The 118,226-nt window shown below is 46.1% G+C and overlaps 1 protein-coding gene across 5 annotated transcripts; it reads left to right on the top strand.

The window, feature by feature from the left end:
- Nucleotides 1-41,255: 41,255 nt before the first annotated feature.
- Nucleotides 41,256-116,920, top strand: LOC134336872 (multidrug and toxin extrusion protein 1-like). Of its 5 annotated transcripts, XM_063031464.1 has the most exons (17): nt 41,256-41,714; nt 58,497-58,598; nt 64,314-64,382; nt 66,687-66,835; nt 71,615-71,657; nt 80,138-80,182; nt 87,189-87,286; nt 91,624-91,721; nt 93,381-93,494; nt 102,596-102,663; nt 104,726-104,834; nt 105,613-105,688; nt 105,782-105,851; nt 107,017-107,149; nt 108,602-108,696; nt 112,751-112,832; nt 116,186-116,919. In XM_063031464.1, exons 1-17 carry the CDS (start codon nt 41,586-41,588, stop codon nt 116,422-116,424), a joined length of 1,719 nt encoding a protein of 572 aa, XP_062887534.1. In that variant the 5' UTR covers nt 41,256-41,585; the 3' UTR covers nt 116,425-116,919. The 5 variants fall into 5 exon arrangements, with proteins under 5 accessions (XP_062887534.1, XP_062887535.1, XP_062887536.1 ...); XM_063031465.1 differs by lacking the exon at nt 58,497-58,598; XM_063031466.1 differs by lacking the exon at nt 93,381-93,494.
- The last annotated feature ends 1,306 nt before the right edge of the window (nt 116,921-118,226 follow it).

The following is a 118,226-nucleotide window of genomic DNA, read 5'->3' as shown; positions in this document are numbered from 1 at the left end:
TTACCATGCCAGCGATCACCAATGGCAAGTTCAATTCCCGCTGCTGTCTGTAAGGAATTTGTAAGTTCCCCCCGTCACCTTTTGGGTTTTCGCACGCATTCCAAAGACGAATGGGTTAGGGTTAGTAAGTGGTGGGCACGCTATGTTGGCGCCAGAGGAGTGGTGATATTTGCCTGCTGCCCTCAGCACATCTACGGACTGTGACGCGAATGATACTTTTCACAGTACGGTCTGATGTCCACGCGACGAACAAAGCCAATCTTTGACTCTTAACACCAGAGATTCTGCCGATGCTAGGAACCCAAAGTAACTCGTGCACTCGGAACGCTGGACGAACTCGGCCAGCCAGTTTGGTGAAGGGTCTTGTGCTGAAACCTCGGCTCTTTGTTCCTCGCCAGGCTCGTCTCCATCTTTGCACAAGTGCATGGAGGCGCAGTGCGGGTAGATCGGGAGATGAAGAGGTCATCTTTAGCGCATGAGAGGTCTGTTCAAGAGGATGCTGGTAGGGGCAGAAGCTGGCCACAGCTCAGTATCCAGTCCATTCCTGTATTTATTTATTGAGATAGCGCGTGGAGCAGGCCCCTTGGGCCGCGCCACCCGTCAATCCCCTGATTTAACCCTGGCCTAATCACCGGACAATTTACAACCTACCAAACGGCACCACCTTGAACTGTGGGATGAAACGCGGTCACAGGTAATACGAACAATACAAACTCCTCTAGGGAGGAGACGGAGGGCTTGGGGAGGTTACGGGGATGGTTCTGGTGAAGAAGAGTTTCGATCGTTGCGGGTATGGGAGATATCTGATGTCGGGAGGGGAGTCGCTCGCTCAAAACTTCACAGGGAAAGTGAGCCGGTAAAATGGTCTTTAATATTGCACTCTATAAGTTTTAGACAGAACTCCAGCCAAACCCGCTCTCTGCTTACATAAGAAACACAGGAACAGGCCACACAAAGTTGTGCCCAACCAATTAAATTAGTGATCAAGTGGCCAACCAAACTAATCCCTACTGTCTATGTGTCCATATCCATCCATCTACCTCACATTTAGGTAGGCACATGAATGTCTTCTAAAAGTCCCGACTGTATCCACCTCCACCACCACCCAGACAGCGCATTCCAGGCACCAATCACTCTCTGTGAGAAAACCTTGCCCCTCACATCTCCTTTGAAATTACCTCCTCTTACTTTAAATGCATGTCCTCTAGTACTAGACATTTCAACCCTGGGGAAAAAGTACTGCGTACTGCCCATCCACTCTCTCTACCGTTATAAACCTTATCTCCTTGAACCACCTCTCTCGCATATCCGCTGCAAGCTAACACTGTACAATATCTATTTTATTGTCCTCCCTTCAGATAAAGGAGGCCATCGATAAGAGTAAGTAAAGCAAAACACTCCATGGTTGTCGGGCTGATTGCCCAGTAGTCCTCACTGAATCACTCTGCCAAGATCCCAGTGCAGATACAATGTGTTACTGCCACGTTTCATTATTCTGTGTTTCAATGCTTCCATTTAATATCAGAGAGCGTATACAGCCTGAAACTCTTACACATCACAGCCATCCACAAAACAGAAGAAACCCCTTAAAGAATGAAGAGAGAAGAGAGAAATTGTCTTTCAACTCACAAGAGAGGCCATCAACTTTTTGCTGTTGATGTTTCTGTAGCAGGCAATCTCTTTTTTACGAGGCCGGGTTGCTAGCTCGATGCTCAACCCAGCACAGATGGAAAGGGTGCACGGGAGCCGGCTGGATTCGAACTCGGGACCTTCTGCCCCAAAGTCCAGCGCTGATGCCACTACGCCACCAGCCAGCAATGAATGAATGATAGAAAAACATTAGAATCCCCAAGACATGCACAAGCAGCAGCAAAGCAATAAATTCCCCCTCCCCTCCTGCCTTGGCAAAGCATCAACCCCCACCACCCACCATGCAAGCAACAGTAAATCCCCCAAAGAGACCATGATCTAGAGTCCATGAATAACAACACTGTCTGTCCCATCACTTTGACATCACACAGCCTCTCTCTCTCACTAATGAGGGAGAGAGAGGTATCACTCCTGCCATAGCGAGCACGGAGGCCAGCAGCTTGCCGTCTCGATGTTACAGCCTGCAACGTTGCTTATTTTGACAACAGCGTACACTGCTCGATCATCTCGATGTTCTGATCTCCCACAATGTTGCAGTTGGTGACATCAATGAGGAATCTGGTCTTCTGCGGGGCCGCAGGGCCACATCTTCCTGGAGATATCGAAAATGGGAGACCGCTTGGTGATTGAATGATTGAGCTTGGAGTCACCTTCGGTCTTTCAAGGACTCAGTGAGTGCAGGTTTGGTTGCTAAGCACTCAACTAGCAACCACCAGCTACCAAATGTTGACTTTATTTCCCTCCATAGATGCTGAGGTCCTCCAGCATTTTTTGTGTTTGCTACAGTACTTGTTGTATCCATAAACGCTAGAGATTCTGCAGGCACGGGAAATCCAGAGCAACACATACAAAATGCTGGAGGAATTCAGCAGGTCAGGCAGCGTCCATGGAAGGGAATAAACAATTGGCATTTCAGGCCGAGATCTTTCACCAGAACTAGAAAGGAAAGGGGAAAAGCCAGAATAAGAAAACGGGAGGGAGGGGATGAAGTGAAGCTGACAGGTGAAAGGTGATACCTGGTGAGAGGTGTGGGTGGGTGTGTTGAGGATGAAGTGAAGCTGACAGGTGAGAGGTGTGGGTGGGTGTGTTGGGGATGAAGGGAAGCTGACAGGTGAGAGGTGTGGGTGGGTGCGTTGGGGATGAAGTGATGCTGACAGGTGGGAGGTGTGGGTGGGTGCATTGGGGATGAAGTGATGCTGACAGGTGAGAGGTGTGGGTGGGTGCGTTGGGGATGAAGGGAAGCTGACAGGTGAGATGTGTGGATGGGTGTGTTGGGGATGAAGTGACGCTGACAGGTGAGATGTGTGGGTGGGTGTGTTGGGGATGAAGTGACGCTGACAGGTGAGATGTGTGGGTGGGTGCATTGGGGATGAAGGGAAGCTGACAGGTGAGATGTGTGGGTGGGTGCATTGGGGATGAAGGGAAGCTGACAGGTGAGAGGTGTGGGTGGGTGCGTTGGGGATGAAGGGAAGCTGACAGGTGAGATGTGTGGGTGGGTGCATTGGGGATGAAGGGAAGCTGACAGGTGAGAGGTGTGGGTGGGTGCGTTGGGGATGAAGGGAAGCTGACAGGTGAGATGTGTGGGTGGGTGCATTGGGGATGAAGGGAAGCTGACAGGTGAGAGGTGTGGGTGGGTGCATTGGGGATGAAGGGAAGCTGACAGGTGAGAGGTGTGGGTGGGTGCATTGGGGATGAAGTGAAGCTGACAGGTGAGATGTGTGGGTGGGTGCATTGGGGATGAAGTGAAGCTGACAGGTGAGATGTGTGGGTGGGTGCATTGGGGATGAAGTGAAGCTGACAGGTGAGATGTGTGGGTGGGTGTGTTGGGGATGAAGGGAAGCTGACAGGTGATAATTTCTTGTACTCTTCCCCCTACCCCCACGTTCTGATTCTGGCTTCAGCCCCATTCCTTCCCAGTCCTGACGAAGGGTCTCAGCCTGAAGCATTGACTATTGGTCTGCATAGATGCTGCCTGACTTGCTGAGTTCCTCCAGCAGTTTGTGCTTAGACATTTGATATTTTGGTTGAAGACCCTCCACCTTGCATTTACATAGAGCAGGTGAAGAACGGTGGTATGGTCTAAGAATAGCGCATGGTTGAGGAATGAGGACGATTCCTGGGAATGTGGACGTGATCTTGCGGAACCGGGATCAGACGACTGGCAGAGTCACCGTTTGAGATGCTGGGTTACTTGAATTAACGGACACGAAATACTGTAGATGCTGGAATCTGGAGGAACAATCTGCTGGAGGATCTCAGCAGGTCGAGCAGCATCCGTGGGAGTGTTGGAGAAAGGAATCGTGACATTTCAGGTCGAAGCCTTGCATCGGGACAGCACCACGCGCGAAATGCTGGAAGAATTCAGCAGGTGACACAGCATCTATGGAAGGGAATAAACAGTCAACGTTTCAGGCCGAGACCCTTCATCAGGACTGGAAAGGAATGCGGAAGAAGCCAGGATAAAAAGGTGCAGGAGGGGAAGGAGGACAAGCTGGCAGGTGATGGGTGAGCCCAGGTGAGGGGGAAGGTAGGTGGGGGAGGGGGGGCGGGGTGAAGTGAGAAGCTAGAAGGTGATTGGTGGAAGAAAGTAAGGGGCTGAAGAGAGGAATCTGATAGGAGAGGAGAGTGGAGGATGGAAAGGGGGAGGATCTGGTGGTCAGGTGAGGAGATGAGAAAAGGTAAGAGGGTAGCCAGAATAGCAAATGAAAGAAAAGAAAAAATATATAACCACATGTACATGAATTTGTTTAAGATGGCCCCTTTAAATCAGTACAAAGCACATTCCAGCTCATTACTTTAACATGTTAATTGCGCTATTTGATTTTTTTAAAAAGGTTTTAAGCTGAAGGCCAATGGCGTTTAGCATCTTTGATAGTTCCTGTGAAATCTAAGCTCAGTCAGTACCACGTTCTGTGGGCAACTGGGGAAGATTGAGTCGGTTACCATTTCACTTGTCACACCAGTGAGTTCATGTGCAGACTGATTTATTGCAGATTGATACCTCTTTGGTAAGCAGAGGCTGTGCTGTAATTGGATTTACACTTGCTGTCAGATGAAATGCTTGCAGTGGATGTGTCGTGGCCGTGTCACCTTAACTGGTTATCAGAGGCTAGACAACCAGTCCTGAGACTCTGCTCTAATTGAACAAGGGCATCTGTGAAATCGAGAACACAACAACAAGAACTAAAAAATGATGACTGCAGGGACAGCAATTTTAAAGAGATAAAAGAGATACATTTAAAGATTAGCTTTATTTGTCACATGTACCTATACATTGAAACCTACAGAGAAATTGTCATTTGGACCAAATCAAATCAGCTAGGATTGCGCTGGGGGCAATCTGCAAGTGTCACCATGCTGTCTGTGCCAACGTAGGATGCCCACAACTTGCCAACCTGAGCTGTAGGTCTTCGGAATGTGGGAAGACATCGGAGCAACTGGGGGAAATGCGGGTGGTCACAGGGAGAACGTACGAGCTGCTTACAGACCGTGTCGGGAATGGAACCCCAATCAGTCAACGCAGGCACTGTAAAGTGATGTGCCAACCACTACACTGCTGTAATGCCCCAATCTGCCATCTTGCCTCATAGAGTCATAGAAAAGTACAGCACAGAAACAGGCCATTCAGCCTATCTAGTCTGTGCTGATCCATTTAAACCGTCTACTCCCATCAACCTGTACTGGGACCATAGACCCCTCCCCCCCATACCCCTACCATCCATGTACCTGTCCAAACTTCCCTTAAGTGTTCAAATTGAACTTACATACACCACTTGCACTGTCAGCTCATTCCGCACTCCCACGACCCTCTGAGTGAAGAAGCTTCCCCTCATGTCCCCTTAAACATTTCACCTTTCACCCTTAACCCATGACCTTTCTTGTAGTGCCACCCAACCTCAGTGGAAAAAGCCTGCTTTCATTTACCCTATCTATACCCCTCATAATATTGCACACCTCTATCAAATCTCCTACGTTCCAAGGAATAAAGTCTTGACCTATTCAACCTTTCCTTATAACTCAGGACCCCAGACCAGGTAACATCCTTGTAAATTTTCTCTGTACATTTTTCAACTTTATTTACATTTTTCCTGGCGGTAGGTAACCGAAACTGCACACGTTACTCCAACTTAGGCCTCACCAATGTCTTGTACAACTTCAACATAACATCCATCTCCTGTACTCAATTCTTTGATTCATGAAGGACAAAGTGCCAAAAGCTTTCTTTACACCCCTGTTAACCTGTGCTGATAGCTTCAATTCATTATGGACCTTTATTCCCAGAAGCCTATATTCTACCACACTCCTCAGTGCCCTACCATTCACTGTGTAAGACTTGCCTTGGTTGGTCCTACCGATATGCAACGCCTTGCACTTGTCTGCACTAAATTCCGTCTGCCATTTTTAGCCCATTTATCCAGCTGATCCAGATCTCAATGCAAGTCTTCTCCGCTATCCACTACATCCCCAGTCTTGGTGTCATCCACAAATTTGCTGATCCAGTTAACCAAATTATCATTCAGATCGTTGATATAGATGACAAACAACAATGGACTCAGCACCGATTGCTGAAGCACACCACTAATCACAGGCTTCCAGTCAGAGAGGCAACAATCTACTATCCACTCTCTGGCCTCTCCCACAAAGCCAATGTCTAGTCCAATTTACTACCTCATCTTGAATGCCTAACGAATGAACCTTCTTGACCAACTTTCCAAGTGGGTCCTTGTCTAATGCCTTGCTAAAGTCCATGTAGACAACATTCACTGCCTTGCCTTCATCAACTTCCCTGGTAACTTCCTCGAAGAAAAAGGTTCTAGTGCTTTCCCGGTGTATATGACGCATAAACTATTCTCGGGCTTCCAGCCAGGTACAGGTATGAATTATAGCTGACATTTTGATGACAAACTTGTCATCAAAACATCAGTTATAATCGATACCTGTACCTGGCTGGAAGCCTGTTAAGAGTTTATTTCTTGAAAAATTCTATAAAATTGGTTAGACACGACCTACCACACATGAAGCCATGGTGACTATCCTTAATCAGTCTCTGTCTATCCAAATACTCATACATCTGGTCTCTTAGAATACCTTCCAACAACTTTCCCACTACTCATGTCAGGCTTACTGGCTTATAACTTCCTGGTTTAATTTTAGAGCCTTTCTTAAACAATGGAACAACATTGGCTATCCTCCAATCCTCCAGTATCTCACCTGTCTCTAAGAAAGATTTAAATATCTCTGCGAGAGCCCTGGAAATTTCTGCACTTGCTTCCCACAGGATCCAAGGGCCTGGGAATTTATCCACCCTAATTTGCCTCAAGACAGCAAACACCTTCTCCTCTGTAATCGGTGTCGAGTCCATGAAGTCTCACCTGCTCTGAATGTTGCGCAGATCCCATGTAGGAGGTACGGCAACATAGTGGTTAGCTGAACACTTTGCAGCGGCCAGCTGTAAGATCCGGGTTCAATTCCTGCGGCAGTCTGTAAGGAGCATGTGCGCTCTCCCTACGATCACGTGGGCTCGGTCCCACACTCAAAAGACACACTGTACGGTGAGTTGTGGGTGTGCTATGTTGGTACCAGAAGCATGACCACACTTGACAATCCTCATTGACTTGATTTGATGGAAATTGTGCATTTCACTGTATGTTTCAATGGGCAAATAAAGCCAATCCTTCTTTGGTTGGCTTTGAAAATAACATCTGAAATACCCTTGCAAGCCCTCAGTTCTCACTGACATTGTCTCATGGGATGTGTAGGAATCGGCGGGAGGAGAAGATGGGAGCGCGTTGCGCGTGCGCAGCTCTCTGGTGATAATTGATATAGTTTCTGCTAAATAGGGGCCGTGGACAATTCTGATTTGATGGAGACAGACGTGAAAGCACAGAGGAACATCTGGAGAAATTTCTGAAACGCTGGTTCGATGCTGTTGTTACTGTGCGATCGAGAATCTTCTGGAGGGAAGGCCTCAAAATCCCTGGCTTTGCCTGCTGCTGGCGACCGAGACTGAGGTCGAATCGTTCGGATAGAGATGGTGCTCGGTACTCAGTGTCGGAGGGCTGATCGGAGGCTCGAAGTTTTCGGACGACTCAGAGTCGGACTGTGGTCGGGCATGGCAGGGAGAGTTTTCTTGCTTCTCCCGTCTGCGTGAGATGTGGGACTTTCGAGAGACTTTGAACTTTTTTACTGTGCCATGGACTGTTCTTCATCAAGTTATGGTATTGTTGCACTGTTGTAACTATATGTTATAATTATGTGGTTTTGTTAGTTTTTTCAGGCTTGGTCTGTCCTGTGTTTTTGTGATATCACACTGGAGGAATATTGTATCATTTCTTAACGCATGCATTACTAAATGACAATAAAAGAGGACTGCGTGTCCTCATAATCATAATCATAATAATCATAATAAATGCTGTCCTCCCCATCAATCCCAGGGTGATTGTCACAGGTGTCAGACCAAGCAGTCCGACCCAGTCCCAGGGCTGGTGATCACACTGAACTCAGGAGGTAACAGGGCTCTTGTAATCCTTGAAGGAGGGATGAAGTTACCCAGATACAAGTGGCTTAGGACATTACCTCAAGTTCAAAAGTGTGTGGGCTCGTAAGATGGGTCAAAAATTCAGGCTGGTACCCAGCAGTGCCATGCTGTGGCGTTGGACTCTTTCTAGCTTAATGATGCGTTTCCTATAACAAGGTAACCAAAGCTGTACACAATACTCCACCAGCGTCTTGTACAACTAAAACATGATCTCCCCAACTCCTGTACTCAGTGCTCTGTTTGATTAAAGATTTGTCACTGGTACATCGAAACATTCAGTGGAATGCATTGTTAGCAGCAAATCACATCCGCGAGGATCGTATCACCACCCTTCCCGCACTAACATAGGATGTCCAAACTTTACTAACCCTAACCCATATATCTTTGGACTGTGGGTGGAAACCAGAGCACCCAAAGGAAACCCACACAGTCATGGGGAGAACGTACAAACTCCTTACGGATAGTGGCAGGAATTAACCCCTGATCATACGGCTGGCACTGTCGTCGTGGTTATCCCTCGAGGTCGAGGATGATGGTCTTTGTTCCGTACGGAGCGAAGATGTCTGTGCGTGTATTTGTTTAACGTGTACTTGATGTTGCACTCCAAGAAGCACACGATACTTCACAAATCAACCAACTGATTCCAATGGCATAGAAACCACGACGACTGGAGCTGATGGATTTGTTGCAGCCTTCATCCGCCTTCACAGCCGTTGAGTTCGAAGTAGCTTCGTCCGCCTGCTCCACCATTGAGGTCTTATTTGGATTGTTCTTTGTCAGGGACCTCACCCTCGACCTTACCGCCATGGGTGACCCTACCAGGAGCATAGCTCCAGACGGCATTGCTCTCGGGATCTCAGGACTACACAAACATCTCCACCACGACAAGGTGACGATCCACGGAGAAGGCTGGCACTGTAAAGCAATGAGGGTTAAATGCCACCTTTGCCACCCAGCCAATGACATCAGGTACTTCTTTCCAAGGTCTTCTGGTCGATAACACTCCCCAGAGTCCTGCCGTTCACTGTAAAAGTCCCAAAATAAAACACCTTGAATTTTTAAATTTCATTTTATTGTGATAATAGCGCGGAATTTGCCCTTTGAGCCGCTCTGACCAGCAATCCCCGATTTAATCCCCTGATTTAACCCTAGTCTAATAACCAATTCACCTACTAGCCGGTATGTCTTTGGATTGTGGGAGGAAACTGGAGCACCCGGAGGAAAACTACACGGCCATGCGGAAAATGTAGAAACTCCTTACAGGCAGAGGTGGGGCTTGAACCCAGGTCGCCTGCACTGTAAGGCGTTGTGCTAACCACTACACTGCTATGCCACCCACATATATCTGAATTGAAAGCCATTTGCTATTCCTCCGCCCACTTGCCTATCTGATCAAGATTCCCTTGTAATTTTTAATAACCTTGAGTTAATTCACCTTGCTTATTAAAAGCCTCTGCATTGATTTAAGTTATTAAAAAAGACCTTACCTCTGGTCTGCCCCCTCAATACATTGAGTTCCAGTAATGAGCACTGCAAATGTAATCCTACTTCACAAAGCGAAGACTGGGACTAACTAATAAAATGATAGATCATCTGTTGTAATTAACGTTATTAACTAGTGGAAAGTTCATTATAATGAGTTGATTGATTAGGTATTAAAATCATTATTGCTCTAGATGAACACCTGTGAAATTAGTTCCATTACTGCCTCCATTACTCAAAATAATCGCAGGCCAAATAATTGTCCGACTGACTTTATACGATTTATTTCAATGTCTCCTCATTCCAGCATCAAGATACCTTTTAAGTTATTTCCGGGTTCCTGGGCTGTGGTGAATATGAGCCCCCTCCCACCCCGATCATCCTCTCCTCCCCCCGCCCTCTCCTCTCTCCTGTCAGGCAGAAGGTAACAGATTGAAAACCAGGCATAGGGACAGCTTTTGTCCCGCTGTTAGCGAGAAGCTTTGAAGAGGGTGCAGAGGAGATTTACCAGATTAGAGAGCGTGTCCTATGAGGATAGGCTGAGTGAGCTTGGGCTTTTCTCTTTGGAGTGAAGGTGGATGAGAGGTGACTTGACAGAGGTGTTCAGGATGATGAGAGGCATAGATCATGAGGACAACCAGAGACATGTTCCCATGGTGGGAATGGCTAATTTGCAACACTGAACATCATAGGAAGTCATTCCTGCCTGTGGCCATCAAACTTTACAACTCCCCACTTGGAGGGTCAGACACCCTGAGCCAATAGGCTGGTCCTGGACTTATTTCCTGGCGTAATTTACATATTACTATTTAATTATTTATGGTTTTATTACTATTTAATTATTTATGGTGCAGCTGTAATGAAAACCAATTTCCCTCTGGATCAATAAAGTATGACTATGACTATGACTAATACAAGTGGGCATAATTTTAAGGTGATTGGAGGAAAGTATGGGGGCGTGTGGAATGGATGTCAGAGGTACATTCTTTGCACAGAGAGTACTGAGAATGCCTTGCCAAGGTAGTGGGAGAGGCAGATACATGAGGTGCTTTTAAGAAACTCTTAGATAGGCACGTGGATGATAGAGAAATGGAGGGATATGTAGGAGGGAAGGGTTAGATTGATCTTAGAGTAGGTTAAAAGGTTGGCACAACATTGTGGGCTGACGGGCCTGAACTGTGCTGTAACATTCTAAGTTATTAGGTTTTTGAATGGACCTCATACACCAAAAGCTGATCTAATCTCTTTGTGGCTCTGCAGTTTATTTACCTACCTACACTGCACGTTTTCTGTAGCTACAACGCCATAATCCGTGTTCCGTTTTCCTTTTCTCCTAACCTGATGTATGGCATGATCTGTCTAGGTTAGGTCATCAGAGCAGAATCAGGCCATTTGGCCCATCGATTCTGCTCCGCCATTCCATCATGGCTGATTTACTTTCCCATTCTCCTGCATTCTCCCTGTAACCATTGGTGCCCATTCTAATCAAGAACCTATCATAGTCCCAATTTAAGTTTAAATTTGCTGACGACACTACATTGATTGGCCTAATCTCAAATAATAATGAGGCAGCCTACAGAGAAGAAGTCATCACCCTGACACAGTGGTGTCAAGAAAACAACCTCTCCCTCAATGTCGCAAAAACAAAGAAGCTGGTTGTGGATTACAGAAGGAATGGAGACGGGCTAACCCCTATTGACATCAATGGATCTGGGGTTGAGAGGGTGAACAGCTTTAAGTTCCTCGACATAAACATCACCGAGGATCTCATGTGGTCTATACATACTGACTGTGGTGAAAAAGGCACAACAGCGCCTCTTTCACCTCAGACGGTTGAAGAAGTTTGGTATGGGCCCCAAATCCTAAGAACTTTCCATAGGGGCACAATTGAGAGCATCCTGACTGGCTGCACCACTGCCTGGTATGGGAACTGTACTTCCCTCAATCGCAGGACTCTGCAGAGAGTGGTGCGGACAGCCCAGCACATCTGTAGATGTGAATTTCCCACTATTCAGGACATTTACAAAGACAGGTGTGTAAAAAGGACCCGAAGGATCATTGGGGACCCAAGTCACCCCAACCACAAACTATTCCAGCTGCTACCATCCGGGAAACAGTACCACAGCATAAAAGCCAGGACCAACAAGCTCCGGGACAGCTTCTTCCACCAGGCCATCAGACTGATTAATTCATGCTGATACAACTGTATTTCCATGTTATATTGACTGTCCTGTTGTACATACTATTTATTATAAATTAATATAAATTGCACATTGAACATTTAGAAAGAGATGTAACGTAAAGATTTTTACTCCTCATGTATATGAAGGATGTAAGTAATAAAGTCAATTCAATTCAATTCATTCAACCATATCTGCATAATCATGGATACTGCCATGGGTATTTCACGTACCAACCTCTGCTTTAAGAACACTCAACGACTTGGCCAGATTCACCACTCTCTGGCTAAAGAACTTTGTCCTCACCTCCATTCTAAATGAATATCTCTCTATTCTGAGGCTGTGTCCCCGGTCCGAGATTCCCCCACAACTGCAAACAAATAGACAGATGGATACTTTATTGATCACAAAGGAAATCTCAGTGTCATAGTAGTATTACAAGAGAACAGATATACAAATATACATTATAAAAATACAATAGTGAGAGAGTCGAGGATTAGTGACTCCAGGGTGGAATGCAGACAAAAGCATTTCATGTTCTTCAGATACACATATGGAATGTGCAGAAAAGGTTCTGCCTGTCTACCCTATCTATGCTTCATGGCAGATGGAGTTTAATCTGAATAAGCGTGAGGTTTTGTAATTTGAGAGTCAAATGAAAGGTGAAAATATACAAATTAATGATCGGCCTCTTAATCGTTGTGGCTATCCCTCGAGGTCGAGAATGACGGTCTTCGTTCTGAAGAAGTGGCCCACAGAGTGAAGACGCCTGTGCGTGTATTTGTTTAACGTGTACTTGATGTTGCACTCCAAGAAGCACACGATACTTCACAAATCAACCACCTGATTCCAATGGCATGGAAACCACGACGATTGGAGCCGATGGATTTGTTGCAGCCTTCATCCACCTTCACTGCTGTTGAGTTCGAAGTAACTTCATCGGCCTCTTAACACGATGAAGTATACTGGGATGTTGGAGTTCAGGTCCATAGTTCACTGAGAGCATCTATGCTACTGGATAAGGTGGTAAAAGAGGCAGGTGACAGTCCTGAAGAATGGTCTGGGCCCAAAACGTTGACTGTTTACTCTTTTCCATAGATGCTGCCTGGCCTGCTGAGTTCCTCCAGCATTTTGTGTGTGTTGCTTGTGACATGCTTGCTCTCATGATCTTAAGAGCAAGGAAGGCACGCTGCAGCCATATACAACTTAGGTCAGGCCACACTTGGAGTGTCATGTGCAGTTCTGGTCATCTGATTGTAGAGAGGATACAGAAGTTTAGCAGGATTCTGCCTGGGTTAGAGGGCATGAGCTACAAGGGAAGATTGGACAAATTTTGGGTTGTTCTCCCTAGAGCATTGGGGCTGAGGAAAGGCATGAGAGGCATCGATAGGGTAGACCGTCAAAATCTTTACCCTAGGGTAGAAATGTCAAATACCAGAGGGCACACTAGGGGAAGTTTAAAGGCGGGGTATCGGGACCAGAGGAGAAGGTCAGGTCATTTCTGCTTGCTGCTCCGTGACATTTACTCAGCTCTGCACTGAACTGAGGCCAAGGCTACGGTCTGCTCTGTCTGCTCCGGGCTTCATGTCTATGGGCCCACTTTTGTTCTGAATGCTATTTGCTTACTTTTTTCATGAGTTCTTTTGAGATCCTTTGTTTCGTGACTGTCTGTAAGGAGACGAATCCCAAGGTTGTATAAAGTATACATACATTGATAATAAATGCACTTTGGTCTTTGATAAATGCCTGAATGGGTTACCAGGGGAAGCATGACTTCCTTACTCTTCCAATCAAATCCCTGCCAATGAAAGCAAACGCACCAGATGCCTTCTACAACTCCGTATCGAACTGCACAGGCACTTTTCAGGAAGCAGGCAGCATGGAGGAGGCTAAGTAGCCTTTAGATAGACATATTTGATATGAAAGGAATGGAGGCATATAGATGATAGCCAGGAAGCAGATGATTTAGCGTATATTAGCATCAAGGTTGGAACAACGTTGTGGGCAGATATTTACTGAAATCTGAATTGATTAACAATGGGGAGGTGACTCAGGTAAACTCCAGTGACTAGGTTGCTGAGTTGGTTGGGTTTGGAGCTGGTTTCTAGGGATCCCATTCATTTTTGGTTTGATTTATTTCAGAAGCATTAGGATGTTTCAAAATGTTGTAGTGCATTTCTCGGTGCAGTTTTTATAATGAAATAAGGCAGCAATTCTCTCCCGAGTCTTCTGTGGAGTAACTAGGGTTTCTCTCTCTGGAGCAAAAGATGAGAGATTATGATATTTTATTTTATATTTGCCATTCCAGCCCAATGAACTGCTCCACCCAGCAATGCACCTATCTAACACTAGCCTAATCACAGGACAATTTACAATGACCAGTTAAGCTACCAACCCTGAGCACCCAGAGGAAACGCACACGGGGAGAATGTACAAACTCCTTACAGGCAGTGGTAGGAATTGAACGCAGGTCTCCTGTACTATAAAGTGTTGTGCTAACCACGACAATACCATGCCACCCCAATGATCAAAGACCCACTACTTAGGCCATGCCCCCTTCTCAATACTATTGGGGAAGAGGTACAGGTGCTTTAGGTCCCACATCAAGATGGATGATGCCAACAGGCTCAATAAACTGACTTGAAAGGCTGGCTCTGTTATAGGAGTCAAACGGAACACACTGGAGGCTGTGGTAGAACAAGGGACCCTACAGAAAGTCTGGGTAATTCTGGACAATGTTTCTCACCCTCTGCATGCTACCTTGGCTGAACAGAGGAGCACTTTCAGTCACAGACCAAGACAACTGCACTGCTCCAAATACCACTATTTGGTCATTTTCACCCTCGGCCATTAGGCTCCATAATGAGTCAACCTCATTATAGCCGGGGAAGTGATGCCCCCCTCTTGTTAGACTGTTTGAGGTAATTTATTTTTATTCTTTCTTACCTCTCTTCTAATATTTGTAAATTTGTATATCTGCGCACTTGTAATGCTACCGTGACACTGCGATTTCCTTTGGGATCAATAAAGTGTCTATCAACAGGTTCAGGTACAGTTATTACCCTTTAACCATCAGGCTCTTGAACCGGTGTGGATAAGGTTAACTCTGAGTTGATTCTATGATCTACAGAGTCTCCTGGAGTTTTCTCGGGGACAGCAGAGAGCTAGCTCACTCGATCGAACTACAGACTGTAGGTCACAGGCTCCACCAGTTTCAAAAGCAAAATTAAGATTAAAGGAACAAGTATAAAACATATAAAAACTGAAATGACTGACTAGCTGGAAGATGTCACCCAAGGAATCGTTGTTCGCTGGTGCCATGTTGACAGGAAGCTGGTGGTTTGGGTGATCTGTTTGTTTTTGAGCGAGGGAGGGCTGGGGTGTGTTTGGGGATTGTTGGGTTTTTGTTTATTTTTCTATTTGTGCGGGGAAGGTGGGATTGATGTCTTTCTTTCAACTACTCCTATGGTTTTCTGTATTCTATGGCTATCTGGAGAAGACAAGTATCAGCATTGTATTCTGCATACATACTTTGAAAATGAAATGTACCTTTGAACCTTTAGATTCACGTTCAAGGATTCTACATCTCATGTTCTCAATTTTTTTTGCACAATTTGTCTTCTTTTACACATTGGTTGTTTGTCAGATTTTGTCTGCTTGTATAGTTTTTCATACACGTACTTCGGTAATAAATTCACTTTGAACTTTGATACTTAAACCCCTAGTTTCTCAGCGGTTCACTCTCACCATAAGTTATCTACCCTTCCCTCCTACATAACTTTCCATTTTTCTATCATCCGTGTGCCTATCTAAGAGTCTCGTAAACGTCCCTAATATTCTGTATTATATATTTAACATTTCAATGAATACTGTACGTATTGAAATTAAAAATCTAGTGACATCAATATCCCTCAAACACGCAATAAAATAAAATAGTCATAGTCATAATCATACTTTATTGATCCCGTGGGAAATTGGTTTTCGTTACAGTTGCACCATAAACATAGAAACATAGAAACATAGAAAATAGGTGCAGGAGTAGGCCATTCGGCCCTTCGAGCCTGCACCGCCATTTATTATGATCATGGCTGATCATCCAACTCAGAACCCAGCCTTCCCTCCATACCCCCTGACCCCTGTAGCCACAAGGGCCATATCTAACTTCCTTTTAAACATAGCTAATGAACTGGCCTCAACAGTTTGCTGTGGCAGAGAATTCCACAGATTCACCACTCTCTGTGTGAAGAAGTTTTTCCTAACCTCGGTCCTAAAAGGCTTCCCCTCTATCCTCAAACTGTGACCCCTCGTTCTAGACCTCCCCAACATCGGGAACAATCTTCCCGCATCTAGCCTGTCCAATCCCTTTAGGATCTTATACGTTTCAATCAGATCCCCCCTCAATCTTCTAAATTCCAACGAGTACAAACCCAGTTCATCCAGTCTTTCTTCATATGAAAGACCTGCCATCCCAGGAATCAATCTGGTGAACCTTCTTTGTACTCCCTCTATGGCAAAGATGTCTTTCCTCAGATTAGGGGACCAAAACTGCACACAATACTCCAGGTGTGGTCTCACCAAGGCCTTGTACAACTGCAGTAGTACCTCCCTGCTCCTGTACTCGAATCCTCTCGCTATAAATGCCAGCATACCGTTCGCCTTTTTCACCGCCTGCTGTACCTGCATGCCCACTTTCAATGACTGGTGTATAATGACACCCAGGTCTCGTTGCACCTCCCCTTTTCCTAATCGGCCACCATTCAGATAATAATCTGTTTTCCTATTTTTGCCACCAAAGTGGATAACTTCACATTTATCCACATTAAATTGCATCTGCCATGAGTTTGCCCACTCACCCAACCTATCCAAGTCACCCTGCATCCTCTTAGCATCCTCCTCACTGCTAACACTGCCACCCAGCTTCGTGTCATCCGCAAACTTGGAGATGCTGCATTTAATTCCCTCATCCAAGTCATTAATATATATTGTAAACAATTAAATAGTAATAAAATCATAAATAGTTAAATAGTAATATGTAAATTATGCCAGGAAATAAGTCCAGGACCAGCCTATTGACTCAGGGTGTCTGACCCTCCAGGGTCAAGTTGTAAAGTTTGATGGCCACAGGCAGGAATGACTTCCTATGATGCTCTGTGTTGCATCTCGGTGGAATGAGTTTCTGGCTGAATGTACTCCTGTGCCCAACCAGTACATTATGTAGTGGATGGGAGACATTGTCCAAGATGGCATGCAACTTGGACAGCATCCTCTTTTCAGACACTACCGTCAGAGAGTCCAGTTCCATCCTCACAACATCACTGGCCTTACGAATGAGTTTGTTGATTCTGTTGGTGTCTGCTACCCTCAGCCTGCTTCCCCAGCACACAACAGCAAACATGATAGCACTGGCCACCACAGATTCGTAGAACATCCTCAGCATCGTCCGGCAGATGTTAAAGGACCTCACAATTCCTACGAGTTGGGAGGGATGAGTGATTCAGTGAGGAGGCAACATATCCAAACCTTCGGTCTGATAGCGTAGTGTTTAGCGCAGCACCGTACAGCACCAGTGATCAGCGACTGGGGTTCAATTCCTGCCTCCGTACGTTGACCCATGACCCCATGTGTTTCCTCCGGGTGCTCTAGTTTTCTCCCACCTTTCCAAAGGTGTATGGATTAGAGTTAGTGACTTGTGGGCTCGCTAAGTTGGTGCCGGCAGCGTGGTGACACTTGCGGGCTGGCACCAGCACGTACTCGGACTGTGTTGGTCATTGACGCAAAGGACTCATTTCACTGTACAGTATGTAGATCGAACACAGAACACTACAACACAGTGCAGGCCTTCGGCCCACCGCGTGGTGCTGACCTTTTAACCTGCTCTAAGATCAATCTAACTCTTCCCTCCTTCATAGCCTCCATTTTTCCATCATCCATGTGGCTATCTAAGATTCTTTTAAATGCCCCTAAAGTATCTGCCTCCCCCACATCCCCTGGCAGTGCATTCCTTGCACCCACCGCTCTCTGCATAAAGAAACCTGTTCTGACATTTTCCTCCAATCAACTTTAAATTATGCCCCACATATCAAAGTTGCTGGTGAACGCAGCAGGCCAGGCAGCATCTGTAGGAAGAGGTGCAGTCGACGTTTCAGGCCGAGACCCTTCGTCAGGACTAACTGAAGGAAGGGACGTTTCAGGCCGAGACCCTTCGTCAGGATGCCCCCTGGATTTATCCATTTCTGCCCTGGGAAAAGAACCACTCAGCTATCCACTCGACCTAGGCCTCTTACCATCTTGTTCACCTCAATGGGCGCCGCGGTTACCATGACGCTATTACAGCTCAGGGCATTGGAGCTCTGAGTTCAGTCCCAACGGCGTCCTTAAAGATTTTGTACATTCTCTCCGTGACAGTGTGAGCTTCCTCCGGGTGCTCCGGTTTCCTCCCACAGTTCAAAGACGTACAGGTTGGTAGGTGAATTGGTCTTAGGTCCCATGGTTAGGCTAAGGTTAAATCAGGAATTGCTGGGTGGGTGGCTTGAAGGACCAGAAGGGCCTGTTCCGTGTCGGATCTCAATAAATAAAGAAAGAATGCTGCTTTCTTGTGGCAGCACTCCTTGTAGATGTGCCCAGTGGTGGGGAGGGCTTTGCCTGTGATGGACCAGGCCGTATCCATCACTTTCTGTAGACTTCATCATTCTCGGGCATTGGTGCTTCCCTACCAGGCTGTGATGCAACCAGATTTATTTGTTTGGATTTTTCAGATTTATTGATCACCTATTTGAAACATACAGTGAAATGTGTCATTTGTCTTAACAATCAACACTCAAGGGATTCTGGGAGCTGCCACAAGTGTTGCCACACATGCCGGTGCCAACATCGCGTGCCCAACCACGTTCAACACAAACCGCAACAACAGAGCAAAACAAGACAACAGCAGTAAAACAAGCCCCTTCCCCGGTCTTTTACATCCTCACACACACAGAGCTCCAACCCCAGGACTGGCCACCAGAGGGCTCCCAGTCCTTGGCCCCAGACTCTCAAACTCACAGACATCCGGCCTCTAAACTCCAGCCTCTGGCCTGGACATCCAGACTTGTAGACAAGGCCTCTAACCTCCAGTCTCTGAGACTGCAACATGTCCAGAAAAAGATGAGGTGCAACTCCACGAGCTTACATTGAACAGTGAATGGGGCCGTACACATATAGCTCAGAATGGGAGTGGATTACAATTAGTTTATTTTGTGGTCACAAGCTTGTAGGATACAATCCTATTAGGGTAATATCTCTTGCTATTGTATAGATCAATAGGAACCACTTTCCACTTCCCAACTTGGAAAATCAAGCACGTTGGGATATTTATCTGTAGTGCAGCAATCAAACTTGAGTAATTTCAGACCACAAGTCGCATACAGAAAGTGATGAAAATACTCAGCAGGTCGGGCAGCATCTGTGGAAAGAGAAACAGAGTTAACGTGTCAGGGTGCGGAGACTTCCTCAGAAATGGGAAAGCAAAAAAAACCACACAAGCTAGCTTTAAGTTGCAGAGAGGACGGTGAAGGGATGGATAGAACAAAGGGAATATCGGCGTTGGGATAAGACCAGAGTTTCCATGATGATTCAAGATTGTTTAATGTAATTTCTAGTACACAAGTGTAAAGGAGAACAAAATAATTGTTACTCCGGATTTGATGCAGCACAAAAATTACACAATAAGATAAAGACACAATAATTAAAAAAAAAACAATAAACAACCCCACTCCATCTGCCAAATTACTGGCCTTCTCCCAGCATCTTTCAGTATATACGTCCTTGATGGCAGGTAGTGCAGTGCTGGTGATGTAGCGATGGTCACAGTAAGCTATTAACGAGGGCAAAGTTTAATGGGTCAGTTAGAGAAAGATATAGGTTCCTAAAGGCTGCAACCTGTCCATTTGGAAGGTGAAGTGCTGTCCAAGTGTTGAAATGCTTTGGTTGGTTTTTATGTTCTCATCAACTGCTTCTCTGTTTCTTGCAGGCTAGCACAGCTCTACATGCAGATATTTATTCCACTCTTCCTGTGAGTAAGTTGTTAAAGGGTATCACAAAACTCGGGTCGGTGTTTGCATATTGATATGGATTGGGAGAGGTTAATGGTTTTGATCCACATCCGAAATAGCTTTGCACAATTAGAGTGACATTAACTGGTGTGGTATTAGTGTGAAACACCATTGGATCTGCTCACTGGCAAATATGTTGGGATCAAATGTTAGGGGAAGAGTATATATCGAGTATTTGGCACAAGCGATAAAGGACAAATTTTTACCTCATGGCTTCCTAGAACTTGGACCATTGCAGGTTGGTATATCAGAATATAAATTGACTGCACAGTCCCTTGGGCCTCCATCTTTTACTGAGAGTGAAACCAGTCTGACCTCGGGCCTGAACTCTCCTCCACATTCCGATTATTCCTCAGTCCCCTAGCATTCCAATGATCAGAAAAGCTTTTGTGAGGTGTAAGTATAATTCTTGTCCATCTTGCCAGTGGTTTGTAATTCTGTTTTCCTTTCATTTTTCTTTCTAAGGCAGCATTTCTTTCAGTTGGAGACCAGATACCTCTAAAATCAGGCACACTGTTTTCTTAATGCACATCTTTAATTTATTCCTGGCTGCAAAATTCATCAGATTTGAAGAATTTGAAGTTTGATTATTCAGCGTCTTTGGAATGTGGACTGCGCCGGTTGGCGCTGTGACGGAGGATAGAATGGCTGAGTAGACTCAATAGGCCGAATGGCCTAATTCTTCCCCTACGTCTTATCTTGAGTTGCCCCGATGCACCGTGCTGGCTCAGTGGCATCCGTGGCAGACTCTGAGGCGGGTGGTCCCGGGTTCGAATCTGGCTGGCTCCATGCACGTTTTCCATCCGTGCTGGGTTGAATGGCAAACTAGCAACTCGGCCTCGTAAAAAAAACAGACAAACGCTGAAGAAACGGTGAGGGTGGCCACCTGATACACCACGAAGCGCGGAGAGGAACACCAATAACAGCATTGTTGCCGTAACTATCTGGATCCGGGAACTGTTCCCCATATCAGTCAATGTACCTGTCATCCTTATCAAAGAACTGCTCTGATAAATTCCTTGCTGTTTCTCTACATGCACTTTTAAATGTTCAGTTATTTACCCAATATTGGACGTTGCTGTTCCATTTTCTTCACTTGCACCATGCACCAGATCACAACTTTCTTTAGGTTTTGGCAATTATCCTGTAATTTTACCAGACGGACACAGGACTACGGGCAGACAGGAACGTTGCAGCCTGCAATCCCTTCCCGATTTGTACCCCATCCTGTCTTTTTGGTCAAGAATTCTGTTCTCCATTGCCACCTTAAGGGCAGTTAGAGATGTGCAGTAAATACTGGCATTGCCAGAGATGTTCACTAAAGAATTAAACAATTAAATTTTGTCAGCTATGTGCCTCCCTGTCATATAAGAGAAGGGGTGTAGATGGGGTAAATGCCTCCACATTGTATAAGATAAGGAAATTTTACCCCTCTGTCATCAGATTTCTGAATGGACAATGAACCCATGAACACTACCTCACTATTTTTTAAAACCTTTTTTTGCTCTCTTTTCGCACTATTTATTTATTTATTTATTTATTTATTTTTATTTCCTTATTGTAATTTATAGTCCTTTTTTGTTATTATGTAATGCTGAAACCAAACAATTCAGATTCTGACTCTGGGTGTAGATAAGGCGTGTATGCAAGCAGGCTTTTTGCACTGAGGTTGGGTGAGACTAGAACTAGAGGTCATGGGTTAAGGGTGAAAGGTGAAATGTTTAAAGGGAACATGGGAGGGAATTTCTTCACTCAGAGGCTGTTGAAAGTGTGGAACAAGCTACTGACAGAAGTGGCGGACGCAGGTTCGATTGCAATATTGAAGAGAAGTTTGAATAGATACGTGGATGGCAGCAGTAGAGAGGGCTTTGGTCCAGGTGCAGGTTGATGGAACTAGCCAGAATAATGATTTGGCATGGACTAGGAGGGCTGGGACCTGCTTCTGTGCTGCAGTGTTCTATGATTCTATAAATGGAATGTTGTTTCTTTTGGACCTACATCAAGGGATTATTCCACCTCAGATTTTCTCAAGTTTTGTCACTAATATTTTCAGTGCTGTGATTGATTACCTCTTGCTCTATGTTCTGGTAATGGGAGCCGTACAAATGGCAGTCCTTTCCCCATAGAAAGTAATGCACACATTTAATGTCATTTTGTTTATCTCTCAAGATAGAACTTGGAAACTTTTAGGACCATTCAATAGTTGGGAATAGTAACTGAGGGTGTAAAGAGATGTGAAGTTATTTGATTATAATTTAAAATAAGCAATCAATGAAAAATAACAATTTAATAAGTGGATAGTATTTTTTTTTTCAACAGCAAAATATTGCAGATACTGCAATTTTGGAAAAAAGAGCAAATATAAGACCACAAAGTCAGATTGGTGCTGGATTCCAGGAGGAGGAATTTCTCGAGTGCCTACGAGATGGCTTTTTGGTTGACCTGCTAGAGGATCAGCTATTCAGGACTGGGTGTTGTGCAAGGAACCAGAAGTGATTAGAGAACTTAAGGTAAAAGAACCCTCAGGGGAAAGTGATCATAATATGATCAAATTCAACCTGAAATTTGAGAAGGAGAAGCTAAAGTCAGATGTACCAGTATTACAGTGGAGAAAGGGAATTACAGAGGCATGAGGGAGGAGATGGTGGAATTGATTGGAAAAGGACACTGGCAGGAATGACAGCAGAGCAGCAATGGCTGGAATTTCTGGAAGCAATTTGGAAGGCACAGGGTATATACATCTCAAAGAGGAAGAAGTATTCTAAAGGAAAGATGACACAATCGTGGCCAACATAAAAGCCACAGAGAGGGTATATAATAGAGCAAAAATTAGTGGAAGTTAAAGGCGCAAGCATGAGGAAATCTGCAGATGCTGGAAATTCAAGCAACACACATCAAAGTTGCTGGTGAACGCAGTAGGCCAGGCAGCATCTCTAGAAAGAGGTACAGTCGACGTTTCAGGCCGAGACCCTTCGTCAGGGATCCATTTCGGATCTCCCCCTCCCCCTCCCACTTTCAAATCTCTTACTAGCTCTTCTTTCAGTTAGTCCTGACGAAGGGTCTCGGCCCGAAACGTCGACTGTACCTCTTCCTAGAGATGCTGCCTGGCCTGCTGAGTTCACCAGCAAGTTTGATGTGTGTTTCTGGAAGTTAAAGGATTGGGAAGCTTTTAAAAACCAACAGAAGGCAACTAAAAAAAAGTAATTAGAAGATAAAGATGGAATACAAAGTAAGCTAGCCAATAATATTAAAGAGGACACCAAAAGTTTCTTCAGATACATAAAGTGTAACAGGGAGATAACTGTGGATATCAGACTGCTGGAGAGGTAGTAATGGGGGACAAGGAAATGAGGGATGAGCTAAATAAGTATTTTGCATCAGTCTTCACTGTGGAAAACACGAGCAGTATGGTGGAAGTTCCAGGTGTCAGCGGTCATGAAGTGTAGGAAGTTACCTTAAGTATGGAGGAAGTGATTGGGAAACTGAAAAGTCTGAAGGTAGGTAAGTCACCTGGACCAGATGGTGTACACCCCAGGGTTCTGAAGGAGGTGGCTGAAGAGATTGTCGAGGCATTCATAACAATCTTCCAAGAATCACTAGACTCTAGAATGGTTCTGGAAGACTGGAAAATTGAAATGTCTCTCTACTCTTCAAGAAGGGAGAGAGGCAGAAGAAAGGAGACTAGTCTGGCCTCAATGGTTGGGAAGATGTTGGAGTCGATTATTAAGGATGAGGTCTCAGGGACACTCGGAGGCATAATGATAAAATAGGCTGTAGTCAGCATGGATTCCTCAAGGGAAAATTTTGTCTGACAAACCTGTTGGAATTCTTTGAGGAAATAACAAGCAGAATAGACAAAGGAGAATCAGTTGATGTTGTGTACTGCGATTTTCAGAAGGCCTTTGACAAGGTCCCACACATGCGGCTGCTTAACAAGCTATGAGCCCATGATATTACAGGAGAGGTTCCAGCATGGATAAAGCCGTGGCTGATTGGCAGGAGGCAAAGAGTGGGAATAAACAGAGCCTTTTCTAGTTGACTGCCAGTGACGAGTGGTGTTCCACAGGGGTCTGTGTTGGGACCAAATCTTTTTACGTCATATGTCAATGATTTGGATGATGGAATTGATGGCTTTGTTGTGAAATTTGCAGGTGATATGAAGATAGGTGGAGGGGCAAGAAGTTTTGAGGAATCAGAGAGGCTACAGAAGGACAGACAGATTAAGAGAATGAGCAAAGAAATGGCGGATGGAATGTGGTGTCGGGAAGTGGATGTTCATGCACTTTGGTAGAAGTGATGAAAGTGTTGACAATTTTCTAAATGGAGAGAAAATACAAAAAAAAACCTGAGGTGGAAGGGGACTTGAGAGACCCTGTGCAGAATTCCCTAAAGGTTAAGTCTGTGGTGAGGAAGGCAAATATCCTGTGATTAGGCTAAGATTAAATCGGTGGGTTCCTGAGTGGTGTGACTCATTGGGTTGGGAAGGCCTATTCTGTACTGCATCTCTAAATAAATAAATACAAATAAATAAGGCCAATACTCTGGACAAATATTGAACACCTCTTTTATCCTTCAACACTTCCACATACACAGATAATAGACAGAATGTCTGTGTCCCTTGGGATTGTGTTAACTGTGGATTCCAACTGTTGGAGCAGCTGGAAATTGCATTTAACGTCCCGAGTTCCATTGCATTAGAGCTCTGTGATTGCGAACCTCAAGGGCAGGGTATGTCTCACGGCAACTACTCAACATTTAACCAAGGCTAAACCCAACCATTCCTTTCCCAGATACCTTTCCAGATGTGTCCACTGGTAGAATTACTTTGGGCCTTTGGGACTTGTCAAATTCCAAGCCAAGTGGGTGGGACCAGCATCAACTTGTTCCAGCTCCCTGTACGTTCTCATCTTGACCTTGCTGCGCTCATACCTGCTGGAGAGACACATCTGCACCTGCAGGGTGGATTTGTTGACCCCTGGGCCCTGGTGCAGATCAATTAAATCAGAATTACAAATGCTGCCAGGTCAGGTACCTCAGTCATGGGATTGCTTATGAATTAATTGTTAGGAAAGGGTTGTGTGGGTCTGGGTGTAGTACCTAGGCGTCCCATTCAGCTCTTCTTCCAGGTAAATAGAGACCAGTTTAATATCTCATCAGGTTCTTCATTAGTGAGGGCATCAAAGGGTAGGGGGAGAATGGGGTTGAGAAGAAAAATAAGTCAGCCATGATCAACTGGTGGGGCAGACCCAAGGGGCCGAATGGCCTCATTCTGCTCCTATGTCTTATGGTACCCTTGGTTAGTGGGCAAGCAGCCAGGGAGATGAGCCATGAATTTCATTCCCAGCGTGAGGATTTGAGTCTCCTTTGTGAAGAAAACTAGCAATGGGAACCATGAATGTGAATTCACCAATTCATTATCTAATTACATAAAAGTAATTGAATATATAAAAATTCACTAACACAACCAAAAGAGGTAGTCTGTCATCCTGCTGAATGGTCCCAGTCTGAAACATTGACTGTGGATCCCTCTCCACGGTTGATGCCTGACCTGCTGAGTTCCTCCTGCATTTTGTGTGTGTTACTCTGTCACCCTTGCTGGGGCTAGTATATATGTAACTCCAGACCTGCCTACGTAATTAACTCTTAACTGCCTCTGCCTTGGTCTGAGGGCAATCAAGGATGGACAATAAATGCTGCCATTGCCAGTGACATCCCGTAACGAATTGGTCAAAGTGAACCTCACACCATGGTGCAGGCCAGCAGTCAAACCTGGAGGCGCAGAGGTGTTGTAACATCGAATGGCTGCAACCACTGATCGGGCCGCAAAGACTGCTACGGCCTTCCATAGTGAAGACTGATGCAAAATACTTACTAAGTTTGTCCGCCATTTCCTTGTCCCCTGTTACTACCTTTCCGCATCTTTTTCCAGCAGTCTGATATCCTCTCTTTTACTCTTTATATATCTGAAAAACATTTCAGTATCCTCTTTTATATTATTGGCTAGTTTAGTTTCATATTTCATAGCCCCACCTCCCCCTCGTACCCCATCTGTTACTTATTTTTATGCACACATTCTTTCTCTCATTCTCCTTTTTCTCCCTCTGTCCCTCTGAATATACCCCTTGCCCGTCCTCTGGGTCGTCCCCCCCTTGTCTTTCTTCCCGGACCTCCGGTCCCATGATCCACTCATATCCCTTTTGCCAATCACCTGTCCAGCTCTCGGCTCTATCCCTCCCCCTCCTGTCTTCTCCTATCATTTTGCATCTCCCCCTCCCCCTCCAGCTTTCAAATCCCTTACTCACTCTTCCTTCAGTTAGTCCTGACGAAGGGTCTCGGCCTGAAACGTCGACTGCACCTCTTCCTACAGATGCTGCTTGGCCTGCTGCGTTCACCAGCAACTTTGATGTGTGTTGCTGTAGTTTCATATTTCATGTTTTCTCTCCTTATAGCTTTTTAGTTGCCATCCATTGGTTTTTAAAAGCTTCCCTATCCTCCATCTTCCCACTAATATTTGGTAAATAATATGCTCTTTCTTTTGCTTTTATGCTGTCTCTGACTAATCTTGTCAGCCACAGTTGCCTCATTCTCCCTTAAGAATACTTCTTTATCTTTGGGAAGTATCTATCCTGCGCCTTTCAAATTGCTCCCAGAAACTCCAGCCTTTGCTGTTCTGCCGTCATCCCTGCTAGTGTTCCCTTCCAGTCAACTCCCCTCTCATTCCTCTAATTCCCTTAACTGCACTGCAATACTGGTGCATCTGATTTTAGCTTCTCCCTGTCAAATTGCAGGGTGAATTTTATATTATGACAACTGCCTTCTAAAGGTTCCTTTACGTTAAGCTTGGTTTACTTTAAACCGAGACAGGGTGAGGCAGCGGGCCCATCGCTGAGAGTGTGGAGGAGCGTGAAAGGTTGGGAACAGGCTGGATCAACACCAGGGGGTGTGGAGCCCAGGCCCCAGATGTGTCTGAACACAATGTTCAGATGGAGATTTACAGGCTGAATCAAGATAGCAAAGTCTGCCGTATTCAAGCTGCAGAACCCATTGCTCATTCAGCGATTTAAGCACTAGGCCAGATTGAAAAGGTCAAGATGTCAGGGCCCGAGGTGAAGTATGGGCCGATTAAGATTGCTGCTCCACGATATTTACCGGGATCTGCACTGAACTATGGGTTTCAGACTCTCTTTACAGACTTCAGTTCAGAAACACTATTTGCTTGCAGTTACTGTTTGCATGATGTTTTTTCCATTGCACATTGGGTGTTCAATGGTCTTTTTTTGGGTTAATTTGTTTTTTTATTTGCTTATGGGCATGACATGTTTTTTTTTATTCTCTGTATTCTGGGTGTTGGTCTTTTTTCATATATATGCGGTCTGTGTTTGGGTTTCTTTGTTCTGTGGCGGCCTGTAAGATGAATCTCAAGTTTGTATAATGTATACACGCTTTGATAATAAGTGTCCTTTGAACTTCAAGCTCCCCAATCAAAGCTGGCTCATCACACACAACACCCAAACCAGAATTGCCATTTCCCTAGTGGGCTCAAGCACAAGCTGCTCTAAAAAGTCATCTCACAGGCATTCTACAAATTCCCTCTCTTAGGATCCAGCACCAACCTGATTTTTCCAATCTACCTGCATATTGAAATCCCCCATCATTATCATAACATTGCTCTTTTTTTTACCTGTTTTTCTACCTCCCGTTGTAATTTGTAGCCCACATCCTGGTTATTGTTAGGAGACTGGTATATAATACCATCCGGGTCTTTTTCACCTTCCTGACATACATCATAACGTTTCTGAAGTCCTGAAGAAGCGTCTTGGCCCGAAACGTCGACTGTGCACAGAATCAATGAAAGATCACTCAACTTGGGTGTTCAACCACACTACAGAAGACAACAACCTGTGTAAATAAGAAATAATAATAATAATAAATAAATAAATATTGAAAAGATGAGATGACGAGTCCTTGAAAGTGAGTCCATAGGTTGTGGAAATGTCTCAATGATGGGCAAGTGAAGTTGAGTGAATTTACCCCCTTTGATTCACGAGCCTGATGGTTGGGGGGGGGGGGTAACAACTGTTCCTGAACCTGGTGTTGAGAGTCCTGAGGCTCCTGTACCACCTTCCTGATGGCAGCAGGGAGAGGAGAGCATGTCCTGGGTGGTGGGGGTTCCTGATGATGGATGCTGCTTTCCTGCGACAACACTCCGTGTAGATGTGTTTACCACATAACTAAATCGATAGAAACTCCTGAGTTGAAGTTCAGCTTCAGAGTTGCCAATATACCTTAATATTGTGTATTCATATTTTAACGTGCAAATCTCTGTGAATTTGTTCCAACAGGAATTTATGATTTGGTGATTTCCTCAATAATTGCAGCTATGAAGATAACAGTGGACTACATCTTTGCCACAGGTAAGTAGTAGAATAATCCTTCTTCTGGTTGTAAGGGTTAATCTCATCTGCCTGGACTTTACGGAGTGAATTCATTGACATCTAAAATACCAGACGCTCGTTTCTTTTCATTAGAGATAGGTCTAGCCCCTCACCATCAGATTTCTAAACAGTCCCTGGACAACACCTCACTACTTTTTCACTACTTCATTATTTATATCTTTCTTACTGTAAATTACAGAAAATTTCTACATATTGCCACAGCACTGCTGCTGTAAAACAACATATGCCAGTGACAATAAACCTGATTTTGATTCTGTTCGTTTATCTAGTTAGTTGCTAAAATTGGTCCATTAATTGCTGCTAACCATTTTTTCAAGGCCATGTCTGATATTTTAAATGAAAGTTTATAAAGTGTTATAAGTGGATCTTAAGTATTCTTAATGTACTAATGTATCTCCTGTCTAGCAATGATTAGAAATTGAGATATTTTTGTTTGAAATGAGGAGTTATAATGTGTTCTAAGTAGATCTTAAATATTCTTAATGTGCTAATATCTGTCTAAAAATGATTAGATTTTGAGATATTTTTGTTCTAAACGAGAGCTTATAAAGTGTTATAAGTGGATCTTAAGTGTTCTTAATGTGCAGAAGTATCTCCTGTTTAAAAATGATTAGATTTTGAGATACCTTGAATGCAGTTATTCATGTGTCAGTGACTTCTTTTTGGAGATACAAGAGACTCCAGATGCTGGAATCTGGAGCAACAAACAATCTGCTGGAAGAACTCAGTGGGTCAAGCAGCATCTGTGGGAAGAACGGTACTATCGAATCTCTGTATCAGGACAGGTTAACAGGGTTTTGGCCCAAAAATTCCTTTCCCTCTCCATGTGCTGTGCAACTGCTCAGGTTCTCCAGCAGATTGTGATATAGTTCTGTTTCAGATCTCTGGAGAAGTCCGTAAGCCTTTTCTGTGAAATTCTAGTCTTCCACTGGTCTGCCATACAGTGTGTAGGAGACAGACTCTTTATTGGGTCTGGGAGACAAAAGCTGGGAGCCACTGCCAATCTAATCACCTGCTACGTGATTGGATTTCCCATAGGGATTTCACTGGTGTTTGCAGCAAAGATCAGTGTCTTAGGTAAGATTTTGTATTTTTTAAATTCACCAATGTTTAAACATAGAACTTAGAACATTACAGCACAGTACAGATCCTTCAGCAAGAGATGGTGTGCCGACCTCTTAACCTACTCAAGATCAATCTAACCCTTCTTTCTCACGTAGCCTTCCATCTTTCTGTCTTCTATGGGCCTATCTAAGAGTCTCTTAAATGTCCCTAATGCATCTGTCTCAACCAAGTTCCTTGTGATTTTGAACTCTCCTTTCCAGGGATATCTAGTTGGGAGGCTTGATGCAAATGGCAGGGATTGCAGACAGGTTGGAAATGGGAAGAGGTTGTACCCGTGAGCCACCAATAAATTAGGTCATACATAGTAAAGTGGCCACAGAGTATATGTTCATGGTCTGCGCTGTAGCCCATCCAGTTCACAGTTCAATGTGTTGAGCGTTCAGAGATGTCTGATTGCTTCAGGTCCTATCGCCTTCCTATCAGTTTAAACCGGTCTGGCCATTCTCTTCCGACCTCTCTCATTAACAAGGCATTTGTGCCCACAGAACTGCTGCTCACTGGATTTTCTTTTTTGTTTTTCGCACCATTCTCTGTAAACTCCAGAGACAGTTGTGAAAATCACTGGAGATCAGCAGTTTCTGAGATACACAAACCACCCCATATAGCACCAACAATCATTCCACTTAAAGTCAGTTAAATCACACTTCGTCCCCATTCTGATGTTTGGTCTGAACAACAGCTGAACCTTTTGACCATGTCTGCATGCTTTTATGCATTGAGTTGCTGTCTTGGGATTGGCTGAATAGATATTTGTATTAATGAGCAGGTGTACAGATGTACTTAATAAAGTTGCCAATGAGTGTGAGTGAGTATGTATCTCTCCTTCTCTCCCTCATACATACATATATACTTCATATAATACACCCCACACATCTCCCTTAAATTTTCCCCTGCTACTTTAAATGCACATCCTCTTGTACTTTTTAAGGCAGGGGAGAACGCAATGACTATGGCAACACTCACAACACACTGAAGGAACTCAGCAGGTCGGGCAGCATCAGTGGAAACAATGAGTCGATATTTCAGACCAGAACCCTTCGTCAGGACTGAAGAGGGAAGGGGCAGAGGCCCTATAAAGAAGGTGGGGGGAGGGTGGGAAGGAGAAGGTTGGTAGGTTCAGGTGAAAAACCAGTAAGGGGAAAGATAAAGGGGGGGGGGAAGCAGGGAGGTGATAGGCAGGAGAACAACGGGTAGTAGAAGGAGGTGGAACCATGAGGGAGGTGATAGGCAGCTGGGGGAGGGGGCAGAGTGAAATAGGGATAGAGGAAGGGAAGGGGAGGGAATTACCATAAGTTGGAGAATTCTATGTTCATAAACAGGACTGAGCAAGGAGGCAACATGGTCAGTAGAGATGAACATAGAATTCTCCAACTTCCGGTAGGTTAATGACCAATTAACCTACCCGGATGTCTTTAGTTTTCTGTGATATCACTCTGGAGAAACATTGTATCATTTCTCAATGCATGTATGCATTTCTAAATGACAATAAAAGAGGACTGAGTGTTCTCATAATCTAAATGTAAACAGCTTTATAAAAGTATACAGTGGAGTGATGGGGATTACAGATAGAGGGATGGGGAGGGTCAACTAGAATGGTTGATCAGGCTAACTGCCTTGGGGAAGAAACTTTTAAGATGGTGTGAAGTTTTACTGTACAAGAGGTAGCATGAGTAGTCTTATAATGGAGGTGGGGCTGGGGGGTGGGGTAGTAGAAGCAGGTGGCATGTGTTTTCAGGGTTATTTAAATCTTCTCCCTGATGGGAGAGGGGCGAAGAGAGAATGATTGGGGTGGGGCAGGTCTTTGATTATATCGGCTGCTTTACGGAAGCAGAGAGAAGGGAAGAGAGAGTGCTCCTGCAAAATGCATTGGGACTTGACAGAACTAAAGGCACTCTGTTAATCCAGGATGCAGTTGCTTTATTTTACAGAAGGATTTAAGGAAATGGAGTACCATGCAGAAAAAGAACAATTGATTGAAGACTCCTGTGAGTGGCAGGTCTTGTTACCGTTGGAGACCACTAGCCCATGAAATGCCTCTTTCTCTGCTGCGGCCTGGAATTGCCTTCAGCACGAATCAATCTTACAATTCTGACTTGTGATCCTCTTTACTAAAGGGACAGGAACACAAAACCCCTGTGACCTTAACAGAGATGAACAGAGTTTGGTGGCCACAGGAGGCAAATGGTTGAGTGTGGCACTTTTGAACAAAAATGGAACTAAAGTCAGCAAGGAAACTGACTGTTGGAACAGAAGCTGAAAAGAAGCACAGGTATCCCGTAATTCCTACACAACCTAGGGTGCTGAGCCTGCACGTTCTATTGCTTGGGTGGGGGATGACTTTATATGAACAATATCTGCAAAAGGCAATGGCTACTATCATATCTAAAATCTCTTGAACACCACCATTGTATCTATTTAGCTAAATTGTTTGGGTAATATTTCTTCTCCTATAATGATAAAGAATGTCAGCTGTGAAGATAATCTGGAATGTTGAATGATAATTGATGTGTCACAGCAGCCAAATGAAATTGGGTATTGACTTCATACTGTACATGAACCACTTCAATTAGGAGTGGTACTTATCCCTTCCATTTCGTAAAACCAGAGTTATTCATGTTTAAATGTTATTCAGCCATACACATGAATATAACCAAACAAAACAGCATCCTCCAAGGCCAAGATGCAAAATACAGAATCACCGTCTCACACAGCTCAAGGCGCGTATAATTACAATAGCAGAAAAATGCCCCTGAGTGTCACTGTCATGGCCTGTAGATTGATGATGACCCGGAGCCATGTTTCTGCAAGAACAAGCACGCAGCAGTTTCTCATCTCACGCTAGAGCAGCTGTAGACAAACGCAATCCAACGTGTCTTCACTGAGTGAACACTGGAGGGCAGCACCAATGGGAGGGGTCAGCCCCCAACCCTGTATGGACTCCAGTGCACCCTTCATGCCTCTACTCTCTCCCACACCACCTCCGGCATCTCCTCCCCTGGGCGGCTGCAGCAGGCAATCCTGCGACACGACCGCCAGGGCATTTGTGAAAGTAACTTGGTTGTCTCCAAAATTCAGTAAAGTCTACACTGTGTCTGAGGAAAATAAATCTATTTTCACCCACTGATAGGTTGTTGTATTGTGCCAGTTTGTCTCCTAACCTTTAGAAGATAGGAGCAAACCCTTTAGTCCACAACTTAAACATGAGATTCTGTAGATGCCGGAAATGTCAATCCCTCCCTCTTTTCTCTTTTTCTATTCCCCATTCTGTCTTTCCTACACCCCCCCCCCATTCCTCTTCTCTTCACCTGTCTATAACCTTACTCTGGTGTTCCTTCTCCTTCCCTTTCTCCAGTGGTCCACTCTCCTCCCCTATCAGATTCCTTCTTCTTCAGCCTCTTACCTTTTCCAGCTATCACCTCTCAGCTTCTCACTTCATTTCCCCCCCCCTTCCCCCTCACCTGGCTTCACCTATCTCCTTCTAGTTGGAAATCCTTCCCATCCCCCACCTTCCTAGTCTGGCCTCTTCCTCCTTCCTTTCCAGTCTTGGCCTGAAATGCCAACTCTCTATTCCTTTCCATGGATGCTGCGTGCCCTGCTGAGTTCCTCCAGCATTCTGTGCGTGCTACTTTGGTCTATAATGTCTGCACGAAGCACAATGCCAACTTAAACCAGTCCCCTCTGCCTGCACATGAACCATAACCCTCCTTTCCATGTTTCAAAAACCTCTGGCATGCCACCTTCGGATCTAATCCTGGGCCAACATTGATGCCGTCATAAAGTAGGCATGCCAGCAACTCTACATCAATAGTTGGCTGGGGAGACGTAACAAGGGTCAAGCCTCTTTGGGGCTAACCCTTGGAAAACTGGAGGTCCGTGCCCAGTGGTGTTCCGCAGGGATCTGTTCTGGGACCCCTCCCCCCACCCCCCCACTGAGATTTTTATAAATGACATGGATGAGGAGGTAGAAGGGTGGGTTAGTAAGTTTGCTGATGACACAAAAATTGGGGGTGTTGTGAATAGTCTGGAGGGTTGTCAAAGGTTACAGCCGGACATCGATAGGATGCAGAACTGGCTGAGAAGTGGCAGATGGAGTTCCACCCAGATAAGGGTGAAGTGGTTCAGTTCGGTAGGTCAAATTTGAAGACAGAGTATAATATTAATGGTAAGACTCTTGGCAGTGTGGAGGATCAGTGAGATTTTGGGGTCCGTGTCCATAGGACACTCAAAGCTGCTGTGCAGGTTGACAGTGTTGTTGAGAAGGCCTTTATCAACCATGGGATTGAGTTCAAGAGCCGTGAGGTAATGTTACAGCTATATAAGACCTTAGTTATACCCCACTTGGAGTACTGTGTTCAGTTCTGGTCACCTCACTACAGGAAGGATGTGGATATTATGGAGAAAGTGCAGAGGAGATTTACAAGGATGTTACCCAGATTGGAGAGCATGCCTTATGAAAATAGGTTGAGTGAACTCGGCCTTTTCTCCTTGGAGTGACGGAGGATGAGAGGTGACCTGATAGAGGCGTATAAGATGATGAGAGGCATTGATCGTGTGAATAGCCAGAGGTTTTCCCCCCCCAGGGCTGAAAGGGCTAACACGAGGGGGCATAGCTTTAAAGTGATTGGAAGTCGGTACAAGGGGGATGTCTGGGGTAAGTTTTTCACACAGAGAGTGGTGGGTGCGTGGAATGCACTGCCAGTGACAGTGGTAGAGGCAGATACAATGGGGTCTTTCAAGAGACTCTTGCGTAGGTACATGGAGCTTAGAAAAACAGAGGGCTACGCGGTAGGGAAATTCTAGGCAGTTTCTAGAGTAGGTTACATGGTCGGCACAACATTGTGGGCCACAGAGCCTGTAATGTGCCCTTCTATGTTTTATGATTCTATGCAGTGTTGTGATCTTTTCTGGTCACCTCATTATAGGAAGGATGTGGAGACTTTCGAGAGGGTACTGAGGACAGTTATCAGAATGCTGCCAACCCACCCAGTCCAGAACCGCCTTTTCCCCACTGGCTCAACCACAAGCCGCCCCGAGAAGTCGTTTCGCGGCCGCGTCTTCTGAAGACAGGTTAAGCGAGCTAGGGCTTTTCCCCTCGGAATGAACGAAGGAGAATCACCTTGTGTTTCTCTCTCAAACCCACCCCCACCCCACCTTTCAAATCCACTCTTCACTTTTTTTCTCCAGTCTGGCCGGAGGGTTCCGGCTCGAGACGTCGACTGTACCCTTTTCCACAGATGCTGCCTGGCCTGCTGAGTTCCTCCAGCATTGTGTGTGTGTAAGCCTGTGCCATGATTTTGATGAAGACCGCAGGTCAGTGCAACCTTGACAAGAAAAATAATTGTCTTCACGTTCACATCAACTCCCTCCAAATCCTACCAATAATTTGGGGGCAATTTACAGCGGCTCTCAACCCATCAACCCACAGGCCGTCTGGGATGTGCGAGGAAAGCAGTGGGGTTACGGGGAGAAGGTGCCATCTCCACACGCAAGCAGCACCAGAGATGAGGGCACTGGAGCCACCAGCCAGCCGCTTGACCAGGTGCCCCATCATGCCACCAGTTCACGGGTACAAGCTTGAGGCTTAGCAGGGAAGCGTGTTTTCAGTACATACGGTACATTGGCAAGGAGCCTGCCTGCCGAGAGCTATGGCTGACACACGATACAGCAGGTTTCACCAGCTGTTGTACAATATCAGACGCTGTGTCAAAGGATTCCATTTGGGGTTATTCTCCATCCACGTTGACCCCGGCAGGAACTATGAGCTCAGGAGGTTGGGTAGAATTGGCAGCAGTGACCAGGTTGGCTTTCTCTGCATCCTTCACGCCACAGTTCACCAGTTCAACAAATAATCCCGGTGGTGGCATTTAGGAAGCAGGGTATGATACTTCAGTTTGCAAAAGAGGCAACAGAATGTGGAAGCCAACACAATGTGGTGAGACTGACCTTAGGCCATTCCCAGTTCAGTGTCTGTTCACCATTTAAGGAGGGAAGGATGAGTGATGGAGCCCACGCTATGTGAAAACATCAATACAAAGGACAGGAGAGCCACTCTGAGCCAGGAATCTACACTCAGCAGCCATTGAGCACGTGTTCATGGTGTTCTGCTGCTGTAGCCCATCTATTTTAAGGTTCAACGCGTTATGCGTTCAGAGATGCTCTTTTGCGCTCCACTGTTGTAACATGTGGTTATTTGAGTTACTGTCCCTTTCCTGTCAGCTTGAACCAGTCTGGCCATTCTCCTCTGACCTATTTCATTAACAAGGCGTTTTCACCCACAGAACTGCCGCTCACTGGATGTTTTATTTTTGTACCATTCTTTATAAACTCTAGAGACTGTTGTACGTGAAAATCCCAGGAGATCAGCAGTTTCTGAGATACTCAAACCACCCCATCTGGCGCCAACGATCATTCCACAGTTAAAGTCACTGAGATCGCATTTCATCCCTATTCTGATGTTTGGACGGCTTGACCATGTCTGCATGCTTTTATGCATTGAGTTGCTGCCTCATGATTGGCTGATTAGTTATTTGCATCAAACAACAGACGTACCTAATAAAGTGGCTATTGAGTGTATGATCCAATGGTTGCAGGCGAGGGAAAACGGGAAGGGTCTTTCTGCCTTAGGTATAGGACGAAATGAAGGAAAACTGAGCCCTGGGTCTGCAAATCTGCGAGGGGAGTCAAAGTCTCAACGTCTCTGTGTCGCATCCAAATCCGCTAGAGGCCAAAGAAGATGACCTGTCCTGGGTAGAAGGATTGTGTATGTGTGTGGGTGGGAGGAACAGGGCTTGTTTGGATGTTGTTGTTTTCTTGCTTGTTGTTTATTTGCTTATTGAGATAGAATGCAGAGTGGGCCTTTCCAGCCCTTCAAGCCACACGGCCCAGCAACCGCTGATTAATTCAAGCCTAATCATGGGGCAATTTACCTATCAATTGGACCCAGGTCTCCTGTACCGTAAAGCGTTGTGCTAACCACTACACTACCATGCTGCCCTTGTTGTTCTGGGGAGCATGGTGGTCACGCTATGTTGACACCGCGACCTGTGGTGACACCTTTGCAGTCCGCTCCCAGCACATCCTGAGGTTATGGTGGTTGTTAACACAAATGACACATTCCACTGGATAGTTCCATGTACACATGATAAGTAAATATGAGTCTTGAAGATCTTCAGTCTTGAATCACCTCAATATAACAGTGGTTGTGGTAACTTATCAGCAAACCAGCCAATGTGAGCTCAACTCCCTCTAGATCCTACTAACTAGTAACTCAAGATTGGGAAGGAGATACAAAAGCTTCCAGTCTCACATCACCAGGTTCAGGAATAACTACTTCTCTTCACCTGTTCTGTTCTTGAACCAACCTACACAACCCCTATTACTCGTGTTTAGCAACACTATGACCCCTGGTCACTTTGCACCAAAATCTACTTGCTTTTCTTGTTGTAATTAAATACTTTATTTTGTGACATTTTTACAAGGACATACGCATTACTCTCATTAAAGCCAGTTTACTGGCTTCAGCACAATAATCTCTCTGAATGCCCTGTCCTTCTGCAATATGCTGTGCTCTTCCAGCATTTCCAGTTACCAAATAATCTGGCTGATATTTTAGTCTTGTCTGAAGAGTCTTTATCATGCACATCCAACACTGAGGTGGAACATCTTCCTCGCATTCGCCTGATAAGCCACAGAGGAAACAGAAATCAGATTAGCATGCAGTGAGACTCACTGATAAAGCCGGTAATTTTTGCCCCTCCACAAGTACTCTAGTGTCGAGTTTCCTCTGTGAAACTTTGACCTTTCCCCCAGATAAATGGGTCATCTACCACTCTGCTGCCATTATGGAGTACCAGTTCCCATATTCCAAAGGCTTGCTGACCTACAATGGTCTTTCCATTGAGCATAACCTGTATATCAAAATCTCTTCATAATCTTCCCCATTCCTTATCATTGACGTAGAGCACAGAAACAGGCCCTTCAGCTCAGCATGTCCATTGCAAACATTAACCCCATTTGTAAGGCCTCCATTGGTTGGGGTTGACTATGGATGTTGGGTCCCAGCTGTCTAGATATGGAAGTCTGGGCAGTATGATATGGAGAGCAAGCTGTTGCTCATGTAGCAAGCCCCCCTCTCCATGCATCTGATGAACCCAAAGCGACGGCAAAGACCGATACAGTTTGGCACCAGCAGCATCACAGGAGTTGCTAGTCAGCATTGAACTCAACGTAGGACTGCCTCCCAGCTCCAGATTTTTCCCTCAGGGTTTACTCCCGAAGCCTTCCCCTTGAGTGGGTATAGCCACAAGGCAGCGGAGGTTTGAGATCAGAGTTTTCCTTCTTCTAGATAAGGAGTCAGCCACGGCTGACGAGCTCCATCTACCCAAAGCAACTGGTTTTAAGACACCAGTAAATCGCCTTTGCCCTTTCTCCTCTCAGTAGAAATTGTTTTGCTGAGCTTAGTAGCTAAGCCATATGTGAAGGTGGGAGCTGGACTTGGTTATCAGAGGCTATTTGAGGCGCGAGCCATTAATAGATGGTGAGAGCTTATCCCCATTACAACTTTAAGGAACCACGTATTAAAATCCCAGTTATACTATCTCATTTACCAGCGCTAGGACCACAGCCTACTATAGCACTGGGTCCACAGTCTACTGTAGCACTGGGTCCACGGTCTACTGTAGCACTGGGTCCACAGCCTACTGTAGCACTGGGTCCACGGTCTACTGTAGCACTGGGTCCACAGCCTACTGTAGCACTGGGTCCACGGTCTACTGTAGCACTGGGTCCACGGTCTACTATAGCACTGGGTCCACAGTCTACTGTAGCACTGGGTCCACAGTCTACTGTAGCACTGGGTCCACGGTCTACTGTAGCACTGGGTCCACGGTCTACTGTAGCACTGGGTCCACAGTCTACTGTAGCACTGGGTCCACAGTCTACTGTAGCACTGGGTCCACGGTCTACTGTAGCACTGGGTCCACGGTCTACTGTAGCACTGGGTCCACGGTCTACTGTAGCACTGGGTCCACAGTCTACTGTAGCACTGGGTCCACGGTCTACTGTAGCACTGGGTCCACGGTCTACTGTAGCACTGGGTCCACAGTCTACTGTACCACTGGGTCCACGGTCTACTGTAGCACTGGGTCCACGGTCTTCTGTAGCACTGGGTCCACAGACTACTATAGCACTGGGTCCATAACCTACAATACCTTGGTAATAGACAATAGACAATAGGTGCAGGAGTAGGCCATTCGGCCCTTCGAGCCAGCACCTCCATTCACTGTGATCATGGCTAATCATCCACAATCAGTATCCAGTTCTTGCCTTATCCCCATAACCTTTGATTCTGCTATCTTTAAGAGCTTTATCCATCTCTTTCTTGAAAGCATCCAGAGACTTGGCCTCCACTGCCTTCTGGGGCAGAGCATTCCATATATCCACCACTCTCTGGGTGAAAAAGTTTTTCCTCAACTCCGTTCTAAATGGCCTACCCCTTATTCTTAAACTGTGGCCTCTGGTTCTGGACTCACCCATCAGTGGGAACATGCTTCCTGCCTCCAGCGTGTCCAATCCCTTAATAATCTTATATGTTTCAATAAGATCCCCTCTCAGCCTTCTAAATTCCAGCGTATACAAGCCCAGTCGCTCCAATCTTTCGACATATGACAGTCCCGCCATCCTGGGAATTAACATTGTGAACGTATGCTGCACTCCCTCAATAGCAAGAATGTCCTTCCTCAAATTTGGAGACAAAAACTGCACACAGTACTCCAGGTGTGGACTCACCAGGGTCCTGTACAGCTGCAGAAGGACCTCTTTGCTCTTATACTCAATTCCCCTTGTTATGAAGGCCAGCATGCCATTAGCTTTCTTCACTGCCTGCTGTACTTGCATGCTTGCTTTCAGTGATTGATATACAAGAACACCTGGATCTCATTGTGCTTCCCCTTTTCCTAACTTGACTCCATTTAGATAATAATCTGCCTTCCCGTTCTTACCACCAAAGTGGATAACCTCACATTTATCCACATTAAACTGCATCTGCTATCTTCTCCAATTCTGTAAATGTTCAAGATCTCTGGTCTTGTCTAATCATAGCTTGTTAATTAACCTCACTTTAAGGACTCTGCCAATGGCAGATGTAACTCCAGCTTCAGGATGCTCTGTCCTCTAACTGCCCAGGAACCTTAACAGATTCTGATTCCGATTCATGTACATCGAATCATACAGTGAACTTCTGAGTTAACAACCCATGCAACCCAAGGATGTGCTGGGGGCAGCCTGCAAATGTTGCCATACACTCCGATGCCAATACAGGATGCCCAAATGCTTGGCAGACCGACAGCAAAGAAATAAGAGCAAACCAGCCCTCGTTCCTCCCTCCCAGCCATCCACCTATCCATTCAAACAGTCAGTCATCCAATCCCAGGATAGGCTTCCTCTGGGCTTGCAGTCTCTACTGGACTGACAGACACTGGACCTGCAACTTCCCCATCAGGCTCGCAGCCCGGGCTTCTGATCGAGCTTTGGGCCTTGGCCCCAGACAGTGCCCAGAACTCCCCGCTTCAAACAAGCATCTTACTGCCCATCCCCCCCTTACCAAGCCTTTGGCCAACTGGGTTGCCGAGCCTTTGGTCAACTGGGTTGCCGAGCCTTTGGCCACTGGGTTACCGAGCCTTTGGTCAACTGGGTCACCGAGCCTTTGGTCAACTGGGTCACCGAGCCTTTGGCCAAGTGGGTTACTGAGCCTTTGGTCAACTGGGTTACCGAGCCTTTGGTTAACTGGGTTACCGAGCCTTTGGTTAACTGGGTTACCAAGCCCTTGGCCATACAAGGTTCCACAACCATTTTGCTTTGAGGGCACACCTGTGAAATCTCCCGTGAGCTGTTCGGCTACATTAAGGAATATTCTGAGCAATTTTGGGCCCTGGATCAAAAGAAAAACTTGCTGGCCCTGGGGAGGGTCCAGAGGGATTGAAAGGGTTGATAAGGAGAGTTTAATGGCTCTTGGCCTGTACTTGATGGAGCTCAGAAGGATGAGGGGAGACCTAATTGAATCCTATCAAATACACTAGAGCCCAGCTTCAAAATACAAGAATGTCCCTTTAGAACAGAGATAAGGAGCAATTTCTCCAGCCAGAAGATGGTGAATCCGTGGAATTCATCGCTACAGACTGTTATGGAAACCAAGTAATTGGGTATGTTTAAGGTAGAGGTTGATAGGTTCAGTGGTAATGGGGTTAAGGGTTACAGACAGAAGGCAGGAGAATGGGATTAAGAGGAGAAGATCAGACATGATTGAATGGTAGAACAGGTTCAATGGGCCAAATGGCCTAACAGCTCCTATATCTTGTGTTGTTACAGTTGGAAGTTGTTGGATGTGTGAGGACATTGAAGGCATGGGGGAAGTAGGGGGTAATGGCCTGAGAAAGAAAAAATCTGACGGGCCGAATGGAGATGTGACTTTGAGGAAAGAGTGGTGGACCGTGTTGTCTTTTGAGAACGAGATAGTCTACTTTCAAAAAATTATCTTGAAAGTAGAACCATGGATTAATATTAAACGATTGGGAAATTCAATATGGCAAAGGATTTCTGAAGCAAACTTGGATAAACAAGGCACAGTTATCTGCGGGTAAAATAGGCACTTAATCAGAAGCAACACACATTTCACTCATACTGATAAAAAGAACTCCTCTCCTCCCCCACCCGGTAACCACAACAGCCCAACGTCAACACAGGAGGATTTGCAGATAGTGAAGATCTTGACAAACGCAATTCTGGAGAGGCTCCGCAAGTCGAACAGCATCTCCAAGGGGGAATAAACAGCCGACGTTCCGGACCCAGACCCGAACAATGATCCCATTGCGATGGCGGCTGCTGCGATTCTCGGCCGATTCGCACGACGCGCGGCGAGCCCCGCTCGAAAGGGCAGCTCGGAAGCACTAGCGGAGCCCTTCAGTATGAGGTGATGTCGGAGAGCATCGCGTCTGCGCTCCTATTTAAAGGCGGTAACTGAAGCAGTCGGCGAGCCCGTTATTTCTCCGGTTACTGGAGAACTAGGAAGATGAGCGAACCGCGGCGAGCAGCGTTCCCCGGTGTCACCCAGACCCCACTACTGAGGAAAATCAGAAGTTTGATCCCCCTTAACTGCTGGAAAGAAATAAAGGGTCTTTTCCGATTGGCCGCTCCAGTGGTAAGTTCATCTTCCCAAACGTGCGGCGCTTAAAGTTCACGTGATCGGATTCCCCGGAGAAAATATTACAATTTATCGGGGCGACGGCTCTCTAGGGAGTGGGAAAGAATGTCAGGATGTTCCTGGTGCTTCCCGGGTAATGAAATATTCTTTTGGAGTGTAGTGAATACAACTCGTGTGGTATGAACAGTAACTTAAAGAGCAGGTAATCCCTATTTAATAACAGCAGAGCATATTGAACTCAAGAGACGCTGCAGGTGCTGGAAATCTGGAGTTAACACACAGGATGTCGGGATCTTCTGCTACTGGAGAGGAAGGGGTCGGACTGGGTGAGGAAACCCCTCAGTTATTGTTGTCGGTTGTCACCCCAGAGGATGCTGTTAATGCGTAGGAATGTAAAAGAACGCTACTGAATGTAATACCTTTGCTCATTGCAGCCAAAAAGTTCTGTTCAAAAGTTCAAAGGAACAGCTAAACAAGCCTGATGCATTTTGGAAACAATTCCAATGGACTGATGAAGTTAAAATAGAACTTTTTGGCTGCATTGAGCAAAGGTATGATTGGAGAAAAAAGGGTGCAGAATTTCATGAAAGGAACACCTCTCCAACTGTTAAGCACCGGGGGTGGATCGATCATGCTTTGGGCTTGTGTTGCAGCCAGTGGCATGGGGAACATTTCACTGGTAGAGGGAAGAATGAATTCAATTAAATTCCAGCAAGTTCTGGAAGGAAACATCACACCATCTGTAAAAAAGCTGAAGATGAAAAGAGGATGGCTTCTACAACAGGATAATGATCCTAAACACACCTCAAAATCCACAATGGACTACCTCAAGAGGCGCAAGCTGAAGGTTTTGCCATGGCCCTCACAGTCCCCCGACCTAAGCATCATCGAAAATCTGTGGATTGACCTCAAAAGAGCAGTGCATGCAAGACGGCCCAAGAATCTCACAGAACTAGAAGCCTTTTGCAAGGAAGAATGGGCGAAAAATCCCCCAAACAAGAATTGAAAGACCCTTAGCTGGCTACAAAAAGTGTTTACAAGCTATGATACTTGCCAGAGGGGGTGTTACTGAGTACTGGCCATGCAGGGTGCCCAAACTTTTGATGAATAACCAAAGTGGGGTCTGGAGGAACATAGGACATAGAACAGTACATCACAATACAAGCCCTGCAGCCCACAATGTTAGAAACGTAGGTATCTCCAGCACATTACATGTCCTTCGGCCTATAATGTTGTGCCAATCATGTAAGGTAGTCTAGAAACTGCCTAGAATTTCCCTGCCGCATCACCCTCAATTTTTCTAAGCTCCGTGTACCTATTTCTCTTAAAAGACCCTATTTTATGCACCTACCACTCTCTGTGTGAAAAACTTACCTCTGACATCCCCTTTGTACCAGCTTCCAAGCACCTTAAAACTATGCCCCCTTGTTGTGCTGACCTTTTAACCTATTCCAAGATCCATCTAATGATTCCTTTCCACTTAGTATGGAAAACTAAGGTAACAATTTGCCATTGTAGACTGAATGGAATATTCTGCAAAAGGGTCGGAGAAGACACCAGTACAGTCATTAACATATGGGGAAAAGCACTACTGCTGGTAGAGGTGCTCACAGAATGTGTAGGAGAAATCAAAAGCATACAAGTGGACTGATTGACAGAACACCTCTGCTCAGTCCACAAGGGTGACCTGCTTCAATCTGCCATCTTAACAGCACTCTGATCATTGCAGGGAGCTCCATGTCATCTCAAGAACCAGCGCACCATCTTCTTGAATGGCATAGTACAGCTTTCCAGACTCAACATCCAGTTCAATAATTTCAGATAGCGTGCCATTCCAGCTTTGTCAGATAGCGCGCCATTCCAGTTTTGTCAGATAGCGCGTCATTCCAGCTTTGTCAGGTAGCACGCCAATCCAGCATTGTAAGTTAGCATTCCTTTCTTTTTCTTAAGAATATGGAACACAGAACATTACAGCACAGAACAGGCCCTTCAAACCACAATGTTATGCCAACCTCTTAACCTACTCCCAGATCAATCTATCCCTTCCCTCCCACTTAGCTCTTCATTTTTCCATTTTCTACTGGTGATTTCAGTCTTCATCCTTTGCCACCCTCTTCCAACTGACACCACCACACTATCACTCCTAGGTTCCACTTCATCCCCAAGACAAGAAGAATTTTAAGTTCTGGAGGAAGAAAGATGTAGAGAATAAACGAGGAGATCTGTTCCAAGGAACGAGAGGGGTACGACCATGCAGGGATAGGAAGTGAATGATGTGACCTTCAATGTGAAGTATCATTTAACCAGGAAGGAAGGAAGAATAAACACTGCTCTTACCAGCAGCAAACACGTATCAAGATTTTTAAAAATTATTGTCCTACTGAAAATGTATTTGTAATTTAGTCAACACACATCAAAGTTGCTGGTGAACGCAGCAGGCCATGCAGCATCTATAGGAAGAGGCGCAGTCGACGTTTCAGGCCGAGACCCTTCGTCAGGACTAACTGAAGGAAGAGTGAGTAAGGGATTTGAAAGCTGGAGGGGGAGGGGGAGATGCAAAATGATAGGAGAAGACAGGAGGGGGAGGGATAGAGCCGAGAGCTGGACAGGTGATAGGCAAAAGGGGATACGAGAGGATCATGGGACAGGAGGTCCAGGAAGAAAGACGGGGGGGGTGACCCAGAGGATGGGCAAGAGGTATATTCAGAGGGACAGAGGGAGAAAAAGGAGAGTGAGAGAAAGAATGTGTGCATAAAAAAGAGTAACAGATGGGGTACGAGGGGGAGGTGGGGCATTAGCGGAAGTTAGAGAAGTCAATGTTCATGCCATCAGGTTGGAGGCTACCCATAGGGAATATAAGGTGTTGTTCCTCCAACCTGAGTGTGGCTTCATCTTTACAGTAGAGGAGGCCGTGGATAGACATGTCAGAATGGGAATGGGATGTGGAATTGAAATGTGTGGCCACTGGGAGATCCTGCTTTCTCTGGCGGACAGAGCGTAGATGTTCAGCAAAGCGGTCTCCCAGTCTACGTCGGGTCTCACCAATATATAAAAGGCCACATCGGGAGCACCGGACGCAGTATATCACCCCAGTCGACTCACAGGTGAAGTGATGCCTCACCTGGAAGGACTGTTTGGGGCCCTGAATGGTGGTAAGGGAGGAAGTGTAAGGGCATGTGTAGCACTTGTTCCGCTTACACGGATAAGTGCCAGGAGGGAGATCAGTGGGGAGGGATGGGGGGGACGAATGGACAAGGGAGTTGTGTAGGGAGCGATCCCTGCGGAATGCAGAGAGAGGGGGGGAGGGAAAGATGTGCTTAGTGGTGGGATCCCGTTGGAGGTGGCGGAAGTTACGGAGAATAATATGTTGGACCCGGAGGCTGGTGGGGTGGTAGGTGAGGACCAGGGGAACCCTATTCCTAGTGGGGTGGTGGGAGGATGGAGTGAGAGCAGATGTACGTGAAATGGGGGAGATGCGTTTAAGAGCAGAGTTGATAGTGGAGGAAGGGAAGCCCCTTTCTTTAAAAAATGAAGACATCTCCCTCGTCCTAGAACGAAAAGCCTCATCCTGAGAGCAGATGCGGCGGAGACGGAGGAATTGCGAGAAGGGGATGGCGTTTTTGCAAGAGACAGGGTGAGAAGAGGAATAGTCCAGATAGCTGTGAGAGTCAGTAGGCTTATAGTAGACATCAGTGGATAAGCTGTCTCCAGAGACAGAGACAGAAAGATCTAGAAAGGGGAGGGAGGTGTCGGAAATGGACCAGGTAAACTTGAGGGCAGGGTGAAAGTTGGAGGCAAAGTTAATAAAGTCAACGAGTTCTGCATGCGTGCAGGAAGCAGCGCCAATGCAGTCGTCGATGTAGCGAAGGAAAAGTGGGGGGCAGATACCAGAATAGGTACGGAACATAGATTGTTCCACAAACCCAACAAAAAGGCAGGCATAGCTAGGACCCATACGGGTGCCCATAGCTACACCTTTAGTTTGGAGGAAATGGGAGGAGCAAAAGGAGAAATTATTAAGAGTAAGGACTAATTCTGCTAGACGGAGCAGAGTGGTGGTAGAGGGGAACTGATTAGGTCTGGAATCCAAAAAGAAGCGTAGAGCTTTGAGACCTTCCTGATGGGGGATGGAAGTATATAGGGACTGGACATCCATGGTGAAAATAGTTGATAGTGTGGGAGACAATGTCCTGGTGCTCCTTAGTGGGGTCACGATCGAGGGGTAAATAAGAGGAGGTATCCGCGAGTTGTCGCTGTGCCTCGGCAAGGTAGAGGTCAGTACGCCAGACTACAACAGCACCCCCCTTATCGGCGGGTTTAATAATAAGGTAGGATTAGTGCGGAGGGAATGGAGAGCAGAGCGTTCCGAAGGAGTGAGGTTGGAATGGGGACAATGTGCGGTGAAGTCGAGACGGTTGATGTCCCGTCGGCAGTTAGCGATAAAGAGATCCAGAGCAGGCAGAAGACCAGAGCGGGGTGTCCATGAAGAAGAGGAGGGTTGAAGACGGGAGAAGGGGTCATCGGTGGGGGTGGAAGAGTCCTTGCCGAAGAAGTAGGCTCGGAGACGGAGACGGCGGAAGAAAAGTTCCGCATCGTGGCGAACACGGAACTCGCTGAGGTGTGGGCGAAGGGGGACAAACGTGAGGACCTTACTGAGGACAGAGCGTTCTGCCTCCAACAGTTGAAGGTCGGAGGGGATGGTAAAGACCCGGCACGGATGAGAGCTGGGATCGGGGAGGGGGGAGGCTGGTGGTGTCAGTGGAGGGGGGAAAGTTGGGGTGAGAGGAAGATGGAGCCTCTGAGGGCCCAGGAGCTGACGGTGGGATCTGAGGAAGACGGGGCTGCGGAGTGGTGGTGGGGGAAGGGGAGACGGGAGTCACAACAGCAGCACATAAAGACCCGGCCTGGAGTTCAAGGCTGGAGTCGCAGTTGGTGGTTGAGCAATCACTTCAAATGTGTCCATGGTCGTTGCTGGAGTCCGGGTTTTGAATATGTCCTGAGGTGTTGGAGCCGCCGAGATCAATGGCAGGAGCCGCAATTGAAAGTTCATGCCTGCTAGCGTCGGGGCCGGCAGGCTCTGGAGTCCGTAGATGTAAGATCTTAAGATCGCAAGATCCAGATCTCGGCGGCTCCAACACCTCAGGACATATTCAAAACCCGGACTCCAGCAACGACCATGGACACATTTGAAGTGATTGCTCAACCACCAACTGCGACTCCAGCCTTGAACTCCAGGCCGGGTCTTTATGTGCTGCTGTTGTGACTCCCGTCTCCCCTTCCCCCACCACCACTCCGCAGCCCCGACTTCCTCAGATCCCACCGTCAGCTCCTGGGCCCTCAGAGGCTCCATCTTCCTCTCACCCCAACCCTCCCCTCTCCACTGACACCCCCAGCCTCCCCCATCCCCCCTCTGATCCCAGCTCTCATCCGTGCCGGGTCTTTACCATCCCCTCCGACCTTCAACTGTTGGAGGCAGAGCGCTCTGTCCTCAGTAAGGTCCTCACGTTTGTCCCCCTTCGCCCACACCTCAGCGAGTTCCGTGTTCGCCACGATGCGGAACTTTTCTTCCGCCGTCTCCGTCTCCGAGCCTACTTCTTCGGCAAGGACTCTTCCACCCCCACCGATGACCCCTTCTCCCGTCTTCAACCCTCCTCTTCTTCATGGACACCCCGCTCTGGTCTTCTGCCTGCTCTGGATCTCTTTATTGCCAACTGCCGACGGGACATCAACCGTCTCGACTTCACCGCACCTTGTCCCCATTCCAACCTCACTCCTTCGGAACGCTCTGCTCTCCACTCCCTCCGCACTAATCCTAACCTTATTATTAAACCCGCTGATAAGGGGGGTGCTGTTGTAGTCTGGCGTACTGACCTCTACCTTGCCGAGGCACAGCGACAACTCGCGGATACCTCCTCTTATTTACCCCTCGATCGTGACCCCACTAAGGAGCACCAGGCCATTGTCTCCCACACCATCACCGACTTTATCCGCTCAGGGGTTCTCCCATCCACTGCTACCAACCTTATAGTTCCCACACCCCGCACTTCCCGTTTCTACCTCCTACCCAAGATCCACAAACCTGCCTGTCCTGGCCGACCTATTGTCTCAGCTTGCTCCTGCCCCACCGAACTCGTTTCTGCATACCTCGACACTGTTTTATCCCCCCTTGTTCAATCCCTTCCCACCTATGTTCGTGACACTTCTCACGCTCTTAAACTTTTCGATGATTTTAAGTTCCCTGGCCCCCACCGCTTTGATGTCCAGTCCCTATATACTTCCATCCCCCATCAGGAAGGTCTCAAAGCTCTACGCTTCTTTTTGGATTCCAGACCTAATCAGTTCCCCTCTACCACCACTCTGCTCCGTCTAGCGGAATTAGTCCTTACTCTTAATAATTTCTCCTTTTGCTCCTCCCATTTCCTCCAAACTAAAGGTGTAGCTATGGGCACCCGTATGGGTCCTAGCTATGCCTGCCTTTTTGTTGGGTTTGTGGAACAATCTATGTTCCGTACCTATTCTGGTATCTGTCCCCCACTTTTCCTTCGCTACATCGACGACTGCATTGGCGCTGCTTCCTGCACGCATGCAGAACTCGTTGACTTTATTAACTTTGCCTCCAACTTTCACCCTGCCCTCAAGTTTACCTGGTCCATTTCCGACACCTCCCTCCCCTTTCTAGATCTTTCTGTCTCTGTCTCTGGAGACAGCTTATCCACTGATGTCTACTATAAGCCTACTGACTCTCACAGCTATCTGGACTATTCCTCTTCTCACCCTGTCTCTTGCAAAAACGCCATCCCCTTCTCGCAATTCCTCCGTCTCCGCCGCATCTGCTCTCAGGATGAGGCTTTTCGTTCTAGGACGAGGGAGATGTCTTCATTTTTTAAAGAAAGGGGCTTCCCTTCCTCCACTATCAACTCTGCTCTTAAACGCATCTCCCCCATTTCACGTACATCTGCTCTCACTCCATCCTCCCACCACCCCACTAGGAATAGGGTTCCCCTGGTCCTCACCTACCACCCCACCAGCCTCCGGGTCCAACATATTATTCTCCGTAACTTCCGCCACCTCCAACGGGATCCCACCACTAAGCACATCTTTCCCTCCCCCCTCTCTCTGCATTCCGCAGGGATCGCTCCCTACACAACTCCCTTGTCCATTCGTCCCCCCCATCCCTCCCCACTGATCTCCCTCCTGGCACTTATCCGTGTAAGCGGAACAAGTGCTACACATGCCCTTACACTTCCTCCCTTACCACCATTCAGGGCCCCAAACAGTCCTTCCAGGTGAGACATCACTTCACCTGTGAGTCGACTGGGGTGATATACTGCGTCCGGTGCTCCCGATGTGGCCTTTTATATATTGGTGAGACCCGACGCAGACTGGGAGACCGCTTTGCTGAACATCTACGCTCTGTCCGCCAGAGAAAGCAGGATCTCCCAGTGGCCACACATTTCAATTCCACATCCCATTCCCATTCTGACATGTCTATCCACGGCCTCCTCTACTGTAAAGATGAAGCCACACTCAGGTTGGAGGAACAACACCTTATATTCCCTATGGGTAGCCTCCAACCTGATGGCATGAACATTGACTTCTCTAACTTCCGCTAGGCCCCACCTCCCCCTCGTACCCCATCTGTTACTCTTTTTTATGCACACATTCTTTCTCTCACTCTCCTTTTTCTCCCTCTGTCCCTCTGAATATACCTCTTGCCCATCCTCTGGGTCACCCCCCCGTCTTTCTTCCTGGACCTCCTGTCCCATGATCCTCTCGTATCCCCTTTTGCCTATCACCTGTCCAGCTCTCGGCTCTATCCCTCCCCCTCCTGTCTTCTCCTATCATTTTGCATCTCCCCCTCCCCCTCCAGCTTTCAAATCCCTTACTCACTCTTCCTTCAGTTAGTCCTGACGAAGGGTCTCGGCCTGAAACGTCGACTGCGCCTCTTCCTACAGATGCTGCTTGGCCTGCTGCGTTCACCAGCAACTTTGATGTATGTTGCTTGAATTTCCAGCATCTGCAGAATTCCTGTTGTTTTTGTAATTTAGTGATGGGTTACCAGGAGTTATGATCTTGTACTCCAGTTTATCTGTAGTTTTTAAACTTTATTCTGCATTCTGTTATTGTTTTGGCTTGTACCATCTCTCTATGCACTGTATAATGATCTGATCTGTATGAACAGTTTGCAAGACAAGCTTTTCACTGTATCTCAGTACATGTGACAATAATTATCCAATTTCAATTCTAGTATAACTTACTAACTTGCTGCCCATTATGCTGCTAGCGTTTATGGCAGCAATGAAGGTCCGTCACCTCTGGCAGCATTCAGGGCTTCCTTCATCATGTCAGTAGCTTCCTCTCAGTTGTCACTACTGTCAGTCACATAAGTCCCGGGTGGAGACTCAGGAATACCATCGCACTCAGATGTATAACGATTCTTCATTGCTGTTTCCGATACAGCCCTGACGTGAACCTCCAAACCTGGAGGACCGGTGGACCACTCTGAATCTGGTTTCTACTCTTTGACCTGTTTGGCATGGGTGACCCTACCAAGAGCCAAAGCACAAGGCCCTGATTGTAGCCAACATCGCTCTCTGGGTCATTGAGACATGCACGGCAAGGTTGTGGTCCTGTTGGAGGAATTCAAGTTTTGGATAATGGTTACTGAGACTGGAGTAAAGTGAACTAACTGGGAATTTAGAGTGATAGAGCACTACAGCCCATCTAGACCACACCGGCCATTTCTCTTTCCTAGTCCCTACCTGAACCTGGACCACAGCTGTCCACATCCATGTACCTATCCAAACTTCTCTTAAATGTTGCATTCGAACCCACATCCACCACTTCTGCCAGCAGCTCATTCCACACTCTCACCACCCTCTGAGTGAAGAGTTTCCCCCTTGGGTCCCCCTTAACTATTTCACCTTTCACCCAAAACCATGACCTCTATTCTAGTCTGACCCAACCTGAAGGAGAAAAGACAATTTGTTGAAATCGTCTAGCCTAGAAATTATAAAGGTATAGAGAGAAGTCTTCGTCAGTGACACTGGGAGAAAAAATGATAATCTAAATGTCCTTAAAATCCAGCTTTTTGACCTAAGTTTTATCAAATCCCTTCACACCTCTTTATGTAGTTATGGGTCAACTTTGCAAAATTGTTAAATGTAAACTTTAAGGAAAAGCTGATACTGTGGCAAAGGAAGGTTGCACCTACCAAATATTGGAAGGCTTAGTAGATGTAGAGAGAATGTTTCCCATAGTGGGGGAGTCTTGGACCAGAGGGCACAGCCTCAGAGTATAAGGAGGTCCTTTAGAACAGAGATGAGGGGGAATTTCTTTAAACAGAGGGTGGTGATATAGAAGAAATATATCTTCTATATTTAATACAAGAACCTCTGTATTAAATATACCCATGGAGGCCAAGTCATTGGGTATATTTAATACAGAGGTTCTTGATTAGTAAGGGCATCAAAGGTTACGGGGGTAAAGCAGGAGAATGGATTGAGGGAGATAATGAATCAGACATGACGGAATAGCCATGATACAGACTGGATGAGCTGCGTGGCCTAACTCTCTTCATGTATTTTGGTCTTATGGAAGAAGAGGGTTGTCACAGTCTAACATCAGTGCATTTGCAAAGCCTGAGCTGTTTAGATGGATTGATAATGTCTCACCCGTAATCTATATTCCAGTGAATTGGGACACGTCCAGACGAGAACATTGATGGTTTGTTGATGTTTTACCTGTGCTCAATATCAAGACATCAATACTCCGGGTAATTGGGGTACATCAGGACTAGTCCATTTTGGCCCAATTAAGCAGCTACCCCAATTAGCCGGTTTCATAGAAATAGTTTGAAAGGGTATAAAAAAGTATAAACTACGTTTAACTGAATAACACATTATGTATTTAACTGAAATACAGAACAAATTAGAACATTGCTACTACTACTACTAGAGTACTATAAAACTGGATTAGTTTCTGATACTTAATTGAGTTCTCGCTGGAGGAATTCATAGAGTGTATGTTACCGTGTTCTTTTGATTGACTATAAATGAACAAAATCAGTGCAGACACCTAGTTCAGATAACGGACTGCTTTCGTTGCCTTCCTGAATGAAGTAATGTCGTAATCCAGCAATAAATTTCTGGGCATCCTGCGTAGTCACTAGCACAAGTTCAGATGTGTCAACTTCATCACTTCCCTCATCTTCATATTTCCTGCTTTTTGAATCAGCGTCTGTCTGCCCAAGTGGATAACATAACACAGGCAGGCACAACTGATTCTATTTTAAAAATTGCGCACTCTAAGCACAAACAGTGTCAAATGGCCACACAAGTGCACGTGACTGACGTACCTGCTGATTACGTTGTTCAGCTCCTCCAGTGCCCACTTGACACCAGCCAGTGGAAAGTAAACCGCTACCGGGACGATGGTGGAAAGTATACCAGAAAACTCCCTTGGCAGATAAAATGGACAACGTTTGACCGCCAATCCCTGCAGTATCTAGTGACCCCGTGATCTCTGTCTCAGAGGCCTACGTCAGGACGTCTTTTCAAGAGGGTGAACCCCCGCAAGGCAGCAGACCCTGATGGTGTACCTCGGAAAACCTGTGCCAACCAACTGCCAGGAGTGTTCAAGGGCATCTTCAATATCTCACTGCTGCAGTCGGAGGCTGCCACCTGCTTCAAAAGGGCGATGATCATACCAGTGCCCAGGAAGAGCAGGGTGAGCAGCCTCACTGAGTATCACCCAGTGACCCTCACATCTACTGGGATGAAGTGCTTTGAGAGGCTGGTCATGGCTAGAATCAACTCCTGCCTTAGCAAAGACCTGGACCCGCTAGCAATTTACCTATCTCCACAATATGAACACTACCTCAGTACTTTCCTTGTATATACTTAATGTAATATATAGTTTTTATTATGTTTTCTTTCCTTGTATATATTTAATGTAATATATAGTTTTTATTATTATGTTTGCAATGTACTGCTGCCACAAAACAAGAAATTTTACAATATACGCCAGTGATACTAAACTTGATTCTGAGTCTGAAACTGTTTGACAACAGTCTCCTGTCCCAAATTAAGTGGAATAATGTCCCAGATAAACAAAGGGATTTCCTGGTTATTTTATTGATTAGATTTTGTTCTCTAGGCATTGTCCAAATAAGCGGCTGTCCTGATTAACCAATGGCCCAATTACCCAAAATCAACTTGTATCAATATATAACAATCCTGTGGCCGTAGGGCAATTTAGAACTCACCTATTCTCACTAAAGCAGAATCGGTCCATCTGCCTTCACTGAGTGAGCATAGATTTTCCAAAATTTAGGAGACTGCAAGGTGATATGGATTTGTAGGATGCTATGTTTTAGTAAGATCGTGGGGTGGCAGGGTGGAGATACGTCTCTCCCAAAGGAGGTGTAAGGCGCTCCTTCCCTCAGCTAGCCTGTAGGTCACCCTTGGGCAAGGTGTAGCCCCCCCCACCCCTGATCAGGGTCACGTGAAGCCATGCATGGGTAGGTAACTCCTTCACGGTCAGGAAATGGAACGAGGTGCCAGAGGAAGTAGGTAGAATAACAACATTTGAAAGACGCTTGGGCAGGTATGTGGACGAGAAAGCTTTAGATCAGGGTTCCCAACCTTTTTTATGCTGCAGACCCCTACATTCTGAGGGGTCCATGAACCCCAGGTTGGGTACCCCTGGTTTGGAGTGATATGGGCCAAATGTGGAAAAATGGGGCTAGCTTAAACAGGCATTTTAGTCAGCATGGAAAAGATGGGCCAAATGGCCTGTTTCCACATTGCATTACTATATTTCTCTCTGATGCTCTAAATGGCGATATTAAAACATGTATAAAACTTTTGGCACAGTAACTTCAAAATCAAATTTACTATCAAAGTATGTATATGTTATCATGTACTACCTTGAGATTCATTGCCTTGTGGGCATTTACAGGAAAATAAATAAATATGATAGAATTTTTTAAAACTATACATAAAGACTGACAAAGAACCAATGTGCAAAAGAAGACAAACTATGCAAATACAAACATAAAACTGAAGAACACGAGTTGTCAAGAGTTTTTGAAAGTGAGCCTGTAGGTTGTGGAATCGGTCCAGTGCTCAGGCGAGTGAAGTTATCCATGCTTGCTCAGGAGCCTGATGGTTGTGGGGTAACGTGAGGTGTGAGGCCAACCACGGCTGACGACCTCATCTGCCCGAAGCGACTGGTTTTAAGGTGCCAGTAACCCGCCTTTGCCCCTTCTCCGGTCAGTAGAAATGGTTCCACCAGGCTTAGTAGCTAAGCCACATGGGAAGGCCAGGAGCTGTGTGGTAATAGCTGTTCTTGAGCCTAAGGCTCATGGACCACCTGCCCAATGATGGTAGTGAGCAGTGGCCATGGTCCATAATGAGGGATACTGCGTCCTCGTGCCAGTACTCCATGTAAATCTGCTCAATGGAGGCAAGAGCTTTGCCTGTGATGGACTGGGCTGTATCCACCACCTTCTGTAGACTTTACCATTCCTGGGCGCTGGTGTTTCCATATCAGTTCATATACTTTGAACAACTTCAAATAACTTGGAATAACTTGATTTGAAAATTTACCTTTAGAAAGATGAGAGGAAACTTGACACAGTTGTGTAAGTTGATAAGAGGTGTAGTTCGAGCGGATACCCAGAGATTTTTTTTTCCCCCAGCATGGAAATGGCTAATACGAGGGAGCCTAATTTTGAGGTGATTGGAGGAAAGTCTGGGGGGATGTTAAAGGTACGTTTTTTTACACAGAGAGTGGTGAGCACAAGAAATGTGGTGGTGACAGAGCCAGATCCAGTAGGGACATTTAACAAACACTTATGCAGGCACATTGATGTGAGAAAAGTGGAGGGCTGTGTAAGAGGGAAGGGTTACATTGACCTTAGGGTAGGTTAAAAGGTCAGCACAATATTGTGGGCCAATGGGCCTGTTCTGTGCTGTATTGTCCTATGTTCAATGCTCTAGTTACAGCAGGCTCTCGTTTAGTGAGAGAGTTGTCTCCAGCTGAGGTCAGTACCCTCTTCCTCTGAGTTTGAGGGGCATTGTGACCTGCAGTTCTCCACATGGCCACTAGGGGTCAGGCGAGGGAGGGATTTGGTGGCCTGCACTGACAGCTATCTATCTATCTAATATACTACTAAAATTTTCATGCTCTGTTTGTCTGTTTGTGGCCTCCAATTAGCCCAAACGGTGCATTACAGCGCCCACTTCTTTTTGACTAAATCAACTTAAAATGCGCTAACTTACAGAATGCATGCAAAGTTCAAGGTTATATATTCGTATAAAATTGCTCACTCGTCAATCAACAGGCCCCGCTTTCGACAACCTGAGCCGATTCCAGCTTTAATGGCAATTGCGACACCACGCACGGCACATGTGCACGGCCAGCCTCAGCAGCATCTCACGATGCTCACAGCAGCCACCACATCAACTAGAATTGAAGAGGGGACCTCCCATCATCTCAAAGAGGAACTTGGATCCACCGAGGCTTTGCAATGGAACGCGAATGATGGTGGACGAACTGCACGACAATCTCATCGTAGCAAAGATAAACATTGGTGCGTTCAAAAATGACATTGTCATGATCCCAAGAATTACTGTCAGTTTATCAGAAGGAGAAGATGTCCCTCTTCAGCGGAGCCAGTTCCCGATACAGTCATGCTTTGCTATGACTATACATAAGGCGCAAGGCCAAACCATGCAGAATGTGTTGACTTATTTGGAGAAACTGGTCTTCCAGCTTGGTCAGCTGTATGTGGCTTTAAGCCAGGGAAAAAGAAATGAAAATGTTATAGTATTCTTGAAGGGTGGCAGATCAACCAGAAATGTTGTCATCAAAAATGTCCTTCGTTAAACGAGGAGGAGCTATATTTGTCTGCTACGCGTCTTTCTTTTTTAATAAACTGAGTTTTTCTTCTTTAATTTTTTTTAGATTATGAAGAAGACACGTAGTCCCCTTTTATTGTCATTTAGTAATGCATGCATTAAGAAATGATACATTATTTCCTCCAGTGTGATATCACAAAACACAGGACAAACCAAGACTGAAAAAACTGACAAAACCACATAATTATAACATATAGTTACAAACAGTTCAACAATACCATAACTTGATGAAGAAGTCCATGAGCACAGTAAAAGTTCAAAGTCTCTCAAATGTCCCACATCTCACGCAGACGGGAGAAGGAAGAAAAACTCTCCCTGCCATACCCGACCACGGTCCGACTCTGAGTCATCCGAAAACTTCGAGCTCTGATCAGCTCTCCGACACCGAGTACTGAGCGGCATCTCTGCCAAACAATTCGACCTCCTTCTCAGTCGCCAAAAGCAGGCAAGGCCGGGGATTTTGAGGCCTACCCTCCGAAAGATTCCCGGCCACACAGTAACGACAGCAGTGGAAGGGCATTTCAGAAATTTCTCCAGATGTTCCTCTGTACTTTCACGTCCGTCTCCATCAAATCAGAATTGTCCACAGCCCCTATTTAACAGATATGACATCATTTTTCACCAGAGAGCTGCGCACACGTGGTGCGCTGCCATCTTCTCCTCCTGCTCACATTTCCAAAGCACATCACATCAGGCCACACTACCTTTCTCCCAAAGGGTGCCCCATCGGGTCACCCAGTTGTCTCGTCATAGCTAAAGTGGCCTGCAGGATTTTAACTGAATGAAACCAAAGATCGCGACGAAAGGAGGAAAGACTGAGTTGAAGAGAAAAGAATGCTTTTTGTTAGCATTGATCTGGCCATCACAAATCAACCAAGAGATAGTCAAGTGTAGTCACAATTGTAATGTGTGTAAGCAGCAGTCAAATTTACAGGGAGTGGTCTTAGGAGGCGATGCTGACTGTAAAACCTCCCAAGTTAAATCATTAACTTTCCAGCGCCAATAGATTCTGATCCAGATGTCTGACTGGTGTATCACCCTACCGCCATTAGTGGTTAGCGTAACACACTACAGCACCAGCCCGCCGACCCAATTCCCACCACTGTCTGTAAGGAGTTTGCATGCTCTCTCCGCGACTGTGTGGGTTTCCTCCGGGTGCTCTGGTTTCCACCCACACTCCAAAAACGTGCTGGTTAGGGTTAGTGAGTTGTAGTCATGTTATATTGGCACCGGAAGTGTGCCCACACTTGTGAGCTGTCCCCAGCACATCCATCCTCGGGCAGTGTTGGTCATTGACATAAATGGTGCATTTCATTGTTCCTATGACACACAAAGCTAATCTTTATGGAACTTGTGAACAGCACGATGGAAAACGTTGTGTTAGGGTGTGGATCAGCTGAAAGCAATTGGTAAAATAGTTTGTTATTGTCACATGTACCAAAGTACAGTGAAAAACTTTTACTGTACCTTGGTACATGTGACAATAATGAACAATTTAATACAGATAATGTTCATGTGCGGGCCGTGCAGATCACTTCATTACAACAGTCCGCTGAGGAGGGACAAAGGAAAATGATAACAATGCAGGATAAAGTATTACTGGCTGTTGATAAGATGTAAGATCATCACCAGATAGATTGTGAGGTCAAGAGTCCATCTTGTCATACTAGAGAATCATCCAATGGTCTTATGACAGCAGGGTGGAGCCGGTCTTTGAGCCTGATAGTACGTGCTTTCAGGCGTTTGTATCTTCTGCCTGATGGAAGGGGAGAGAGACAATGGGTGGGTCTTTAATTTATGCTGGCTGCCTTACTGAGGTAGTGAGAAGTGTAGGCAGAGTCCATGGTGGAGAGGCTGGTTTCTGTCATGTACTGAGCCACGTCCACAATTCTTGTGGTCACAGACAGAGCAGTTTCCGTACCAAGCGGTGATGTCCCCAGATAAGATCCTCTCCGCGTTGCATTGATAAATGTTGCTGATGGCTGTCAGGAACGTTTCTGAGGAAGTAGAGGTGGACTTCCTTGGCCGTGACATCAACGTGGCTGGACTGGGACAGGCTATCAGTGGTGCTCACTCTCAGGAGCTTGAAGCTCTCACTCTCTCGGCCTCAATACCATTGATGTAAACAGGAGAATGTGCATCGGCTACCCCTTCCTGAAGTAAGCGACCAGCTCTTTTCTCAAACAAGAGAAATTCAGCAGATGCTGGAAGTCCAAGCAAATGTGTGTGTTGACCAGCTCTTTTGCTTTGTTGACATTCAGAGCAAGGTCATTGTCATGACACTGTGTCACTAGCTTCTCTATCACCTGTCTATATTTCGACTCATTGTTATTTAAAATGTGGCCCACAACGGTGGTATCATCTGCAAACTTGTAGATGGGATTAGAGCAGAATCTGGCCATGCAGTCGTGAGTATGGAGAGTATGAGAGCAGTCCTGAATATATTCGTGTGTCCCAAACGTAAGTAGGTCAACAGCAACAATTCATTGTCCAAGTATAGGGCCCGGGAGATGGGTTTTAAAAGGACAAGCCTTCAGCAAGCTTCACAAGCCAGAAACTTCAAAAATTGACACAAGGTCGAGAAACAATTAAAGAAAGTCTAAACAGCAGCACACGTTGGAAGTCTGAAGCAAAAAAATGGAAAATTCTAGAAATTCTCTGGAAGTCAGACAGCATCTGTGGAGTGAGAACCCAGTCACATTTCAGGTGCCACGAGAAGGAAAAGGGTCCTGAGACTATTCCTCCCCTCCTGATCTGCCAATTGTTTTCAGCATATTCTGTGACCGTATCGCAAAAAGAGTGACGAGTGATTGACTCTGTAAAATGTTAATTATTCTTCCTCTCTCTGCTGCAGGTCCTGTCCCAGCTAATGGTGTTTCTCATAGGCATAGTCAGCTCCATATTCTGTGGACACCTGGGGAAAGTTCAGCTGGATGCTGTTTGTCTTGCCATAGCAGTACGTATGTTCAAATGCTGATTTATAGATGCTAAAACACAGGAGGTCTATTCTTGTGATTCGCTACATCGTTCTGCCCCATCACCACCTTCCCACAGACAATATATCACCAGAAAAGAATTTTAAAATATGCTAACTACTTCTTATTGAGAAATCTACAAGTATTGCACTTGAAGTCTCATGAGCATTTGTGGGCCCCTTATCTAAGAAGGGATGAGCTGGAATTGAAGAGCATCTAGAGGAGGTTCACAAGAATAATCTCAGGAATTAAATGCTTCCCTCTCCCTGCCCCTTTCCCAACCATGATTCTCCTCTCCCTGCCCCCTTCCCACTCTCAGTCCACAATAGAGACCCATATCAGAATCAGGTTTATCATCACTCACATATGTCGTGAAATTAGTTTTTTTGCAGCAGCAGTACAGTGCAATACATAAAATTACTACAAAAGTCTTAGGCACCCTAGCTACTCTGTGAGTGTGTGTGTGTGTGTGTGTGTGTGTGTGTGTGTGTGTGTATGCGTGTGTGTATGTATAAGCCTATATATGTGTAATATAAATATAAATGTATTATATCCCAAAGACTTCTGAAAATGACAACACTTTGCGAGCTGCCCCCAGCACATCCTTGGGTTGTGTTGGTTGTCGACACAAACAACATATTTTACTGTATGTTTCGATGTACGAGTGATAAATAAATTTGAACTTCAAATCTTGAATCTTGTCTGAGCTCACCCCCATGTGGCCCATATCCCTCTGGATATGTAATATTTCATATCCCAGATGTCTGTTACTGAGACTAGTGTATATAATCCGACAGGTTCCCAGCTGCTGAAATGGGATTTGAACTTGTATCTCCAGAAAATTGACCTAGGTCAGGGCTTTCCAACCTAGGGTCCACAGGCTCCTTGCTTAATGGTATTGGTCCATTAAGTAAAAAGGATTGAGCACCTCTTATTTAGATTCAGAATCGGAATCAGGTTTAATGTCACCGACAAACAGTGTGTCATGAAATTTGTTGTCTTACAACAGCAGTACAGTCAATAAAAAAAATTACAATTTTGTATATATTTCCTGATACATTGATATCGGGAATATCAATATGCAAAAGATAGGCAGCCTAGATTTTTATATGGTTTGAGATGGTGGGGCCTCCACTGAGCCCTGATCTCACACCATCGAGGCTGTCTGGGATTACCTGGAGAGACAGAAGCAAGTGAGACAGCTAAAGTCTGCAGAAGAACTGTGACAAGTTTTCCAAGATGCTTGGAACAACCTACAAGCCAATTTTCTTATAAAACCGCACAACTCCCACTCCCCTGCTTTCACCCCATACCCTTTGATGCCCTGGCTAATCAAGAACCTGTCTATCTCTGCTTTAAATACACCCAATGACTTGGCCTCCACAGCTGCTCGTGGCAACAAATTCCACAGATTTACCACCCTCTGACTGAAGTAATTTCTCCACATCTCTGTTCTAAAAGGACGTCCTTCAATCCTGAGGTTGTGCCCTCTCGTCCTAGACTCCCCTACCATGGGGAAAAAACTTTGCCATATCTAATCTGTTCAGGCCTTTTAACATTTGGAATGTTTCTATGAGATCCCCCCTCATTCTCCTGAACTTCAGGGAATACAGACCAAGAGCTGCCAGACGTACCTCATACGGTAACCCTTTCATTCCTGGAATCATTCTTGTGAATCTTCTCTGAACCTTCTCCAATGTCAGCATATCCCTTCTAAAATAAGGAGCCCAAAACTGCACACAATACTCCAAGTATGGTCTCACGAGTGCCTTATAGAGCCTCAACATCACATCCCTGCTCTTATATTCTATACCTCTAGAAATGAATGCCAACATTACATTCGCCTTCTTCACAACCGACTCAACCTGGAGGTTAACCTTTAGGGTATCCTGTACGAGGACTCCCAAGTCCCTTTGCATCTCTGCATTTTGAATTCTCTCCCAATCTAAATAATAATCTGCCTGTTTATTTTTTCCACCAACGTGCATGACCATACACTTTCCAACATTGTATTTCATTTGCCACTTCTTTGTCCATTCCCCTAAACTAACTAAGTCCCTCTGCAGGCTCTCTGTTTCCTCAACACTATCCGCTCCTCCACCTATCTTTGTATCATCGGCAAATTTAGCCACAAGTCCATTGATACTGTAGTCCAAATCACTGACGTCCAGCGTAAAAAGCAGAGGTCCCAACACTGACCCCTGTGGAACTCCACTGGTAACTGGCAGCCAGCCAGAATAGGATCCCTTTATTCCCACGCTCTGTTTTCTGCTGATCAGCCAATGTTCCACCCCGGGTAGTAACTTCCCTGTAATTTCATGGGCTCTTATCTTGCTAAACAGCCTCATGTGTGGCACCTTGTCAAAGGCCTTCTGAAAATTCAAGTACACCACATCTACTGCATCTCCTTTGTCTACCCTGCTTGTAATTTCCTCAAAGAATTGCAGTAAATTTGTCAAGGCAGGATTTTCCTTTCAGGAAACCATGCTGGCTTTGGCCTATCTTGTCATGTGCCTCCAGCTGATCCGTAATCGCATCCCTAACAATCGATTCCAGCAACTTCCCAACCACTGATGTCAGGGTAACAGGTTTATAGTTTCCTTTATGCTGCCTCCCACCCTTCTTAAATAGCGGCGTAACAGTTGCAATTTTCCGGTCATTCGGTATATTGCCAGAATCTATCAATTCTTGAAAGATCATTGTTAATGCCTCCACAATTTCTCCAGCTACTTCGTTCAGTACCCAAGGGTGCATTCTGTCAGGTCCAGGAGATTTATCCACCTTCAGACCATTAAGTTTCCTGAGCACCTTCTCAGTTATAATTTTCACTGCACATACTTCACTTCCCTGACACTCTTGAATGTCTGGTATACAGCAGATGTCTTCCACTGTGAAGACTGATGCAAAATATGCATTCAGTTCCTCTGCCATCTCTGCATCTCTCATCACAATACCTCCAGCATCATTTTGTATTGGTCCTATATCTACCCTCAACTCTCTTTTACTCTTTATATACTTAAAAAAGCTTTTAGTATCTTCCCTAATATTGGTCACCAGCTTCTTCTCATAATTCATCTTTTCCTTCCAAATGACCTCCTTAGTTTCCTTCTGCAAGTTTTTAAAAGCTCCCCAATCCTCTATCTTCCCACAGGCTCTGACTTCCTTGTATGCCCTCTCTTTTGCTTTTACTTTGGCTCTGACCACTTATCAGCCACGTTAGTGTCCTTCTTCCCTTTGAAAATTTCTTATTTGGAATATATCTGTCTTGCACTTCCCTAATTTTTTACAGAAACTCCAGCCATTGCTGCTCTGCTGTCTTTCCTGCGAATGTGCCTTTCCAGTCAACTTCGGCTAGTTCCCTTCTCATGCCATTGTAATTTTCTTTATTCCACTGAATGGCCTACTCCTGCACCTATTTTCTATGTTTCTATGTTTCTATGAAATACCGACACATTGGATTTTATTTTCTCCCTCTCAAATTTCAATGTGAACTCGATCACGTTGTGATCACTTTTCCCTAAGGGTCCCTTAACCTTAAGCTCTCTTATCACCTCTGGATCATTGCACAACACCCAATCCAGCACAGCCGATCCCCTAGTGGGCTCAACAACAAGCTGTTCTAAAAAGCCATCCCTTAGACATTCTACAAATTCTCTCTCTTGAGGTCCAGTACTGAGCTGGTTTTCTCAAGCCACTTTCATGTTAAAATCCCCAACGATTATTATGACATTGCCTTTCTGACATGCCTTTTCTATCTCCTGCTGTAATTTGTAACCCACATCCCGGCTGCTGTTTGGAGGCCTGTATACAACTGCCATTAGGGTCCTTTTACCCTTGCCATTTCTTAACTCAACCCATAGAAACTCTACACCTTCCGATCCTATGTCATTCCTTTCTAATCTGCTAATCTTTCTAATAATCTTTCTAATCTTTCTAATAATCTGCCTACTAACCTATCTTTCCGATACACCATATATCCTTGGATGTTCAGCTCCATCCTTTAGCCAAGTTTCAGAGCTGGCCACAACATCATATTTGTCAATCTGTAGCTGAATTTCAAGATCATCCATCTTATTCCTTATGCTGCGTGTATTCAAATACAACACCTTCAGTCCAGTATTTGTTGCTTTCTGTTTTAACTGCACCACGCCTCTATTGCCCTGTAAATCATCCCACTGGCTGTGATTAAGCCTCATCTCCTGCCTGTTCTTTCTATAATCCCTTTTGCATACTATCTTTGATTTATTTGTTTTCCCCTTCCTCAGTCCTATCACTCCGGTTCCCATTCCCCTGCCAAATTAGTTTAAACCCTCCCTAACAGCTCTATTAAATCTGCCTGCTAGGATATTGGACCCCTTTGGGTTCAGGTGTAACCCGTCCTTTTTGTACAGGTTGTACCTCCCCCAGAAGGGCCCACAATGATCCAGGAATCTGAATCCCTGCCCCCTAACACTAGTCTCTCAGCCACACATTAATATGTCTGATCATGCTATTCTTGCACTCGCTAGCACGTGGCACAGGCAGCAATCCTGAGATTACTACCCTGGAGGTCCAGCTTTTCAGCTTCCTGTCCAACTCCCTGAATTATCTCTTCAGGACCTCCTCCCTTTTTCTACCAATGTCATTGGTACCAACGTGTACCAAGACCTCTGGCTGTTCACCCTCTCCCTTCAGCATACTCTGCACCCGATCCGAGACATCCCATATCCTGGCACCTGGGAGGTAACGCACCATGCAGATATCTCTATCAGGCTGTCTGTTCCCCTCACTATGGAATTCCCTATGACTACCACATTTCTCATCTTTCTCTTTCCCTTCTGCACCAAAGAACCAGACTCAGTGCCAGAGACCCGATTGTGTGGTCATCTTCTGTCAGGTCGTCCCCCTCAACCGCATCCAAAACAAGATAACGATTACTGAGGGGTGCTCTCTACTATCTGAGCTCTTGCCTTCCCTTCCCTGACCGTCACCCACTCGTCTAACTCCTGCAGCCTTGGGCTGACTAATTCCCTGTAGCTCCTCTCTATTCCTGGTCACTTTCCCTAATAAGCTGTAGGTCATCGAGCCACAGCTCCAGATCCCTAACGCGGCCTTGCAGGAGCTGCATCTCAGTACACCTGGCACAGATGTGGCCATCTGGGAGACGGGAAGATTCCCAGGATTCCCACATCCGCCACCTAGGGCAAAATATTAACCCTACTAGCATGCTCGCTATTCCTCAAAAAAAAAGCAAAGGGAAACCAAAAACGAAGTCCACTTACCCACTTACCTCGCCAAAGCCTGTTGCTTCTACTCTCGCCACTGGCCTACTCCCGACAATGGCCGCTCCGCTTATCCCTTCTGCTTACCTAGAGCTCAGTTGCCGCCGCCGATAGGCCCCGGACAATGGACTAACGCCCGCGAAGCTCTCGCTTTAAATCACCGACTCTGATTTTATATACAGTATATAAAATTAAATTTTAAAAAGTAGTGCAAGAAGAGAGCAAAAATAGTGAGGTGGTTTATTGTCCGTTCAGAAATCTGATGATTTGGTCCAGTAATGAACATAATAGTGTTTCCCACTCCAGCCAATGATGCCCACGCCTCGAATGGAAACACAATGTTTACCCCATCCAGAGTCAGCCCTCCCTTTGTCTTGTGGAGACATTTATGACTGAATTGCTAAAGTTCTGTATTTTTTTGCTACCTTTGCACAGGTGATCAATGTATCAGGAATCTCTGTGGGTGCCGGATTGGCTTCAGCCTGTGACACCCTCATATCCCAGGTAGGTGTGGAAAGATCCCCACCCTCCATCTCTTCATCGTTAACTGGGAACCAGATTTAACCTTCAGGGAAGGAGGTAGAAGTGAGCCTCTGAGCTGTTATGGAGTGGATACACAGAGCCACGTTGACCATTCAGAAACCGGTACAATCTAAGTTGGAACAGAACCCCGTGGTAAAAAACTCAACCAGCACATAGACAGACAACCTGACACCAAGACAGCAGAAAGGGTATTAAGGGTCAATGAGTTGGACAGCTCGAAAGCAGGCCTGTTATTTACGTATTATTAATTTTGAGATACGGTGTGAAACAGGCCCATCTGGCCTAACGAGCCACATGTGCCAACACACGCACTATTTTATATAGGAATCCATTAATCTCGTGAGACCATGCATTTATGCCTAGGAAGGTTTCCAGGGCGCAGGCCTGGGCAAGGTTGTATGGAAGACTGGCAGTTGCCCATGCTGCAAGTCTCCCCTCTCCACGCCACCGATGTTGTCCAAGGGAAGGTCATTAGGACCCATACAGCTTGACACCGGTGTCATCGCAGAGCAATGTGTGGTTAAGTGCCTTGCTCAAGGACACACACACTGCCTCAGCCAAGGCTCGAACTAGCGACCTTCAGATCACTAGACGAACGCCTTAACCACTTGGCCACGTGCCAACACACGCACCTATTTAAGACCAGCCTAATCACAGGACGATTTACGTTGACCAATACACGTACCAACCAGTACATCTTTGGACTGTGGGAGGAAACCAGAGCATCTGGAGGAAACCCACATGTACACAGAGGATATACAAACTCCTCACAGACAGTGTCTGAATTGAACTCCGAACCCTGACACCCTGAGTTGTAATAGAATTGTGCTAACCACTACGCTACTGTAGCACCCAGCTCATCCATGCCAACCCAGATGCCCATCTATGTGAGTCCTATTTGGCCCATATTCCTTCTTATCCAGAAAGTGACTTTTAAACGTTATCATACCTGCCTCAACTAATTCTACTAATAGCTTGTTTCATATATGCAAGATCTTCTGTGTGAAGAAGTTGCCTCTTGGGTCCCTTTTAAATCTTTCCCTTCTCACCTTGGTCCTAGAGCCTCTAATTCTGCTACCCCGGAAAAAAAGGCCAACTGCGTTTATCCTATCTATGTCCCCTCATGGCACCTCCGTAACATTGTAAATACATGTTGGTATTTATGCATATTTTATTCCATCTCCATACCTTAACCTCTAATTTTATTTTTTATGTAATTCTTTATAATTATTGAATATCATTGCTTTTTTTGTTGCATGTTGGGCCCTGACCAACACACAAATTCACCAAAAGCACCAAAACAGCAAATTCCTGGTAGATGTAAGTAAGTGTCTTACTGACTGTTACACTGCCGGTGTTTAGGGAAACAGTGAAGGTCCTCTCTCTCTGGCGATGTTCAGGGCTTCTTTCATTGTGTCAGTAGCTCCCTCTCTGTTTTCACTACTGTCACTCATGCAAGTCCTGGGTGCAAACTCAGGAATACCGTCGCACTCAGATGTTGAAGGAATCTTCATTTCTGTTTCCGCAACAATTTTGTTTTCCCAGTTAGGGTTTTAGCCCTGAGCTGAACTCCCGAGCCTGGGGGATTGGTGGACCGACCACTAATATAAGTGTAGGTGGTGAATAAAGTTGATCCTCGATCATTGATGAGGTCATCATCAGACTCGTACTTTAGAAGAAATTAAACCCTAGCCTGCTCTGCCTCTTCCCACAGCTCATGTCCTTGAGTCCTGGCAAAAGTCATGACTGAACTTTGGCTCACAGAACATGCTGGAGGACCTCAGGACCTCGGGGATTATTACCTAGAGTGTTAGCTCTGATCCTCTCTCCATAGCTGCTACCTGACTGGCTGAGTTTCTCCAGCATTGTCTCTGTTTAGATATGATGATCAGTGAGGCCTCAAAGAGCAGAGCTGCGTTTTAATGTGAAAGAGTTCGGCACGGACTAGAAGGGCCGAGATGGCCTGTTTCCGTGCTGTAATTGTTCTATGGTTATATTGTTATACGTTATATAGGGTGGATATTTGAGGCAGAGAGTGGGGTAAGGTGTCTGGCCCTTGATGCCAGGGGTAGTGGTGGATGTAGAGACAGCAGCAAGGTGTCTCTAGGTGTCAGAGACATTGTGGGTCAGCTCAGATATTGTGGGCCGAATGGTCTGTTCTGTATTCAATAAATGCAATTCAGAGAACCAAGTTATTTACCACTTGTGGGCTGAGTGGACACGTGTGTGATGTTTTTAAAGAAATGTCCTCTGATTTTTTTTCAGACATTTGGCAGCAGAAACCTGAGGAGGATCGGTGTGATTCTCCAGCGAGGGATCATCATCCTCATGATCTTCTGTTTCCCCTGCTGGGCTCTCTTCATTAACACCGAACACATCCTGCTCGCTGTCAAGCAGTCTCCCGAGGTGGCCAAGTAAGGCTCCTTCCACATTACTACCTCTTTGTTCCCTAGGAAAGAAGTGCTCTTTAACCTTGTGTCCTGTAGCAGGTCAGTGTTAACATCGAGACTGCAGGAGGCAGGATTTATAGGAAGAATGTGGAAGCTTTAGAGAGGGCGCAGAGGAGATTTACCAGGATTCTGCCTGGATTAGAGAGCATGTTCTGCAAACTTGGGCTTTTCTCCCTAGTGAGAAGGAAGATGAGAGGTGATTTAATAGAAGTGTATTGGATGATAGATCAAGACCTTTTTCGCAGATGGAAATGGCTAATACCAGAGGGCATAATTTTAAGGTGATTGGAGGAAAGTGTAGGGGGATATCCTTACACAGAGAGTGGTGAGTGTGTGGAACTCCCTGCCAGGTTGATGTAAAATAGGGAATGAAAAAAAGAGAGAGAAAGAGGAGAGGGGTAAAATTACTGTAAGTATGAGGAGGAACTTTTTAGCCAGATGGTGGTGAATCTGTGGAATTCATTGCCACAGATGGTTGTACAGACCAAGTGACTGGGTAAATTTAAAACAGAGGTAATTTCAGATATAGGGTGGATAGGAACAATATTACAGAACCAGATGGGTTTTTACAACAACCTAATTGTTTTGTGCTTAACTGAAATTAATCTGAAATTTAAATTCAAATGTTATAGCCAGCAATGGTACGATTGGAAGCCATGTCTCTGTGTGATTTACCCAATGACCAAACCGTCTACTTTTCCATTTATCTTAATACATTTGATTGGCCGTTAAGCTATGAACAAGTAGAGCTTTGGACGGGTTTCAATAGTAAATAAGATCTTGCAAAGGTGAACGAGCTTCAGTGTGGTGATCTGTCACTGGAGTGGCATCTGCCTCCCGCCTCTGGCACTCTTTCTCTGCCATGTGGCCGTTGGCAAAGCTTCACAGTACAGGCTACCCGGGTTCAATTCCAACTGCGGTCTGTAAAGAGTTTGTACGTTCGCCCCCCGTGACCGCAGGGTATTCCTCAGGGGCTCCAGTTTCCTCCCACAGTCCAAAGACATACCGGTTGGCAGGTTAATTGGTCGTCTGTAAATTGACCCGTGATTAGGCTCAGATTAAAGTAGGGGGAGGGGCCTTTTCCCCACTCCATACCTCAATAAAGAAAAATTTAAAGTCTGCAGATGCCGGAAATCCAAAGCAACACACACAGAATGCTGGAGGAACTCGAGGTTAGGCAGTATCTATGGAAGTGAATAAGCAATTGATGTTTTGGGCTGACACCCTTTATAAGATAGAGGCAATAAAGTTGTTTCCACTGGTAGGTGAGACTAGAATTAGAGAACAGAGCATTAAGATTCGAGGGAGCGGATTTAGGACGGAGATGAGGAGGAACTGTTTTTCCCAGAGAGTGGTGAATCTGTGGAATTTTTTGCCCAATGAAGCAGAGCAGGCTGCCTCAGTAAATAAACCTAAGACAGGGTTGGATAGATTTTTTCATAGTAGGGGGATGAAGGGTTATGTGGAAAAGGCAGGTAGGTGGAGATGAGTCTATGGTCAGATCAGCCATGATCTTATAGAATGGCGGCGCAGGCTTGACGGGCCAGATGGCTGATTCCTGCTCCTATTTCTTATGTTCTTCTGCCAGTCCAGACAGATCACACCATCCTTAATTACATCGAGGGAGTAAAAAGCAAACATAATGCAGAATATAGTGTTACAGTCACACAGAGAGTGCAGTGTCACTAGACAAATAAAGTGCAAGGGTATGGGGAGGGAATGGGAAGATGAGCTTGAGCTATGATAGCGTTGAATAGTGGAGCAATGCCCTTTCCTCTCCCCTATTTTCTATGAGCTTCTCTATTCAGAGTGCCGTGAGTTATCTGCCCCAGAGAACTGTGGACATCAAGTCTTTCGGTATATTCCAGGCTGAGCTAGACTTTGGACTAGGGAGGGGTCAACGGTTTTGGGATCAGACAGACAAATAAGTTAAGGCTGTAGGTCAGATGGACTATGATTTTATTCCATGGAAAAGTGGTGGAAGGCTGACTCCTCAGTTCTACGAAGAGACACAGATCTCTCCAACAATCTCACGAGGAAACGTAGATCTCTCCAAAAATCTCACGGAGTAACACCTATCTCTCCAACAACCCTGTGAAGGGACACAGATCTCTCCAACAATCCCACAAAGAGACCCAGAGCTCCCCAACAATTCAACAATGAGACACGAACATCCCCAACAATCCAATGAGGCAAGGGGGATCTCCCCAACAATCCCGCGAGGAAACGCGGGTCTCCCCAACAATCCAATGAAGAAACACCGATCTCCCCAACAATCCGGCGGATCTCCCCAACAATCCCGTGAGGAAACTCAGGTCTCCCCAACAATCCAATGAAGAGACACCGATCTCCCCAACAATACGGCGGATCTCCCCGGCAATCCCGTGAGGAAACTCAGGTCTCCCCAACAATTCCGCGAGGAAACGCGGGTATCCTCAACAATCCCGCGAGGAAACGCAGGTCTCCCCAACAATCCCGCGAGGAAATGCGGGTCTCCCCAACAATCCAATGAAGAGACACTGATCTCCCCAACAATCCGGCGGATCTCCCCAACAATCCCACGAGGAAGCATGGATCTCCCCAACAATCCCATGTAGAGACACGATCTCCCCAACAATCCTGCGAGGAAACAGGGATCTCCCCAACAATGTCACGAAGGGACACGGATCTCCCCAACAATCTCACAAAGAGACATGGATCTCCCCCAACAATCCCGCAAGGAAACGCGGATCTCCCCAACAATCCCAAAGTCATAAATATGAGCTAGTCACCATTAAACCCAATAGAAGATTTAAGTGAAGCCAAAGAATGGAGGAACTATAGAGGAGAAGTATAAGGGGAAGAATTGAGGGAGAAAGGGGTAGAAGAGCATTGTGGTGGGCGGAGGAGAGAGACACACAAATTCCGATTCAGATTTATTCATCACATATACAGAACTTTGAAGATTAAGTGATATAGATTTGAATCAGTAAAGTGGGGCTGAGGTCAATGTGATCTTACTGAACGGCAGGGCAGGTGTGAAGGAAAAATGGCTTACTACAGTCACGAGCTCTTGATCAAACTGCCCTGTGCTTGTACTGTCGGTCTGGTGTAGACCAGTAACTCGTTCCATGGTGTTCTCAGGAATAATAAAAAGAAATAAATCAAAGATTTAAAAGTGAAAAATAGAAAGAGTTGAAAATAAATTAGATGAGACCCTCCTTGGGAGTAAAGGCCTGCCTCCCTCTGGGACAGTCACTCCAGGCAAAGGAATCCACCGCAACTGTGCATGGTTATCGTCAGTTGTTGCGCCCTCACTGGTCGTTTAAGGTCAAGCGTCAGTCAGTAATTCTCCTGACCTGACCTGGAAACTTCTGCAACCAGCCTGGGATCTGAATGTACCGAATGTAAAGCAAAGTGAGGTGGATTGACAACACCACCTGCAACATGAACCCGCTGATCTTGTCTGGAACTTCGTGTCCGTAAGGAGCTGGGCACCAGCTGTTGCCTTTGGCTTCCATTTACTTTTTTGCTGGAAGTATATTTTCACTGATTTTTAATCAGGAAATGGGAATAATATTGGAGGAGCAACACCTCATATACCGCCTGGGTAGTCTCCAGCCCCTTGGTATGAACATTGAATTCTCCAACTTCCGGTAATTCCCTCCCCCTCCCTTCCTCTATCCCTATTTCACTCTGCCCCCTCCCCCAGCTGCCTACTACCTCCCTTATGGTTCCGCCTCCTTCTACTACCCATTGTGTTTTCCCCAATTCCTTCTTCACCTTTCCTGCCTATCCCCTCCTGCTTCCCCCCCCCACCCCTTTATCTTTCCCCTTACTGGTTTTTCACCTGGAACCTACCAGCCTTCTCCTTCCCACCCTCCCCCCAACTTCTTTCTAGGGCCTCTGCCCCTTCCCTCTTCAGTCCTGACGAAGGGTTCCGGCCCGAAACGTTGACTGATCGTTTCCACGGATGCTGCCCGACTTGCTGAGTTCCTCCAGCGTGTTGTGAATAATACTTACTTGCTGGTTATGTGCAGTAGGTCCTGTCTAACCAATCTTGTAAAGTTTTGTGAACTGCACCCTCTCTAAAGCTTCCACATCCTTCCTATAATGAGGTGACCAGAACTGAACACAATATTCCCATTGTGGCCTAACCAGAGCTTTGCAGAACTTTACCTCATGGGTCTTGAACTCAATCTCCCAACTATAGATAGATAGATATACTTTATTGATCCCAAGGGAAATTGGGTTTCGTTACAGCCGCACCAACCAAGAATAGAGCATAAATATAGCAATACAAAAACCCCAACAATCAAACAACAAAATGCAAACTATGCCAGATGGAAAATAAGTCCAGGACCAACCTATTGGCTCAGGGTGTCTGACCCTCCACGGGAGGAACTGCAAGTTCGATGGCCACAGGCAGTAACGACCTCCCGTGCTGCCAAGTGTTGTATCACGGTGGAATATGGCCAAAGTCCAACAGCAAAAAGTTCAATATCTGGTCTACAACCATGTACCTCGATCATAATATGACCCAGATTGCACCATCTGTTGTTAACCAGGACAGTAAGCACCCAACTCCTTTACGCTTACCGCTCTCAGTGCACTTCCGGTCAGCCTGAAGCCCCAGTGAAGGCCAAGACTCCATACAGCTTGTTAACCACCCAAGCAGCTGTCAACTGTGTCTGATCTGTGAGCTGGGACTGTCACTGTTAAGACCATCCACTTATCTGCTTCCTCTTGTTAATTTTCTTCCAGGTTGGCACAGCTCTATGTGTGGATATTTATCCCTGGTCTTCCGGTAAGAAGTTCGTTGCTGTAGTGTCAATGTCTTAGCAAAATGGTCAGTGTAAATGTGTTCATGTTAGAAGAGTTACACAGAAGTTTCTTTAGGAGCTCCTGAAAGTCACCCACATAGTGGGCATTGATGCCCCTAGACTGAGTCTAGTGCCCAATGTGGGCTGGCTGCCACAGTGTGTTGGAATGTTCTTCATCAGTCCATTATGCCCTCACTAGCCATCAAGCACCCGCTCATAAAGCAATATCACAGATAGAGGCCCTTCAGCCCAACAAATACATGCCAACCATCATGCCCACCCAAGTAATTTCCCTTTCACGCTCATCTCTTCATTTTTATTTTGACCCACATTCCCATGCCCGCTTCCCACTACTACCATCCAAACCCCCAGGTTCAGGAACAGTTATTACCCTACAACCATCAGGCTCTCGAACTAGAGGGGATAACTTCACTCAGCTCAACTCTGAACTGATTCCACAACCTACCAACTCACTTTCAAGGACTCTATAAAAATCCACGTTCTCAGTGTTATTATTATTTTTTTATTTTCACATTTTGTCTTCTTTTGCACAATGGTTGTTTGTCAGTCTTTGTGTGTTTATGTGTAGATATTTTGTCGTATTTCTTTTTTCCCGGTAAATGCCCACAAGAAAATGAATCTCAAGTTAGTATGTGGTAACAAAAGCATACTTTGATAATAAATTTACACCATATGACATAGGAGTAGAATTTGGGCAATCGGCCCATCGAGTTCACACCGCCATTCCATCGTGGCTGATTTATTATCCCTCTCAACCCCTTGCCTTCTCCCTGTAACCTTTGACTCTCTTACTAATCAAGAACTATCAGCCTCTACTTTAAATATACCCAATTATTCTTATTATGAACATGTTTTCTCAGCTCGCGCTGGTAAAACCTGAAGTGCGGACATAGCCAAACACAATCATTTCTCATTTGCAAGGAACTTTCGGACTATCCTAGTGGTATTGTGGTTTTCTAAAAAATTGCTTAGATATTGTTGTGTAGCCATAATTGTTTAGTGCTATTGTGTAGTGCCTTTGGGATGATACCAGTTGTAGATATTACTATTGGGACAATGTATACTCTATTCATGTTCCAAAGTGTTTCAATTTCATCTTTTAGTTCAGCGTATTTCTGATGTTTTTCACTTAATGATTTCTGAGAGTTATGTGTGTTTGGAATAGCTATATCTATTAAATAAATTGTTCTTGCTTGTTTATTCTGTATTATTATATCGAACAGTTATTATGGATTGTCCTATCTGTAATAACCGATCAGTCATAATATAATTTTTTGGTATTCTGACTCTGGATCAGGCTTGTATTTATAGTAATGTATGATTTCTTTTATGAGTTTGTAGTTTAAAGCAAGATTTTGGTGAATGATGTTTGCCACTTGAATGTGTCTGTGTATTATTTTTTTTTATTATTGCTGTGATCATGGACGAAGTCACAGAGAGACACAGCTGGTAGATATAAAAGTCTTTATTCAGGACACACACAAGCTGACAGCCTTTGGGGTCACTCGAGAGAGAGAGGGAGAGACTTCCCGATCCAACATTACAGCACATTTTTGTATGTTAAAGAACAAAGGTAATAGGACAATTTCTATAGTTACAATACTTCTTTTGAGCTGCATAGAACTTTTCAAATGCCTGGGTCTTCCCACCAATGCATCCAAAATGAGTGTTAATTACTGTGGCCTCTGAGTCATATTCATGCAATGAGATGTTGAATGCATTCATGCATGTGCAGGTATCTCAAACCAATTGAATACTTCCTGTTCTGAGCTGTATTTTAAATTCAATCTACAATCCATATTCAGATCCGAAGGTTGGTTGCTGTTGAGATTAATATTTGCTATATACCTAACTCCACAATATGCCCTAACAATTATTATTATAAGTATTCACTTTGAACAATTCCCCACAGATTCTATGCATCACCTATATGTTTTTGAGATGTAAGAGAACCTGGGGGAGTGAGGGGACCCATTCAGTCACAGGGAGAATGTGCAAACTCCACATAGCCAATTCCTATGGTCAGAACTGAACCTGTGTCACTGCAGCTGTGAGGCAGAGGCTTTACCAGCTGCCCCACTCCTTTCCTGGTGGGTTTGAGAGCAAAGCTCATTCAGTCCAGAAGTGGCGTCACCCAGTTTCTGACGTTAACCACAGTTCACAGGGTAATGGTCCCACCCCAGGTCAGAGAGCTGTTGCTGCCTGTTCGGTATCTGCAGATTTGAGCAGGGAGATCCAGGCTGGTCCAGCACTGTCCCATCATCCTGCTGTTCCTCAACTGAGATGTTCAAGAGATGGCTCACCTGTCCTCTCAGGTTCAGAATCCCCAGGACTGTTCTGAAGATTTGCACTGTTGCGTATTTAATATTTCTGTTTTATGTATTACTTTCTTACTGCCTGTTACGCCGCTGGCAGCAATGGAATCCATCTCTGGCAGTGTTCAAGCCTTCCTTCATCATGTCAGCAGCTTCCTCTTGGTTTTCACTACTGTCAGTCATGCAAGTCCTGGGGGGAGACTCAGGAATACCTTCACACTCGGATGCAGAAGGATTCTTCGTTGCTGTTTCCGTAACAATTTTGTTTTACCAGTCGGGGTTGCTGGCCCTGAGCCAAGCCCCTGAACCTGGAGAACCAGTGCCCCACTCTTAGTCTGGCCTCTACCCTTTGACCTGTCTGGTATGGGTGATCCTACCAAGAGACAAAGCATAAAGCCCTGACTCCATCCAACAGAGCTCTGTGGGCCATTGAGGTACACAAGCCTCCAAACCATAGCAAAGTTGTGGTTCTCTTGGAGGTATATTTGAATAATCTTGTATATATATCGGTTGATTAAGCATTCTTGTTTGTTTAAATAATTACGGGTTATATGTAAAAAATACACTAATTGCATATGTCATCCCGCTACCACATGATATGTACATGCCCCGCTTAAAGTAAATAAACTACTCCCGCATTCTTCGGATTCTGGTGTTTTATTTGAATTAATTTAATGGTTTGAAGTTACAAAACATAACACGTACTGACCGTCCCAAACACACCAGAGTTTCTGCAGATGCTGGAGAGCCAGAGTATCTCTTCAACGCAGGCAGCATCAATAAATAGTTGACTTTTCAGACCGAGACCTTTCATCAGGAGTGTTTTGGCCTGAAACGTTGACTGTTTTTTCCCTCTGTGCCTGATCTGCATTTTGTGTGTGTGTGTGACTCTCCCCTTCCCAGTGTTTCTCAGGGTCGGTATCAATATCTCACCCCCCACCAGCAGAACAGGTTACCTGCTCATATTCCCAGCACTGTTTGTTAGAGATTTCCATGTGCATTTATCACTGGGTTATATGGTTGGCTGGTGGCACAATGGCATCAGCGGCGGACTCCAGAGCGAAGGCTCCCGAGTTCGAATCCAAGTCGGGCCACCCCCCCCCCCCCGGAGCACGCTTTCCATCCGTGCTGGGTTGAGCATCGAGCTAGCCACTCGGCCTTGTAAAACAAAAGTGTCGAGTCAAGAACGTTCCCATCATGACCCGGTTAATCCGAAAGGAGACCAATCCTGACAGCCCGCGCCAGACAAGAATGGCTGACTGTCTGGTGCAACACGATTAAAACAAAACTGGGTTATGTACTTTGAAAATGCTTGGTAATGATCTGAGAACATAGAATGTAGAACAAGCCATTTTAAACTAATCCCATCTGCCGACACCTGATCCACATCCAGTTGCTCCCTCATATTCATGTGTCCGTCTAAAAATCTCTTAAAAGCCACAGATCATATTAACTTTCGCTGTTACACCACCACCACCACTCTCTGTTTGTATAAAAATTTGCCCCACACCAGTCCCTTAATCACACCCTCTCTCTCATTAAATGCATGTCCACTAATATTTGACATTTGTACACTGGGGAAAAACTTCTGCCTATCCTGTTTATGCCTTATGATTTTATAGATTTCTATCATAAGACCATAAGACACAGGAGTAGAATTCGGCCATTCGGCCCATTGAGTCTGCTCCGCCATTCCGTCATGCCTGATTTATTTTCCCTCTTAACCCCATTCTCCTGTCTTCTTCCCATAATCTTTGACCCCCTTACTGATCAAGAACCTATCAACCTCTACTTTAAATATGCTCAATAACAATTTAAGAACTCCACATATTCACCACCCTCTGGTGAAATAAATTCCCCCTAATCTTTGTCATAAAGGGACATGCTTGTATTCTGGGCTGTGTCCTCTGGTCCCAGACTCCCCTTCTATAGGAAACATTCTCTCCATGTTCACTCTATCCAGGTCAGGGGCTCCCAACCTGAGGTCCATGGACCCCTCGGTTAATGGTAGGGGCCCATGGCATAGAAAAGGTTGGGAACCCTGCTAGGCCTTTCAATATTTCAATGAGATTAGATTAGATTAGATTAAGCAACACACATAAAAGTTGCTGGTGAACGCAGCAGGCCAGGCAGCATCTGTAGGAAGAGGTGCAGTCGACGTTTCAGGCCGAGACCCTTCGTCAGGACTCATTAGATTAGATTAGATTACGAGGACATGCAGTCCTCTTTTATTGTCATTTAGTAATGCATGCATTAAGAAATGATACAATATTCCTCCAGTGTGATATCACAGAAACACAGGACAGACTAAGACTGAAAAAGTAACAAAAACCACATAATTATAACATATAGTTACAACAGTGCAACAATACCATAACTTGATGAAGAACACAGTAAAAAAAATTCAAAGTCTCTTGAAAGTCCCACATCTCATGCAGATGGGAGAAGGAAGAAAACTCTCCCTGCCATGCCCGACCACTGTCCGACTCTGAGTCGTCCGAAAACTTTGAGCCTCCGACCAGCCCTCCGACACCGAGTACCGAGCACCATCTCTGCCGAACGCTTCGACCCCACCCTCGGTCACCAGCAGCAGGCAAAGCCGGGATTTTGGGGCCTTCCCTCCAGAGAGTCTCAATCGCACAGTAGCAGCGGCAGCAAACCGTGCATTTCAGAAATTTCTCCAGATGTTCCTCTGTGCCTTCTCACATCTGTCTCCCTCATTCTTCTAAATTCCAGTGAGTACAGGCCTAAAGCCACCAAACACTCTTCTATGTTAAACCTTTCATTTTTGGGATCATTCTTGAGAACCTCCTCCGGACCAACACATCTTTTCTTCAATAAGGAGCCCAAAATTCATTGGGTGCTCCAATGCCAATTCATCTCAGCAGGGAATACGTGGGTAGGAAACTTAGATTAATTTATAATTTAAATCAGGTACAGGGTGTGTGTATTCCTTTTAAGGCCAATGCTTATTGCTTGGTCTCCAGTTACACTTAAACTGATCTACTGGGACAGTTTAGAGGGCAGTTAAGAGGTCTGAAATTGGCTAACTACACAGGTCCTCCCCAGCCTACAGTATGGTTGAGTACCTGGGAATTGTTCTTAACCTGAATAGTTCACACAAGTGGGGGTGGGGGTAGTAGTGAGCAGTTCCCACTCAGCGGAAGTTGTATGCAGACGTGACTAGGAACCATAGGAACTGATAGTCTGAAGAAGCATCTTAAATTTTGATTTGTCATTCTTAATCCTCAATACCAACATCTTTATGTGCTGACGTGTATGACATGGGTGATCAAGATCCCATGAGCGCGACTGTTCTTGGCAAATTTTTCTACTGAAGTGGTTTGCCATTGCCTGCTTCTGGGCAGTGTCTTTACAGGACGGGTGACCCCAGCCATTGTCAGTACTGTTTAGAGATTGTCTGCTTGGCATAACCAGGACTTGTGATATGCACTGGGTGCTTATACGACCATCCACCAACTGCTCCCGTGCCTTCACGTGACTCTGATCGGGGGGATAGGCATGTGCTACACCTTTTCCGAGGCTATTGGAGGGAAGGTGAGCGTTACACCTCCTTTGGTAGAAATGTGTCTCCACCCGCCACCTAATTTTTAACATTAAAGCCAATAATAACAAATTATTGAGCTTCCCTCAGGTTAATAATATTAATTTTAAATTACTTTTTTATATAACCATGTGACCATATAACAATAACCATCTCGGCCCTTCTAGTCCATGCCAAACTCTTACTCTCACCTAGTTCCACCGACCTGCACTCAGCCCATAACCCTCCATTCCTTTCCTGTCCATATATCTATCCAATTTAACTTTAAATGACAACATCGAACCTGCCTCAACCACTTCTGCTGGAAGCTCGTTCCACACAGCTACCACTCCCTGAGTAAAGAAGTTCCCCCTCATGTTACCCCTAAACTTTTGCCCTTTAACTCTCAACTCATGTCCCCTTGTTTGAATCTTCCCCACTCTCAACGGAAAAAGCCTATCCACGTCAACTCTATCAATCCCCCTCATAATTTTAAACACCTCTATCAAGTCCCCCCTCAACCTCCTACATTCCAAAGAATAAAGACGTAACTTGTTCAACCTATTTATTGTTTATTGAAAACAAGTTTTTAAATATAACACACAAAAAGCTAGAGGAACTCTGGAGCTCCAGTCCAGATGAAAGTTCTCGATCTGAGACATCGACTGTCCACAGATGCTGCCTGACCCGTTGAGTTCCTCAGTGGTGCGTGTTTGTGTGTGTGTGTGTGTGTGTGTGTGTGTTGGTTCAGATTCCAGCATCTGCACACTCTTGTGTCTCCAAGGCTTTAAGTGTTCTTGCCTATTTTAAAAAGGACGCTGCTACCAGCATGGACGACGTGTCTATCTGTAGACAGGATTTGCAAAAGTGGCCATCAGAGAGTTAATTAGAATGTACTCTTCCTGAGGTTGATATGGCAAACCTCCAGTTGGTGTCAAGAACAGTCATTTATAATCCTGCACCTGCTGTAATTCCATCTGACTGGTCTCTCAAACGCTCATTATGGATCAGTATACATGCGTTGAGTGTTTATAAACTGGGAAGGACATATATACCATCAGTGGCCACTTTGTTCGGACCTCCTGTATCTAACAAAGTGGCCACTGAGTGTATGCTTGTGGTTTGCTGCTGTAGCCCATCCACTTTAAGGTTCGACGTGTTGTGTATTCAGAGATGCTCCTCTGTACACTACTGTTGTAATGCGTGGCCAGTTGAATTATTGTTGCCTTCCTGTCAGCTTGAACCAGTCTGGCCATTCTCCTCTGCCCCTTCTCACTAACAACACAGTTTCGCCCACAGAACTGCTGCATTCTGGATATATTTTTTTTGTTTTTTGCACCATTCTCTGTAAACACTAGAGACTGTTATGCATGAAAATCCCAGAGGATTAGCAGTTTCTGAGATACTCAAACCACCCCATCTGGCTCCAACTATCATTCCATGGTCAAAATCACTCAGATCACATTTCTTCCCCATTCTGATGTTTAGCCTGAACAAAACTGAACCTCTTGACCATGTCTGCATGCCTTTATGCATTGCTGCCACATAATTGACTGATTAGATACTTGCATTAACAAGCAGGAGTATCCAATAAAGTGATGACTGAGTATATATCTAAAAATGACAAACTTACAAAAAATAACAGATACACTTCCCTAGAGATGCTTGTAAACCTTATGTTTTAATGATAAACCTTTAGCCTCTTAGTTATTATTACTGTTATTAGCATTGAATACATATATCATTCAATTGTCTGGATTTAATTTCCCCAGCTTTCGCTGTGGGCTTTGAACTCTAGGTTTTTTTTATTTAGTGTGGGCTCTGGATCGCTAAGCTAGTTGCCCTGAGGCTGAGAATGATTTGACCAGGTTTTCGCACAGGATCTACCAGAGCAGAAGGCAGAAGGCTGAGGTGACATAGTTCAGCAAATTACGGAAACCAGCCTCTCCTCTATGGGCTCTCTGTACTACTCAGTACCTTAGTAAATCAGCCAGCATAATTAAAGACCCTGCTGGACATTCTCTCTTCCCTCCTCTCCCACTGGGTAGGAGATGCAAAAGCCTGAAAGCACATACCACCAGGCTCAAGGACAACTTCTATTCTGCTATAATAAGACTATTAAATGGTTCTTCAATACAACAAGATGGACTCTTGACCTCACAATCTACCTCATTATTGTTTTGCACTTTGTTTTCCTGCACTACACTTTCTCTGTAGCTGTTACACTTTATTCTGCATTGTTGGTGCTTCACCTTGCACTACCTCAATGCACCGTGTAACGGTTTGATCTGTGTGAATAGTATACAAGACAAGGTTTTCACTGCATCTCAGTACAAGTGATAATAATGAACCAATACCAATCCCTGTTTGAGGACAGACTTGCAGAAGGGGAGGGAGGGTGCAAGGGGTCAGACAACCTTGTATTTTGTCTGGCTTATCAAAAGGTTCAGAGGGACATGAAACAGTTCACAGGTCAGATGCCAACTCTGAAGAGAAATGTGACCTCCGCTTCATTTCTGCCTCAATACCGACCACTGTTCCATCGGCTTTCCCAACTCTTACCCTCTGTGTTTTTTTTTTGCAGGCAACCTTTCTGTATCAACTGGAGATCCGATACCTTCAGAATCAGGTACGGTCACCCATCACCAGCTTTGAGTTTGGCCGATGTGGCTGATTTCAGTGATTGAAAAGGAAATGCTGGCAATACTCAGGAGGTCGAGCAGCATCCGGGGGAAGAGAAGCACAGCTGACGTTTCACATCAACAACCTTTCGTTAGAATCTGGAAAAGTTGGAAACCAACATGTTTTACACATCAGAGAAGGGAGAGGAGTGGGGAATACAAAAGGGTTAGAATGAAGGTCAAGAGAGGCTGAGAGATAAAAGTGATGATGCTGCAGGAGAGAGGATACAGTGAGAGCTTGTTTAACAGAGATGGAGGAGCTGATAGGGTCAGATGAGACTGGTTTTGGAGGCATTACTGAGGAGGATCACCAGGTCAATTCTGGAGATGAGGGGTATAGCCTTTGGGACTATACTCACAGGAATTCAGAAGAATGAGAGGAGATCTTGGATAAAGGTATAAAATTACAAAAGGGATACATGGGATAGAGGCAAGAAAGTCGTTTTTCACTGGTAGGTGAGACCAGAACCAGGGGACCTAACATCAAGATTCAGGAGAATAGATTTAGGATGGAGATGAGAGAGTAGTGAATCTGTGGAGAAAGTCTCTAGCTATCCCCTCTATCTGTGCCTCTTTATTGTCACCTCTCATCTTCCTTCACTCCAAAGAGGAAAGCCCTTGCCCACTTAATGTACCCTCATCCAGACAGCATCCTGATAGACTCTCTGCCCAGGGAGCAGTAGAGACTACCTCATTAAACATATTTAATACATGGCTAGATTTTTGCATAGCAGGGGAATTAGGAGTTATGGGGATAAAAGCTGGGTGGATGGAGATGATCAGCCATGATCTTATCGAATGGTGGAGCAGGTTCAACAGGTCAGGTGGCCGACTCCTGCTCCTACTTCTTATATTCTTAGGATTTTTCGTGAAAGATTTTAAAATATTGATGCTGGAACCCTGAGATAGAACACAGTACTGGCTTGGTATGATATCAACTGGAACAACTGGCTATCTGACATCTTTTGGGTTCAGGTGACTGTCATGTGTCCAGCCGGAGTACATGCGGAGCATTGGTCATATTTGGAACCATACTGGAGGTTGAAGACAAAGTAGTCTTCCTTTTGGTTGGGAAACAAGGAGTGGCAATATAGAATGAAGGATACTGTTCTAAGAGGGATGGAAAGGCAGAGAGAGAAATCAGTGAAGAAGGCAGGGAAGACTGAAAAAGCACTTCAAGTTTTGTGTCGTCATAAAAAGGGTATGTGCAATGAAAATTAGTTTTATGCGGCAGCAGCACAGCACAGTACATTATAAACATGAGATAAATTAACATAAATTAACATGAATTGTACATAATAAACTGGTGCAACAAATATACAACAAAATAAACATAACAAATATGAATGCAAAATTGAGAGAGCTAAAAAGAAATGTGGTCTGAGACAGCAGCTAATGAGGCATACAAAATTCTGGACTTTGGTTGCTGCATTATAGGAAAATGTGAAGGCATTAGAAAAAATATGAAAGATTGTCGAAAATATTTCCTGGGATTGGGGGAATTACATTTACAAGGAGAGATTAGAGGAATCTGAAAAGAAATAGCTGAGGGAGGATTTGATAGAGATATATACAATGGTAATATGCTGGGACAGAATCAGAATCAGATTTATTATTGCTGGCTTATTAGGCCATTCAGCCATCAAGTCTGCTCTGCCATTTGGTCATGGCTGATTTATTATCCGTCTCAACCTCATTCTCCTGCCTTCTCACCATAACCTTTGACACCCTTACTAATCAAGAACCTATCAACCTCTGCTTTAAATATACCCAATGATGGCCTCCACAGCCAACTGTGACAATGAGATTCACCACAGATTCCACAGACTCACCACTCTCTGGCTGAAGAAATTCCTCCTCATCTCTGTTCTAAAGGGACGTCCTTGTATTCTGAGGCTGTGCCCTCTGGTCCTAGACTCATCCACTACCGGAAACATCTTCTACATGTCCACTCGAACTAGGTCTTTCAATATTCTATACGTTTCAGTAAGATCCCTCTTCATTCTTCTAAACTCCACTGAGTACAGGCCCAGAGCCATCAAATGCTCCTCACACATTAACCCTTTCATTCCTGACATGATTCCCATGAACCTCCTCTGGACCGCACCCCGCCCCCCCAATGCCAACACATCCTTTTTCAGATAAGGGCCCCCAAACTGCTGACAGTACTCTAAGTGTAGTCTGATCAAACTCTTATAAGGCCCCAGAATTACATCCTTGCTTTTATATTCTAGTCCTCTGAAAATTAATGCAAACGTTGCATTTGCCTTCCTTGCTACTGACTCAACCTCCAACCTAGATCAGGATTCCCTAATCTTTAGGGATTCCTGCACCAAGACCCCAAAATCCTTTTGCACCTCTGATCTTTGAATTTGTTCCCCATTTAGAAAATAGTCCATACCTTTACTCCTTCCGCTAAAGTGCATGACCACACATATCACTACACTATCCGGTCTGTAATTTCTTTGCTCATTCTCCTAATCTTCCCAAGTCCTTCTGGAGACTCCCTGCTTCCTCAATAACTACCGACATGCCGTCCACCTATCCACAGATGCTGCCCGACCTGCTGAATACCTTCCATCATGCCCCACAGTGCTGTTATTTCCCTTCTCTCCTCTGTTGCTATCATCTCCCTCTGGCTACACCTCCTCAAAGCAGTTCAACTGCATTTAACAAGCCTCCACCACCCTCCCCTCATGCATCACCAGCACCACTTGTGTCACTTGCTTTCTCCTGGTGTCCGTCCACTCACAGACATTTTTTTTCATTCTCCTCACCCCCCTCCCGTTCCCTGCAACCGAAAACATGTTTTATTTCTGACAGTGCTTCTCTCTCCAAAGAGGCTGCTTGACCTGCTGGGTATTTCTAAGCTTTTCAGTTTTAATTTCAGATTTCCCGCACCTGTAGCATTTTGCTTTACTGATTTCAGTGACTGTTGCTTTAAAACAACTTGTGAAATTCTTCAGTTTCATTCCCTTTGAAGTTCAGCTGCCTTCAGGTAGAAGATGCATTTTTAAGTGCTGAGGATGCGTAGCGAGTGGATGTTGAAAGTGGAACCTGTTCCAGGTGGCACGGTGCTGGAGTAGGTTTGCCCCCCACGATTGCCCACACGGTAAGTTCCTGATCTCAGCGGTGCCTTTGCAGGGAGGCAGCAGGCGGAGGCCCGTTGCTTCCGCACGGGGTGAGGAGAGGAGAATAAAGGGCAAAATAGCCAGGTGTGGGGTTGGTGGGAAGGTAGGCCCCTTCACATCTCAAGCAGTCAGAAGCCCAGAGAGTTGTTCATCTGGCAGAGAGAAAATATCAGGAGCAGACACCAGGCCAAAGTAAATAACCTCATCCATGGACGTGATTGCCCTCATTAACTCTATTACACCACCTGTGTTTAGGACAGCAATAAAGGTCTCCATCTTAGGCTTCCTTCATCGTGTCAGTAGCTCAGTTTTCACTGCCGTCAATCACACAAGTTCTGGGTGAAGATTCAGTAATACCATCTCTCTCAGATGCAGGATTCCTCGTTGCTGTTTCCCTAACAATCTTACTTTACCAGTCAGGGTCGTTAGCCGTGAGCTAAACCCCCGAACCTGGAGGACCAGTGGACCACTCTTAGTCTGGCCTCTACCCTTTGACCTGTTTGGCATGGGTGACCCTACCAAGAGCCAAAGCATAACGCCTTACTCCAGCCAATAGCTCTCGGGTCATTGAAGCAGGCAAGCCTCCAAACCAAGACCAGGTTGTGGTCCTCTGGAGGGCCCTCATTAACAAGCTGAGTTAACTATTCTGAGATCAGTGGCTTTTTGTTAGACTGCTCCTCACTTGGTACCCCAGTCTACAAAAGATGTAGACGGTGAACGTTCTAATGAGTCCACAGGTGCTGTGTATTTCCACCAGTCTCTTGTTTTAATGCAGTGAAGGGTACAGGCCGGCTGTGATCTCATTGAAAGGTGGAACCAGCTCGAAGGGCTGAATGGTCTCCTGTTCCAGGGTAGCCAGTGACACAGTGCAGTGAAGGGCAAATTCTGGAGGAGACAACAGGAAACAATGTACAACAGAGAGAAAAAAAAAACTTCCGGACTCTGATATTTAGTTCCCACATGCTCACTGGAGCAGATCTTCTACTCGCCCATCAGTGATGATCAGCAAGTTAGGATAGGATAGGATAGATAGGATAGACATACTTTATTGATCCCGAGGGAAATTGAGTTTCGTTACAGCTGCACCAACCAAGAATAGAGCATAAATATAGAAATATGAAAACCACAAACAATCTAACAACAATATGCAAACTATGCTAGATGGAAATAAGTCCAGGACCAGTCTATTGGCTCAGGGTGTCTGACCCTCCACGGGAGGAGCTGCACATTCGATGGCCACAGGCAGGAACGACCTCCCATGCCGCCCAGTGTTGTATCACGTTGGAATATGGCCGGAGTCCAACAGCAAAAAGTTCAATATCCGGTCTACAAACACGTTCCTCGATCGTAATATGACCAGGATTGCACCATCTGTTGTTAACCAGAACAGTAAGCACCCAACTCCTTTACGCTTACTGCTCTCAGTGCAGTTCCAGTCAGCCCGAACAGGTATCAGTTGGTGAGGTAGCATTTCATGATTAATGTCCTGGGCATGGATCTGTCCCGGTGCGGACCACTCCTGGGATGCTGTTAAGACCAATACTGCCTCCGGGGCCAATCTTCCCTCATAGGACCACAGACTAAGGTAGAGACATGGGCCATAGGCGGCAGAGGGAGAGAGAGGGTGTGTGATAGAGAGAGTGAACGAGGGGGGAAGGCAGAGAGGCACGTACAGAGGGCGAGAGAAAGACACGTACAGAGGGTGACAGTGGGGTACACACCACAGTTTGCAGCATCATAACAGGCATGTAGGTGCAGAATATATTAACTATACATTAATCATAAGAGAGAGTGAAGAGAGGGAGGGAAAAATTCTAACTCTAATGCAAGAACAGTGCAAAAAGAAAGACACAATCCATGGTTGTGCAAGAGGTGGTCTATAGGCTTCGTTGCTGAGATAGGGCTAGGGTTGTACAGGTCAGTTCCAGAAGTGGAAAGTAGCTGTTCCTCATCCTGGTGGTGTGGGACATTGGGCTTCTCTACCTCCTGCCCGATGGTAGAGGTGAAAAGACAGCATGGCTCAGATGGTGGAGATCCTTCAAGATAGATGCCTAAAGCCCTGATATCAGTGGTAAGTTTCAGAAGTTTAGTGGTCGGTGATTTGGACCAGATGTGAGATGGGGCAGAGGGTGGCATCACCTCTCGGTATTGAGAATTCCCTCCTTGCACGGGTAATAGACGGAAATCCACACCACCAATAGAGTCAAGGAGACAATTTACACCTTTGAGCACGGCATAAAACAGACAATATAGGTTTACAAATCAGCAGAGATTTATCACTCTAGTGACCCATCTTCCACACTACGACAAAGGCCAAGAAGAGGCAAGCTGGTAGGGTTGGTAAGAAGGCGTATGCTACATTGGCCCTCATTAGTCAGGGATTTGATTTAAAGTGCCGTGAGGTAATGTTGCAGCTCCATAAAACCCTGGTTAGACCACACTTGGAATATTGTGTTCAGTTTTGGTCACCTCATTATAGGAAAGATGAGGACGCTTTAAAGAGAGTGCAGAGGAGAGTTACCGGAATTGCAGACTGGACTTGACGGCATGCCTTATGAGAATAGATTAAGCGAGCTAGGGTCTTTCTCTCAGGGGATGACAGCTGACTTGATAGATGTATAGATGATGATAGGAGGCATAGATTGAGTGGACAGCCAGAGACTTTTCCCAGGGCAGAAATAGCTAATATGAATGTCATAATTTTAAGATGATCGAAGGGAAATACAGGGAGAGGTGTCAGAGGAATTTTTTTTAGTACCCAGAGAGAGGTGATTGCGTGGAATGTGCTGCCAGGGAGGAACGTTGGTGAAACTTGGGCACAATGATGATAGAGAAATGGAGGGCTATGCAAGGAGAGAGGGTTGGATCATTTTAGAGTAGGTTAAGATATTAGCACAATTTTGGCATCAATAGTTTCTATGTTCTAAGACACTATTCAGCCCCTCGTTACTGTTCCGCCATTCAGCTGGATCGTAACCAGTCCCTGCTTCGGAAGTACCACATTAGCTGAGGAAAGCTTTGAGATTTCCTAAGGTGAAAAGGACTCAACAGAAATCTAACTCTTCGTACTGTCTCCCAAATTCCTTTGGGGATTGAGGTTACTGAAAGAACTTCATTGCTTTGTTTTATGAAGCAAAGACAGGCTCCCCGATGCCCATATTAGACCATAGGACATAGGGGCAGAATTAGGCCATTCAGCTGATTTATTACCCCTCTCAGCCCCATTCTCCTACCTTCTCCCTGTAACCTTTGACACCCTGACTAACCAAGAACCAATCAACCTCTGCTTCAAATATACCCAGTGATTTGGTTCCACAGCAGTTTGGAGCAGTAAATTCCACAGATTCACGATCGTCTGGCTCAAGAAATTCCTCTTTTCTAAAGGGATGTCCTCGTATTCTGAGGCTGTGCCCTCTGGTCCGAGACTCACCCACTATAGGAAACATCCTCTCCACATCCACTCTAGGCCTTTCAATGTTCAATAGTTTCAGTGAGATTCCCCCCCCCCCCCGCCCCACCATTCTTCTAAAGTCCAGTGAGTTTGGTCTGACTGTTGGGCAGCCTACCCCTTGTACCGCAGTCACTGCTACCACCTCATCGTTCTGGAGGAGCCCTCATGGCCTGATGGCAATGCCCCACTGAGCCCTCTCTCCCCCACCGCACCGCAGTGCTGCTGAGATCAGCTCAACACGGGGTCGGGGGGACCGGAACCCGGGGGAACTTCCACACGCTGTGCCACCACATCACATCCTGGTCGCGGTCCGCCGACTGCCCTCAAAGGCGGCAGCCAGGAGAGCTGACTTCCCTCTCGTCTGCCCTCCAGGGGATCACTTTGCCGCAAGTCTTCACGGGCCTCATAGCCAACATCTTCAACGCCTTGGTAAACTACCTCCTCCTCCACGTGCTGACTCTGGGAGTGCTGTAAGTGTGAAAAGAGGGACTTGACCTCATAATCTATCTCATTATGATCTTGTACTTTATTGTTTACCTGCACTGCACTTTCTCAGTAGCTGTTACGCTTTATTCTGCCTTCTGTTACTGTTTTACCTTAGTCAACATTCAAGTTCAAAAGTTCAAAGTAAATTTATTATCAAAAGTACATGTATGTCTCCATATACAACCCTGAGATTCATTTTTTGTGGGCATACTCAATAAATCTAATAACCATAATAGAATCAATGAAAGAGCACACCAATAGGGTGGACAACATGTGTGTGAAAGACAACAAACTGTGCAAATGCAAGAAAGGAAAAAAAAATAATATTAATAAGAAGAATAAATAAATGAACAATAAATATTGAGAACATGAGATGAAGATTCCTTGAAAGTGAGACTATAGGTTGTGGGAACAGTTCAGTGATGGGGTAAATGAATTTGAGTGAAGTTATCCCCTGTGGTTCATGAGTCTGATAACCATCAGGGGTAATAACTGTTCCTGAACCTGGTGGTGAGTGCAGTAAGGCCGCTGTACCTTCTTACTGATGGCAGCAGCGAGAAGAGAGAATTACTTGGGTAGAGGGGTTCCCTGATGATGGATGCTGCTTTCCTGCAACAACACTCCATGTAGATGTGCTCAGTGGTGGGGAGCTCATTGAGGACTGGGCTGTATCCACTACTTTTTGTAGAGTTTTCCATTCAAGGGCATTGGTGTTTCCGTAGCCGGCCATGACGCAGTCAGTCAGTATACTCTCCCCCACACGTCTGCAGAGGCTTGTCAAAGTTTTAACTGCCGTGCCAAATCTTTGCAAATTCCTAAGGAAGTACAGGTGCTGTCGTGCTTTCTTCGTAACTGCACTTCCATACTGCACTCCAGAACGAGGGGTCACAGTTTGAGGATAGAGGGGAAGCCTTTTAGGACCGAGATTAGGAAAAACTTCTTCACACAGAGAGTGGTGAATCTGTGGAATTCTCTGCCACAGCAAACTGTTGAGGCCAGTTCATTGGCTATGTTTAAGAGGGAGTTAGATATGGCCCTTGTGGCTACAGGGGTCAGGGGGTATGGAGGGAAGGCTGGGGCGGGGTTCTGAGTTGGATGATCAGCCATGATCATAATAAATGGCGGTGCAGGCTCGAAGGGCCGAATGGCCTACTCCTGCACCTATTTTCTATGTTTCTATGTTTCTATACTGGGCCCAGGACAGGTCCTCTGAAATGATAACACCAAGGAATTTGAAGTTGCTAATCCTCTATCTCAGTGAACTGTGTGATTAATTTATCTGTGTGAAGAGTAGGCAAGACCAAGGTACATGTGACAATAATAAGCCAATTCCTATTCCAGTTCCCAGTGCACCTACTCTCACTTAAAGATGCCAAACCTGTAACCCACGGAGAATCAGACATATTAGCACTGACATATATTGTGAAATTTATTGTCTTGTGACACCACTACAATGCAAAGACATGGAAAGTGCTGTAAGTTATAATAATTTATGTTGTATAAGTCGTACAGTGCTTGATGTCACAGCGATTGGGGTTCAGTTCCTGTGTCTGCCTGTAAAGTGTTTGTACGTTCTCCCCGTGATGTAGTGGGTTTCCTCCGCATGACCTGGTTTCCTCCCACAGTCCGAAGGTAGTGGGTTAGTGTTAGTAAATTGTTGGCACTGAAAGTATTGCAACACATGCATGCTGCCCCCAGCACAATTAATTGCTGAATTAATTTGACGTGAACAACACATTTCACTGTATGTTTCAATGAACATTTGATAAATAAAATAAATTTTTAATAAATAACTAAATAGATAGATAGATAAATAGTGCAATGGAGGTATAGTGAGGTGGTATCCATGGGTATCAGGGGCTGTTCAGAAACCTGATGGTGGAGGAAAAGAAACTGATCCTAAAACGCCAAATGCGAACCTTCAGGCTCCTGTATCTCCGCCCTGATGGTCATAATGAGAAGAGGGCATGTTCCCCCTTCTTCCAGTTCACTTTTGCCTTCTTGTTCTCTCCCTGTCCCCACTGGCAATGTGGAGGACCTCCCGTCTCGTGACCAATCCATGCTGTAACCTCAGCTTCCCGTTATCAGTGTCGTGTCCTGAGCACGTCTTCCTGGGCACGATTCAGGCCAACGCAACCCCAGACTTTTAACAGTTGATTGAAACGAGGCACTGTTCCAAATGACACAGAACATGATTTGGGGGAAATAAAGACAAAAGCGATCATAAGGGGTAGTGTAGTGGTCAGCACAACTCTTTACAGTTCCAGCGACACGGATTCAATTCCCACCGCTGTCTGTAAGGAGTTTGTACGTCCTCCCCTTGACTGTGTGGGTTTCGTCCATGTGCTCCGGTTTCCTCCCACGGTTCAAAGATGTACCGGTTGATAGGTTAATAGGTCATTGTAAACTGTCACGTGATTAGGCCGGGGTTAAGTCAGGGGATTGCTGGGCAGCACGGCTCAAAGGGCCGGGAGGGCCTACTCGGCATTGTATCTCAATAAATAAATAAATATTGGGTAAACAGTGAGTAATGCAACAAACTATAATAAAATCCATGCATTGTGGCAACTTTTTACTCTAACAATCTCTAAAGTTCAAGTTTATTGTTATCACGGGCTTATGTGCACAGGTATAATGCCATGAAAATTTATCTTATGCAGCAGCAGCCCAGTACCTTATAAATATTATGGAATTGTGGAGACTGGGTCATTCAAAGTGTTTAAAGAGAAGGTAGATGAACTATAGAAAGAGCAAAGAATTGAGGGCTTTGGGGAACTGGTGCAGAGCAGGAATTTAGGCCTGGGGCCTAAGTGATCACATGGTACTGTGCGTCATCTGGAGGGGCTGAATTACCCACCCCCCCAACACCCCTGTTTTGTTCTGTTTCTGTGACTCCTAGTGTTATACCTCAACTGGATGATTGGCAAGAAATCGCAGATCATACACTGCATACAATTATAAAGGAGTATATTTAAGAATGTTAACTTAACCAACCAGTTATTAAAGAGGGGAAAAAAAACAAAAAGGGCCCATTATACTTAAACAGTCACATGTGCACAGAGGAGCTCACATCTTCCAGGAGCAGTTGATTTCGATATACGCACTGCACGTTCCGAATGTCACTCGAAATCCATCTCAAACAAATGGGCTCTCCCTCGGGAGTATTGGTCCTTCCTCCTCGAAGCCATTCATCTGCACAAAACACCTTGTGCAACAGGGTCGGCATTCTCAGCCATCTTCCCTCCTGACTTCTCCCAGCTCCCGCCATCAAAGACCTCCCCACACCCCTGAACCTCACAAAAACCTCCCTGTCCAGTGTTCTCTAGAACCTTCTCCCAATGCCACCATCCTGATTGGCTGACACCGCATTCCTAAGCTGAACAACAAAGTTCAAAGCCTAACAGGCTGAAAGCAGAACAGACTGCTCTTACAGAACTGCTGACATGAAATACCTCCATGAAATCTTAACCAGGGCGTTACAGACATAACGGTATACAGCAGGGAAAGAGGAGCTTCAACCCATTGAGTCCTTGTCAATCACAAACAATTACCCACTAACACTGAGTCTGCATGAATCATTTAGAGTCATGGAATACTACAGCACAGAAGCTGGCCCTTTAGCCCATCTAGTCTATGCTGAACTATTATTCTGCTTAGTCCCATCAACGGCACCTGGACCATAGCCCAGCACACCCCCTCCCATCCATGTACCTATCCAAACTTCTTTTAAATGTTGCGATCGAACCCGTACCCATCCCTTCTGCTGGCAGCTCCTTCCACCTTCTGAGCGAAGAAATTCCCCCTCACGTTCCCCTTAGACCTTTCACCTTTCACCCTTAACCCATGAGCTCTCGTTCTAGTCCCACACAACCTCAGGGGAGAAAGCCCACTTGTACTTACCCTGTCTCTACCCCTCACAGTTTTGATTCTCTCCACCGTCCCATCAATTCCCCGTGGACTCCACCACTCCCCCTTACACTCCAGCATTGGCTTACAGCAGCCAGTAACCTGACTAACCCACACGTTCCGGAGGAAGCCGCAGTTCCCCCACGCGCTCACAGGAAGAATGCACAAACCCCACACGGAGAGCACCCAAGGCTGGGATCGAACCCGGGTCTCCGGTGATGTGAGGCATAGAAAACAGAAACGTAGAGACCCTACAGCACAATACAGGCCCTTTGACCCACAGTGCTGTGCCGAACATGTCCTTACTTTAGAAATTACCTATTATTCTCTATTATTTACCACTGTGCTGTCCTCGTTCACTGAGTAGCAACCCGGGTCTGGAAGCATTTATAATACGTCTTTTTGTGCTTTCCAGGGGATCGGCTGCTGCCAATGTTACTTCTCAGTACTTCCAAGTGATTCTCCTGTTTCTGTACATTCGGAAGAAGAAGCTGTACGTGGGCACGTGGGCAGGTACGTTACTGCGTGTGCACGCACAGCTCCTTCAGCCCACAACCTTCTTGCGCAGTCTCGTGGTCGACCTTACCTTTTCCTCCCACATAGCCTTCTATTTTTCTTATGTGTAAGAGTCTCTTAAATGTTCCTAATCTATCCGCCTCTACTGCCGCCCATGGCAGTGCCTGCCACACGTCTACAACTCTGAGACAAAGAAAAAACTACCTCTGACATTCCCCCTCACCCTTTCCTAAATCGCCTTAAAATTATGCCCGCTCATATATCCACCCTGGGAAAGAGATGCTGGTTGTCTGCTCTACCAATGCCTCTTATAATCTTGTACCCCTTGCTAGTCACCACTCATCCTCCTTCGCTCCAGCGAGAGAAGCCCCAGCTCGCTCAACCTGTCCTCACGAGACGTGAACTCCAATCCAGGCGTCATCCTGGTAAATCTCCTCTGCGCTTTCTCTAAAGCTTCTGCATTCTTCCTATAATGAGGTGTATGGGGTGTCAGGGAGGGGTAGCACCTCCGGTGGGGGAACATGTTGCTTCCTTTTCAGGGCGGTTAGTCCACCTTTGGTCCCCACCTGACGCTCAGCTCTCACCTGTGGCTCCCCGTAGCTGTTTGCATGCGACAGCGGCCACACCCCGGGCAACGGCTTCGACAAGCCGGCTAAGCCAGGTGAGGGTAGCTGATGGGTCTCAAACCCTCGGTGAGACAGGGAGTTGTCTATCCCAGCATGTGAAGACAGACTCCGGTGGATTGAGCGGACAAGACCAATGGAAGGTCCAACGGTCAAGAAGCTGGTCTCTGCAAGCGTCGTGGAACGTGTAGAGCAGGACAAGACACAGAAGTTGTCCTGGTCATCCACTGCACCTAGTCCCATCTCCAGCCGTCTAGACTCTGTCTTGCCACTGGATCCAGATGGGAATTGGGAAGAGAGAGTGAGGCTGACGCTACGCAACTCTCCCTCACTTAAATCCAAATCATGCGCTAGTCTCGACACCATCATTATGGTGTCGAGGTCTTCATCGACGTCGACGATGGACAAACACACATAATGAGGTGACCAGAACTGAGCACAATGCTCCAAGTGGGGCCTGACCAGGGTTTTATAGAACTGTAACGTTACCTTGCCACTCCTGAACTCATTCCCCTGACTAATGAAGGCCAATACACCATATGCCTCCTTAATCCCCAGCAATATCAAGGGCCACTGTTGGTAGGGTGCAAGGATCCCTGATGGTGTGGGGGGGTTGTTTTGCTGTTGTGTCTGTCTTGTTGTATGTTGCTTGCGTGTTGTTCTGCTGAACATTGCGGGCAAGCTATGTCAGCAACAGAAGCATGGCGACACTCGGGGGCTGCCTCCAGCAAGCCTTTGTTAACACAAATGATGCATTTCACTGTTTGCTTCGATGTACGTGTGACTAATGAACCTAATGTCATCGAACCAGCCTGTCAACGTGCTCGGTAACTTTGAAGGATCTACGGACGTGGACGCCCAAGGTCCCCCTGTCCCTCCACACTGCTAAGAGTCCTGCCACTGTCCCTGCACTCTGCCCTCAAGTTCGACCCTCCGGAGCGGTTCAAGTGCCGGTTTCCTGGAGTCTGCTGCGGCTCGGTGCCCTTCCCCATGTTTGCCGTACTGGAGCAGTAACTCTGTCCCTTCCCCCTAGGTTGGTCAGCCGACTGCTTACAGGAGTGGGGGGGTTTTGTCCAACTCGCCATCCCCAGCATGCTAATGCTGTGCATCGAGTGGTGGACCTACGAGGTTGGCACCTTCCTCTCAGGTAAACAAACCCCCGACTGAACGGTCCTGGCTCTTTACCGTTAAGGACACTGGGAAAATTCTGTCACAGAAACCACAAGTACTCTGTCATAGAATCAGAATCCAGATCAGTTTTATTATCACAGGCGTACTCTTAGCAGCCGCTTTATTAGCTCCACCTGCACTCCTCGTTAATAAGAATATCTCATCAGCCAATCATGTGGCAGCAACTCAATGCATAAAAGGATGCAGGCATGGTCAAGAGGTTCAGTTGTTGTTCAGACCAAAACATCAGAATGGGAAAGAAATGCGATCAAAGTGACTTTGACTGTGGAATGATTGTTGGTGCCAGATGGGGTGGTTTGAGTATCCCCGAAACTGCTGATCTCCCGGGATTTTCACGCACAAGTTTCTAGAGTTTACAGAGAATGGTGGGCAGAACAAAACACATCCAGAGGTGAGAGAGAGGTCAGAGGAGAATGGCCAGGCTGGTTCAAGCCGACAGGAAGGCGACAGTAACTCAAATAACCACGTGTCACAACACCAGTGTGCAGAGGAGCCCCTCTGAGCACACAACACACTGAACCTTGGAGTGGATGGGCTACAGCAGCAGAAGACCATGACCATGCACTCAGTGGCCACTTCATTTGGTCCTCCTGTAATAAAGTCGCCACTTTAAATAAAGTGAATATTTAAAAAAAATGAATAGTGCGAAATAGCAAGGTTGCATTCATGGACCATTTAGAAATCTGATGGCAGGGGTAAGAAGATATTTCTAAGATGTTGAGTGTGGGTTTTCAGGCACCTGTACCTCCTCCCTGATGTCCACACATGCAATCCCTGACTAGCTCAATGGATTCGACTTCTTCCCAAGCCTCAATGCCTGGAAGCTGTGTAGCTCAGGTTGAAAACTGGTCTACAGTTTAAAGCTGATCGACTCAGGTTGACCTGTCATCAGTTGCTGCTGGGAGCAGCCAGTTCCCCCCTTGATAGGGAGTGCTACCTCAGCGGTGAGACCTCACCTGGGAGTTCTGGTCAGCTGGTTGTAGGAAGGATTTACGGAGAGTGGGTGGATGTGGGAATGACTTGGTTAGGAGGTCACTCAGGTAAATAGCATGGATGCAGGAGAGGGGAAGGTGGTGGTAGACGGGGGGGGCGGGGTAATGAGATGAAGATGTGTAGAAAGCCGTTTATTCAGGACAAAATTGCCAATAAAATGCAAGGAACAAGAAGCAATGATCAAGGATCAACATTATTTGCCTGTACATTTGCATGTATTGGAAATATTGCAGGGAATGGAGGGTTATGAATCGTGTACGGCCAGAAGAGAATTGGTTGAATTTGGCATTGTGTTTGGTACAGACATAATGGGCTGAAGGGCCTTTTCCATGTTCTATGTGTGAACTGACGTCAATGAGTGTTGAATGAGCCCCCTCCCCTCCCTGACCCATATTATGTCCCTACACCATTGTCAAAGATAACTTTATTCACTATAAACATTCACATGTGTTAGGGATTTGCCGTGGTATGTTGGTGTGACGTGGAACAAAAAACTTTTTAAATTATAAAGAATTATATTAAAAACACTTGGAGGCTGGAGTACAGATCTGGAATAAAATGTACATAAATACATAAATGCCAGCATGTATTGACAATGTAAACAGCATAATGAAGAGTGGTTTAAAGTCTTTACTGAGGTAGTAGATAGAGGGCGATGGGGGGGCTAACTAGAATGGCTGATCAGATTAACTGGGGTAAGAAACTTACAAAATGGCGTGAAATTTTTTGTTTTGCTGTAGCAGGACAGAGCAATACATAAAATATACTTTAAATTGCAATCATAAATCTTGAATCTTGAACACTGTTCCCACCTTCTGTCTAGTTAACAGGAGTTATCACTCGTAGGGTCAGGATGTAGGATCAAATTTATTTGCCATCTACAGTAGTTTACACGTACTGTGTGGTGTGTCACTGCGATATGCAACAAAAACAGCAACATTCAACAATTATACAGAGTAAACAATTATGTAAAAAATAAAGTTAGAGGTCAAAGTACGGATGTGGAATAAATACATTAATAAAAGCACGTGTTTACAATATAAACAGCATTATACAAATGATTTAAAGTGTTTACAGTACAGTGACAGAGATAATAAATAGAAGGGCACTTGAGGCCAACTCAAATGTTGATCAGATTAACTGCCTGGGGGAAGAAACTTTTAATATGGTGTGAAGCTTTTGTTTTAATAGTCCTACAACACTTTCCAGAAGGGAGCTTTTGGAAAGGCAGATTCCCAATGGGCTGAAGTAGATTTAAGATAAATCCCCAAATCAAGCAGCATCTGAAGATGTAAACACAGGTCCAGGAAAGCCTAATGGCTGTGGAAACTGATCATCTGGAAACCTTCCAGAGGTAACTTGATAGGAAAGGCAGACCCCTCCCCTCTGGCACATCATAAATTTATGCAGCTGTTCGTTGAAAACAGCCACATAATCTCGTGCCGTAACATCAAGGGTAAGGTCTCAGTCTGAAGGCATCTCCCAGATCAGCTGAAGTTGATCAATACAGGAAGAGGGAAATAGTTGAATCTCAAATTGAATTGAAGCAAAAGGTGATCAAAGATTGTTTGGCCTATAGATCTCAGGGTCAGAGCAGGTTGTATCAGGGGTCAGGAGAGTATCACTGGGGTCTCTCTCCCTCACACCAAGGACATGGGAGCCAGAGCAGGTTGGAACAGGAGTCAGGAGAGAATCACTGGGGTCTCTCTCCTTCATACCCAGGACATACTCCAGAAGAGCTGTACTTGCAGAGCCCTCAGCATTGTCATGGACCCCTCCTATCCATCCCACAATCTCTTTGACCTCTGACCGTCAGGCAGAAAGTACCCCAGTATAAGAACAAGGACTGTGAGGCTGGGTAAAGTTTCTTTCCCCAGGCTGCGAGATATCTCAACATCCTGCCCACCCAGTACACATTATTTATGACAGCGCCAGTAGCATTATACTGTGGTATATGTTGTATATCCACTTTTTATCAACTTGTACACCTACAGAATATTTCTATTATCTGTTAATATTGTTAATATTATTTTACTGTAGGTTAAATATGTGATTTATGGGCTGTGTTTTGCAGCTTAGGCCTAGAGCAATGTCATTTCGTTCAGCAGTATACACAGGGGTGATTGATAAGTTTGTGGCCTAAAGCAGAAAAAGTCAATTTTAGAAAACCTAGCACATTTATTTTTCAACATTGTCCCCTCCTACATTTACACACTTAGTCCAGCGGTCGTGGAATTATACAGCTCTCGTTACATGCACGTGCAGTTCAACTCTTTGAGTGATTATGCAGAAAGTTAATAACTCATCCCCTACATTAGGCCACGAACTTAACAATCACCCCTGCTGTGGACCGCTTTCTGGAGGTCCAAGACGCCGAGTTCTACAAGGAAGGGATCCGTATGCTGCACGACCGCTGGACTAAGTGTGTACATGTAGGAGGGGACCATGTTGAAAAGTAAATGTGCTAGGTTTTCTAAAATTGACTCCTCCTACCTTAGGCCACGAACTCATCAGTTACCCCTCGTATGTGTCAGTTGAATGACAATAAAATTAAACTTAAACATTTCAGACCAGTGCCCATAACCAGAGCCAGGTATATCAGAGGCTTTTAAGGGATGTTTGGATAGATGCATGGAGGGATTAGTGTTTGAGTGTTTTTGGTTTGCCACAACACTGTGGGCCGAATGGCCTGTTCCTGAGCTGAAAAGTGAATCTCAACAATTCTGCAGATGCTGAAAATCCGAAATAAGGATAGAAAATGTGGGAAAGACTCTTGGGGGTCAGTCGGCTTCTGTGGAAAAAGAAACGGTGTTAATGTTTCAGCTTGGACTCTGCTACTCTCTCCATAGACGCTGAATGGTTCCAGCATTTTGTTTTGTGTTTGTCAGTGATTGCCCCATCTAGTTATTATTGCTCCTCGATGAGCCAACTGACCAAATTGTGCTCCTAGTCTTATGGACTCTTTGTCCAGTTACCTTTTGAACTTTTCTGTGGGAACATTGGTCCATGCAGGAACACATTCCAGGCTGCAGCAACTGGCTCTGAACATCCACTCTCCTTTTCAGCTCCTCCCACCCCACCTCTCATCTGAAGGCTTGTTAACCAATCAGCTGTGTTTGGTCTCTCTATAAATATCCAGAAAGCCCTCCAATGGTTTCAGATTCCAGCTCCTTTCCACACACTGATGTCTACGTTTAGAATTCTGCAGAGATAAGTTGTACACAGAGTCTGTAATTTCTCCTGTGCCAGTTGTTGAGACTCCAGCTGGTCTCATTTACCAGTGTAGGGGCCCTGGCCAATTTCAGAATCAGAATCCAGTTATTATCACTGACTCTTGCCGTCAGATTTGTTGTTTCGTGGCAGCAGTCCAGTGTAAAACAACAAAATTACCATGTTACAACATAATTAATAAAGAGTGCACAGGGAGAACAATGAGGGAGTGTTGAGCAATCGATGGCGGAGGGGAAGAAACTGTTCCTAAAGCGTTGAGTGTTGGCTTTCAAGCTCCTGTTTCTCCTCACTGATGGTAGTAATGAGAAGAAGGCAGGTTCTGGATGGTGAGGGTCCTTAATGATGGATGCTGCCTTCTTGATGCACTATAGTCTGAAGGAGTCCTCAGTGGTGGGGAGGGTAGTGTCCTCGGTGGGGGGGGTGTAGTGTCCTCGGTGGGGGGGGTGTAGGGAACACGGTGGGGGGGTGGGGTGTTGTGTCCTCGGTGGGGGGTGTAGTGTCCTCGGTGGTGGGCAGGGTAGTGTCCATGGTGGGGGGGGGGTGTAGTGTCCTCGGTGGTGGGGAGGGTAGTGTCCACGGTGGGGGGGAGTGTAGTGTCCTCGGTGGTGGGGAGGGTAGTGTCCACGGTGGGGGGGGGTGTAGTGTCCTCGGTGGTGGGGAGGGTAGTGTCCACGGTGGGGGGGGTGTAGTGTCCTCAGTGGTGGGGAGGGTAGTGTCCACGGTGGGGGGGGGTGTAGTGTCCTCGGTGGTGGGGAGGGTAGTGTCCATGGTGGGGGGGGGTGTAGTGTTCTCGGTGGTGGGGAGGGTAGTGTCCACGGTGGGGGGGGTGTAGTGTTCTCGGTGGTGGGGAGGGTAGTGTCCACGGTGGTGGGGGGGTGTAGTGTCCTCGGTGGTGGGGAGGGTAGTGTCCACGGTGGTGGGGGGGTGTAGTGTCCTCGGTGAGGGGGGGGTGTAGTGTCCTCGGTGGTGGGGAGGGTAGTGTCCATGGTGGGGGGGGGTGTAGTGTCCTCGGTGGTGGGGAGGGTAGTGTCCACGGTGGGGGGGGGGGTGTAGTGTTCTCGGTGGTGGGGAGGGTAGTGTCCTCGGTGAGGGGGGGTGTAGTGTCCTCGGTGGTGGGGAGGGTAGTGTCCATGGTGGGGGGGGTGTAGTGTCCTCGGTGGTGGGGAGGGTAGTGTCCACGGTGGGGGGGGGGTGTAGTGTTCTTGGTGGTGGGGAGGGTAGTGCCCTCGGTGGTGGGGAGGGTAGTGTCCACGGTGGGGGGGGTGTAGTGTCCTCGGTGGTGGGGAGGGTAGTGCCCACGGTGGGGGGGGTGTAGTGTCCACGGTGGTGGGGAGGGTAGTGTCCACGGTGGGGGGGGGTGTAGTGTCCTCGGTGGTGGGGAGGGTAGTGTCCACGGTGGGGGGGGTGTAGTGTCCTCGTTGGGGGGGGTGTAGTGTTCTCGGTGGTGGGGAGGATAGTGTCCACGGTGGGGGGGGGGTGTAGTGTCCACGGTGGGGGGGGTGTAGTGTCCTCGGTGGTGGGGAGGGTAGTGTCCACGGTGGGGGGGGTGTAGTGTCCTCGGTGGGGGGGGTGTAGTGCCCACGGTGGGGGGGGGTGTAGTGTTCTCGGTGGTGGGGAGGGTAGTGTCCATGGTGGGGGGGGGTGTAGTGTCCTCGGTGGTGGGGAGGGCAGTGTCCACGGTGGGGGGGGGTGTAGTGTTCTCGGTGGTGGGGAGGGTAGTGCCCTCGGTGGTGGGGAGGGTAGTGTCCTCGGTGGTGGGGAGGGTAGTGTCCTTGGTGGGGGAGGGTGTAGTGTCCTCGGTGGTGGGGAGGGTAGTGTCCATGGTGGGGGGGGTGTAGTGTCCTCGGTGGTGGGGAGGGTAGTGTCCACGGTGGGGGGGGTGTAGTGTTCTTGGTGGTGGGGAGGGTAGTGCCCTTGGTGGTGGGGAGGGTAGTGTCCACGGTGGGGGGGGGTGTAGTGTCCTCGGTGAGGGGGGATGTAGTGTCCACGGTGGTGGGGAGGGTAGTGTCCACGGTGGGGGGGGTGTAGTGTCCACGGTGGGGGGGGTAGTGTCCACGGTGGGGGGGGGGGTGTAGTGTTCTCGGTGGGGGGGGTGTGTAGTGTCCACGGTGGGGGGGGGTAGTGCCCATGATGAAGCCGGTTGAGTCTGAAATGTCTGCCTGCTTTGTTTGCTTCCATAGGTGCTGCCTGACCTGCTGAGTTCTTCTAGGCTCACAGGGGCTCCCAGCCTAGGGTCCACGGACCCCTTGCCTAATGGTATTGGCCATTGGCTTAAAACGGTTGATAACCCGTCTCTAGGGTTTTGAATATTGTTTAAGATTTCAGCATCAGCATCATTTTTTTTCATATATTTGGTTGGCATCTAACCATCATAAACACTCATGCCCTTCACTACTGCTGACCAGGACGAGAGTGTGTCCCCCTATCAACCTGAAGTGCAGTTACTCACCCACCTTTGACTCTGACTTTCGTTCCCCACCGTGTCATGCAAACCCTGACTTGGAAATATACTGCTACTTGTTCATTGTTGCTGGGCCTAAATCTTGAACCTCCCATCCCATCAATACCTTCACCAGGGGGACTTCAGCTGTTCAAGAAGATGGCCCACCACCGTCTTCACAAGACCAAGCAGAGATGGAATTTTCATCAACAAAAGAAATGAAGAAAATGAAAGTATTTGCCAGCATGATAGTACACAGTATTGCCGGGTTGGAGGGTAGGATATGCAGTAACTCACAGACAGTTTACGAGTCGGGCATTTGTATCTGCCATTATTTTCACTTCTTTGTGCCCTTAGCTAGCCAGTCTCTACTCTGAGGGTCTGGAGATCAATCAACCTGTACCATGGGTCAGAAATGCTGGGCTTGTGAGCCAATATTTTCCATGTATCAGGAGTATATTCGTTACTCCCATGTTGGTTCAGGTGTGCTGGTCAGAGACGCCAGAGGTTCCCCTGGAACAGTGTTCAAGACTCTCGGGGGACAACACAAGTTCCAAACATTCCTGCAGTTGGTCCTCCGGTAGCATTCCATGCTGGACTCCCAGCGGGATCTAGTGCGAGAGCTCAGAAATCCAGTGTTTTCACAGAACCTATTGCTCGGAAATCTGCCCATTGAACCCACACCGGGTCCCTCACTGGAAAGTCCAGTGAGTCAGTGTATTGGAATGGAGAAGAACAGTTCCAGGGGTGAAGGGTAAAAACTTTTTACCGTTACATTGATACATTTTAATTAATGTATCTGCTTTAAGTTCTTTTAAAACATCTTCTAATCTTTTTGTGTCTTTTTTTACTTCATAAAGAAGGTATTATCACGATTGAATTTAATAGATGTTTGGCATTCAACCTCTGACTCTTTTGACAGCAGCAGGTCGTGAGGGCGGGACTTAACCAGGGGTCAGGGTGGGTGGGGTCGGAGCCAAACAGCTGTCAGACTGTGTTTGGGGTGGGGCTAATCACTCATCAAGTAAAGCATGGGAGGGGCTTAGCCATCTGCCAGGGCAAGTTTTGGGGGGAGTTTGACCACCATAGTTCTGTTACTTCTAATGCTTAACAAGAATTTGTTCTGAGGTCGTCAGAGAGAGGGAGACCTCCCCGCCAGTAGGATGCCCGAACTGTATCAGAAGAGACCCAGACATAGATCACTGGCTCCTCTGCAGGTGATAATGAGAACTGTACCCGGGGGAAAACAGTTTCAAGACTAGTGGGGTACCGCAAGGCTCAGTGCTGGAACCCCAGTTGTTTACAATATATATTAATGACTTGGATGAGGGAATTAAATGCAGCATCTCCAAGTTTGCGGATGACACGAAGCTGGGTGGCAGTGTTAGCTGTGAGGAGGATGCTAAGAGGATGCAGGGTGACTTGGATAGGTTGGGTGAGTGGGCAAATTCATGGCAGATGTAATTTAATGTGGATAAATGTGAAGTTATCCACTTTGGTGGCAAAAATAGGAAAACAGATTATTATCTGAATGGTGGCCGATTAGGAAAAGGGGAGGTGCAGTGAGACCTGGGTGTCATTATACACCAGTCATTGAAAGTGGGCATGCAGGTACAGCAGGCGGTGAAAAAGGCGAATGGTATGCTGGCATTTATAGCAAGAGGATTCGAGTACAGGAGCAGGGAGGTACTACTGCAGTTGTACAAGGCCTTGGTGAGACCACACCTGGAGTATTGTGTGCAGTTTTGGTCCCCTAATCTGAGGAAAGACATCCTTGCCATAGAGGGAGTACAAAGAAGGTTCACCAGATTGATTCCTGGGATGGCAGGACTTTCATATGAAGAAAGACTGGATGAACTGGGCTTGTACTCATTGGAATTTAGAAGATTGAGGGGGGATCTGATTGAAACGTATAAGATCCTAAAGGGATTGGACAGGCTAGATGCAGGAAGATTGTTCCCAATGTTGGGGAAGTCCAGAACGAGGGGCCACAGTTTGAGGATAGAGAGGAAGCGTTTTAGGACCAAGATTAGGAAAAACTTCTTCACACAGAGAGTGGTGAATCTGTGGAATTCTCTGCCACAGGAAACAGTTGAGGCCAGTTCATTGGCTATATTTAAGAGGGAGTTAGATATGGCCCTTGTGGCTACGGGGATCAGGGGGTATGGAGGGAAGGCTGGGGCGGGGTTCTGAGTTGGATGATCAGCCATGATCATAATAAATGGCGGTGCAGGCTCGAAGGGCCGAATGGCCTACTCCTGCACCTATTTTCTATGTCTCTATGTTTCTATGTAAGACACCTTGCATATCCCTTGCTGACTTCAGAGGGGACAGCATTACGCCCTGAGTATTAAACCCCAGCAGAGCCTGACTGTGTCATTTCCCATTCACAGGACTGGTTAGTGAAGCCGAACTCGGAGCACAGTCCGTTATTTACCAGGTGCTAACGGCAGCATACATGGTAAGGCTGGCATTGTCTGTGTATCTACAGACACATACGGGACAAAGCATTCTTATTTTCCTCTAAAACAGCTGCAACTTTCAGAGCATGGCACTTGACTGTAATCCCCTGATCCCCTGCCTTTAAAACCAGCTGTCAGTATCGTATAGTATTGGTTTGAAGACACATATACTGAGATACAGAGAAAAAATTTTCGCGTACCATCCACACTGATCGTTCAATAGATAATCAGAATCAGGTTTAATATCATCGGCTTATGTCGTGACTGTTTTTAACTTTGCGGCAGCAATACATTGCGATAATAGAGGGAAAACCTGTGAATTACAGTATGAATCTATATAAGTTAAATAAAATAAATCGTGCAAAAAAAAACTGAAATAAAAAAGTCGTGAGGTAGTGTTCATGGGTTCACTGTCCGTTCAGAAATCGAATGGCAGGGAGGAAGCTGAGTGTGTGCCTTCGGGATCCTGTACCTCCTTCCTGATGGTAGCAATGAGAAGAGGGCATGTCGCGGATGGTGATGGTCCTTAATGATGTACACTGCCTCTCTGAGGCACCACTCCTTGAAGATGTCTTGGATACAATGGAGGCTAGTGTCCATGATGGAGCTGACTAAGATTTCTGCAGCTTATTTCGATCCTGTGCAGTAGCCCCCTCCCCACCCATACATCGAGGTACAAAAATGAAGACAGAAGGCAGAATATAGTGTTACATCTAAAGAGAAGGTGCTGTACAGGGAAACAAATAATAATAACAATAATAACTTATTTATAGAGCACTTTCCATACAGACAATGTAGTTCCAAGTGCTTTATAATGGGATAAAGTGCAAACATAGTTAAAATCAACGTTAAATTAATAGGTTTGAGCCAGCATTTAAAAGTGTAATCTGAGTCTGCATCCCGTATAGTTGTAGGTATTGAATTCCACAGTTTAGGAGCATAGTTCAGAAAAGCTGAGCTGAGGGCGATTGTTTAAATTTAAGAGAGCAGCGGTAGAAGACCCGAGAGCTCAAGCAGGGTTTTAAAAGGAAGGCGGACCTGTGATGTACTCCGGTCTGAGACCGTTGGGAGTGCAAGGTATAAATAAAGTGCGTGGGTCATGGCGAGGTTGATTGGGAGATCAGGAGTTCATCCTTCAGTGTATGGGAGGCCCATTCCGGAGATGAACATTGAACACGGAACACTACAGCACAGTACAGGCCCTTCAGCCCACGATGCTGTGTCGGCATTTTAACCTACTCCACGATCACTCTAACCTTTCCATCCTACACTGGTAATAGTATTATGCGATTGTGCCTATCTTCCTTACTGTTTATTATACCGCAGGCATGCTTAGGGCAGCAATGAAGGTCCTCCATCTCTGTTTGTCCATACACAGATATAGAAGGATTCTTCATTCAGTAACACCATCCCTCTCAGATGCAGGATTCTTCGTTGCTGTTTCTGTAACAATTTTACTTTACCAGTCAGGGTTGTTAGCCCTGAGCTAAACCCCTGAACCTGAAGGACCACTCTTAGTCTGGCCTCTACCCTTTGACCTGTTTGGCATGGGTGACCCTGCCAGGAGCCAAAGCGTAAAGCCCTGACTCCAGCCGACATAGCTCTCCGCGTCCCTGAGGCATGCAAGGCTTCAAACCACAGCAAGGTTGTGGTCCTGTTGGAGGATCGTGCCCAGCAGTAAAGATGAACTCTTGACCTCTCCATCTACCGCGTCGTGGCCCCTGCACTATACTGGTCTGGCTGCACTGCACTTTCTCTGTAACTGTAACTGTATCTGCATTCTGTCTACCTTTCGTATAAGCTCAATGCAATCGTGTGTGGAATGATCTGCCCGGGATGGCATGCGTTCGAGAGCTTGTCGCCGTAAATCCATTCATAATCAGCAGGTTACCTGATCTTGCTCGTGCTTTCCTTCGTTATAACAGCAGCACACTGCTTCGGCACCTCCCGAGCTTGTGAAGGGCGCTATATAAATGCAAGCCTTCACTCTGCAGTGGGCAGCAAAATTAATAAGCGAAAGACAAACGGGTGGAAGTGTTGTCGTTGCTTCTTGCCCTACAGATCCCCCTAGGGAGCAGCGTGGCTGCCAGCGTCCTTGTGGGTAACGCCCTGGGAGCGAGGGATCCGGAGAAGGCCCAGAACTCGGCCACAATCGCCCTGTGCTTCATAGGTGAGCCCTCAGGCTGCGTTGCTTCAGAGCTGCACGGTGGTTACTCACAAGCGCGAGAAGATCTGCAGACACTTGAAGTCCAGAGCGGTACACACAAAGTCCTGAGGAACTCAAGTAGCATCCATGGAAAAGAGTGAACAGTTGACGTTTCGGGCCGAGACCCTTCTGCTGGACTGAGATGCCTTAATTAATTATTTTTTCCTTTCTCTGTCCCTCTCACAATAACTCCTTGCCTGCTCTCCATCTTCCTCTGGTGCTCCCCTTCCCCTTTCTTTCTCCCTAGGCCTCCCATCCCATGATCTTCTCCCTTCTCCAGCCTTGTATCCCATTTGCCAATCAACTTTCCAGCTCTTAGATCCATCCCTCCCCCTCCTGTCATCTTCTATCATTTTGGATCTCCCCCTCCCCCTCCCACTTTCAAATCTCTCACTATCTCTTCTTTCAGTTAGTCCTAACGAAGGGTGTCGGCCCGAAACTTCGACTGTACCTCTTCCCATGGATGCTGTCTGGCCTGCTGCGTTCCACCAGCATTTTGTGTGTGTTGCTTGAATTTCCAGCGTTCAGTAGCTGCTACATGATTGACTGCTTAAATATTTGCAGTAATGAACCTAAAAAAAAGTGGTCACTGAGCATAGGATCACATTGTACATATAATTGGTAGCCTCAAACTTTAAACAGTAACAACACTTCAGTAAAGTAGAACTTTGCTAACTCAAAATCGCAAGAAGAATACTGCCAAAATGCTCAGTAACAATCTGTTTTGTGTTGATTTCATCAGGGTGCTGTTCTCTGCTGATTTCCATTATTCTTGGAGCAGCTCGAAGTGTGCTGGGTTATGTGTTTACCGCTGACAAGTTAGTGAGAGCAAGTTTTCAAACTTCACATTTGAGTGAATGTCTCTAGCCTGTCCAGACATCCTCTGACACTTTCCCCTCTCTTTCCTGCAGAGAGATCGTTCAGTTGGTTGCCAATGTGGACCCAATAATTGCCACTTTCCACTGGTTTGAAGCCATTGCCGTGAGTATTTCAGCACAGCTGTTTGAGAAATGGAAGGAACAATTTTTATAGCAAGTAACAGTGGGGGTTGGAGGTGGGAGCAGAATAGTTATGCTAAACTGGAAATACAGTAGGAGAATGAATTGCTCCTCCCTGCCAGAACGTGTCTGTCATAATTTCACTGGAGCTGTGATTTGCAACAGTACGAATTTAATTCCTGCAATGGTGGACACACTTCTGTCTCATTAACCCTTGCATCAGCCACCGAAAGTAATACCTGTCAGCTCTTCACATCTTCTTTCGTGAATGAGATGACTATTGTATCATCCTGTGCTCTTATCAAGAAGGGAGGGGATGTTTCTATGACCCATCCACTGGCTCCAATAAAGAGTCTGGGTTAACTCTAACCCTGGCATGTGTTTTTTCTCGAATGACTGACAAAAGGTCTACAGTAATAAATGAAAACAACAGGAATCCGCAGCAAGCGGCCCACGTCTGCAGTAAATGAGCTGCTTGTTACAAAAAGAGAATGCCCTGGTAGTTAAAATGACTGCTCACTCTAAGTGCTGAGAAGGAAAGGAGTTGAATCGGGTTTGCATTGTATTGGAGCAGTCTGATCTGAAGTGAAGAAGCTTTTTGGGTTGAGCAGTCTCAGCCTCTGTCCAGCTGCCGTGACTCGCGGTGCTGCCTTCCTCTTCGGAAATGCGAGCCTTTCTTTGATGTAAGTCAGTGCAGTGCCTTGGTCTTTGTAACTGAGCTCTCTGACTTAGAGATACAAAGTGCTGGAGGAACTCAACAGGTCAGGCAGCATCTATGGAGAAGACCTAGTTTCAGGACAAGACCTTTCATCAGGACTAGAAGGGAAGGCAGAAGAAGATGGGGGACGGGAGGGAGCACGAGCTCGAAGGTGGTAGCTGAGGCCAGGTGGGTGGGGGAGGAGGAATGAAGTAAGAAACCAGGAGGTCATAGGTGGAGAAGATAAAGGGGTGGAGAAGAAAGAACCTGATAGAAGAGGAGCATGGGAGAAAGGGAAGGAGATGGGGCACCAGAGGAAGGTGATAGGCAGGTGAAAAGAGGGGAACCGGAGTGGGGAATTGAAGAAGAGGGAAGGGGGAGGGTGAAATATTCCTGGGTGGGAACACCTTTGAGAGGCAATGACTCGGTACTGTGCCTGTTCTGCCTGCAGACTGTGAGTGGTGGAGTGCTGAGGGGAGCGGGAAAGCAGAAGATTGGAGCCATCGGCAACTTGGTGGGCTTCTATTCCATCGGCTTTCCCCTTGGGATCACACTAATGTTTGCTGCACATCTCGGTGTCATGGGTAGGAACTAATCTAACACCTGTATCCGTTGTGGAGTCATAGAACATAGAACAGTAGGGCAAAGGAAGAAATCATTAGGCCCACTGTATTTGTGCTGACCATCACACAGTCTAACTCATCCCATCTGCCTGCATGTGGTCTACAAGAGCCTCCTAAACATATAGAGTCATACAGCAGAGAAACAGGCCTTTCAGCCCATCTAGTCCATGCTGAACTATTTAAACTGCCTACACTCATCGACCTGCACCAGGACCATAGTCCGCCATGCCTCTACCATCCATGTACCTATCTGAACATCTCTTAAGTGTTGAAATCAAGCTCGCATGCACCACTTGCACTGGCAGCTCATTCCACACTCTCATGACCCTGTGAGAGAAGAAGTTTCCCCCTCATGTTCCCCTTAAGCTTTTCACCTTTCACCTTCAACCCATAACCTCTACTTGTAATCCCACCCAACCTCAGTGGAAAAAGCCTGTCTGTATTTACCCACTTATATCCCTCATAATTTTGTTTGCCTCCATCAAAGCTCCCCTCAGTCCTCTACATTCCATGAAATAAAGTCAATAGACAATAGACAATAGGTGCAGGAGTAGGCCATTTGGCCCTTCGAGCCAGCACCGCCATTCACTGTGATCATGGCTGATCATCCACTATCAGTATCCAGTTCCTGCCTTATCCCCATAACCTTTGATTATGTCCTAACCTATTCATTCTTTCCTTATAACTCAGGTCCCCCAGTCCCGATAATGTCCTTGTAAATTTTCTCTGTACTCTTTCGACCTTATTCACATGATGATTCACACCATCCGGAGGGAGTGCACGTTACTCACTGGGTAAGGTTCTCAGCCCGGGAGCTCCGAGTTCAGAAGTTGAAATTGATGTGCAAGGCAGTGTGAGGGAGTGTCACGCTGTTAGCGGGGCTGAAGTCAGGGGGTCTAAACTAATCCGTTCCCAAGAACGAGGGAGCTGTTCCCCTATGGTGCAGCCAACACCTATCACTCAACATATCTCATCCGGCCACCGTCCTCTCTGGGATCTTGCTGCACACGGTGTTTACCTGAGCATCTCTGCTACGACGGGCACTGCCCTACAGACGTGAGGGGAAAACACGTTGGCATGTGCTGGAAGGGATGCAAATCGATGGTTAGGGTATCCCTGGAGTGGCTGGTGGTGAGACTTTAGTCATAGAGCCGGACACAGGCCCTTTGGCCCATTCAGTCCATGCCAGCCTGTTACTCTGCCTGATCCCACCAGCCTGTAGTTCTGCACGTGGCAGCCTGTGTCACTTCCCTGGCTTGCAGAGGAGGGAGGTCTTGTATCATGGGTACAAGTTAGTTCCCACATAATGTCGCCGTGGTGGCAGGGCCAGTCTGGAGCTGGACTGTTGGTCACAGGGAGTTCCCAACCCAGCAGACGGGCCTCTGTGTTCACTGCACTGTTCTGGCTTTGCAGGTCTTTGGTCTGGGTTCTTTGTCTGTGTGGTGGTGCAAGCTGCTTTCTTCCTGGTCGTGATCTACAAAGTGAACTGGAGGAAGGCCTCTGAACAGGTAGCCACCCCTCCCTGAGATTGGCCGCTGCACCCTTGACAGCTCTGTGCATGGCTCTCTCTGTTCTCGTTGTCTGTCCTGATGCAATGCTCACCCCGAATGGGGGGGAGCTGGGGGGGGGGGCAATACCTGGCCACCCCATCCCACTTGTCCCCTCCCCTGCAAACTTACCTGGTTCAAAACTTCATGCGCTAAATCACAGCAATGAGCTTTCTCTAGACTGCTTAAACTGTTGTTACATAGAACAGTACAGCACAGGCACAGGCCATTTGGCCCACGGCATCTGTGCTGTACATGATGCCAAATTAAACTAAAATTTTTAGGCATCCGTTAGTCTTGCGAGGCCATGGATCTACGCCTGGAAAGTCTTCACTCTCCTGGGCGCAGGCCTGGGCAAGGTTGTATGGAAGACCAGCAGTTGCCCATGCTGCAGGTCTCCCCTCTGCACGACACCAATGTTGTCCAAGGGAAGGGCATTAGGACCCATTTAGCTTGGCACCAGAGTCATTGCAGAGCAATGTGTGATTAAGTGCCTTGTTCAAGAACACAACACGTTCCCTTGGCTGGGGCTCCAACTCACGACCTTCAGGTAGCTAGTCCAATGCCTTAACCATTTGGCCACGTGCCCACACTAAACTAAAATAACATACAGAAAATGCTGGAGGAAGCCAGCAAGTTGGGCAGCATCTACACAGAGGAATAAAGATTCGATGCTTTGGGCCAAGACCTGATGAAGACGTGATAAAAGATCTCAGCCCAGAACCTCGACTGTTTATTCCTCTCCGTAGATGCTGCCTGACCTGCTGAGTTCTTCCAGCACTTTGTGTGCATTATTCTGGATTTCCAGCATCTCTTATCCTGGATTTGCAGAATCTCTTGTGTTGAAAATTAAACTAATCCCTTTCACCTGCACGTGATCCATATCTCTCCAATCACTGCCTATTCATGTGTCTGTCTAAAAGCCCCTTAATCTCCAATATAGTGTCTGCTTCCACTGTCACCTCAGAGGGCGAGCTTCAGACACCCACTACTCTGTGTTTAAAATAAATCTTTCCCCCTCGCCTCAAAATGCATGCCCGCTAGTATTTAATATTGCTATCCTGGGAAAAAGATTCTTACTCTCTGCGCTGTCTACTTTATAAACTTATCTCCAGTCGTCACTCTGCTTCTGATGCACCAGAGAAGGAAGTCCAAGTTTGTCCAGCTTCTCCTTACAGCTCATACCCTCCAATCCAGGCACCACCCTGGTGAACCTCTTCTGCACCCCCTCCAGAGTGTCCACCTCCTTCCTGTAACGGGAGCAACCAGAACTGCACACAACACTCCAAGTGCAGCCTAACCAGAGTCCAATACAGCTGCAACACGACTTGCTGACCCTTACACTCCATGCCCAGACCAACGGCATGAGCGCAAACACGAGGAAATCTGCAGATGCTGGAAATTCAAGCAACACACATCAAAGTTGCTGGTGAACGCAGCAGGCCAGGCAGCATCTCTAGGAAGAGGTACAGTCGACGTTTCGGGCCGAGACCCTTCGTCAGGACTAACTGAAAGAAGAGCTAGTAAGAGATTTGAAAGTGGGAGGGGGAGGGGGAGATCCAAAATGATAGGAGAAGACAGGAGGGGGAGGGATGGAGCCAAGAGCTGGACAGGTGATAGGCAAAAGGGATATGAGAGGATCATGGGACAGGAGGCCCAGGAAGAAGGAAAAGGGGGAGGGGGGAAAAACCCAGAGGATGGGCAAGGGGTACAGTGAGAGGAACAGAGGGAGAAAAAGGAGAGAGAGAAAAAACACACATATACACACATCCTTTTTCTTTCTCTCCTTTTTCTCCCTCTGTCCCTCTCACTATACCCCTTGCCCATCCTCTGGGCTTTTCCCCCCTCCCCCTTTTCTTTCTCCCTGGGCCTCCCATTCCATGATCCTCTCATATCCCCTTTTCCAATTACCTGTCCAGCTCTTGGCTCCATCCCTTCCCCTCCTGTCTTCTCCTATCATTTCAGATCTCCCCCTCCCCCTCCCACTTTCAAATCTCTTACTCACTCTTCCTTCAGTTAGTCCTGACGAAGGGTCTCGGCCTGAAACGTCGACTGCGCCTCTTCCTAGAGATGCTGCCTGGCCTGCTGCGTTCACCAGCAACTTTGATGTGCATTGCTCCAATGCCATAAACCGTCTTTGCCTCCCTTTACTCTTGTGTTGAGGTTGTCAGGGAGCTATGGACTCTGTACACGAACACTGTTAAGAGTTTGGCCATTAATTACATCCTTTCCTACTGGGCAGAGGATACAAAAGCCTGAAAACACATACCACCAAGCTCAAGGGCAACTTCTACCCCACTGTTATAGAACTACTGAACGGTTCCCTGGCATGATAGGACGGATTCTTGACTTCACAATCTATTCATCATGATCTTGCACCCTATTGTCTGTCTGCACGGCACTTTGTTCTGCATTGTTATTGCTTTACCTTGTTCTAGCTGAATGCACCGTCTCAGAGTGGATCCATGCAAGATGTTAAATTATTTGTCCGCACTTTGTTTATTCACTGTACTTTCTCAGTAAATTTACCACTACACTTGGTGGCCACTTCATTAGGTACACCAGTACGCCTGCTCCATCAATGGAAGTATCCAATCAGCCAATCGTGTGGCAGAACCTCAATGCATAAAAGCATGCAGACATGGTCAAGAGGTTCAGTTGTTGTTCAGACCAAACATCAGAATGGGGCGGAAATGAGATCTAAGTGACTTTGACTATAATTGTTGGTGCCAGACAGGGTGGTTTGAGTATCTCCGAAACTGATGATCTCCTGGGATTTTCACACACAACAGTCTCTAGAGTTTACAGAAAATGGTGCAAAAAAAAAACACAAATAAATTCAGTGAACAGCAGTTTTGTGGGCAAAAATGCCTTGTTAATGAGAGAGGTCAAAGAAGAATGGCCAGACTGGTTCAAGCTGACAGGAAGGCGACAGTAACTTAAGTAACCACACATTATATCAGTGGTGTGCAGAAGAGCACTTCTGAATGCACAACAGGTTGAATTTTGAAGTGGACGGGCTACACCAGCAGAAGATCACAAACAAACACCCAGTGGCTACTTAATTAGATACAGGAGGTAGAGAATAAAGTGGCCAATGAGTGTAGCTTCAGCATTCTGTGATTGCTTGTCCCTTTCTATTACGTTTGTAATGATCAGTTTGGGAGGCACACAAGCAATAGCTCTTCACTGTATCTTGGTACATGTGACAATAATAAAACAATTCCCAATTAATGAGGGTGGAGACCATTGAGTTCCTTACCCTTGGCTGATCTTTACTGTAATCCCCTCTGCCCGCCTTGTTCCTGCCAATACGCACACCTAACAAAATCTGTCCATTTTGTACAGAGGAGAGTATCCTAACTGATTGCATCGCAGCCTAGTGTGGAAACACCAATGCCCTACGAATGGAAAAGTAATGGATACAGCCCAGTCCCTCACAGCAGACGCCCTCCCACCATTGAACACATCTACATGGAGTGCTGCCACCAGAAAGCAGCATCTAGCATCTACAACCATCCAAGCCATGATCTCCTCTTGCCATAGGAAGGAGGTCCAGGAGCCTTAGGTCCCACACCACCAGGTTCAGGAACAGTTATTACTCTGCAACCATCAGGCTCCTGAGCCAGTGTGGTTAACTTCACTCACCTCAACACTGGACTGATTCCACAACCCACACACTCACTGTCCAGAACTCTATAAGTCATGTTCTCTGTATTTATTTATTATTATTATTTTGTTTGTCCTCTTTTCCACATTGATTGCTTTGTGTTTAGTTTTTCATTGATTCTATTGTATTTCTTTTTTCTGCGTTGAATGCCTGCATGAAAATTAATCTCAGGATATTATAGGCTGCTATACGTATGTATACTTTCATAATAAGCTTACTTTGAACCGTTTGCCTTCAACTCTATGAGCAATATAACACCTGCATTATCTGACTGCAGATGGATCTTTCCTTTTCACAGAAACCTTATTCTTCTCTTCTAATGAAGCTTTTCTGTTCCCCTTGAAGGCAATGATCAACGCCGGTATGAAGGTAAATGTGGACACTACCTACAGCTCCAGTAACAGCCTGGCAAACGAAAATCCAACAGGTACCATAAATTTAATCATTTACCCTCTGAAAAATGATTTCCTGAGCCCATAAAGATTAGTTCTATTTGTCACCTGAAATTGAAACGTTGAAACACACAGTGAAATGTGTCGATTTGCATCAATGACCAACACGGTCCAAGGATTGTGCTGGGGGCAGCCCACAAGTATCGCTAAGCTTGGACACCAGCATAGATTGCTCACAACTCACTAACCCCAACCTTTCTTCCAAACATTCCTCCGACAACTGTTTCCTCCACACATTCTTTGGAATGTAGGAGGAAACCCACACAGTCACGGGGAGACGTTACAAACTGCTTACAGACAGTGACGGGAATTGAACCGAGGTCATTGGGACTTTAATAGTGTTATGCTAACCACTACACTACCGTGCCACCCCTAACAATTTTCTGGTAAGAGGCAATGCAAAAAAATAGCAGGGTAGATTGTTGTATCTCTTACTCAACAAATAGGAGTGGAGTGCCCTGCAGCCCATCAGATCTCCCCTGTCACTCAATATGTTCCACACATAAAAGTTGCTGGTGAACGCAGCAGGCCAGGCAGCATCTGTAGGAAGAGGTACAGTCGACGTTTCGGGCCGAGATCCTTCGACAGGACTCAATATGTTCCATTCTGATCTGCATCTTTACTTCTGTGCCAGCTCTCCATAGCCTTTGAATTGATGATCTTTCTAAAATGTATCTACCTTCAATCCAGAAAAGTGTGAAGTGATAGATTTTGGAAGGTTGAACTTGAAGACTGAGTACAAAATTAACGGCAGGACTCTTGATGTGAAGGAACAGAGGGATCTTGAAGTCTTCATCCATAGACCTCTCAAAGTTGCCGCGCAATTTGATAGGGTGGTTAAGAAGGTGTATGGTGTGTTAGCCTTCATTAGTCAGGAAACTGAGTTCCAGAGCAACAAGGTAATGTTGCATCTCTATAAAACCCTGGTTAGGCTGCATTTGGAGTATCGTGTTTTAGGAAGGATGTGGAAGCTCTAGAGAAGGCCCAGAGGAGATTTACCAGCATGCTACCTGGATTACTGAGCACATCTTATGAGAAAAGGTTGATCTAGCTAGGGAGCGGAGGAGCAGGAAAGGTCACTTAATTGACGCATACAAGGTGATAAGAGGCATACATTGAGTGGACAGCCAGGGACATTTTTCGAGGATGGAAATGGCTAATATGAAGGGGCATTATTTTAGGATGATTGGAGGTAAGAATAGGGGGTTGTCAGAGGTACGTTTTTCACACAGAGTGGTGCCAGGGTGGTGGTAGAGGCTGATACTTTAGGGGCATTTAAGAGACACTTCAAAAGGCAGAGGATGAAAGGAGAATGGAGGGTTATGGAGGAGGGAAGGGTTGGATTGATTTTGGACTAGGTTAATAATTTGGCACATCATTATGGGCTGAAGTGCCTGTACCGTGCCCTATGTTCTATCACTGCCAGTGATGCTCTGGGTAGGGAATTACAGAGATTCACTGCTGTCTGCAGGTGGAGCTTCCTACGCACCTTGGGTTCACCGAACTCACCTGGAGATATATCGTCATAACTAGGTATAAATCATGAACCACCCTTCCCAGCAGAACTATCAGGCCACCTTCACCGGACAGGACACAATGGTATCAGAAGGCAGCTCACCTCACCTTCGCTGGGGCAAAAACGGGTTTCAGGGCTAAATGCTGGTAATGCAGTGATCAACAATGGGGCAGTTAAAGTTGCCTGGGGACGTTGCTGACTTTGACCACACCTTCTCCATTTCCCGGACATCCGCACTCACCCCATCTTCCTGCCCCCTTAACAGGGATAGAGTTCCTCTAGTCCTTACCTACCATTGCATGAGCCTCCACATCCAACACATCACTCTCCACAACTTCCGCCATCTCCAAAGGGATCCTACCACCAAACACATCCTTACCTCCCCTTGCCCCCACTCTCTGTTTTCCGCAGGGATCGCTCCCTCCATCCTTCCCTCCAACTGATCTCTCTCCCTGCAGCGATCCCTGCAAGTGGCCAAAGTGCTACACCTGCCCATTCACCTCCTCCCTCACCTCTGTTCAGGGCCCCAGATAGACCGTACAGGTGAGACAACTCTTAACCTGAGAATCTGTCGGGTTCATCTATTGTGTCCAGTGCTCCTGATGTGGCTTTCTCTACTTTGGTGAAACCCTTTGAAAATTGGAGCACCACTTTGAGCATCTGCCAAAAGCAGAATTCCTGATGACCAGACATCTTAATTCTGATTCCCTTTCCTGTTCCAGCCCGTCGGTCCATGACCTCCTCTTGTGCCAAGTTGAGGCCACCCTCAGGGTGGAGGAGCAACACCTAATATTCCATCTGGGGAGCCTCCAACCTGATGGCACGAAAATCAATTTCCCCTCCAGGAAAATGTTTTTCCTCCCCTTCCCTCTTCTTCTGTTTCCCACCCTGGTCTCATTCCTCTTCTCACCTGATAATCACCTCCCCCTGGTGCCCACTCTCCTTCCCTTACTCCTATGGTCCGCTCTTCTCTCCTATCAGATTTCTTCTTCTCCAGCCCTTTACCTTTCCTACCCACGTGGCTTTATCTATCACCTTTTTATTCTAAAATCTTCCCCCTTCTTTTCTAGTCCTGAAGAACAGTTTTGGCCTGAAATGTCAACTGTTTGTTCATTTCTATAGATGCTGCCTGACCTGCTGAGTTCCTTCAGCATTTACTGTGTGTTATTGGGAAGTTAAAGTTGCCTACTAACACTCTGGATGGGATCTCTTTCCACGAGAATTGCTGGGGAGAATAAAAATAGGAATAGTGTAAAAATGAAAATAATTAGTGTTACAAGTTAGGCAACATGGAGAGAGAGTAGATATTGTATGTAACAAATCCACATTCAGTCAGGTCTGTTTGTATAATCTCCTCTGGACACGTCCAGATGATTTCCCCTTAGGTCACATTTCATCGAGTTTACCTCCCCCCCCCCCACCCACCCCCGGACATGTGTGACCCAATTAGATAGGCCAGTGGGTCGCTTAGAGATGGTCAAGTTCCCTCATGGTATTTTTGGACATTATTGCCACTGGTGACTGTGGAGGCCAGGTCATTGGGTATATTTAAGGCGGATGTTGATAGGTTCTTGATTAGTCAGGGCAGCAAACATTACGGGGAGAAGGCAGGGGAATGGGGTTGACAGGGATAATAACTCAACCACAATGGAGCAGACCTCAATGGCCTAATATTGTTCCTATGTCTTTTGGTCTTATGGTCTAAAATGGGCGTTTGGTGGTTCGTGCAGACTTGGTGAGCCAAAGGGACTGTTTCCATGCTGTTTCTCTGTACGAGTTTATAAAGAGTTTCAATCTGGCTTTCCTTTATAGAGGCACGGACAGAGAATGCGTCTGTCATTGTGCTGTCCAACCTTAATCAAGTGGAGAACAATGTTGACACTGAGCAGCTCAGGGAAGAAACCTCTGCACTGGAAACTGGAGTTACCATTGTGGGTGAAATCCTGTCCACGAAACAACTCATCCTTCGCCGGGGACTGGCCTTCATCTCGGGACCTGTAATCCTGATCATCGGGGTGGTGATACAGATAACAGTGGCCAAGGGCACGTAATCCCTCGGTGAACCTGCCAGAGGGAAGCGGGGATGCCAAGGCAGAGGAGTGCTGTGCGAGTTTCCAGCTGTTTCAAACTCTTCTGGAGTAGAGCATCTCTTTCCGTACACAGGGACTTGATGCACAATCCAAAGATCTTCAAATCCCTAGCCAAAGGAGCAATCAAGCTTCTGGTAATTGGTGATTAGTTTAATGTTGTCGTATGTACTGAGGTGCAGTGGAAAAACTTTTGTTTGCGTGTCACCCTGACAGATCATTCCATATATTCATGTATTACAACGGGAAAAACAATATCAGAATGCAATTACAGAGCAATTGCAGTGCAGGGAGACGAGAGACATGATGACGTAGATGGAGAGAGCAAAAGCTGATCATTATCGATGGACCGTTCAGGCGTCTGATAACAGTGGGGATAAACAGTTCCTGAGCCTGGTGGTGTGTGTTTTCAAGCTTTTGTATCTTCTGCACAAGGGAAGGTGGGAAAAGAGGGAATGACTGGGGTGGGAGGGGTTGTTGGTTACGTTGGCTGCTTTCCTGAGGCAGCACAAGGTGCAGATGGCCATGGGGGGGGGAGGGAGGCTGTTTTTCAATATAGACTGCACCTCTCTGCCGTTTCTTGCCATCTTGAGCAGAGTAATTTGCTGTCAAGCACCTAAATTGCCTCGGCATGGAAGGCTATGGGCAAAGTGCTGGAAGATGAGATTAGTAGGGATGGGTTCCCTCGGTAGGCATGTTCACGGTGGGCTGAATGGCCTGTTTCCGAGCTGTGTGTCTCTATGACTCTGTCTGCAACTTGAATAAACTGATGTTACCCTCACTTTCTTTAGATTGGCTGTACCTGATATTGAGTGAAGGACTTGTAGATGCCAAAGACATCTATATTTTGTTTATATTAGATATATTAAGGATCTTGAACCCTGCTGCATCCTACTTTAGTTCTGTGCACCATTACTATCAGAGAGAGGTGAAATTCTACTGCTAAATGAACACTTTTGCCACATACTATATGATGCATTCCTTACCCGCTAACCAGCAGCTAATATGTTGCGTTGAGGATTATACAGTGTGGCACATTTTATTCTGCAGCTGAGATGGAGCTCTTTTGAGCTTGCTCTTTGAGAGGTGAGGTGAGACAGGAATTTTGACTGATTTGGGAGCAGTAGACAATAAAGTTAGATGGCTTTGAAATGGTTGGTAGCACTTTGGATCCTCTGGGGCAGAGGAAGCCCATCTGATTCTAGAAGATGCTTTGCAGTTCAGTAGGATGTTCCCAATCTGGGTGACATGCCACCTGCCAATCCCCAGCGCACAAAGGAGGTCATGTGATTGGAAAGGGTGAAGGCGTGAAAGGCACACCTTTCTAATCATGGACAAGACCTGCTACTTGGATTCCCATTATAAGGCATAAAATTATTTTTTTTTAACTGCCCTTTTATCTTAATTGAATGGAGCCTTGGAAACTACTTTGCCTCTTTTTTAAAAAAAACAGCTGCATGGACCAACCAATGCTCAGAGCAGAAAAGTTTTACACCCCTGAAAACTGCAGGGCACTTTAAATGTTTTTATTTGAAATATGCATGCTATGAATACTTAAGAGTGAATATTGAAAAATCGTGTACTTTTGATCACTTACCAAAAATGTCCGAATCTAGCACTTTCACATCAAGCAAACACAAACTACAACTCATCCAGATTATTGATATAGATGACAAACAAAAGCGGACTCAGCACTGAACCTTGAGGCACACCATTAGTCACAGGCCTCCGGTCTGAGAGGCAACAATCTACTACCATTCTCTGTC

The sequence above is a fragment of the Mobula hypostoma genome, chromosome 23 (genome assembly GCF_963921235.1).
Source record: "Mobula hypostoma chromosome 23, sMobHyp1.1, whole genome shotgun sequence".
Classification (NCBI taxonomy): Eukaryota; Metazoa; Chordata; class Chondrichthyes; order Myliobatiformes; family Myliobatidae; genus Mobula; species Mobula hypostoma.
Note: the sequence above shows the minus strand (reverse complement) of the source record. Positions and strands in the feature narration are given on the sequence as shown.

What these genes read in the sequence shown, in the direction of transcription:
- LOC134336872 (XM_063031464.1), top strand. Translation starts at nt 41,586, where the DNA reads ATGAGCGAACCGCGGCGAGCAGCGTTCCCCGGTGTCACCCAGACCCCA. An exon ending in GGTTGGCACCTTCCTCTCAG is followed by an intron (nt 93,495 to 102,595) that starts GTAAACAAACCC and finishes TCCCATTCACAG; the next exon opens with GACTGGTTAGTGAAGCCGAA. An exon ending in GGCAAACGAAAATCCAACAG is followed by an intron (nt 112,833 to 116,185) that starts GTACCATAAATT and finishes TTTCCTTTATAG; the next exon opens with AGGCACGGACAGAGAATGCG.